Below are 144,179 nucleotides of genomic sequence, written 5' to 3'. Positions count from 1 at the left end.
ACCTTTTGGTGATTCTATGATTAAATAAATACTTGTGTACCTAGAAATGATTTTTGGAAAAAATAAGGAGCAAATTATAAGGCAACCGCAGTTCAAATTGGACACGCTTCCAGCTGACTCGACATAGATTTGTCTTTTTCATGAGAGATGGATAAAAGCTGTTGACACCCAACCATTTTGTCAATTGTACATTAAATATGGCCTAGTATGTTAGAAAAATGATTTGGACCAATTTTGAAACAAATGTATGGTAGGTACTTCACAGAAAATCTTATTTCGGGCACTTGAAAAATGAAAAATGAAATTTTGATACAAGGAAGATGAAATCTTCCTTAATCAACATTGTTTCTCACCCCAACATGCACCATTATGCAAAATATGAGACCATTTCAACAAACTATGCCATGAATATGGCCATGAGATAGATCATATGGCTTGAAAGCCATGAATCTTCACACATGATAGCTCATTTGTGTGAACACTTTCTAAAATAATTGTCGTATTACAAGTTTATTATTTTACATGATAACTTTATCACATATGATGACATAATGCAAAGGTTTCCCATTTTTTGATTTTTGTTTTGAATTTTTCATGGCCGTTTCAAAATGCGGTGGAAACGGCGGGCATGATCGTTTCTACCTAGTGGTTGAATCTTGGAAACCTTTTGGTGTTTCTATGATTAAATAGATACTTGTGTACCTATAAATTATTTTTGGAAAAAATAAAGAGAAACTATAAGGCAACCGCACTTCAAATTTGACCCGCTTCGAGCTGACTCGACATAGATTTGTCTTTTTCACGAGAAATGGAGAAAAGCTTTTGACACCCAACCATTTTGTAAATTGTACATTAAATATGGCCTAGTATATTAGAAAAATGATTTGGACCAATTTTGAAACAAATATATGGTAGGTCCTTCACAAAAAAACTCATTTCGGGCACTTGAAAAATGAAAAATGAAATTTTCATGCAAGGAAGATGAAAACTTCCTTAATCAACATTGTTTGTCACTCCAACATGCACCATTATTCAAAATATGAGACCATTTCAACAAACTTTGCCATGAATATGGCTATGAGATTCATCATGTGGCTTGAAAGCCATGAATCTTCACACATGCTAGCTCATTTGTGTGAACACTTTCTACAAATAATCGTCGTATTACAAGTTTATTATTTTACATGGTAACTTTATCACATATGATGACATAATGCAAAGGTTTCCCATTTTTTGATTTTTTGTTTTTTTCATGGCCTTTTCAAAATGCGGTCGAAACGGCGGGCATGACCGTTCCTATCTAGTGGTTGAATCTTGGAAACCTTTTGGTATTTCTATAATTAAATAAATACTTGTGTAGCTAGAAATGATTTTTGGAAAAATAAAGAACAAACTATAAGGTAGCCGGAGTTCAAATTTGACTCGCTTCCACCTGATTCGACATAGATTTGTCTTTTTCACGAGAGATGGATAAAAGCTTTTGACACCCAACAATTTTGTAAATTTTACATTAAATATGGCCTAGTATGTTAGAAAAATGATTTGTACCAATTTTGAAACAAATATATGGTAGGTCCTTCACAAAAAAACTCATTTCGGGCACTTGAAAAATGAAAAATGAAATTTTCATACAAGGAAGATGAAACTTCCTTAATAAACATTGTTTGTCACTCCAACATGCACCATTATGCAAAATATGAGACCATTTCAACAAACTATGTCATGAATATGACCATGAGATTGATCATGTGGCTTGAAAGCCATGAATCTTCACACATGATAGCTCATTTGTGTGAACACTTTTTAAAAATAATTGTCGTATTACAAGTTTATTATTTTACATGTTATATTTATCACATATCATGACATAATGCAAAGGTTTCCCATTTTTTTGATTTTGTTTGAATTTTTCATGGCCGTTTCAAAATGCGGTCGAAACGGCGGGCATGACTGTTCCTACCTAGTGGTTGAATCTTGGAAACGTTCTGGTGTTTCTATGATTAAATAGATACTTGTGTACCTAGAAATGATTTTTGAAAAAAATAAAAAGCAAACTATAAGGCAGCCGCAGTTCAAATTTGACCCGCTTCCAACTGATTCGACATAGATTTGTCTTTTTCACGAGAGATGGATAAAAGCTTTTGACACCCAACAATTTTGTCAATTGTACATTAAATATGTCCTAGTATGTTAGAAAAATGATTTGGACCAGTTTTGAAACAAATATATGGTAGTTCCTTCACAAAAAAACTCATTTCGGGCACTTGAAAAATGAAAAATGATTTTTTCATACAAGGAAGATGAAAACTTCCTTAATCAACATTGTTTTTCATTCCAACATGCACCATTGTGCAAAATATTAGACCATTTCAACAAACTATGCCATGAATATGGCCATGAGATTGATCATGCGGCTTGAAAGCCATGAATCTTCACACATGATAGCTCATTTGTGTGAACACTTTTTAAAAATAATTGTCATATTACAAGTTTATTATTTTACATGGTAACTTTATCACATATGATGACATAATGCAAAGGTTTCCCTTTTTTTGATTTTTTTTTGAATTTTACATTGCCTTTTCAAAATGCGGTCGAAACGGCGGGCATGACCGTTCCTACCTAGTGGTTGAATCTTGGAAACCTTTTGGTGTTTCTATGATTAAATAGATACTTGTGTACCTAGAAATTATTTTTGGAAAAAATAAAGCGCAAACTATAAGGCAGCCGCATTTCAAATTTGACCCGCTTCCAAATAATTCGACATAGATTTGTCTTTTTCACGAGAGATAGATAAAAGTTTTTGACACCCAACCATTTTGTCAATTGTACATTAAATATGGCCTAGTATGTTAGAAAAATGATTTGGACCAGTTTTCAAACAAATATATGGTAGGTCCTTCACAAAAAAACTTATTTTGGGCACTTGAAAAATGAAAAATGAATTTTTCGTACAAGGAATATGAAAACTTCCTTAATCAACATTGTTTTTTATTCCAACATGCACCATGAATGCAAAATATGAGACCATTTCAACAAACTATGCCATGAATATGGCCATGAGATTGATCATGTGGCTTGAAAGCCATGAATCTTCACACATGATAACTCATTTGTGTGAAAACTTTTAAAAAATAATTGTCATATTACAAGTTTATTATTTTACATGGTAACTTTATCACATATGATGACATAATGCAAAGGTTTCCCATTTTTTCATTTTGTTTGAATTTTACATGGTCGTTTCAAAATGCGGTCGAAACGGCAGGCATGACCATTCCTACCTAGTGGTTGAATCTTGGAAACATTTTGGTGTTTCTATGATTAAATAGATACTTGTGTACCTAGAAATGATTTTTGGAAAAAATAAAGAGCAAACTATAAGGCAGACGCAGTTCAAATTTGACCCGCTTCCACCTGATTCGACATAGATTTGTCGTTTTCACGAGAGATGGATAAAAGCTTTTGACACCCAACCATCTTGTCAATTGTACATTAAATATGGCATAGTATGTTAGAAAAATGATTTGGACCAATTTTGAAACAAATATATGGTAGGTCCTTCACAAAAAAACTCATTTCGGGCACTTGAAAAATGAAAAATGAAATTTTCATACAAGGAAGACAGAAACTTCCTTAATCAACATTGTTTGTCACTCCAACATGCACCATTATGCAAAATATGGGACCATTTCAACAAACTATGCCATGAATATGGCCATGAGATTGATCATGTGGCTTGAAAGCCATGAATCTTCACACATGATAGCTCATTTGTGTGAACACTTTTTAAAAAGAATTGTCGTATTACAAGTTTATAATTTTACATGGTAACTTTATCACATATGATGACATAATGCAAAGGTTTCCCATTTGTTTGAATTTTTTTAATTTTTCATGGTCGTATCAAAATGCGGTCGAAACGGCGGGCATGACCGTTCCTACCTAGTGGTTGAATCTTGGAAACCTTTTGGTGTTTATATAATTAAATAGATACTTGTGTACCTAGAAATGATTTTTGGAAAAAAATAAAGAGCAAACTATAAGGCAGCCGCAGTTCAAATTTGACACGCTTCCAGCTGACTCGACATAGATTTGTCTTTTTCACGAGAGATGGATCAAAGCTTTTGACACCCAACCATTTTGTCAATTGTACATTAAATATGGCCTAGTATGTTAGAAAAATGATTTGGACCAATTTTGAAACAAATGTATGGTAGGTACTTCACAAAAAATCTTATTTCGGACACTTGAAAAATGAAAAATGAGATTTTGATACAAGGAAGATGAAATCTTCCTTAATCAACATTGTTTCTCACCCCAACATGCACCATTATGCAAAATATGAGACCATTTCAACAAACTATGCCATGAATATGGCCATGAGATAGATCATATGGCTTGAAAGCCATGAATCTTCACACATTATAGCTCATTTGTGTGAACACTTTCTAAAATAATTGTCGTATTACAAGTTTATTGTTTTACATGGTAACTTTATCACATATGATGACATAATGCAAAGGTTTCCCATTTTTTGATTTTTGTTTTGAATTTTTCATGGCCGTTTCAAAATGCGGTGGAAACGGCGGGCATGACCGTTTCTACCTAGTGGTTGAATCTTGGAAACCTTTTGGTGTTTCTATAATTAAATAGATACTTGTGTACCTATAAATTATTTTTGGAAAAAATAAAGAGAAACTATAAGGCAACCGCACTTCAAATTTGACCCGCTTCGAGCTGACTCGACATAGATTTGTCTTTTTCACGAGAAATGGAGAAAAGCTTTTGACACCCAACCATTTTGTAAATTGTACATTAAATATGGCCTAGTATATTAGAAAAATGATTTGGACCAATTTTGAAACAAATATATGGTAGGTCCTTCACAAAAAAACTCATTTCGGGCACTTGAAAAATGAAAAATGAAATTTTCATGCAAGGAAGATGAAAACTTCCTTAATCAACATTGTTTGTCACTCCAACATGCACCATTATTCAAAATATGAGACCATTTCAACAAACTTTGCCATGAATATGGCTATGAGATTCATCATGTGGCTTGAAAGCCATGAATCTTCACACATGCTAGCTCATTTGTGTGAACACTTTCTACAAATAATCGTCGTATTATAAGTTTATTATTTTACATGGTAACTTTATCACATATGATGACATAATGCAAAGGTTTCCCATTTTTTGATTTTTTGGAATTTTTCATGGCCTTTTCAAAATGCGGTCGAAACGGCGGGCATGACCGTTCCTATCTAGTGGTTGAATCTTGGAAACCTTTTGGTATTTCTATAATTAAATAGATACTTCTGTAGCTAGAAATGATTTTTGGAAAAATAAAGAGCAAACGATAAGGCAGCCGGAGTTCAAATTTGAATCGCTTCCACCTGATTCGACATAGATTTGTCTTTTTCACGAGAGATGGATAAAAGCTTTTGACACCCAACAATTTTGTAAATTTTACATTAAATATGGCCTAATATGTTAGAAAAATGATTTGGACCAATTTTGAAACAAATATATGGTAGGTCCTTCACAAAAAAACTCATTTCGGGAACTTGAAAAATGAAAAATGAAATTTTCATACAAGGAAGATGAAACTTCCTTAATCAACATTGTTTGTCACTCCAACATGCACCATTATGCAAAATATGAGACCATTTCAACAAACTATGTCATGAATATGACCATGAGATTGATCATGTGGCTTGAAAGCCATGAATCTTCACACATGATAGCTCATTTGTGTGAACACTTTTTAAAAATAATTGTCGTATTACAAGTTTATTATTTTACATGTTATATTTATCACATATCATGACATAATGCAAAGGTTTCCCATTTTTTTTTATTTTGTTTGAATTTTTCATGGCCGTTTCAAAATGCGGTCGAAACGGCGGGCATGACTGTTCCTACCTAGTGGTTGAATCTTGAAAACGATTTGGTGTTTCTATGATTAAATAGATACTTGTGTACCTAGAAATGATTTTTGAAAAAAATAAAAAGCAAACTATAAGGCAGCCGCAGTTCAAATTTGACCCGCTTCCAACTGATTCGACATAGATTTGTCTTTTTCACGAGAGATGGATAAAAGCTTTTGACACCCAACCATTTTGTCAATTGTACATTAAATATGTCCTAGTATGTTAGAAAAATGATTTGGACCAGTTTTGAAACAAATATATGGTAGTTCCTTCACAAAAAAACTCATTTCGGGCACTTGAAAAATGAAAAATGATTTTTTCATACAAGGAAGATGAAAACTTCCTTAATCAACATTGTTTTTCATTCCAACATGCACCATTGTGCAAAATATTAGACCATTTCAACAAACTATGCCATGAATATGGCCATGAGATTGATCATGCGGCTTGAAAGCCATGAATCTTCACACATGATAGCTCATTTGTGTGAACACTTTTTAAAAATAATTGTCATATTAAAATTTTATTATTTTACATGGTAACTTTATCACATATGATGACATAATGCAAAGGTTTCCCTTTTTTTTATTTTATTTTGAATTTTACATTGCCTTTTCAAAATGCGGTCGAAACGGCGGGCATGACCGTTCCTACCTAGTGGTTGAATCTTGGAAACCTTTTGGTGTTTCTATGATTAAATAGATACTTGTTTACCTAAAATGATTTTTGGAAAAAATAAAGCGCAAACTATAAGGCAGCCGCAGTTCAAATTTGACCCGCTTCCAACTAATTCGACATAGATTTGTCTTTTTCACGAGAGATGGAGAAAAGCTTTTGACACCCAACCATTTTGTAAATTGTACATTAAATATGGCCTAGTATATTAGAAAAATGATTTGGACCAATTTTGAAACAAATATATGGTAGGTCCTTCACAAAAAAAACTCATTTCGGGCACTTGAAAAATGAAAAATGAAATTTTCATGCAAGGAAGATGAAAACTTCATTAATCAACATTGTTTCTCACTCCAACATGCACCATTATTCAAAATATGAGACCATTTCAACAAACTTTGCCATGAATATGGCTATGAGATTCATCATGTGTCTTGAAAGCCATGAATCTTCACACATGCTAGCTCATTTGTGTGAACACTTTCTACAAATAATTGTCGTATTACAAGTTTATTATTTTACATGGTAACTTTATCACATATGATGACATAATGCAAAGGTTTCCCATTTTTTGATTTTTTGGAATTTTTCATGGCCTTTTCAAAATGCGGTCGAAACGGCGGGCATGACCGTTCCTACCTAGTGGTTGAATCTTGGAAACCTTTTGGTGTTTCTATAATTAAATAGATACTTGTGTAGCTAGAAATGATTTTTGGAAAAATAAAGAGCAAACTATAAGGCAGCCGGAGTTCAAATTTTACTCGCTTCCACCTGATTCGACATAGATTTGTCTTTTTCACGAGAGATGGATAAAAGCTTTTGACACCCAACAATTTTGTAAATTTTACATTAAATATGGCCTAGTATGTTAGAAAAATGATTTGGACCAATTTTGAAACAAATATATGGTAGGTCCTTCACAAAAAAACTCATTTCGGGAACTTGAAAAATGAAAAATGAAATTTTCATACTAGGAAGATGAAAACTTCCTTAATCAACATTGTTTGTCACTCCAACATGCACCATTATGCAAAATATGAGACCATTTCAACAAACTATGCCATGAATATGACCATGAGATTGATTATGTGGCTTGAAAGCCATGAATCTTCACACATGATAGCTCATTTGTGTGAACACTTTTTAAAAATAATTGTCGTATTACAAGTTTATTATTTTACATGTTATATTTATCACATATCATGACATAATGCAAAGGTTTCCCATTTTTTTATTTTGTTTGAATTTTTCATGGCCGTTTCAAAATGCGGTCGAAACGGCGGGCATGACTGTTCCTACCTAGTGGTTGAATCTTGAAAACGATTTGGTGTTTCTATGATTAAATAGATACTTGTGTACCTAGAAATGATTTTTGAAAAAAAATAAAGAGCAAACTATAAGGCAGCCGCAGTTCAAATTTGACCCGCTTCCAACTGATTCGACATAGATTTGTCTTTTTCATGAGAGATGGATAAAAGCTTTTGACACCCAACCATTTTGTCAATTGTACATTAAATATGTCCTAGTATGTTAGAAAAATGATTTGGACCAGTTTTGAAACAAATATATGGTAGTTCCTTCACAAAAAAACTCATTTCGGGCACTTGAAAAATGAAAAATGATTTTTTCATACAAGGAAGATGAAAACTTCCTTAATCAACATTGTTTTTCATTCCAACATGCACCATTGTGCAAAATATTAGACCATTCAACAAACTATGCCATGAATATGGCCATGAGATTGATCATGCGGCTTGTAAGCCATGAATCTTCACACATGATAGCTCATTTGTGTGAACACTTTTTAAAAATAATTGTCATATTACAAGTTTATTATTTTACATGGTAACTTTATCACATATGATGACATAATGCAAAGGTTTCCCTTTTTTTGATTTTTTTTTGAATTTTACATTGCCTTTTCAAAATGCGGTCGAAACGGCGGGCATGACCGTTCCTACCTAGTGGTTGAATCTTGAAACATTTTGGTGTTTCTATGATTAAATAGATACTTGTGTACCTAGAAATGATTTTTAGAAAAAATAAAGAGCAAACTATAAGGCAGACGCAGTTCAAATTTGACCCGCTTCCACCTGATTCAACATAGATTTGTCGTTTTCACGAGAGATGGATAAAAGCTTTTGACACCCAACCATCTTGTCAATTGTACATTAAATATGGCATAGTATGTTAGAAAAATGATTTGGACCAATTTTGAAACAAATATATGGTAGGTCCTTCACAAAAAAACTCATTTCGGGCACTTGAAAAATGAAAAATGAAATTTTCATACAAGGAAGACAGAAACTTCCTTAATCAACATTGTTTGTCACTCCAACATGCACCATTATGCAAAATATGGGACCATTTCAACAAACTATGCCATGAATATGGCCATGAGATTGATCATGTGGCTTGAAAGCCATGAATCTTCACACATGATAGCTCATTTGTGTGAACACTTTTTAAATAGAATTGTCGTATTACAAGTTTATTATTTTACATGTTATATTTATCACATATCATGACATAATGCAAAGGTTTCCCATTTTTTTTATTTTGTTTGAATTTTTCATGGCCGTTTCAAAATGCGGTCGAAACGGCGGGCATGACTGTTCCTACCTAGTGGTTGAATCTTGAAAACGATTTGGTGTTTCTATGATTAAATAGATACTTGTCTACCTAGAAATGATTTTTGAAAAAAAATAAAGAGCAAACTATAAGGCAGCCGCAGTTCAAATTTGACCCGCTTCCAACTGATTCGACATAGATTTGTCTTTTTCATGAGAGATGGATAAAAGCTTTTGACACCCAACCATTTTGTCAATTGTACATTAAATATGTCCTAGTATGTTAGAAAAATGACTTGGACCAGTTTTGAAACAAATATATGGTAGTTCCTTCACAAAAAAACTCATTTCGGGCACTTGAAAAATGAAAAATGATTTTTTCATACAAGGAAGATGAAAACTTCCTTAATCAACATTGTTTTTCATTCCAACATGCACCATTGTGCAAAATATTAGACCATTCAACAAACTATGCCATGAATATGGCCATGAGATTGATCATGCGGCTTGTAAGCCATGAATCTTCACACATGATAGCTCATTTGTGTGAACACTTTTTAAAAATAATTGTCATATTACAAGTTTATTATTTTACATGGTAACTTTATCACATATGATGACATAATGCAAAGGTTTCCCTTTTTTTGATTTTTTTTTGAATTTTACATTGCCTTTTCAAAATGCGGTCGAAACGGCGGGCATGACCGTTCCTACCTAGTGGTTGAATCTTGAAACATTTTGGTGTTTCTATGATTAAATAGATACTTGCGTACCTAGAAATGATTTTTAGAAAAAATAAAGAGCAAACTATAAGGCAGACGCAGTTCAAATTTGACCCGCTTCCACCTGATTCAACATAGATTTGTCGTTTTCACGAGAGATGGATAAAAGCTTTTGACACCCAACCATCTTGTCAATTGTACATTAAATATGGCATAGTATGTTAGAAAAATGATTTGGACCAATTTTGAAACAAATATATGGTAGGTCCTTCACAAAAAAACTCATTTCGGGCACTTGAAAAATGAAAAATGAAATTTTCATACAAGGAAGACAGAAACTTCCTTAATCAACATTGTTTGTCACTCCAACATGCACCATTATGCAAAATATGGGACCATTTCAACAAACTATGCCATGAATATGGCCATGAGATTGATCATGTGGCTTGAAAGCCATGAATCTTCACACATGATAGCTCATTTGTGTGAACACTTTTTAAAAATAATTGTCGTATTACAAGTTTATTATTTTACATGTTATATTTATCACATATCATGACATAATGCAAAGGTTTCCCATTTTTTTTATTTTGTTTGAATTTTTCATGGCCGTTTCAAAATGCGGTCGAAACGGCGGGCATGACTGTTCCTACCTAGTGGTTGAATCTTGAAAACGATTTGGTGTTTCTATGATTAAATAGATACTTGTGTACCTAGAAATGATTTTTGAAAAAAAATAAAGAGCAAACTATAAGGCAGCCGCAGTTCAAATTTGACCCGCTTCCAACTGATTCGACATAGATTTGTCTTTTTCATGAGAGATGGATAAAAGCTTTTGACACCCAACCATTTTGTCAATTGTACATTAAATATGTCCTAGTATGTTAGAAAAATGATTTGGACCAGTTTTGAAACAAATATATGGTAGTTCCTTCACAAAAAAACTCATTTCGGGCACTTGAAAAATGAAAAATGATTTTTTCATACAAGGAAGATGAAAACTTCCTTAATCAACATTGTTTTTCATTCCAACATGCACCATTGTGTAAAATATTAGACCATTCAACAAACTATGCCATGAATATGGCCATGAGATTGATCATGCGGCTTGTAAGCCATGAATCTTCACACATGATAGCTCATTTGTGTGAACACTTTTTAAAAATAATTGTCATATTACAAGTTTATTATTTTACATGGTAACTTTATCACATATGATGACATAATGCAAAGGTTTCCCTTTTTTTGATTTTTTTTTTGAATTTTACATTGCCTTTTCAAAATGCGGTCGAAACGGCGGGCATGACCGTTCCTACCTAGTGGTTGAATCTTGAAACATTTTGGTGTTTCTATGATTAAATAGATACTTGCGTACCTAGAAATGATTTTTAGAAAAAATAAAGAGCAAACTATAAGGCAGACGCAGTTCAAATTTGACCCGCTTCCACCTGATTCAACATAGATTTGTCGTTTTCACGAGAGATGGATAAAAGCTTTTGACACCCAACCATCTTGTCAATTGTACATTAAATATGGCATAGTATGTTAGAAAAATGATTTGGACCAATTTTGAAACAAATATATGGTAGGTCCTTCACAAAAAAACTCATTTCGGGCACTTGAAAAATGAAAAATGAAATTTTCATACAAGGAAGACAGAAACTTCCTTAATCAACATTGTTTGTCACTCCAACATGCACCATTATGCAAAATATGGGACCATTTCAACAAACTATGCCATGAATATGGCCAAGAGATTGATCATGTGGCTTGAAAGCCATGAATCTTCACACATGATAGCTCATTTGTGTGAACACTTTTTAAAAATAATTGTCGTATTACAAGTTTATTATTTTACATGTTATATTTATCACATATCATGACATAATGCAAAGGTTTCCCATTTTTTTTATTTTGTTTGAATTTTTCATGGCCGTTTCAAAATGCGGTCGAAACGGCGGGCATGACTGTTCCTACCTAGTGGTTGAATCTTGAAAACGATTTGGTGTTTCTATGATTAAATAGATACTTGTGTACCTAGAAATGATTTTTGAAAAAAAATAAAGAGCAAACTATAAGGCAGCCGCAGTTCAAATTTGACCCGCTTCCAACTGATTCGACATAGATTTGTCTTTTTCATGAGAGATGGATAAAAGCTTTTGACACCCAACTATTTTGTCAATTGTACATTAAATATGTCCTAGTATGTTAGAAAAATGATTTGGACCAGTTTTGAAACAAATATATGGTAGTTCCTTCACAAAAAAACTCATTTCGGGCACTTGAAAAATGAAAAATGATTTTTTCATACAAGGAAGATGAAAACTTCCTTAATCAACATTGTTTTTCATTCCAACATGCACCATTGTGCAAAATATTAGACCATTCAACAAACTATGCCATGAATATGGCCATGAGATTGATCATGCGGCTTGTAAGCCATGAATCTTCACACATGATAGCTCATTTGTGTGAACACTTTTTAAAAATAATTGTCATATTACAAGTTTATTATTTTACATGGTAACTTTATCACATATGATGACATAATGCAAAGGTTTCCCTTTTTTTGATTTTTTTTTTGAATTTTACATTGCCTTTTCAAAATGCGGTCGAAACGGCGGGCATGACCGTTCCTACCTAGTGGTTGAATCTTGAAACATTTTGGTGTTTCTATGATTAAATAGATACTTGCGTACCTAGAAATGATTTTTAGAAAAAATAAAGAGCAAACTATAAGGCAGACGCAGTTCAAATTTGACCCGCTTCCACCTGATTCAACATAGATTTGTCGTTTTCACGAGAGATGGATAAAAGCTTTTGACACCCAACCATCTTGTCAATTGTACATTAAATATGGCATAGTATGTTAGAAAAATGATTTGGACCAATTTTGAAACAAATATATGGTAGGTCCTTCACAAAAAAACTCATTTCGGGCACTTGAAAAATGAAAAATGAAATTTTCATACAAAGAAGACAGAAACTTCCTTAATCAACATTGTTTGTCACTCCAACATGCACCATTATGCAAAATATGGGACCATTTCAACAAACTATGCCATGAATATGGCCAAGAGATTGATCATGTGGCTTGAAAGCCATGAATCTTCACACATGATAGCTCATTTGTGTGAACACTTTTTAAAAATAATTGTCGTATTACAAGTTTATTATTTTACATGTTATATTTATCACATATCATGACATAATGCAAAGGTTTCCCATTTTTTTTATTTTGTTTGAATTTTTCATGGCCGTTTCAAAATGCGGTCGAAACGGCGGGCATGACTGTTCCTACCTAGTGGTTGAATCTTGAAAACGATTTGGTGTTTCTATGATTAAATAGATACTTGTGTACCTAGAAATGATTTTTGAAAAAAAATAAAGAGCAAACTATAAGGCAGCCGCAGTTCAAATTTGACCCGCTTCCAACTGATTCGACATAGATTTGTCTTTTTCATGAGAGATGGATAAAAGCTTTTGACACCCAACCATTTTGTCAATTGTACATTAAATATGTCCTAGTATGTTAGAAAAATGATTTGGACCAGTTTTGAAACAAATATATGGTAGTTCCTTCACAAAAAAACTCATTTCGGGCACTTGAAAAATGAAAAATGATTTTTTCATACAAGGAAGATGAAAACTTCCTTAATCAACATTGTTTTTCATTCCAACATGCACCATTGTGCAAAATATTAGACCATTCAACAAACTATGCCATGAATATGGCCATGAGATTGATCATGCGGCTTGTAAGCCATGAATCTTCACACATGATAGCTCATTTGTGTGAACACTTTTTAAAAATAATTGTCATATTACAAGTTTATTATTTTACATGGTAACTTTATCACATATGATGACATAATGCAAAGGTTTCCCTTTTTTTGATTTTTTTTTGAATTTTACATTGCCTTTTCAAAATGCGGTCGAAACGGCGGGCATGACCGTTCCTACCTAGTGGTTGAATCTTGAAACATTTTGGTGTTTCTATGATTAAATAGATACTTGTGTACCTAGAAATGATTTTTAGAAAAAATAAAGAGCAAACTATAAGGCAGACGCAGTTCAAATTTGACCCGCTTCCACCTGATTCAACATAGATTTGTCGTTTTCACGAGAGATGGATAAAAGCTTTTGACACCCAACCATCTTGTCAATTGTACATTAAATATGGCATAGTATGTTAGAAAAATGATTTGGACCAATTTTGAAACAAATATATGGTAGGTCCTTCACAAAAAAACTCATTTCGGGCATTTGAAAAATGAAAAATGAAATTTTCATACAAGGAAGACAGAAACTTCCTTAATCAACATTGTTTGTCACTCCAACATGCACCATTATGCAAAATATGGGACCATTTCAACAAACTATGCCATGAATATGGCCATGAGATTGATCATGTGGCTTGAAAGCCATGAATCTTCACACATGATAGCTCATTTGTGTGAACACTTTTTAAATAGAATTGTCGTATTACAAGTTTATTATTTTACATGGTAACTTTATCACATATGATGACATAATGCAAAGGTTTCCCATTTGTTTGAATTTTTTTAATTTTTCATGGTCGTATCAAAATGCGGTCGAAACGGCGGGCATGACCGTTCCTACCTAGTGGTTGAATCTTGGAAACCTTTTGGTGATTCTATGATTAAATAAATACTTGTGTACCTAGAAATGATTTTTGGAAAAAATAAGGAGCAAATTATAAGGCAACCGCAGTTCAAATTGGACACGCTTCCAGCTGACTCGACATAGATTTGTCTTTTTCACGAGAGATGGATAAAAGCTTTTGACACCCAACCATTTTGTCAATTGTACATTAAATATGGCCTAGTATGTTAGAAAAATGATTTGGACCAATTTTGAAACAAATGTATGGTAGGTACTTCACAGAAAATCTTATTTCGGGCACTTGAAAAATGAAAAATGAAATTTTGATACAAGGAAGATGAAATCTTCCTTAATCAACATTGTTTCTCACCCCAACATGCACCATTATGCAAAATATGAGACCATTTCAACAAACTATGCCATGAATATGGCCATGAGATAGATCATATGGCTTGAAAGCCATGAATCTTCACACATGATAGCTCATTTGTGTGAACACTTTCTAAAATAATTGTCGTATTACAAGTTTATTATTTTACATGATAACTTTATCACATATGATGACATAATGCAAAGGTTTCCCATTTTTTGATTTTTGTTTTGAATTTTTCATGGCCGTTTCAAAATGCGGTGGAAACGGCGGGCATGATCGTTTCTACCTAGTGGTTGAATCTTGGAAACCTTTTGGTGTTTCTATGATTAAATAGATACTTGTGTACCTATAAATTATTTTTGGAAAAAATAAAGAGAAACTATAAGGCAACCGCACTTCAAATTTGACCCGCTTCGAGCTGACTCGACATAGATTTGTCTTTTTCACGAGAAATGGAGAAAAGCTTTTGACACCCAACCATTTTGTAAATTGTACATTAAATATGGCCTAGTATATTAGAAAAATGATTTGGACCAATTTTGAAACAAATATATGGTAGGTCCTTCACAAAAAAACTCATTTCGGGCACTTGAAAAATGAAAAATGAAATTTTCATGCAAGGAAGATGAAAACTTCCTTAATCAACATTGTTTGTCACTCCAACATGCACCATTATTCAAAATATGAGACCATTTCAACAAACTTTGCCATGAATATGGCTATGAGATTCATCATGTGGCTTGAAAGCCATGAATCTTCACACATGCTAGCTCATTTGTGTGAACACTTTCTACAAATAATCGTCGTATTACAAGTTTATTATTTTACATGGTAACTTTATCACATATGATGACATAATGCAAAGGTTTCCCATTTTTTGATTTTTTGTTTTTTTCATGGCCTTTTCAAAATGCGGTCGAAACGGCGGGCATGACCGTTCCTATCTAGTGGTTGAATCTTGGAAACCTTTTGGTATTTCTATAATTAAATAAATACTTGTGTAGCTAGAAATGATTTTTGGAAAAATAAAGAGCAAACTATAAGGCAGCCGGAGTTCAAATTTGACTCGCTTCCACCTGATTCGACATAGATTTGTCTTTTTCACGAGAGATGGATAAAAGCTTTTGACACCCAACAATTTTGTAAATTTTACATTAAATATGGCCTAGTATGTTAGAAAAATGATTTGGACCAATTTTGAAACAAATATATGGTAGGTCCTTCACAAAAAAACTCATTTCGGGCACTTGAAAAATGAAAAATGAAATTTTCATACAAGGAAGATGAAACTTCCTTAATCAACATTGTTTGTCACTCCAACATGCACCATTATGCAAAATATGAGACCATTTCAACAAACTATGTCATGAATATGACCATGAGATTGATCATGTGGCTTGAAAGCCATGAATCTTCACACATGATAGCTCATTTGTGTGAACACTTTTTAAAAATAATTGTCGTATTACAAGTTTATTATTTTACATGTTATATTTATCACATATCATGACATAATGCAAAGGTTTCCCATTTTTTTGATTTTGTTTGAATTTTTCATGGCCGTTTCAAAATGCGGTCGAAACGGCGGGCATGACTGTTCCTACCTAGTGGTTGAATCTTGGAAACGTTCTGGTGTTTCTATGATTAAATAGATACTTGCGTACCTAGAAATGATTTTTGAAAAAAATAAAAAGCAAACTATAAGGCAGCCGCAGTTCAAATTTGACCCGCTTCCAAATAATTCGACATAGATTTGTCTTTTTCACGAGAGATAGATAAAAGTTTTTGACACCCAACCATTTTGTCAATTGTACATTAAATATGGCCTAGTATGTTAGAAAAATGATTTGGACCAGTTTTCAAACAAATATATGGTAGGTCCTTCACAAAAAAACTTATTTTGGGCACTTGAAAAATGAAAAATGAATTTTTCGTACAAGGAATATGAAAACTTCCTTAATCAACATTGTTTTTTATTCCAACATGCACCATGAATGCAAAATATGAGACCATTTCAACAAACTATGCCATGAATATGGCCATGAGATTGATCATGTGGCTTGAAAGCCATGAATCTTCACACATGATAACTCATTTGTGTGAAAACTTTTAAAAAATAATTGTCATATTACAAGTTTATTATTTTACATGGTAACTTTATCACATATGATGACATAATGCAAAGGTTTCCCATTTTTTCATTTTGTTTGAATTTTACATGGTCGTTTCAAAATGCGGTCGAAACGGCAGGCATGACCATTCCTACCTAGTGGTTGAATCTTGGAAACATTTTGGTGTTTCTATGATTAAATAGATACTTGTGTACCTAGAAATGATTTTTGGAAAAAATAAAGAGCAAACTATAAGGCAGACGCAGTTCAAATTTGACCCGCTTCCACCTGATTCGACATAGATTTGTCGTTTTCACGAGAGATGGATAAAAGCTTTTGACACCCAACCATCTTGTCAATTGTACATTAAATATGGCATAGTATGTTAGAAAAATGATTTGGACCAATTTTGAAACAAATATATGGTAGGTCCTTCACAAAAAAACTCATTTCGGGCACTTGAAAAATGAAAAATGAAATTTTCATACAAGGAAGACAGAAACTTCCTTAATCAACATTGTTTGTCACTCCAACATGCACCATTATGCAAAATATGGGACCATTTCAACAAACTATGCCATGAATATGGCCATGAGATTGATCATGTGGCTTGAAAGCCATGAATCTTCACACATGATAGCTCATTTGTGTGAACACTTTTTAAAAAGAATTGTCGTATTACAAGTTTATAATTTTACATGGTAACTTTATCACATATGATGACATAATGCAAAGGTTTCCCATTTGTTTGAATTTTTTTAATTTTTCATGGTCGTATCAAAATGCGGTCGAAACGGCGGGCATGACCGTTCCTACCTAGTGGTTGAATCTTGGAAACCTTTTGGTGTTTATATGATTAAATAGATACTTGTGTACCTAGAAATGATTTTTGGAAAAAAATAAAGAGCAAACTATAAGGCAGCCGCAGTTCAAATTTGACACGCTTCCAGCTAACTCGACATAGATTTGTCTTTTTCACGAGAGATGGATCAAAGCTTTTGACACCCAACCATTTTGTCAATTGTACATTAAATATGGCCTAGTATGTTAGAAAAATGATTTGGACCAATTTTGAAACAAATGTATGGTAGGTACTTCACAAAAAATCTTATTTCGGACACTTGAAAAATGAAAAATGAGATTTTGATACAAGGAAGATGAAATCTTCCTTAATCAACATTGTTTCTCACCCCAACATGCACCATTATGCAAAATATGAGACCATTTCAACAAACTATGCCATGAATATGGCCATGAGATAGATCATATGGCTTGAAAGCCATGAATCTTCACACATTATAGCTCATTTGTGTGAACACTTTCTAAAATAATTGTCGTATTACAAGTTTATTGTTTTACATGGTAACTTTATCACATATGATGACATAATGCAAAGGTTTCCCATTTTTTGATTTTTGTTTTGAATTTTTCATGGCCGTTTCAAAATGCGGTGGAAACGGCGGGCATGACCGTTTCTACCTAGTGGTTGAATCTTGGAAACCTTTTGGTGTTTCTATAATTAAATAGATACTTGTGTACCTATAAATTATTTTTGGAAAAAATAAAGAGAAACTATAAGGCAACCGCACTTCAAATTTGACCCGCTTCGAGCTGACTCGACATAGATTTGTCTTTTTCACGAGAAATGGAGAAAAGCTTTTGACACCCAACCATTTTGTAAATTGTACATTAAATATGGCCTAGTATATTAGAAAAATGATTTGGACCAATTTTGAAACAAATATATGGTAGGTCCTTCACAAAAAAACTCATTTCGGGCACTTGAAAAATGAAAAATGAAATTTTCATGCAAGGAAGATGAAAACTTCCTTAATCAACATTGTTTGTCACTCCAACATGCACCATTATTCAAAATATGAGACCATTTCAACAAACTTTGCCATGAATATGGCTATGAGATTCATCATGTGGCTTGAAAGCCATGAATCTTCACACATGCTAGCTCATTTGTGTGAACACTTTCTACAAATAATCGTCGTATTATAAGTTTATTATTTTACATGGTAACTTTATCACATATGATGACATAATGCAAAGGTTTCCCATTTTTTGATTTTTTGGAATTTTTCATGGCCTTTTCAAAATGCGGTCGAAACGGCGGGCATGACCGTTCCTATCTAGTGGTTGAATCTTGGAAACATTTTGGTATTTCTATAATTAAATAAATACTTGTGTAGCTAGAAATGATTTTTGGAAAAATAAAGAGCAAACTATAAGGCAGCCGGAGTTCAAATTTGACTCGCTTCCACCTGATTCGACATAGATTTGTCTTTTTCACGAGAGATGGATAAAAGCTTTTGACACCCAACAATTTTGTAAATTTTACATTAAATATGGCCTAGTATGTTAGAAAAATGATTTGGACCAATTTTGAAACAAATATATGGTAGGTCCTTCACAAAAAAACTCATTTCGGGCACTTGAAAAATGAAAAATGAAATTTTCATACAAGGAAGATGAAACTTCCTTAATCAACATTGTTTGTCACTCCAACATGCACCATTATGCAAAATATGAGACCATTTCAACAAACTATGTCATGAATATGACCATGAGATTGATCATGTGGCTTGAAAGCCATGAATCTTCACACATGATAGCTCATTTGTGTGAACACTTTTTAAAAATAATTGTCGTATTACAAGTTTATTATTTTACATGTTATATTTATCACATATCATGACATAATGCAAAGGTTTCCCATTTTTTTGATTTTGTTTGAATTTTTCATGGCCGTTTCAAAATGCGGTCGAAACGGCGGGCATGACTGTTCCTACCTAGTGGTTGAATCTTGGAAACGTTCTGGTGTTTCTATGATTAAATAGATACTTGTGTACCTAGAAATGATTTTTGAAAAAAATAAAAAGCAAACTATAAGGCAGCCGCAGTTCAAATTTGACCCGCTTCCAACTGATTCGACATAGATTTGTCTTTTTCACGAGAGATGGATAAAAGCTTTTGATACCCAACAATTTTGTCAATTGTACATTAAATATGTCCTAGTATGTTAGAAAAATGATTTGGACCAGTTTTGAAACAAATATATGGTAGTTCCTTCACAAAAAAACTCATTTCGGGCACTTGAAAAATGAAAAATGATTTTTTCATACAAGGAAGATGAAAACTTCCTTAATCAACATTGTTTTTCATTCCAACATGCACCATTGTGCAAAATATTAGACCATTTCAACAAACTATGCCATGAATATGGCCATGAGATTGATCATGCGGCTTGAAAGCCATGAATCTTCACACATGATAGCTCATTTGTGTGAACATTTTTTAAAAATAATTGTCATATTACAAGTTTATTATTTTACATGGTAACTTTATCACATATGATGACATAATGCAAAGGTTTCCCTTTTTTTGATTTTTTTTTGAATTTTACATTGCCTTTTCAAAATGCGGTCGAAACGGCGGGCATGACCGTTCCTACCTAGTGGTTGAATCTTGGAAACCTTTTGGTGTTTCTATGATTAAATAGATACTTGTGTACCTAGAAATTATTTTTGGAAAAAATAAAGCGCAAACTATAAGGCAGCCGCATTTCAAATTTGACCCGCTTCCAACTAATTCGACATAGATTTGTCTTTTTCACGAGAGATAGATAAAAGTTTTTGACACCCAACCATTTTGTCAATTGTACATTAAATATGGCCTAGTATGTTAGAAAAATGATTTGGACCAGTTTTCAAACAAATATATGGTAGGTCCTTCACAAAAAAACTTATTTTGGGCACTTGAAAAATGAAAAATGAATTTTTCGTACAAGGAATATGAAAACTTCCTTAATCAACATTGTTTTTTATTCCAACATGCACCATGATGCAAAATATGAGACCATTTCAACAAACTATGCCATGAATATGGCCATGAGATTGATCATGTGGCTTGAAAGCCATGAATCTTCACACATGATAACTCATTTGTGTGAAAACTTTTAAAAAATAATTGTCATATTACAAGTTTATTATTTTACATGGTAACTTTATCACATATGATGACATAATGCAAAGGTTTCCCATTTTTTCATTTTGTTTGAATTTTACATGGTCGTTTCAAAATGCGGTCGAAACGGCAGGCATGACCATTCCTACCTAGTGGTTGAATCTTGGAAACATTTTGGTGTTTCTATGATTAAATAGATACTTGTGTACCTAGAAATGATTTTTGGAAAAAATAAAGAGCAAACTATAAGGCAGACGCAGTTCAAATTTGACCCGCTTCCACCTGATTCGACATAGATTTGTCGTTTTCACGAGAGATGGATAAAAGCTTTTGACACCCAACCATCTTGTCAATTGTACATTAAATATGGCATAGTATGTTAGAAAAATGATTTGGACCAATTTTGAAACAAATATATGGTAGGTCCTTCACAAAAAAACTCATTTCGGGCACTTGAAAAATGAAAAATGAAATTTTCATACAAGGAAGACAGAAACTTCCTTAATCAACATTGTTTGTCACTCCAACATGCACCATTATGCAAAATATGGGACCATTTCAACAAACTATGCCATGAATATGGCCATGAGATTGATCATGTGGCTTGAAAGCCATGAATCTTCACACATGATAGCTCATTTGTGTGAACACTTTTTAAAAAGAATTGTCGTATTACAAGTTTATAATTTTACATGGTAACTTTATCACATATGATGACATAATGCAAAGGTTTCCCATTTGTTTGAATTTTTTTAATTTTTCATGGTCGTATCAAAATGCGGTCGAAACGGCGGGCATGACCGTTCCTACCTAGTGGTTGAATCTTGGAAACCTTTTGGTGTTTATATAATTAAATAGATACTTGTGTACCTAGAAATGATTTTTGGAAAAAAATAAAGAGCAAACTATAAGGCAGCCGCAGTTCAAATTTGACACGCTTCCAGCTGACTCGACATAGATTTGTCTTTTTCACGAGAGATGGATCAAAGCTTTTGACACCCAACCATTTGTCAATTGTACATTAAATATGGCCTACTATGTTAGAAAAATGATTTGGACCAATTTTGAAACAAATATATGGTAGGTCCTTCACAAAAAAACTCATTTCGGGCACTTGAAAAATGAAAAATGAAATTTTGATACAAGGAAGATGAAATCTTCCTTAATCAACATTGTTTCTCACTCCAACATGCACCATTATGCAAAATATGAGACCATTTCAACAAACTATGCCATGAATATGGCCATGAGATTGATCATATGGCTTGAAAGCCATGAATCTTCACACATTATAGCTCATTTGTGTGAACACTTTCTAAAATAATTGTCGTATTACAAGTTTATTGTTTTACATGGTAACTTTATCACATATGATGACATAACGCAAAGGTTTCCCATTTTTTGATTTTTGTTTTGAATTTTTCATGGCCGTTTCAAAATGCGGTGGAAACGGCGGGCATTACCGTTCCTACCTAGTGGTTGAATCTTGGAAACCTTTTGGTGTTTCTATGATTAAATAGATACTTGTGTACCTATAAATTATTTTTGGAAAAAATAAAGAGCAAACTATAAGGCAACCGCACTTCAAATTTGACCCGCTTCGAGCTGACTCGACATAGATTTGTCTTTTTCACGAGAAATGGAGAAAAGCTTTTGACACCCAACCATTTTGTAAATTGTACATTAAATATGGCCTAGTATGTTAGAAAAATGATTTGGACCAATTTTGAAACAAATATATGGTAGGTCCTTCACAAAAAAACTCATTTCGGGCACTTGAAAAATGAAAAATGAAATTTTCATGCAAGGAAGATGAAAACTTCCTTAATCAACATTGTTTGTCACTCCAACATGCACCATTATTCAAAATATGAGACCATTTCAACAAACTTTGCCATGAATATGGCTATCAGATTGATCATGTGGCTTGAAATCCATGAATCTTCACACATGCTAGCTCATTTGTGTGAACACTTTCTACAAATAATCGTCGTATTACAAGTTTATTATTTTACATGGTAACTTTATCACATATGATGACATAATGCAAAGGTTTCCCATTTTTTGATTTTTTGGAATTTTTCATGGCCTTTTCAAAATGCGGTCGAAACGGCGGGCATGACCGTTCCTATCTAGTGGTTGAATCTTGGAAACCTTTTGGTATTTCTATAATTAAATAGATACTTCTGTAGCTAGAAATGATTTTTGGAAAAATAAAGAGCAAACGATAAGGCAGCCGGAGTTCAAATTTGAATCGCTTCCACCTGATTCGACATAGATTTGTCTTTTTCACGAGAGATGGATAAAAGCTTTTGACACCCAACAATTTTGTAAATTTTACATTAAATATGGCCTAATATGTTAGAAAAATGATTTGGACCAATTTTGAAACAAATATATGGTAGGTCCTTCACAAAAAAACTCATTTCGGGAACTTGAAAAATGAAAAATGAAATTTTCATACAAGGAAGATGAAACTTCCTTAATCAACATTGTTTGTCACTCCAACATGCACCATTATGCAAAATATGAGACCATTTCAACAAACTATGTCATGAATATGACCATGAGATTGATCATGTGGCTTGAAAGCCATGAATCTTCACACATGATAGCTCATTTGTGTGAACACTTTTTAAAAATAATTGTCGTATTACAAGTTTATTATTTTACATGTTATATTTATCACATATCATGACATAATGCAAAGGTTTCCCATTTTTTTTTATTTTGTTTGAATTTTTCATGGCCGTTTCAAAATGCGGTCGAAACGGCGGGCATGACTGTTCCTACCTAGTGGTTGAATCTTGAAAACGATTTGGTGTTTCTATGATTAAATAGATACTTGTGTACCTAGAAATGATTTTTGAAAAAAATAAAAAGCAAACTATAAGGCAGCCGCAGTTCAAATTTGACCCGCTTCCAACTGATTCGACATAGATTTGTCTTTTTCACGAGAGATGGATAAAAGTTTTTGACACCCAACCATTTTGTCAATTGTACATTAAATATGTCCTAGTATGTTAGAAAAATGATTTGGACCAGTTTTGAAACAAATATATGGTAGTTCCTTCACAAAAAAACTCATTTCGGGCACTTGAAAAATGAAAAATGATTTTTTCATACAAGGAAGATGAAAACTTCCTTAATCAACATTGTTTTTCATTCCAACATGCACCATTGTGCAAAATATTAGACCATTTCAACAAACTATGCCATGAATATGGCCATGAGATTGATCATGCGGCTTGAAAGCCATGAATCTTCACACATGATAGCTCATTTGTGTGAACACTTTTTAAAAATAATTGTCATATTAAAATTTTATTATTTTACATGGTAACTTTATCACATATGATGACATAATGCAAAGGTTTCCCTTTTTTTTATTTTATTTTGAATTTTACATTGCCTTTTCAAAATGCGGTCGAAACGGCGGGCATGACCGTTCCTACCTAGTGGTTGAATCTTGGAAACCTTTTGGTGTTTCTATGATTAAATAGATACTTGTTTACCTAAAATGATTTTTGGAAAAAATAAAGCGCAAACTATAAGGCAGCCGCAGTTCAAATTTGACCCGCTTCCAACTAATTCGACATAGATTTGTCTTTTTCACGAGAGATGGAGAAAAGCTTTTGACACCCAACCATTTTGTAAATTGTACATTAAATATGGCCTAGTATATTAGAAAAATGATTTGGACCAATTTTGAAACAAATATATGGTAGGTCCTTCACAAAAAAAACTCATTTCGGGCACTTGAAAAATGAAAAATGAAATTTTCATGCAAGGAAGATGAAAACTTCATTAATCAACATTGTTTCTCACTCCAACATGCACCATTATTCAAAATATGAGACCATTTCAACAAACTTTGCCATGAATATGGCTATGAGATTCATCATGTGTCTTGAAAGCCATGAATCTTCACACATGCTAGCTCATTTGTGTGAACACTTTCTACAAATAATTGTCGTATTACAAGTTTATTATTTTACATGGTAACTTTATCACATATGATGACATAATGCAAAGGTTTCCCATTTTTTGATTTTTTGGAATTTTTCATGGCCTTTTCAAAATGCGGTCGAAACGGCGGGCATGACCGTTCCTACCTAGTGGTTGAATCTTGGAAACCTTTTGGTGTTTCTATAATTAAATAGATACTTGTGTAGCTAGAAATGATTTTTGGAAAAATAAAGAGCAAACTATAAGGCAGCCGGAGTTCAAATTTTACTCGCTTCCACCTGATTCGACATAGATTTGTCTTTTTCACGAGAGATGGATAAAAGCTTTTGACACCCAACAATTTTGTAAATTTTACATTAAATATGGCCTAGTATGTTAGAAAAATGATTTGGACCAATTTTGAAACAAATATATGGTAGGTCCTTCACAAAAAAACTCATTTCGGGAACTTGAAAAATGAAAAATGAAATTTTCATACTAGGAAGATGAAAACTTCCTTAATCAACATTGTTTGTCACTCCAACATGCACCATTATGCAAAATATGAGACCATTTCAACAAACTATGCCATGAATATGACCATGAGATTGATTATGTGGCTTGAAAGCCATGAATCTTCACACATGATAGCTCATTTGTGTGAACACTTTTTAAAAATAATTGTCGTATTACAAGTTTATTATTTTACATGTTATATTTATCACATATCATGACATAATGCAAAGGTTTCCCATTTTTTTATTTTGTTTGAATTTTTCATGGCCGTTTCAAAATGCGGTCGAAACGGCGGGCATGACTGTTCCTACCTAGTGGTTGAATCTTGAAAACGATTTGGTGTTTCTATGATTAAATAGATACTTGTGTACCTAGAAATGATTTTTGAAAAAAAATAAAGAGCAAACTATAAGGCAGCCGCAGTTCAAATTTGACCCGCTTCCAACTGATTCGACATAGATTTGTCTTTTTCATGAGAGATGGATAAAAGCTTTTGACACCCAACCATTTTGTCAATTGTACATTAAATATGTCCTAGTATGTTAGAAAAATGATTTGGACCAGTTTTGAAACAAATATATGGTAGTTCCTTCACAAAAAAACTCATTTCGGGCACTTGAAAAATGAAAAATGATTTTTTCATACAAGGAAGATGAAAACTTCCTTAATCAACATTGTTTTTCATTCCAACATGCACCATTGTGCAAAATATTAGACCATTCAACAAACTATGCCATGAATATGGCCATGAGATTGATCATGCGGCTTGTAAGCCATGAATCTTCACACATGATAGCTCATTTGTGTGAACACTTTTTAAAAATAATTGTCATATTACAAGTTTATTATTTTACATGGTAACTTTATCACATATGATGACATAATGCAAAGGTTTCCCTTTTTTTGATTTTTTTTTGAATTTTACATTGCCTTTTCAAAATGCGGTCGAAACGGCGGGCATGACCGTTCCTACCTAGTGGTTGAATCTTGAAACATTTTGGTGTTTCTATGATTAAATAGATACTTGTGTACCTAGAAATGATTTTTAGAAAAAATAAAGAGCAAACTATAAGGCAGACGCAGTTCAAATTTGACCCGCTTCCACCTGATTCAACATAGATTTGTCGTTTTCACGAGAGATGGATAAAAGCTTTTGACACCCAACCATCTTGTCAATTGTACATTAAATATGGCATAGTATGTTAGAAAAATGATTTGGACCAATTTTGAAACAAATATATGGTAGGTCCTTCACAAAAAAACTCATTTCGGGCACTTGAAAAATGAAAAATGAAATTTTCATACAAGGAAGACAGAAACTTCCTTAATCAACATTGTTTGTCACTCCAACATGCACCATTATGCAAAATATGGGACCATTTCAACAAACTATGCCATGAATATGGCCATGAGATTGATCATGTGGCTTGAAAGCCATGAATCTTCACACATGATAGCTCATTTGTGTGAACACTTTTTAAATAGAATTGTCGTATTACAAGTTTATTATTTTACATGTTATATTTATCACATATCATGACATAATGCAAAGGTTTCCCATTTTTTTTATTTTGTTTGAATTTTTCATGGCCGTTTCAAAATGCGGTCGAAACGGCGGGCATGACTGTTCCTACCTAGTGGTTGAATCTTGAAAACGATTTGGTGTTTCTATGATTAAATAGATACTTGTCTACCTAGAAATGATTTTTGAAAAAAAATAAAGAGCAAACTATAAGGCAGCCGCAGTTCAAATTTGACCCGCTTCCAACTGATTCGACATAGATTTGTCTTTTTCATGAGAGATGGATAAAAGCTTTTGACACCCAACCATTTTGTCAATTGTACATTAAATATGTCCTAGTATGTTAGAAAAATGACTTGGACCAGTTTTGAAACAAATATATGGTAGTTCCTTCACAAAAAAACTCATTTCGGGCACTTGAAAAATGAAAAATGATTTTTTCATACAAGGAAGATGAAAACTTCCTTAATCAACATTGTTTTTCATTCCAACATGCACCATTGTGCAAAATATTAGACCATTCAACAAACTATGCCATGAATATGGCCATGAGATTGATCATGCGGCTTGTAAGCCATGAATCTTCACACATGATAGCTCATTTGTGTGAACACTTTTTAAAAATAATTGTCATATTACAAGTTTATTATTTTACATGGTAACTTTATCACATATGATGACATAATGCAAAGGTTTCCCTTTTTTTGATTTTTTTTTGAATTTTACATTGCCTTTTCAAAATGCGGTCGAAACGGCGGGCATGACCGTTCCTACCTAGTGGTTGAATCTTGAAACATTTTGGTGTTTCTATGATTAAATAGATACTTGCGTACCTAGAAATGATTTTTAGAAAAAATAAAGAGCAAACTATAAGGCAGACGCAGTTCAAATTTGACCCGCTTCCACCTGATTCAACATAGATTTGTCGTTTTCACGAGAGATGGATAAAAGCTTTTGACACCCAACCATCTTGTCAATTGTACATTAAATATGGCATAGTATGTTAGAAAAATGATTTGGACCAATTTTGAAACAAATATATGGTAGGTCCTTCACAAAAAAACTCATTTCGGGCACTTGAAAAATGAAAAATGAAATTTTCATACAAGGAAGACAGAAACTTCCTTAATCAACATTGTTTGTCACTCCAACATGCACCATTATGCAAAATATGGGACCATTTCAACAAACTATGCCATGAATATGGCCATGAGATTGATCATGTGGCTTGAAAGCCATGAATCTTCACACATGATAGCTCATTTGTGTGAACACTTTTTAAAAATAATTGTCGTATTACAAGTTTATTATTTTACATGTTATATTTATCACATATCATGACATAATGCAAAGGTTTCCCATTTTTTTTATTTTGTTTGAATTTTTCATGGCCGTTTCAAAATGCGGTCGAAACGGCGGGCATGACTGTTCCTACCTAGTGGTTGAATCTTGAAAACGATTTGGTGTTTCTATGATTAAATAGATACTTGTGTACCTAGAAATGATTTTTGAAAAAAAATAAAGAGCAAACTATAAGGCAGCCGCAGTTCAAATTTGACCCGCTTCCAACTGATTCGACATAGATTTGTCTTTTTCATGAGAGATGGATAAAAGCTTTTGACACCCAACCATTTTGTCAATTGTACATTAAATATGTCCTAGTATGTTAGAAAAATGATTTGGACCAGTTTTGAAACAAATATATGGTAGTTCCTTCACAAAAAAACTCATTTCGGGCACTTGAAAAATGAAAAATGATTTTTTCATACAAGGAAGATGAAAACTTCCTTAATCAACATTGTTTTTCATTCCAACATGCACCATTGTGTAAAATATTAGACCATTCAACAAACTATGCCATGAATATGGCCATGAGATTGATCATGCGGCTTGTAAGCCATGAATCTTCACACATGATAGCTCATTTGTGTGAACACTTTTTAAAAATAATTGTCATATTACAAGTTTATTATTTTACATGGTAACTTTATCACATATGATGACATAATGCAAAGGTTTCCCTTTTTTTGATTTTTTTTTTGAATTTTACATTGCCTTTTCAAAATGCGGTCGAAACGGCGGGCATGACCGTTCCTACCTAGTGGTTGAATCTTGAAACATTTTGGTGTTTCTATGATTAAATAGATACTTGCGTACCTAGAAATGATTTTTAGAAAAAATAAAGAGCAAACTATAAGGCAGACGCAGTTCAAATTTGACCCGCTTCCACCTGATTCAACATAGATTTGTCGTTTTCACGAGAGATGGATAAAAGCTTTTGACACCCAACCATCTTGTCAATTGTACATTAAATATGGCATAGTATGTTAGAAAAATGATTTGGACCAATTTTGAAACAAATATATGGTAGGTCCTTCACAAAAAAACTCATTTCGGGCACTTGAAAAATGAAAAATGAAATTTTCATACAAGGAAGACAGAAACTTCCTTAATCAACATTGTTTGTCACTCCAACATGCACCATTATGCAAAATATGGGACCATTTCAACAAACTATGCCATGAATATGGCCAAGAGATTGATCATGTGGCTTGAAAGCCATGAATCTTCACACATGATAGCTCATTTGTGTGAACACTTTTTAAAAATAATTGTCGTATTACAAGTTTATTATTTTACATGTTATATTTATCACATATCATGACATAATGCAAAGGTTTCCCATTTTTTTTATTTTGTTTGAATTTTTCATGGCCGTTTCAAAATGCGGTCGAAACGGCGGGCATGACTGTTCCTACCTAGTGGTTGAATCTTGAAAACGATTTGGTGTTTCTATGATTAAATAGATACTTGTGTACCTAGAAATGATTTTTGAAAAAAAATAAAGAGCAAACTATAAGGCAGCCGCAGTTCAAATTTGACCCGCTTCCAACTGATTCGACATAGATTTGTCTTTTTCATGAGAGATGGATAAAAGCTTTTGACACCCAACTATTTTGTCAATTGTACATTAAATATGTCCTAGTATGTTAGAAAAATGATTTGGACCAGTTTTGAAACAAATATATGGTAGTTCCTTCACAAAAAAACTCATTTCGGGCACTTGAAAAATGAAAAATGATTTTTTCATACAAGGAAGATGAAAACTTCCTTAATCAACATTGTTTTTCATTCCAACATGCACCATTGTGCAAAATATTAGACCATTCAACAAACTATGCCATGAATATGGCCATGAGATTGATCATGCGGCTTGTAAGCCATGAATCTTCACACATGATAGCTCATTTGTGTGAACACTTTTTAAAAATAATTGTCATATTACAAGTTTATTATTTTACATGGTAACTTTATCACATATGATGACATAATGCAAAGGTTTCCCTTTTTTTGATTTTTTTTTTGAATTTTACATTGCCTTTTCAAAATGCGGTCGAAACGGCGGGCATGACCGTTCCTACCTAGTGGTTGAATCTTGAAACATTTTGGTGTTTCTATGATTAAATAGATACTTGCGTACCTAGAAATGATTTTTAGAAAAAATAAAGAGCAAACTATAAGGCAGACGCAGTTCAAATTTGACCCGCTTCCACCTGATTCAACATAGATTTGTCGTTTTCACGAGAGATGGATAAAAGCTTTTGACACCCAACCATCTTGTCAATTGTACATTAAATATGGCATAGTATGTTAGAAAAATGATTTGGACCAATTTTGAAACAAATATATGGTAGGTCCTTCACAAAAAAACTCATTTCGGGCACTTGAAAAATGAAAAATGAAATTTTCATACAAGGAAGACAGAAACTTCCTTAATCAACATTGTTTGTCACTCCAACATGCACCATTATGCAAAATATGGGACCATTTCAACAAACTATGCCATGAATATGGCCAAGAGATTGATCATGTGGCTTGAAAGCCATGAATCTTCACACATGATAGCTCATTTGTGTGAACACTTTTTAAAAATAATTGTCGTATTACAAGTTTATTATTTTACATGTTATATTTATCACATATCATGACATAATGCAAAGGTTTCCCATTTTTTTTATTTTGTTTGAATTTTTCATGGCCGTTTCAAAATGCGGTCGAAACGGCGGGCATGACTGTTCCTACCTAGTGGTTGAATCTTGAAAACGATTTGGTGTTTCTATGATTAAATAGATACTTGTGTACCTAGAAATGATTTTTGAAAAAAAATAAAGAGCAAACTATAAGGCAGCCGCAGTTCAAATTTGACCCGCTTCCAACTGATTCGACATAGATTTGTCTTTTTCATGAGAGATGGATAAAAGCTTTTGACACCCAACTATTTTGTCAATTGTACATTAAATATGTCCTAGTATGTTAGAAAAATGATTTGGACCAGTTTTGAAACAAATATATGGTAGTTCCTTCACAAAAAAACTCATTTCGGGCACTTGAAAAATGAAAAATGATTTTTTCATACAAGGAAGATGAAAACTTCCTTAATCAACATTGTTTTTCATTCCAACATGCACCATTGTGCAAAATATTAGACCATTCAACAAACTATGCCATGAATATGGCCATGAGATTGATCATGCGGCTTGTAAGCCATGAATCTTCACACATGATAGCTCATTTGTGTGAACACTTTTTAAAAATAATTGTCATATTACAAGTTTATTATTTTACATGGTAACTTTATCACATATGATGACATAATGCAAAGGTTTCCCTTTTTTTGATTTTTTTTTGAATTTTACATTGCCTTTTCAAAATGCGGTCGAAACGGCGGGCATGACCGTTCCTACCTAGTGGTTGAATCTTGAAACATTTTGGTGTTTCTATGATTAAATAGATACTTGTGTACCTAGAAATGATTTTTAGAAAAAATAAAGAGCAAACTATAAGGCAGACGCAGTTCAAATTTGACCCGCTTCCACCTGATTCAACATAGATTTGTCGTTTTCACGAGAGATGGATAAAAGCTTTTGACACCCAACCATCTTGTCAATTGTACATTAAATATGGCATAGTATGTTAGAAAAATGATTTGGACCAATTTTGAAACAAATATATGGTAGGTCCTTCACAAAAAAACTCATTTCGGGCATTTGAAAAATGAAAAATGAAATTTTCATACAAGGAAGACAGAAACTTCCTTAATCAACATTGTTTGTCACTCCAACATGCACCATTATGCAAAATATGGGACCATTTCAACAAACTATGCCATGAATATGGCCATGAGATTGATCATGTGGCTTGAAAGCCATGAATCTTCACACATGATAGCTCATTTGTGTGAACACTTTTTAAATAGAATTGTCGTATTACAAGTTTATTATTTTACATGGTAACTTTATCACATATGATGACATAATGCAAAGGTTTCCCATTTGTTTGAATTTTTTTAATTTTTCATGGTCGTATCAAAATGCGGTCGAAACGGCGGGCATGACCGTTCCTACCTAGTGGTTGAATCTTGGAAACCTTTTGGTGATTCTATGATTAAATAAATACTTGTGTACCTAGAAATGATTTTTGGAAAAAATAAGGAGCAAATTATAAGGCAACCGCAGTTCAAATTGGACACGCTTCCAGCTGACTCGACATAGATTTGTCTTTTTCACGAGAGATGGATAAAAGCTTTTGACACCCAACCATTTTGTCAATTGTACATTAAATATGGCCTAGTATGTTAGAAAAATGATTTGGACCAATTTTGAAACAAATGTATGGTAGGTACTTCACAGAAAATCTTATTTCGGGCACTTGAAAAATGAAAAATGAAATTTTGATACAAGGAAGATGAAATCTTCCTTAATCAACATTGTTTCTCACCCCAACATGCACCATTATGCAAAATATGAGACCATTTCAACAAACTATGCCATGAATATGGCCATGAGATAGATCATATGGCTTGAAAGCCATGAATCTTCACACATGATAGCTCATTTGTGTGAACACTTTCTAAAATAATTGTCGTATTACAAGTTTATTATTTTACATGATAACTTTATCACATATGATGACATAATGCAAAGGTTTCCCATTTTTTGATTTTTGTTTTGAATTTTTCATGGCCGTTTCAAAATGCGGTGGAAACGGCGGGCATGATCGTTTCTACCTAGTGGTTGAATCTTGGAAACCTTTTGGTGTTTCTATGATTAAATAGATACTTGTGTACCTATAAATTATTTTTGGAAAAAATAAAGAGAAACTATAAGGCAACCGCACTTCAAATTTGACCCGCTTCGAGCTGACTCGACATAGATTTGTCTTTTTCACGAGAAATGGAGAAAAGCTTTTGACACCCAACCATTTTGTAAATTGTACATTAAATATGGCCTAGTATATTAGAAAAATGATTTGGACCAATTTTGAAACAAATATATGGTAGGTCCTTCACAAAAAAACTCATTTCGGGCACTTGAAAAATGAAAAATGAAATTTTCATGCAAGGAAGATGAAAACTTCCTTAATCAACATTGTTTGTCACTCCAACATGCACCATTATTCAAAATATGAGACCATTTCAACAAACTTTGCCATGAATATGGCTATGAGATTCATCATGTGGCTTGAAAGCCATGAATCTTCACACATGCTAGCTCATTTGTGTGAACACTTTCTACAAATAATCGTCGTATTACAAGTTTATTATTTTACATGGTAACTTTATCACATATGATGACATAATGCAAAGGTTTCCCATTTTTTGATTTTTTGTTTTTTTCATGGCCTTTTCAAAATGCGGTCGAAACGGCGGGCATGACCGTTCCTATCTAGTGGTTGAATCTTGGAAACCTTTTGGTATTTCTATAATTAAATAAATACTTGTGTAGCTAGAAATGATTTTTGGAAAAATAAAGAGCAAACTATAAGGCAGCCGGAGTTCAAATTTGACTCGCTTCCACCTGATTCGACATAGATTTGTCTTTTTCACGAGAGATGGATAAAAGCTTTTGACACCCAACAATTTTGTAAATTTTACATTAAATATGGCCTAGTATGTTAGAAAAATGATTTGGACCAATTTTGAAACAAATATATGGTAGGTCCTTCACAAAAAAACTCATTTCGGGCACTTGAAAAATGAAAAATGAAATTTTCATACAAGGAAGATGAAACTTCCTTAATCAACATTGTTTGTCACTCCAACATGCACCATTATGCAAAATATGAGACCATTTCAACAAACTATGTCATGAATATGACCATGAGATTGATCATGTGGCTTGAAAGCCATGAATCTTCACACATGATAGCTCATTTGTGTGAACACTTTTTAAAAATAATTGTCGTATTACAAGTTTATTATTTTACATGTTATATTTATCACATATCATGACATAATGCAAAGGTTTCCCATTTTTTTGATTTTGTTTGAATTTTTCATGGCCGTTTCAAAATGCGGTCGAAACGGCGGGCATGACTGTTCCTACCTAGTGGTTGAATCTTGGAAACGTTCTGGTGTTTCTATGATTAAATAGATACTTGTGTACCTAGAAATGATTTTTGAAAAAAATAAAAAGCAAACTATAAGGCAGCCGCAGTTCAAATTTGACCCGCTTCCAACTGATTCGACATAGATTTGTCTTTTTCACGAGAGATGGATAAAAGCTTTTGATACCCAACAATTTTGTCAATTGTACATTAAATATGTCCTAGTATGTTAGAAAAATGATTTGGACCAGTTTTGAAACAAATATATGGTAGTTCCTTCACAAAAAAACTCATTTCGGGCACTTGAAAAATGAAAAATGATTTTTTCATACAAGGAAGATGAAAACTTCCTTAATCAACATTGTTTTTCATTCCAACATGCACCATTGTGCAAAATATTAGACCATTTCAACAAACTATGCCATGAATATGGCCATGAGATTGATCATGCGGCTTGAAAGCCATGAATCTTCACACATGATAGCTCATTTGTGTGAACATTTTTTAAAAATAATTGTCATATTACAAGTTTATTATTTTACATGGTAACTTTATCACATATGATGACATAATGCAAAGGTTTCCCTTTTTTTGATTTTTTTTTGAATTTTACATTGCCTTTTCAAAATGCGGTCGAAACGGCGGGCATGACCGTTCCTACCTAGTGGTTGAATCTTGGAAACCTTTTGGTGTTTCTATGATTAAATAGATACTTGTGTACCTAGAAATTATTTTTGGAAAAAATAAAGCGCAAACTATAAGGCAGCCGCATTTCAAATTTGACCCGCTTCCAACTAATTCGACATAGATTTGTCTTTTTCACGAGAGATAGATAAAAGTTTTTGACACCCAACCATTTTGTCAATTGTACATTAAATATGGCCTAGTATGTTAGAAAAATGATTTGGACCAGTTTTCAAACAAATATATGGTAGGTCCTTCACAAAAAAACTTATTTTGGGCACTTGAAAAATGAAAAATGAATTTTTCGTACAAGGAATATGAAAACTTCCTTAATCAACATTGTTTTTTATTCCAACATGCACCATGATGCAAAATATGAGACCATTTCAACAAACTATGCCATGAATATGGCCATGAGATTGATCATGTGGCTTGAAAGCCATGAATCTTCACACATGATAACTCATTTGTGTGAAAACTTTTAAAAAATAATTGTCATATTACAAGTTTATTATTTTACATGGTAACTTTATCACATATGATGACATAATGCAAAGGTTTCCCATTTTTTCATTTTGTTTGAATTTTACATGGTCGTTTCAAAATGCGGTCGAAACGGCAGGCATGACCATTCCTACCTAGTGGTTGAATCTTGGAAACATTTTGGTGTTTCTATGATTAAATAGATACTTGTGTACCTAGAAATGATTTTTGGAAAAAATAAAGAGCAAACTATAAGGCAGACGCAGTTCAAATTTGACCCGCTTCCACCTGATTCGACATAGATTTGTCGTTTTCACGAGAGATGGATAAAAGCTTTTGACACCCAACCATCTTGTCAATTGTACATTAAATATGGCATAGTATGTTAGAAAAATGATTTGGACCAATTTTGAAACAAATATATGGTAGGTCCTTCACAAAAAAACTCATTTCGGGCACTTGAAAAATGAAAAATGAAATTTTCATACAAGGAAGACAGAAACTTCCTTAATCAACATTGTTTGTCACTCCAACATGCACCATTATGCAAAATATGGGACCATTTCAACAAACTATGCCATGAATATGGCCATGAGATTGATCATGTGGCTTGAAAGCCATGAATCTTCACACATGATAGCTCATTTGTGTGAACACTTTTTAAAAAGAATTGTCGTATTACAAGTTTATAATTTTACATGGTAACTTTATCACATATGATGACATAATGCAAAGGTTTCCCATTTGTTTGAATTTTTTTAATTTTTCATGGTCGTATCAAAATGCGGTCGAAACGGCGGGCATGACCGTTCCTACCTAGTGGTTGAATCTTGGAAACCTTTTGGTGTTTATATAATTAAATAGATACTTGTGTACCTAGAAATGATTTTTGGAAAAAAATAAAGAGCAAACTATAAGGCAGCCGCAGTTCAAATTTGACACGCTTCCAGCTGACTCGACATAGATTTGTCTTTTTCACGAGAGATGGATCAAAGCTTTTGACACCCAACCATTTGTCAATTGTACATTAAATATGGCCTACTATGTTAGAAAAATGATTTGGACCAATTTTGAAACAAATATATGGTAGGTCCTTCACAAAAAAACTCATTTCGGGCACTTGAAAAATGAAAAATGAAATTTTGATACAAGGAAGATGAAATCTTCCTTAATCAACATTGTTTCTCACTCCAACATGCACCATTATGCAAAATATGAGACCATTTCAACAAACTATGCCATGAATATGGCCATGAGATTGATCATATGGCTTGAAAGCCATGAATCTTCACACATTATAGCTCATTTGTGTGAACACTTTCTAAAATAATTGTCGTATTACAAGTTTATTGTTTTACATGGTAACTTTATCACATATGATGACATAACGCAAAGGTTTCCCATTTTTTGATTTTTGTTTTGAATTTTTCATGGCCGTTTCAAAATGCGGTGGAAACGGCGGGCATTACCGTTCCTACCTAGTGGTTGAATCTTGGAAACCTTTTGGTGTTTCTATGATTAAATAGATACTTGTGTACCTATAAATTATTTTTGGAAAAAATAAAGAGCAAACTATAAGGCAACCGCACTTCAAATTTGACCCGCTTCGAGCTGACTCGACATAGATTTGTCTTTTTCACGAGAAATGGAGAAAAGCTTTTGACACCCAACCATTTTGTAAATTGTACATTAAATATGGCCTAGTATGTTAGAAAAATGATTTGGACCAATTTTGAAACAAATATATGGTAGGTCCTTCACAAAAAAACTCATTTCGGGCACTTGAAAAATGAAAAATGAAATTTTCATGCAAGGAAGATGAAAACTTCCTTAATCAACATTGTTTGTCACTCCAACATGCACCATTATTCAAAATATGAGACCATTTCAACAAACTTTGCCATGAATATGGCTATCAGATTGATCATGTGGCTTGAAATCCATGAATCTTCACACATGCTAGCTCATTTGTGTGAACACTTTCTACAAATAATCGTCGTATTACAAGTTTATTATTTTACATGGTAACTTTATCACATATGATGACATAATGCAAAGGTTTCCCATTTTTTGATTTTTTGGAATTTTTCATGGCCTTTTCAAAATGCGGTCGAAACGGCGGGCATGACCGTTCCTATCTAGTCGTTGAATCTTGGAAACATTTTGGTGTTTATATAATTAAATAGATACTTGTGTAGCTAGAAATGATTTTTGGAAAAATAAAGAGCAAACGATAAGGCAGCCGGAGTTCAAATTTGACTCGCTTCCACCTGATTCGACATAGATTTGTCTTTTTCATGAGAGATGGATAAAAGCTTTTGACACCCAACAATTTTGTAAATTTTACATTAAATATGGCCTAATATGTTAGAAAAATGATTTGGACCAATTTTGAAACAAATATATGGTAGGTCCTTCACAAAAAAACTCATTTCGGGAACTTGAAAAATGAAAAATGAAATTTTCATACAAGGAAGATGAAACTTCCTTAATCAACATTGTTTGTCACTCCAACATGCACCATTATGCAAAATATGAGACCATTTCAACAAACTATGTCATGAATATGACCATGAGATTGATCATGTGGCTTGAAAGCCATGAATCTTCACACATGATAGCTCATTTGTGTGAACACTTTTTAAAAATAATTGTCGTATTACAAGTTTATTATTTTACATGTTATATTTATCACATATCATGACATAATGCAAAGGTTTCCCATTTTTTTTTATTTTGTTTGAATTTTTCATGGCCGTTTCAAAATGCGGTCGAAACGGCGGGCATGACTGTTCCTACCTAGTGGTTGAATCTTGAAAACGATTTGGTGTTTCTATGATTAAATAGATACTTGTGTACCTATAAATGATTTTTGAAAAAAATAAAGAGCAAACTATAAGGCAGCCGCAGTTCAAATTTGACCCGCTTCCAACTGATTCGACATAGATTTGTCTTTTTCACGAGAGATGGATAAAAGCTTTTGACACCCAACCATTTTGTCAATTGTACATTAAATATGTCCTAGTACGTTAGAAAAATGATTTGGACCAGTTTTGAAACAAATATATGGTAGTTCCTTCACAAAAAAACTCATTTCGGGCACTTGAAAAATGAAAAATGATTTTTTCATACAAGGAAGATGAAAACTTCCTTAATCAACATTGTTTTTCATTCCAACATGCACCATTGTGCAAAATATGAGACCATTTCAACAAACTATGCCATGAATATGGCCATGAGATTGATCATGTGGCTTGAAAGGCATGAATCTTCACACATGATAGCTCATTTGTGTGAACGGTTTTTAAAAATAATTGTCGTATTACAAGTTTATTATTTTACATGTTATATTTATCACATATGATGACATAATGCAAAGGTTTCCCATTTTTTTGATTTTGTTTGAATTTTTCATGGCCGTTTCAAAATGCGGTCGAAACGGCGGGTATGACTGTTCCTACCAAGTGGTTAAATCTTGGAAACGTTTTGATGTTTCTATGATTAAATAGATACTTGTGTACCTAGAAATGATTTTTGAAAAAAATAAAGAGCAAACTATAAGGCAGTCGCAGTTCAAATTTGACCCGCTTCGAGCTGATTCGACATAGATTTGTCTTTTTCACGAGAGATGGATAAAAGCTTTTGACGCCCAACCATTTTGTCAATTGTACTTTAAATATGGCCTGGTATGTTAGAAAAATGATTTGGACCACTTTTGAAACAAATATATGGTAGGTCCTTCACAAAAAAACTCATTTCGGGCACTTGAAAAATGAAAAATGAAATTTTCATACAAGGAAGATGAAAACTTCCTTAATCAACATTGTTTGTCACTCCAACATGCACCGTTATGCAAAATATGAGACCATTTCAACAAACTATGCCATGAATATGGCCATGAGATTGATCATGTGGCTTGAAAGCCATGAATCTTCACACATGATAGCTTATTTGTGTGGCTTGAAAGACATTTGCAACAAATAAGAAGTCACTTAAACCAATCTATGAACAAATAAGAAACAACAAGTAAGATCAACCAATCTATCAACATATTTGGGTTGAACAAAGATAAAGTCACTTAATCATACATAATTAAGAGATTCTTCTCATCTTGCATTACAACATTGCTACAAAAGAGCAACACACCAACAATAGCATAGTACAGTTACAAACATAGCATAGTGGAGTCACTTAATCATACATAATATAGAGATTCTGATCATCTTGCATTACAACATTGGTACAAAAGAGCAACACAGCAACACAACAACACATCAACCATAGCATAGTGGACTTCATCTTCATCTGATCAGCTCATCCATCCAAAATGTCCCTGATCATCTTCAACTTCTCTTGGTTCTTCTCCAATGCCTTCAACTGATCAGCAATCTAGATCTTCAGCTCATCCCTGCGTTCAATCAGATTCTCAATTCCTTTCTTCAGACCATCAATGTGAAGGTTGAGCACAAAAATTTCATCATTAAGTTTGTCCTTCTCCTTCAAATGATTAGCCTTCTGGGTCCTAATGACCCCGCCTTGAGCTTCTGCAAGGTTGAGCAGTTGATTCACATCTTCTACTAGTTTGTCATAGTTTGCATCAAGATTTCTTTTCTCCTCTGTGAGGTGGTGAATTTTCAGTGAATTCTCCAAATTATCATCCCTCCTAGCACTCTTGTTGTCTTCCAACATTTTCCATAGTTTTAACAATGCATTTTGCATTGTGGGAGGCCACTCTTGGTCTACCCAACCAACAAAACCACACTTTTGAGGTGGCTGCAATACAAAATAACCAGTACTTCAGCAATACAAAATAACCAGAAAATAACAAGCCAGATTTCTGTAATAAACATGCAATGACAGTGTTGTAATAAACAAGCAATGACAGTGTTGTAACAAGCCAGAATCTTTTAGCTAAACTAGCAATGACAGTGCTGTAATAAACAATGACAGTCTGAATATTTGAGCTAAACAAACAATGACAGTGATGTAGTAAACACTGACAGTCTAAATCTTTTGAGCCAGATAGAAAAAACAGAAGCAACTTCATGCATGTCTAACACTAAAGAGGATAAAACTAACCGGCTGAGCACATACTAAAAATCTTCTCCCTGTCTCAAGTCCTTCGAATGCTACGCGACGCTCAGGCGGCAGCCCATGCTCCAAGCAAACATCCAGGGCAGAATTCTCGATGCCCATGTAGTCTTGGTCGTCGATGCTAGCAGGGATCTAAAGAAGAACCAAGAAACAGAGATAAATCCCCAATGTGAAGAAACCGAAACCCTAAACCTAACCCTAGCTCTACAAATTACCCGGTACATCATGCCATCCAAGGAAGAGCTGATGTCCAGGCTCGATAGGTCGTTGCTACTCTCATCCTCGTAAACCATGGCGCGGCGGAGGTGGTGGTGGCCGACGAGCTTCGGCGACGAGGGGGGCAGAGGGCGAGCAGAGTAGACTGGCTCAGTCGACCAGGTTCGAGCGAGACACAAAGACCGACCGAACCGGTTGGTGCCGACCAGGTTCGAGCGGGCTATTTGTTTTTTTTGAAGGTGTCTATGCCATTGTTTTTTGTAAGATGTCCCGGACGGCACGTGGCGGACGGGACGTTGTAGGAACTGTCACATCGTATAAAGAGGGAACTTCCACTTCGTCTCCCTCGTCGCCTCGTCTCCCACTTCGTCTCCCTCGTCACACCGTCTCCCTCGTCGCCTCGTCTCCCAATGGAGGGCGCTCGTCACACCGTCGCTGTTGCGGATCTGCTTGAGGTGCCGAAGCAGCAGGAGGACACGACCGCAACCACTGTCGCCGCCACTGTGGAACTTGAGGAGGTGCCTGTGCCAAAGCAGGAGGACACGACCGCAACCGCTGTCGCCGCTGCGGATCTTAAGGAGGTGCCGAAGCAGGAGGACACGACCTCGAGCGGTGCTGCCGACGATGAGGTGGGTTTTTTAGATAGGGTTTTCTAGTTTTTTTATAGTTGATTCGTGCTTGAATGCTACATAGATTTATATATTGAGACTTGGGTTTCTTTAATTCCAATCTTGATTTGTGCATGTGGATGTGGTAATGCTTCCCGTTCCCCTGCTTTCATAGTTATCGTTGATAAGCAGGAGATTTAGCATATATTCAGAGAGCAGAACACACTCTGCTTTTGCATGTGTTGGCAAACTTCTGCATTTTGTTGGCTTGAATCAACGGAATCTTTCTCTTATTAGTAAAGATTTCACCTAAGTCATGTGCTTGATATATACGAACACTCATTCCTCAATTTCGCCTAGGTCTGCCCCCTCTCTTGCATTTTATTAGGATTATTAGTAAGGATTTAATAAGAGTTAGGTTTTGAATTGGGATCTTGATTGCTGCATGTGCTTAGATTTTATTATGTGTCAGATATGTTGATAGATTTGTTGTGGTTATCCCCTCACCGGGGCACGGCAGGGGCTGAGCAGCCCAATAGTGCAATGTTCTGCTATATAAAATGCAGAACAAAGAGAATCGTCTTATGCAAACAGATAAGAAAAGATAATGAAGTGATACTTACAAATTGCTTGCATACATCACATTTTGGATGAAAGCGCTCCTTGTAACAAGTTTTATGGTATGGATGGTTTCCTGACATGGAGAACTGCATGTTTTTGTTGGTAAAGTCAATACCAATGCAACTGCTTAATTAGTACACAAAACAACAAAGAGCTACCTCATAGTCATATATTGGCTGATTACAAGCATGGCAGTAAAAGCACTCTGGATGCCAAACAACTCCCGTGCAACTAAGAAAACGTCCATGGCCAATTTCATTGTGACATCCAGCACATGTCCTGACAAAAGAAGTGTATACATAACATATAGTTACAGAGTACAGTTTGATTTTTTGAAAGGACATTTAAATCTTTGTATGAAGGATTGAAAGATTGTATAAGTGAAATGCACAAATGACAAACCCAGTGCAGAGAGAATAGGGTGGCTTATGCAGCAGCACTATCAATGTAATTAGAAGCACATTGTTGAATGCTTGACCTTTTGAATACTGTGTTACATAGTTTGTACTAATCGAATTACTTATATTGTAGGAAAAGGAAGATGCAGGCATGAAGAGGAAGCTCGCCAAGACTGGGTTCAAGAGCCCGTATGACTCTGACTACGATGACGACGAACCGTATAAGGTAATCCCAACTATTTTAGTTCAGCGTAAGCACTATATGAATGCATGTTGGTGGGCTTTTTAATGAAATTCATGTAGAGAGTGTTTTAATGTTGTTTGTTTAATTAGATTATTGTACATGACTTTTTCTTTGTTTGTTCATTAAAATTTGGTAAATGGGAATTATCTGATGTTTGTTCATTGCATCATTCTGAATCAGAAGTGTGTGTTCTGGCTCCATAATGCCTATATGAATGCATAATGTGTGCGCAATTAATTTGTGTGTGCAGTATAACTCTGGAGATGACGTGGAGGATGGCAACAAAGAGTCTTTCATTGAGAAGGAAGCCCAGAAGATCAGGGAGAAGGGGAAGGCGGCCTACTTCAGGAGGGGAATGTTCAGATACCCATACTGCACCACAAAGCCAAAGCCGAGGGATAGGATTTATGAACACCTTATGTCGCATGCACGCGGTTTATCACGGAGTGCTGATCAAGACATCAAGACCAGGGCAGAGCATGCAACCCTCCTGAAGGCTCTAGGTCCCATTTAGTCACCCTCCATGATCCTTGGTTTATCGATGTCGTTGTGAACTGTTGTACTTTTGCGCACTGATGTTATCGGCAGGTTGTTGTGAACTGTGTTGGAATGTGTTATACTTTTGATGTTATGGCAGGATGTTATGGCTGCTTCTATTTTGCTTCACTGATGTTATGGCAGGATGTTATGGTCGACTAGTTATCAACAGGCAACATCTCAATTTAGCTCTCTGATGTAGATAGCAACAGCAACAGCAACAACTGCCGATGGGTGAGGTGGCCGTGGCGTCAGCACCACCACCACTGGTCACCAGCCTAGTAACGACCATTCATATTGGTCATTATCACCTAGAAATAAGGCAGTGCCAGGTGTTGTCCGCTTTATGACCTTTTCCAGTAAGCAAGTGATGACCTTTCTGATGAAAATGGTCGTTGGTTTTTGGGGCTAGGAACCCTCCAGACAGCTTACGACCAAATGATGTCAAATGGTCATAGAATTATGACCATTCCTTCTAGAGTCAGTGACAAAAGGTCGCTAGTTGACATATTTCTTGTAGTGTATATAGTTGGGAGGCGAAACTATAAGCCCCTATCTTTCTATGTGTCCGACTGAAACTTTGATCTCATGAGTACCACATGAGTTGTAGCAATTGTTGAAGACGAAAGGATGATTGAGTATGTGGATTTTCTTTACGAGCTCTTATTTGGCTCTTTCCGATGTTATGATAAATTGCAATTGCTTCAATGACTAAAGGGTACTCGTTGTTAATTCTCAATAAGGTTCTTGATCCATACTTTACTTTGTGAAGGAATTATCACTTTAGCATAAGAGATTATATGATGATATTGATGTTCTGATTATGATCATGATGCCTGCATGTCCGTATCTTGTTTAGTCGACATCTCTCTCTCTCTCTAAACATGTGGGCATATTTATTGATCTTGGTTTCCGCTTGAGGACAAGCGAAGTCTAAGCTTGGGAGAGTTGATACGTATACTTGGATCAGTTACAGGTCAGAGCTTTACTTACAAAATAGGCTGGCTTTTAATTTCTGGTCCTCTTCTCCAGTTTCCACCAACCGATTTTTCAAACTCTCAACTTCCTCAGCTTGTTTTTTATTCTCTTCCTTGAGATTGTTGTTTTCTTCGTGGCATCGCTTCAATACATGATGACCAGCTTCAAGCTGAGATTTGGCATACCGCTGAGACTCCCGAGAGACATCGAGATCCTTTTGCATTTGGCCTATTGATTCACCTCCTATAGCGATTTTTTGGCTATTAAAAAAATTATTTTACGAAAATTTAGCATATCACAAATAAACTCACTTAACATGGGCTTCTCTGGTGAATTTCTTCACATCTTCCAACTCGGCCCTACAACTTTTAAATCGGCCTGGCTATGTTGGAAATCTTTGGATAATTTTTTGTTTTCCTTCTTTAAAGCCTGTAGATTGGAAGGTAATTAAGTTGACCTCTAATTCAGCCGTCCCGTCCAAATTAAGGCTCGGGGGCTACTCGGTCCGAACTTGTGTGTAGATATAATAATGTCGATAACTGATGACCCACAAGTGTAGGGGATCTATCGTAGTCCTTTCGATAAGTAAGAGTGTCGAACCCAACGAGGAGCAGAAGGATCTGACAAGTGGTTTTCAGCAAGGTATTCTCTGCAAGCACTGAAATTTTCGGTAACAGATAGTTGTGTGATAAGATGATTCGTAGCGAGTAGCAAGTAACAAGTAGCAAGGTGCAATAGTAACAAAGGTGCAGCAAAGTGGCCCAATCCCTTTTGTAGCAAGGGACAAGCCTGGACAAACTCTTATAGGACGTAAAGCTCTCCCGAGGACACATGGGAATTTATGTCAAGCTAGTTTTCATCATGTTCATATGATTCGCGTTTGCTACTTTGATAGTTCGATATGTAGGTGGACCGGTAGTTGGGTGCTGCCCTTACTTGGACAAACCTCCCACTTAGGATTAACCCCTCTCGCAAGCATCCACAACTACGAAAGAAGAATTAAGACAAAGTCTAACCATAACATTAAACCAGTGGATCCAAATCAGCCCCTTACGAAGCAACGCATAAACTAGGGTTTAAGCTTCTGTCACTCTAGGAACCCATCATCTACTCACTACTTCCCAATGCCTTCCTCTAGGACCAAATAATGGTGAAGTGTTATGTAGTCGACGTTCACATAACACCACTAGAGCAAAAACAACATACAACGCATCAAAATATCGAAGAATACCAAATTCACATGACTACTTATAGCATGACTTATCCCATGTCCTCAGGAACAAAAGTAACTACTCACAAAGCATAATTATGTTCATGACCAGAGAGTTATTGAATAGCATCAAGGATCTGAACATATAATCTTCCACTGAGTAATCCAACTAGCATCAACTACAAAGAGTAATTAACACTACTAGTAACCTTACAAGTACCAATCGGAGTCGCGAGACGGAGATTGGTTACAAGAGATGAACTAGAGTTTGGAGATGAGATGGTGCTGATGAAGATGTTGATGGTGATGAGTCCCCTCCGATGAGAGGAGTGTTGGTGATTGATACGTTTCCATCGTATCTACTTTTCCAAACTCTTTTGCCCTTGTTTTGGACTCTAATTTGCATGATTTGAATGGAACTAACCCGGACTGACGGTGTTTTCAGCAGAATTGCCATGGTGTTGTTTTTGTGCAGAAATGAAAGTTCTCGGAACGTCCTGAAAATTTACGGAGAATATTTCTGGAAAATATGAAAAATACCTGCGCAAAGATCCACCGGAGGGGACGGGCCAGCGGGCCACAAGCCCTGTAGCCGCCGCCCCCTGGTGGCGGCTACCAAGCTTTAGGGGCCCACGTGGCTTTGTCGCCCCCAATTCTAGCGCTATTTATTCCCTTTCGTCCTGAAAAAATCAAGAGAGAATATTTCATCGCGTTTGCGATACGGAGGCGCCGCCACATCCTGTTCTTCATGTGGAGGGCAAATCTGGAGTCCGTTTTGGGCTCCGAATCAAGGAAATCGTCGCCATCGTCATCATAAACCTTCTTCCCTCTCCAATTCCATGAAGCTCTTCATCGTTCGTGAGTAATCTATTCGTAGGCTCGCTGGGCGGTGATGAGTAGGATGAGATCTATCATGTAATCGAGTTAGTTTTGACTGTGATTGATCCCTAGTATCCACTATGTTCTGAGATTGATGTTGCTATTACTTTGCCATGCTTAATGCTTATCACTAGGGCCTGAGTGCCATGATTTCAGATCTGAAATTATTATGTTGTCACCAATATATGTGTGTTTTAGATCCGGTCTTGCAAGTTGTAGTTACCTACTATGTGTTATGATTCGGCAACCCCGGAGTGACAATAACCGGAACCACTCCCGGTGATGACCATAGTTTGAGGAGTTCATGTGTTCACCAAGTGCTAATGCGTTGTTCCGGTTCTTTATAAAAAGGAGAACCTTAATATCCCGTAGTATCCTTTTGGACCCTGCTGCCACGGGAGGGATGGACAATAGATGGCATGCAAGTTCTTTTCCCTAAGCACGTATGACGACACACGGAATGCATGCCTACATCACATTGACGAACGGGAGCTAGCCACATATCTCTCCGTGTTATAACTCTTGCATGATGAATGTCATCCAACAAATCACCGACCCATTGCCTACGAGTTTGTCCCACTGCTGATGTTACTTGCTTTACTCTGCTGATGTTACTTGCTTTACTCTGCTGCTGTTACTACTGTTGTTGCTACTGTTACTTGCTTTGTCCTGCTGCTGCTGCCACTACTGTTACTTGCTGTTGCTACTTGCTACTGCTGTCACTACTGTTGTTCCTTGCCACTGTTGTTACTCGTTACACTGCTGCTACCTGCTACAATACTTTTCTGGCTCCATTGATACAACAGTTAGGAATAGTCTGCCGTCAACAGATCGTTTCTGGCACCGTTGTTATCATACTACTTTGTTGTTGACACTTTGCTTGCAGATACTAATCTTTCAGGTGTGGTTGAATCTGACACATTCAGCTACTAATACTTGAGAATATTCTTTCACTTCCCGTCGTGCGAACCAACAAATTTGGGTTGAATACTCTGCCCTCGAAAACTGCCTCGATCCCACGCGCTGGTGGGCTATTGCAAGACAATTTCTAATTGTTGAGAAATTGGGAACATCATTTTGATGGCGCCGTTGCCGGGGATCTGCTAACAGCATTTTTCTGGCGCCGTTACCGGGGATCTGCTAACAGTGATGACGATGGCGACGATTTCCTTCTCCGGGAGGGAAGTTTCCCCGGCGAGACGGCCCTGCCGGAGCTCTACATTGGTTCCGCTCATGTTTCGCCTCGTGGCGGCGGAGATTCCTCCCGAAAGACTCCCCTTGATTTTTTCTGGAACGAAACCCTCCTTATAGCAAAAGAGGGGAGCGAGAGGGCCAACAGGGAGCACACAAGCCCCCTAGGCCCGACCAGGGGGTAGGCCGCGCCTAGCAGGCTTGTGGCCTCCTGGTGGCTCCCCTCTGGTACTTCTTCGGCCCATTATTTTTTATAAATTACAAAATAATTTCTCGTTGATTTTCACGGCTTTTGGAGTTGCGCAGAATAGGTATCTCAAACTTGCTCCTTTTTCAGGCCAGAATTCCAGCTATCGGCATTCTCCCTCTTCATGTAAACCTTGCTAAATAAGAGAGGAAAGGCATAAGTTTTGTATCGTGAAGTGTAGTAACAGCCCCTAAAGCGATAACTATCAACATAAAAGCATGATGCAAAATGGACTTATCAACTCCCCCAGGCTTAGACTTCGCTTGTCCTCAAGCGGAAACCAAGATCAATAAATATGCCCACATGTTTAGAGAGAGAGGTGTCGACTAAACAAGATATGGAGATGCAGGCATCATGATCATAATCAGAACAACAATATCATCATATAACCTCTTATGCTAAAGTGATAATTCCTTCACAAAGTAAAGTATGGATCAAGAACCTTATTGAGAATTAACAACCAATAGCCTTTAGTCATTGAAGCAATTGAAATTTATCATAACATCGGAAAGAGTCAAATAAGAGCTTGTAAAGCAAATCCACATACTCAATCATCCTTTCGTCTCCTACAATTGCTACAACTCACGTGGTACTCATGAGATCAAAGTTTCAGTCGGACACACAGAAAGATAGGGGCTTATTGTTTTGCCTCCCAACTATTTACCTCAAGGGTAATGTCAACAATAATAATTCATGAATACTTACTTCCAAGTTGACATATGAATATAGATCTTTCCCTAGCATATGACGTTAGCCAAGATAAAGGCGAAATAAGGAATTGGTGTGGATCACCATGACTCATTCAAGGGCAAAAGTAAAGGTACAAGATAGGCCCTTCGCAGAGGGAAGCAGAGGTTGTCATGCACTTTTGAGGTTGGATGTGTGACCTCTTAGTGTGAAGGAACGTCACTTTATATTTCCTCCTGTCATAAAGAACTTTATTATGCAGTCTGTCGCTTTTATGTCTTCCTCATCACAGGTTCGTGCAAAGCTTATTTTCCACACACTAATAGATCATACATATTTAGGGAGCAATTTTTATTGCTTGCACCGATGACAACTTACTTGAGGGATCTTATTCAATCCATAGGTAGGTATGGTGGACTCTCATGGCAAAACTAGGTTGAAGGTTTATGGATGCACAAGTAGTATCTCTACTTGGTGCGGGAGTTTTGGCTGATATGGGGTGGAAGCAATGGTCACATGCTAAGGGATCTCTAGTCATATAATCATTGTTCGGAACCAAGCAAACATAATTCATTATGTTGTCTTCCTTGTCCAACATCTACTTCTAAGAATGCAAAAGATTAGTGAGTGTTCACAGTTATATATGGTGCCCAAGATGATATATTTATATGTGAACCTCTCTTTCTTTATTACTTCCTATTAATTGCAACAATGACTAAGGTATACGTTTGTCCACCCACAACAAGTTTCAATCAACATTCTTTTTATATGTGAAGTCATCACTTCCCATAAGATCATTACATGATATTTCATGTTTTTGTTCTTTTATCATTCTTTTCTTTAGATGATGGCACGAAGCAAGGCCCTTAACTAAAACACTCTTTATTATATGACTCACGAACTCGAATACATCGGGGGTGACACAAAGCAAAACTTAAGCCTAGAACACTAAGAACTTTATTCTACTAGAGAAAGATAAAACCAAAAGGATCGAACTAAGAAAAGGTAAAGGTAAAATATGTGATGATGATACGATACCGAGGCAACTCCCCCAAGCTTGGCACAAGCCAAGGGGATTGCCCATACCCGTGCTTAGTTGTCTTCCTTCGGAGGTGATGGTGGTGGAGTTATTGCAACCTGGGTTTGATCCTCCGTCTTCCAAGGCATAGGTGCTCCATCATGGAAAGATGATCGAGTCTCCGGAATCCTGAAATCTGCAGCCAACCGTATTGATTTAAATCTATACTCATACTCACAGTTTTGGTTCTGCAGGTCATAGATATGTGCTTGTTGGTGAACTCCGTGATCATCATGTGGTTGGCGATGAGTCCGCGTTCCACCATCCCTTGGCACTTGAAGACTTGTTGCTCCATTGCTTCGAGCCTCGCCTCCATGCCTCTGGTCTTCTTGGGCCCCTCAACATCACAGATGTGCAGCACCCCCTCACGCATCTCGATAGATTGAGGGTGTTCCAGCACTCCTGCGAGGTAGGGATTGATGACCTTCTCGAAGAACTTGTCCTTCGGAGCTTTTGGGGACGCCATAGCGATCTAGATCTGTCTCCACAACAGCTCAAAACAAAAATAGAGGACATTTGCACGATACGAGGGTCAGACCTTGATTGCAATCTCTGGCGATAGCTAGACGAATGCTGATGACAACAACCCTTCTCCTGCAACGGCACCAGAAGAATGCTGATAGCACTCCCCAGTAATGAAACTAGAAGAATGTTGTTGACGGCACACCAGCGCGTGGGTTCGCAGCAGTTTTTGAGGGTAGAGTATTCGACCCAATTTGTTGATAAGCCCGTCAGGAGGTGAGAGAATACTCTCAAGTATTAGCAGCTGAATTTGTCAGATTCAACCACACCTGAAAGATTAGTATCTGCAAGCACAGTAGTAATAGCAAACTAGTATGGTAACAACGGTGTCAGAAACGATCTATTGACGAGAGACTATTCCTAACGATTGTATCAATGGCGCCTCCATTGCCGCGTTGACGAAAGTTGTCAATTCCCGTCAACGTCCAGCGAACCAACAGTGTAGCAGGTAGCAGCAGTGTAACGAGCAATAGAAGTGGCAAGGAACAACAGTAGTGACAGCAGTAGCAAGTCGCAACAGTAGCAAGCGACAGTAACAGCAGTAGGACAAACTCGTAGGCAATGGGTCGGTGATTTGTTTGGATGATATTCATCATGCAACACCTATAACACGGAGAGATATGTGGCTAGCTCCCGTTCGTAAATGTGATGTAGGCATGCATTTCGTGTGTCGTCATACGTGCTTAGGGAAAAGAACTTGCATGACATCTATTGTCCAATCCTCCGTTGGCAGCGGGGTCCAAAAGGAAACTACGAGATATTAAGGTTCTCCTTTTAATAAAGAACCGGACCAACGCATTAGCACTTGGTGAACACATGAACTCCTCAAACTATGGTCATTACCGGGTGTTGGGGATATTACCGGTGGATGACCCGCCCTAGTTGGGCCGGGTCATCCATTGGGCGATTCACCCAAACATTTAGGTGGGCCTCGTTGTGGCCGAATCAAGGTCGTATGACGGTTGTGGCTCTTGGAAGGTCTCCAAGCTTCGGAAGATGGCGACTTAGAAACCACAAGGGTCACGAGTTGTAAAGAGAAAAGAATCCTTGTAAACCCTAGGGGATCGACCTGTATATAAAGGTGAGTCCCGGGGGACAGAGGGTAGGTTAGAAATCATCGAGTGCTAGGTTTCGGCGAGTTACGCCTTCCTTGTAATCGAGTCCACATTAATACACACAAAAGCAGGACGTAGGCTGTTACCTCTTCTCGAGGGGCCGAACCTGGGTAAATCGCCGCGTCCCTCCCGCTTAAACCCTTTGAGTCGCCACCAAGGTGCGATGGCTCCAGTAACAAGTCCTTTCACGAGGACATCTGCCGTGAAAAAACCACGACAGTTGGCGCCCACCGTGGGGCCTGCGCACGCTGGAGTTGAGTTTTCAAAGGGAGCCCTACCAGGGTTTGGGAGCTATGCGACGGCGCTCATGACTCAGAGCCGCCGTGGGATCAACTACATCGACAACCAGCGATGGGGCCCTGAAGCGAATTCAATTGAATCTGGCTACAGGGTTCCCTTCGGCAAGATCAACATCTTCATCGGCATGACCGGATCACCCGTCCTTGAGCCGGACATCTCCACCGACATCATCGAGCCGGCCAGGTACGTTCGCCCAGTCATAACACCAGAGCTAACTCGCCCGGTCTTTGTGGGATTCACGCAGGGATCGGAGGAGCCAGAACACTTGGCGACTCAGGAAGTTACCCCGGTCAACTCTGATGACGAGTCATCCATGGGCGACTCAGATTCCATCCGGTCTCTTCATGGGGATGGACTCGGAGGCTTGTCACTAGCCATGGATCCGGAGGTCCTTGACCGAACCCGCCGCCAGATCACCATCTACATGGCGGGGGCGACTCAGCCCACACAAAACCCTACTGGAGGCGGTGGGACCGGCGAGACGTCGAGGAGTCCAGCCGCGGTCCTGGTGGATTTAGCGGCGGAAATCACAAGACTAATGGCGACCCCCCTCACGCCAGAGAACCAAGAGGAGGTAAACACAGAATTAGCAAAGCTCAGAGAAGCGGTGGCGAAGGCTCACCAGGATGCTGAGATGGAATCCGCCAGGATCGAGACTCGACAAGCCCAAATTGCGACCGAAAGGATGCGCTTAAACACTGACAACTGGCGGCTTGAGAGACAGCAACGCGCGTCCGACGCCGTCCATCAGCGAAGGAACCAGGGTCGCCTACCCCATGACCTCAATCCGACTCGTTTTTTCGACACTCCCCGAACCGCCGGGATGGGAGCCGCCCCGGCAGGAGGACCGGGCAGCCCACCAAACCCGCCGGTTCAACCGATTGAGGGTCAAATTCCTCGTTTCCGGACACCTCAAGGCCACTTCTCCAACCCGGTGGATAACGTGCTTGCCGCAACTCGCCACCTGGAGTCCCTTCCGATTCACGGCAACACCCCGGCTGAGATTGAAGCAAGGAACGCCATCGAGATGTTGAAAACAGCGGTGGTTCAATACGCCCAGTTCTTGCATAGCCTCGAGAGGTTGCACTCCACCCCTCAGGCAAGCTATACCAGGAGCAGGCCGGAGGACCAGCCTGCCATAAACAGCGGGCCGCGGCACTTCCCGCAGTTCAACCCGCCCGAGCGGAACCCGCCGGGCCGAGATCTCCCGAATATCCAAGACGCCCCGGCCCCCCTCGTAGGGAGCGGAGGGCGAGTTGGGGTACCATGCTTATCCCCGGCCCTTCGGAACGAAAGGATGCCCAAAGACTTTAAAGGACCAAGGAAAGTGCCTAATTATACACCAGACCTCGAACCAACATCATGGATCGAGGGTTACGAGATTGCCATGGACATGCTCGACGTAAACGAGGCGGTTTGCGCCCGATACTTCACGATGATGCTCGAGGGGTCGGCACGCACCTGGTTGAAAAATTTTCCTCCCAATTCCATCCAGTCCTGGGCCGAGTTAAAAGAGCGTTTCATCAAAAACTTCCGGGGAACCTGCAAACGGCCAATGACGATTGTCGATCTACAACACTGTGTTCAGCGCCCGGACGAATCGGCCCACCATTGGTCGTGGCGGGTGGCAGAAATTATTCATTCGTCAGATGGTATTACGGCGGCTCAAGCTGTGCTCATCCTTGAGCACAATTGTCATTACGAGCCCTTAGTACAGAAGTTGGGGCGACTCAAACGGAAGGTCCAAGACATGGGCGAGCTAATGGACACCCTCACTAGGTATGCCGAGGCCGATGATACTAAGGATCCCGGCGAGGATGGCAAGGGTAACTCGCCCAAAAAGGCCGAGTCGTCCAAAAATCATGCCCGTTTCCAGGGGCGCAACCGTCACAATCAGGGGACCAATGGCAAGCGTAGACCGCAGGACGAGCCCTCGGATTTGGTCGCCAACACCAATGCTAATGATGGCAAAAAGAAGAACCGAGGCTTCAGTGGGAAAAGGTCGCGTAACTATGAAGAGTTACTCAAGGGCCCTTGCCCGCACCACGCCACGGCTGACGGCCCGGCGAGTCATTCTTGGGAAAACTGTTTCGTGATGCGAGAATTTCGGGCGGAGGCAATCAAGAAGAGCCAAAACGAAGATCCAAACCGGCGCCAGGACCAACTCGCCGCGTCTAACCAAAGGCAGAACCCCTTCGGCGGCTTTCCTGAACAGGGGGCTCAGGGAGGCCCACAACCAGGCGGCGGCCAATACCCGGTGCACCACCAGCGGCGGTACAACCCGCCAGGAGTTTTCCAGCAGCTGCCCCCACAGGGGGCTCCACAGGACCAGGATGACAATGGGGGCTTCCGCAGCAATCCTAAACAGCTAAGTAATGGGCAGTACCACGTTTTCACCACTAATGCTTGCAGGCATGATAAAAAGGTAAGTCATCGGGCATGCAGTGTAATTGAGCCAGCGATTCCCAAATATCTCCACTGGTCCGAGCAGACCATAACATGGAGCAGGGAGGATCACCCGCCAAGAATAGATAACCCGGGCGACCTGGCATTAGTCTTGGCTCCCCAAGTGGGGGGTTACACCCTATCAAAGGTATTAGTGGATGGTGGCAGCAGCATCAATATCCTATACTTCGACACCTTCCAGAGGATGAATCTATTGGAGAAAGACTTGATGCCTTCGACCACGGTTTTCCACGGAATTGTCCCGGGCAAGTCGGCTTATCCCATAGGCCGGGTCAGGCTCTCAGTAGTGTTTGGAACTGCACAGAATTACAGGTCGGAGTCTCTAATCTTCGAGGTGGTCAAGCTGAAAAGCCCATACCATGCGTTGTTCGGGCGACCGGCTTACGCCCGCTTCATGGCCCGCCCGTGGTATGTCTACCTCAAGCGCAAAATGCCTGGTCCTAAAGGACCCATCACGGTTGATGGAGATAGAAGGATCGCAAAGGAATGTGAAGAAGGGGACGCGGTTTATGTGGAAGTCGCCTGCACGGCGGAAGAGCTCAAGCACCATCGGGCTAATGTCGACCCGGCTGACATGTCACCACTCAAGAAGCCGACTACAGATTTTGAGTCGCCCCTCAAGTTCAAACCGACGGATGACACCAAGACAATCGATTTCGTTCCTGGCGATTCATCCAAACAGTTCAGCATTGGGACGGGTCTGGATCCCAAATAGGAAAGCGCGCTCATCGAATTCATCTGTGAGAATCGGGACATCTTCGCATGGAAACCTTCTGACATGCCTGGTGTACCGAGAGAATTCGCTGAGCACCATCTTAACGTTGACCCAAAATGCAAACCTATCCAGCAGTACCTTCGCAGATTCAACGAGGAGCGATGCAAGGCGATTGGAGAAGAAGTCGCCCGCCTTTTAGCCGCCGGGTTCATCGTGGAAGTTTTTCACCCCAAATGGCTGGCTAACCCGGTGTTGGTACTCAAGAAGAATGGCACTTTCCGTATGTGCATTGACTATACAGACCTCAACAGGGCTTGTCCCAAAGATCCTTTCGCTCTTCCCCGCATCGATCAAATCATTGACTCGGTGGCGGGATGCGAACGATTGTGTTTTCTGGACGCCTATTCAGGATATCACCAGATCAAGATGGCCGTGGAAGATCAGGAGAAGACGGCCTTCATAACCACCTTCGGGGCCTTTTGCTATGTGTCCATGCCTTTCGGACTCAAAAGCGCGGGGGCGACTTATCAACGCTACATCCATAATTGTCTTCGTAATCAAATTGGTCACAACGTCCATGCCTATGTCGATGATATTGTGATCAAGACCCGCCAGGGGGAGACACTATTGGAAGACCTTAAGGAGACTTTTGATAACTTACGGGTATATCAGATGAAGTTAAATCCTACCAAGTGCGTTTTTGGTGTACCTGCAGGAAAATTGCTGGGTTTCTTGGTATCGGAGCGCGGTATCAAGGCTAACCCGGACAAGATTGAAGCAGTTACCTCTCTCGGAAAGCCGGCGAATGTTAATCAAGTTCAATGACTGGCAGGTCGCATTGCGGCTTTACGTCGTTTTGTGAGTCGCCTAGGGGAAAAGGCGATTCCTCTTTATCAATTATTAAGAAAGTCTGATCGATTCGTGTGGACAAATGAGGCAGACCAGGCGCTTGAGGCCCTAAAACGCCAATTGGTTAACCCGCCGGTCCTGGCAGCCCCGACTGAAAAGGAGCCTATGCTTCTGTATATCGCGGCGAATTCCAAGGCTGTAAGTGTGGTTGTGGTCGTTGAAAGAAAGGAAGAAGGGAAGGAATACCCAGTACAACGCCCAGTATATTTTATCAGCGAGGTGTTAACCCTTTCCAAATAGCGATACCCGCATTGGCAAAAACTAGTCTATGGGGTGTTTATGGCGAGTCGAAAACTTAAGCATTACTTCCAGGAGCACCCGATCACAGTGGTAAGTTCTGCTCCCCTTGGTGACATTATCCAGAATCGGGAGGCAACAGGGCGAATCGCCAAATGGGCGATAGAGCTTGGGTCTCATCACATACAGTATACTCCCCGCACAGCTATCAAATCCCAGGCACTTGTTGATTTCGTTAACGACTGGACCGAGCTACAGGTTCTGGAAGACCGGCCTAATCTTACCTACTGGACTATTTACTTTGATGGATCTAGGCAGCTGGAAGGCTCAGGGGCTGGTGTGGTGTTAGTATCCCCTCAAGGAGATAAGTTCTGTTACGTTCTCCGACTCATGTTTCCCTGCACTAATAATGCGGCGGAATATGAAGCTTTGCTTCATGGCTTCCGACTCGCGAAAGAGATGAACCTAACACGAGTCAGGTGTTTTGGCGATTCTGATTTGGTGGCGCAACAAGTTTCGGGCACCTGGGACTCTCGGGATCCCATGATGGCGGCTTACAGACGAGCTGTGTCTGACGTAGTAGGTTATTTTCATGGCTATCAGGTGCACCATATTGACCGGCGACTCAATGAGGCAGCTGACGCCCTCTCGCGACTCGGCTCACAGAGAAAACCGGTTCCCCCTAATGTTTTTTTGGATATCTTGCATAAACCATCCGTGGTCTTACCCTTAGAGGAGGAATTGGCGATACCCGATCCCGAGTCTCAGCTCGTGGCAGCTCTCCATGTCATTCCGGATTGGGTTCTCCCTTATGTGGCTTATCTCACTCGCAGGAGTTACCCACCGACGAAGTTTTGGCTCGCCAGATCGTTCGGCGCAGCAAATCCATGGTCATCATTAATGGCGAGTTGTATAAACGGAGCGCTTCTGGGGGTTTTCAGCGATGCGTCTCCCCCGAAGAAGGATGCGCGATCCTAAATGACATTCATTCCGGGGACTCTGGACATCACGCCTGGTCACGTTCTTTGGTATCAAAGGCTTTTCGTCATGGTTTCTTTTGGTTGACGGCTCACGCAGATGCAGAAGACATAGTTCATCGGTGCGAAGGGTGCCAACGTTATGGGAGGCAGGCTCATGTGCCGGCTCAAGAATTGAGAATGATTCCCATTACTTGGCCTTTCGCAGTCTGGAGGCTGGACATGGTAGGTCCCTTTAAAATGTCCTCCAACAAGAAGACCCACCTATTGGTGGCGGTTGATAAATTCACCAAGTGGGTTGAGGCGGAACCTGTTGGAACTTGCGATGCGGAGACGGCGGTCAAATTTTTGAAGAAGCTGATTTTCCGGTTTGGATATCTGCACAGTATTATTACTGATAACGGTACTAACTTGTCCCAAGGGGCGATGCAGGATTTTTGTCATCGAGAACATATCCGACTTGATATTTCTGCGGTCGCTCACCCGCAATCTAACGGGCAAGCAGAACGGGTGAATCAGGAGGTCTTGCGAGGGATCAAGCCCCGACTCATGGTTCCCCTGGAAAGGACTCCAGGGTGTTGGGTTGAAGAGTTACCTTCGGTACTGTGGAGTATTCGGACCACCCCGAACCGGTCCACGGGATTCACCCCTTTCTTTTTGGTCTATGGAGCAGAGGTTGTTCTTCCTACGGACATAAGGCACGACTCTCTTAGAGTCGCCGCATATGTGGAGCAAGATAATGAGCTGGCGCGTCAAGATTCTTTGGATGCCTTGGAGGAGGCGCGTGACCTGGCTGCGGCCTGTACGGCTATCTACCAGCAAGATCTGCGGCGTTATCATAGTCGCCGGGTTAAGAGTCGGACCTTTCAGGAAGGCGACTTAGTGCTTCGTCTAATACAAGATCGAGCGGGCATGCACAAGTTATCACCCCCTTGGGAAGGGCCGTTCGTCGTCAGCAAGAACCTCCGCAATGGTTCTTATTATTTGGTGGATCTTCGGCCTAATCGACCGACCACGGAGGCTGAGTCAACTCGCCCCTGGAATATTGCCCATTTGCAGCCTTACTACACTTAAGCTCTTAAGCTTGACACTTTGTAAGTTTTCCAGTTTCATTATAAAGTAATAAAATACTCCCCGACTTGGGGGCTTCTTCATTAAAGAACAAATTGTGTCATCCTGTTGCGACCATATGAGCCGACAGAATCTGCATTTAGGGTGGGTGCACGAGCTTTTTGACTCGCATCTCCCTGTCGCGACCTTATGAGCCGACGAAACCTGCATTTAGGGTGGGTGCACGAGCTTTCTGACTCACCTCCCCCTGTCGCGACCTTATGAGCCGACGAAACCTGCATTTAGGGTGGGTGCACGAGCTTTTTGACTCGCCTCCCCCTGTCGCGACCTTATGAGCCAACGAAACCTGCATTTAGGGTGGGTGCACGAGCTTTCTGACTCGCCTCCCCCTGTCGCGACCTTATGAGCCGACGAAACCTGCATTTAGGGTGGGTGCACGAGCCTTCTGACTTGCCTCCCCCTGTCACGACCTTATGAGCCGACGAAACCTGCATTTAGGGTGGGTGCACGAGCTTTTTGACTCGCCTCCCCCTGTCGCGACCTTATGAGCCGACGAAACCTGCATTTAGGGTGGGTGCACGAGCTTTCTGACTCGCCTCCCCTGTCGCGACCTTATGAGCCGGCGAAACCTGCATTTAGGGTGGGTGCGCGTGCTTTCTGACTCGCCTCCCCCTGTCGCGACCTTATGAGCCGACGAAATTACTATTAATACTTTTCGTTGTGGCATAGCCTGGAAGATTTTAAGCTTTTTCTTTCTGGTGCTTGTTGAAAATATCTATAGTTTGTTTGTTTTCACATTGCTATTCTCAAAGCTTAAGACAGAGGGTGATAAGAATTGTTTCATCCATGGCGAATTAAGCGCTATAAAAGACTCTTATAAAGAGGCGGGTCAAATATTTCAAGTCGCCTTAAGGGCGATATAAAGGTTCTTGCAAGAGGTATCATCAAAAACAGTACTGACTTATGGAAAAGGGACCTATTACATGGCTCTCAGGCCAAACTCAATAAAATTTACTTTGCTGGCGCCTCGGGATCATCCTGATGAGAGCTCTGGCCGACTTCGATTTGCAAGTCGCCCAGTACCCAATTGCACTTGGCCAAAGCAGCAAAATCGTCTTCATCAGTCAGAATGGATGCCAGGTCTGCCTCCAAGTCGAAAGGATTCTTGGGTCGCCGAGGAGTTAGGCTGGTCGTCACGAAGGTTGCCGGGCTGACCTTCTTGTTTCTGCTATCATAAGCCGCCTGGTATTTTGTTAAGTCAAGGCTTGCGGCAAGTTGAGTCATGGCCAGCCGAGAGTTCTTGACGACTCGCTGATAATCCTCTTCAACAAATTCGGACCCATCGTCCTTGAGCTGAGGAAAGCCTGCGGCTACTTCTTCTACGTTGATTTCTGGAGCATATGCCAAACAGCGACTCAGGGCAGTCAGAATACCTCTCCGGGCGGCTAACCGAGTTAATTCGCCAATCTGAGGGGGAAGTGTGGACAAGCAGCCAAGCACCTTCTTGATGGAAGTGATGGGTTCTTTGGCACCCATCACAGCTTTAACTGTCAAGACACTGCCTGTGTATAATTGCTCTGTCAGCGTGTAAATCGCCTTCAGCATCAACACACAGTCTTCTTGAAGGTTGGCGGCTCTTGGACCTGAATCATGATAATTAGCGACTTATCATAAGTAAAACAAAAAAGAAAGGAGGAGGTCAAAGGTTCAAGTAAAGCTTACCAAAGACGGCTTGCGTCATGTTGGAGATATGACGCTTTAAGCCGGACAATTCTTGTTGTGCGGTGGCCAGCCTAGCTTCAGCCTTCTCTGCCCTCTTCAAGGCGGCATTTTGTTCAGCCTGAGCTTCTTTCAACTCGGCCTTGAGTTTTACCAGTTCGGTCAAGGCCAATTGGCATTTTTCCTCCAACTTAGCTCGGGTGTCTTGTTGCCCAGCTAAGTTTTTCCTTAAGTCGCCCAGCGCCAATTCGGTCTGAGCAAGGTGTTCCTATTGAAAGTTTGAAATAAGGACAAGTCTCAGAATTACTGCAAAGCAATATCCCTGACACTTGGGGGCTAATGTATAATTTTTCAGGTGAAATTATACAAAAATCAAGACCCGGCTCATCTTTTTACTGATGACCCGGCCCTTGGGGGTTACTGGTCGCGAAGGTTTTTCTAAATTTTCGAAGACCCGGCTCATCTTTTCACTGATGACCCGGCCCTTGGGGGTTAATGGGAATAATATAAGTATAACAAAATTTACCTCATGTTTGTTGTTTAACATCTCCAGCAGGTTTTTCTCCATCTCATAGCTCGCCTCCAGGCGACTTGCAAAGCCAGAACAGAGTTCCTTAAACTCCAAATTTGCATAGTCGGAAAGTTTCGCCTTGAAGAGCCCAGACTCGGGAATGGCCTGAGAGGAGGATGCTACATGTTTGGATAAAACTGTCGCCGCCGGCTTAGAAAAGCCAGAGCCAGTAATAATTACAGCATCTGGGTCTTCTGTTGTCATCACTAGGTTCGGCGATTTAAAGGCATCCATTGTTTCCTTCGGCGACTCAGGAAGATCCACTTGAATCGCAGGCTCAGCCTGATCCGGATTGTCTTGAGTCAGAGTTGATTTCTTCGGGGGTTCTGAAGTTGCATCAGGAGTTGATCCACTGGTTTTTATTTTCTTGGCTTGTGCCCTGACAAAAGGGAATAAGCACGTTATGGAATTGAAAAGATCGTTATTCTTAAAAGTCGAGACAAGGTTATCAAAAGACTTACCCCGGAACTCGAATCATTGGTGGAAGTGTTGACATCACTAAGTCGCCAGAAGTGGGAGGAGAATTCTGCAAGAGTTATACATCAAATACAGGCAGGTTACAAATGTGATCCAAAGAAGCATGAATAATGGTTACTCATAAAAGTACCTCGCTTGGCTTTCTTTTGTTTGTTGCTGGTAAGCCAGATACCAGATCGCCAGAGTGACTTCGTGTTTTCCGGTTTGAGGCGTGCTGTGCTTTCTTCAGTAGGAAATTTGGGTCCAAATAAGGATTTGGATGTGAGAAGGGAACTTTCCCACATATTCGCCGGGCCGGCTTAGGTGGAGAAGGAGATGAATCGGAGGAAACAGAAATTACCTCAACAGAGTCTTCTTGGCTTTCATTATCTTCATTCTATTACAAGGAGAGGGAGAGATATAAATACGAAGGTTAATAGCAACGAATGGCGAGTTAAAGGAGGACGAATTTTTACCTCTGAAAGTGCATCGCCGACTTGAGATTCGTCAACTTCGGATGGCTCAGCTGCGGCAGATTTGCCCTTACCCTTGGTTTTCTTTGAGGGCGGCTTAGCACTTTCCATGGCTTGTTTTTTGGGCTTCCTGGACCAGAACTTATCGCCTTTCTGAAATGGCATATGTTACAAAACTACAAACACAAATGAAGCATAAAACATAAAAACCAAGGGCGGTTTAGGTTTGTTTACCTTGGGTGCCGGGTTAATTTTGCAGAAAGGCTTGAGGCCGATTTGGCCACATTTTCTCGCAGGCTCGCGAGTCAGCTTTTTGATAATGGTAACAATGTCCTTCTCCGTTAAAGACGTATGGAAGTAGCATTGAGGATGATCCAGGGTACCATCAAATTCACACATCAGCCCATCCCGGCGGCTCAGAGGAAGGATGCGCCATTCGACCCAACAGCGGATTAGGTCAACCCCGGTAAGCCCGTTGTTCGTCAAGGATCTTAACTCGGACAATATTGGGATAAACTCCGATTCTTATTCCTCCGTGAGTTTGTCTGGGAGCTTGAAATTGGTTGGAAGGCGAGTTGGCGTGTAGCCCAAAAGCTTGTTCTCGCCAGCAGGAGATGTCTCTTGACAGTAAAACCAAGACTCGCCCCAGCCTTTGGGATGGCTAGGCATGATAAGTGAGGGGAATGGGCTATCCCTGCGGCGCTGGACGTTGACACCACCAAGTTCCAAGATGGGGCCGTTCTGGAATTCCGTTTGGCGATTCAGATGGAAAAAATGCCCGAATAAGGGGACAGAAGGCTCGATCCGCAGATAAGCCTCACAGAGAACTTGGAACTGGCACAAATTACTTATAGAATTGGGTCCCAGATCCTGGAGGCGGACGTTCATAAAAGATAAGGCGTCTCTAAGAAACTTTGACCTGGGCGGCTTAAAACCTCGCTCCAGGTGTTCAACAAAAACGACTATCTCCCCCTCTTTGGGGTTAGGGAGGTCTTCTCCGAACCCGGTGCGCCATCCAATAACGTCCTGGGGATCCAAGCTACCCGTTTTCACATAATCGGCTAAAATGGAGTCATCAACCTTGGTAGGAAGCCGGTCACTCTTGAAGACGGCGCCCATGCTACAAATAAGTAAAGGATGATACTACATGTCTTGGACGCCTATTGTGTGGGATAAAATCAGTTCATTTAACCCGCCGGGTGCTTCGGTTAAAAAAAAGAAAGGGGTTTTTTGACTCGCCAGATCCAAGGGCCGGGTTGGTTCACTATGGCGACTTATGGAGGGGTGGCTATCCCCAAGGTTTGCATTCTGGGGACGGTGAAGGTATTTTGTTTGAAGTACCAGAAGATGAAGACTATAAACAACTTTTTGCAAACAGTAAAAAAGGAATGGATCTACCGGACAACCGCGGAAACCTAGTGAAAATGACTGGTCGCGATAGTTTATTATCAGATGATGCCCATTGCTTGGTGAAGATGTTGCTTTCAAAGATTCACAAGTACAGCGGATGAGTGAAAGTATTCGGGGCATTAAATTATTCTACCGACGCTCGTGTTAGTCGATTCGAAGCAGATAGCATCTATATGCAGCGAGCTTCAAGGACATGGCAATGGCGGAAGCTCAAACAAAAGGTAAATATACTCCTAAAGATGGGAGGAAGCCTAACCTGATGTTGTCGGGAAAGAAGAGTCGACGGAGATGGTGTTCGCTGGAGAAGTGCGGGCATCCCGTCGAGCAGAGAAGTTTCCGGCGGCAGCAAGGTTCGAGGTGAATGGCGAGGTGGCCCACGCGATGCAGTCGACGATGCAGATGGCGGATGTGTTGATTGCAGCGCGAGGATGGACGACGGCGAAAGCTCACAGACGGCACCGGAGCTCCTCGTGTGAAGGCCGAAGGCACGGTCGGCGGCGGATTCCTCGGGGCGATGCGGTTTCCTCGCTGTGCCGGTGGGGAGGAAGGTGACGGGACTGGTAAGTGAGAAGCGACAGTTCTGTCCCCCCCTCGGCCTATTTATCGAGGCAGGTGTAAGAATCGAGGCGCCATGAGCGGGAACCGTCGGGAGACAAAAGATTCGCTATAAATGTGCGCCGAAAATTTCGGGATAAATGATGCGCTAAAAGATCCGTTGGAGTTGGGGCTATCTTCCCGAAAGTCGAGGAGTAAGAAGAGGCCAATTAGTAATGGTTTGGCGACTTAAGAGATTTTCAGTGCCCAATGGCGGGTGTACGATTTTTTGACATATGAAGAAAAATGAGGGATGAATCGCCTTCAATGGAGCAGAGGTGTTGGCATGAAAAGGAAGAAGTTCAAGTCAATATTGGGGCCTAATGTTGGGGATATTACCTGTGGATGACCCACCCTAGTTGGGCCGGGTCATCCATTGGGCGATTCACCCAAACATTTAGGTGGGCCTCGTTGTGGCCGAATCAAGGTCGTATGACGGTTGTGGCTCTTGGAAGGTCTCCAAGCTTCGGAAGATGGCGACTTAGAAACCACAAGGGTCACGAGTTGTAAAGAGAAAAGAATCCTTGTAAACCCTAGGGGATCGACCTGTATATAAAGGCGAGTCCCGGGGGACAGAGGGTAGGTTAGAAATCATCGAGTGCTAGGTTTCGGCGAGTTACGCCATCCTTGTAATCGAGTCCACATTAATACACACAAAAGCAGGACGTAGGCTGTTACCTCTTCTCGAGGGGCCGAACCTGGGTAAATCGCCGCGTCCCTCCCGCTTAACCCATTTGAGTCGCCACCAAGGTGCGATGGCTCCAGGACACCGTGAAAAAACCACGGTTATTGTCACGAGGGAGTGGTTCCGGTTATTGTCACTCCGGGGTTGCCGGATCATAACACATAGTAGGTAACTACAACTTGTAAGATCGGATCTAAGACACACATATATTGGTGACAACATAATAATTTCAGATCTGAAATCATGGCACTCGGGCCCTAGTGACAAGCATTAAGCATGGCAAAGTAGTAGCAACATCAATCTAAGAACATAGTGGATACTAGGGATCAATCCCCATCAAAACTAACTCGATTACATGATAGATCTCATCCTACTCATCACCACCCAGCGAGCCTACGAATAGATTACTCACGAACGACGAAGAGCTTCATGGAATTGGAGAGGGAAGAAGGTTGATGATGATGATGGCGACGATTTCCCCTCTCCGGAGCCCAAGATGGACTGCAGATCTGCCCTCCAGATGAAGAACGGGTGGTGGCGGCGCCTCCGTATCGAAAACACGACGAAAACTTCTCTTTTTATTTTTTCTGGGACGAAAGGGATCTTATAGAGCTGGAGTTGGGGGCGGCAGAGCTGTGTGGGCCCCACAAGCCTGGCCACCGCCACCAGGGGGTGGTGGCGGAACCAGGGCTTGTGGCCCACTGTCCCACCCCCTGAGGTGGAACTTGGCGCAGATATTTTTGATATTTTCCAAAACTTCTCCCCATAAATTTTCAGGACGTCTGGAGAACTTTGATTTCTGCACAAAAATAACACCAAGGCAATTCTCGTGAAAACAGCGTCAGTCGAGGTTAGTTCCATTCAAATCATGCAAATTAGAGTCCAAAACAAGGGCAAAAGAGTTTGGAAAAGTAGATACGATGGAGATGTATCAACTCCCCCAAGCTTAAAACCTTGCTTGTCCTCAAGCAACTCAGTTGACAAACTGAGAGAGAAAGAAAAACTTTGACAAACTCTATTTGATCTTGTTGTTGCAATTAAGTCTAACTCATAACCAGAATTTCAGCAAGATCACAAGTTAACCATATAAGCAAATGACACAAAGGTCTCACGGTAAACTAATATCAATGGCATAATCAGCTAACGAGCAGATAATAATGAGTTTCAAATACCAACACTTCAATCAAAACAAGCATGAAGTAATATGAATAGGTGGTATCTCGCTAGCTCTTTCTGAGACCGCAAAACATAAATGCAAAGCACTTTCAAAGATCAAGGGCTGACTAAACATTGTACTTCATAGCAACGAAGATCCAGTCATAGTCATACTCAATATCAATCAAAATCAAAGCATAAAAATGACAGAGGTGCTCTCTAATTGGTGCTTATATAAGAGGAGGATGACTCGATAGGAAAATAAATAGACAGGCCCTTCGCAGAGGGAAGCATTGATTTGCAGAGGTGCCAGAGCTCAAGCTTTGAAAACAGAGATAATAATTTTGGGTGGCGTGCTTTCATTGTCAACGCAATGACCAAGAGTTCTCAATATCTTCCATGCTACTCATGCTATTGGCGGTTCCCAAACAGAAAAGTAAAGTTTTAACTCCCCCACCACCAATCAATCACACTCCACGGCTAGCCGAATCCTCAGGTACCGTCCATACTAACATCAATCCGGGGGGAGTCTTGTTTTATAGTTATGTTTTTTATTTAAGCGTGGAACTGGGCATTCCAATCACCGGCCCCTTTCTCGTGAATGACTATGAATAAACACATATCGAGGATAACACTCCTAGCATGGAAGATACCAATAGCCCCCTGTCACCACATGAGCGGTTCGGGCATGCAAACAGATTATTTCTTGAAGGTTTAGAGAGTGGCACATGCACATTTACTTGGAACGGCAGGTAGATACCGCATATAGGTAGGTATGGTGGACTCTCATGGAAAAACTTTTGGGTTTATGGAAGTAGATGCACAAGCAGTATTCCGCTTAGTACAAGTGAAGACTAGCAAAAGACTGGGAAGCGACCAACTAGAGAGCGACAACAGTCATCAAGATGCAATGAGTTTGACTAACATTGAATGCAAGCATGAACAGGATATAAATCACCATGAACACGAACATCATAGAGGCTATGTTGATTTTGTTTCAACTACATGCATGAACATGCGCCAAGTCAAGCCACTTGAAACATTCAAAGGAGAATACCATCCTATCATACTACATCATAGTCATCTCAAAATCTATGTTGGCATTCAAGACAAACCATTATAAGCTCTCAGCTAAATAAGCATGGCATCAGAAACTATGATCTCTAAGTTGTCATTGCAAACATGATTCTCTCACAACAAAGCTAAATCTGGGTCGACAAGCTAGTCATATTTACAAAAACAAAATAGATAGAGTTCATACCAGCTTTTCAGTCTTAGTCACTTCATCATATATCATCATTGTAGCCTTTCATTTGCACGATCGAACAATGAAAACGATAATAAACGCATTGGACTAAGCTGAATCTGCAGGCAAACACAAAGGAGAAGACAAAGCAATATGGCTCTTTGAAAGCTAAACAGGTAAGCATGCAAGAAACAATAAACATTGTAACCAATATCTTCTACCTTGACACAAAGAAAAAGAAAGCTATTTACACGAGAAAGCTCCCAACAAGAAAAAGAAGAAAGAAAAATCTTTTTGGGTTTTCTCAAAAGGACACAAAACAAGAAAACAAGAAAACAAAAATAAACTAGCATGGATAATACAGTGGCAAAGTGTAAACATCGGCTAACAGAGTGAAAGCATAAGCATGAATGTAAAGTCGGTGAGAACACGTACTCCCCCAAGCTTAGGCTTTTGGCCTAGCTTGGTCTACTCCCATGGATGATCCTGGCGAAACCCAAACTTATAATGGGTGTTATACGGGAGTGCTGCAGCCACTGCCTGAATAGCTGCCTCACGAAGTCGAGCAGCCGTCACCTCCCTCTCATACTCCTCTGCCTCTCCTATGGTTATGTAGTATCTTCGTTTTACCTGCAAGTCAAAGAAAGTAGGAGCAGGAAGGGTAATATGGAAAACACGCTGCCAGTTAAGTATCAAGTGGTATAGGAGGGATCCATGATCTCTCTCAAGGAACTGGTAGCGTGTTAGAGCGACACGATCAAGGTAGGTTGTACGGAGAGGAGGGTCTTCTGGACGGATGGATACTCCAAGAAAATTTGCTAAGCGTGTGTAGCATAAACTCCACCAAAGAAATCCCCCTCACTGCATTTTTATTCAGCCTCCTTGCTATTATAGCTCCCATATTGAAGCTCATGACACCTGTTACTGCACTCTTAAGGATACTAAGGTCGGAAGCGCATAGGTGACAATGTCCACCCTTGCCGTTAATGCACCTACCTATGAAGAGGGAAAGGTAGTGCAAGGCAGGGAAATGGATGCTTCCTATGGTGGCTTGCGTGATATCTCTGGTTTCTCCAACAGTTATACTAGAGACAAAGTCTCTGACCGAAGACTTAGAAGGATCATTAATACTACCCACATCGGGTATCTTGCAAATCCTATTGAAATCCTCCAAATCCACGGTATAGGATTTATCGTACAGATCAAACAGTATGGATGAGTCACGGCCAACTGAAAATTTAAATCTACGCACGAAATAGGCAGTGAGCATAGCATACTGTTCATATTTATCTGAGAGGAATTCTTCTAACCCGGCATTGCGGACAAGTATATCAAACTCATCCTTGAAACCTGCTTCGATCATGAACTCATCGGAAGGCCATTCACATGGTTGTACCGGTGCGTCCCTTAGTTGAAAAGGTTCGGGCTCCCGAAAAGAGGGACGAGGACCCTTCTTACTTGAGGAACCACCATGAAACTTCCTCCTGAACATAATTTCCTTGTGCTGAAATTTTTGAAGTTCAAGAGAAAAGTGAATAAAGACCCACCACACCTTGTAGCAACTACTCCTACTAGTGCCTAGAGACCGTATCACGCGCTAAAACTACTTGGGACCAGCTAAAATCAACATTACTAGCTCAAGAACAGGGTCACCAAGGTAGCAAGAATTCGCGAAGGATAAAGCACTAGAGCAAAAAATAATTGGACCAATGGAGGAGTCACTTACCAAGGAGTAATTTCCCCAAAATGGTTCGAAGAATGGTGCTTTGAGCAAGGAGATCGAAAATCACAGCCAAATGAGCAAGAACACGGGTTTGAGCTGCGAAACAATTTTTTCTGGAGGTGGAAGAAGAGGCTGGGAGCTGGAATGAGTGGAGGGGGTTCCTGTGGGCCCCACAAGCTTGCACCCCGCCACCAGGGGGTAAGGTGGCGGTGGCAAGGCTTGTGGCCCACTGGTCTGGCCCCCAGGCTAGCTCTCAGGCCCAGAAATTTTCAAAAATTCCAGAAAAAATCATACTAAATTTTCAGGACAATCGGAGAAGTTTTATTTTCGAGGTCTTTTCCTCTCGGACGCTAAAACAGAAAACAGGAAAAGCTAAACTAATTCTATCATTTTTCTTCTAAGCAACAGAAAATGAAAGCTCAAAACAGAGGTATGTGACTCTTTGGTTCATCCGTTTCATGGCCATCGAAAGAAATCCGTCAATGGGATTGATCAAATCCTTATGACAAAACCTTCTCGAATCGCAAGAGAGAACGGAGAATTTTTCTAATAGCCACTAAGTCACCTCAATGGGGATATGTATCTCCCCAACAAGAAAATCATACTTCATCTTGACACGAGGAATAGGGCATTCAAAGCTCCCAATGCAAATCGATGAAGTCCTTTCGATAGCATTGATGCAATGTACTTGATATCGTTTCTTCGGAAAGTGCACTATGTGCTCATTACCGTTGACATGGAAAGTGACATTGCCTTTGTTGCAATCTATAACAGCCCCTGCAGTGTTTAAAAAGGGTCTTCCGAGGATGATAGCCATGGCATCGTCCTCGGGAATATCCAAGATAACAAAGTATGTTGTCTTCCGAGGATGATAGCCATGGCATCGTCCTCGGGAATATCCAAGATAACAAAGTATGTTAAGATAGTGGTATTACCAGCCACAACAGGCACATCCTCGCAAATGCCGATAGGGAAAGCAGTTTATTTGTAGGCCATTTGCAGAGAAATTTCCGTGGGTGTCAACTTTTCCAATTCAAGTCTACGATAAAGAGAGAGCGGCATAACACTAACACCGGCTCCAAGGTCACATAAGGCAGTTCTTACGTAGTTTCCTTTAATAGAGCAAGGTATAGTGGGCACTCCGGGATCACCAAGTTTCTTAGGAGTTCCACCTTTAAAAGTGTAATTGGCAAGCATGGTGGAGATCTCAAGATCTGGTATCTTCCGTTTATTAGTCAAGATATCTTTCATGTACTTGGCATACGGAGACATCTTGAGCATATCAGTTAACCGCATCTGCAGAAAGATGGGTCTTATCATCTAGACGAAGCGCTCAAAATCCTCATCATCCTTTTTCTTGGATGGCTTAGGAGGAAAGGGCATAGGTCTCTGAACCCATGGCTCCCTTTCTTTACCATGCTTCCTAGCAGTGAAGTCATTCTTGTCGTATCTCTTAGGTTGTGGATTATCAGGATTAACCGTAGATTCAATCTCCACATCCTCATCATTGCTACGTTGAGCATTATTATGAACATCACTGTCCATATTATCACCAGGTTCATGTTCATCACCAGATTGTGTTTCTGCATCAGACGTAGAAATATCATTAGGTTCTTCATGTGTGACAGTATTTGGTGAACTGGCATGCAGGTTTCTATCATCCTTCTTCTTGTCCTTAGGATGACTCGGTGTATCAGCATTGATTCCTTGAGAATCTTGATCAATTCTCTTAGGATGACCTTCAGGATACAAAGGTTCCTGAGTCATTTTGCCTCCTCTAGTAATGACTCTGACAGAGTTGTCATTTAGTTCATTGAGCAAGTAATTCTGAGCTTTAAGTACTTGTTCTACCTGAGCAGTAATCATAGAGGCATGTTTACTCAAAAGCTTCAGAGCATTGACATTTCTGTCTACACAAGCACTTAGATGGCTAAGCATACTAGCACTTTGTTCCAAATGTCTGCTAACATAATCATTGAAACTCTGTTGTTTGGCAACAAAGTTGTCAAATTCATCAAAGCATAGGCTAGCAGGTTTATCAAATGGAATATCGCTCTCATCAAACCTACGCAGAGAATTCACTTCTACTACCTGTATCGGGTTATCGAGACCATGGATCTCTTCGATAGGTTGTAGATTTTTGACATCTTCAGATCTAATGCCTTTCTCTTGCATAGATTTCTTGGTTTCTTGCATATCTTCGGGACTGAGGAATAGAATACCTCTTTTCTTAGGAGTTGGCTTAGGAGGTGGTTCGGGAATAGTCCAAGCATTATCGTTGATCAAGAGGTTATTCAGTAGGGTCTCAGCTTGTTCTATAGTTCGTTCCCTAAAAACACAACTGGCACAACTATCTATATGGTCTCTAGAGGCATCGGTAAGTCCGTTAAAGAGGATATCAAGTATCTCATTCTTCTTAAGAGGGTGATCAGGCAAAGTATTCTGTAGCTGGACGAGCCTCCCCCAAGCTTGTGGAAGACTCTCTTCTTGGAGTTGAGCAAAGTTGTATATTTCCTGCAAGGCAGCTTGCTTCTTATGGGCAGGGAAATATTTCTCACAAAAGTAATAGACCATCGCCTGGGGACTATGCACACATCCAGGAGCAAGAGAGGTGAACCAGACTTTAGCGTCATCCTTTAGAGAGAAAGGAAACAACTTAAGTATATAGTAGTGGCGGATCTTCTCCTCATTAGTGAAAAGGTTGGCAATTTCAGATAGTTTGGCAAGATGGGCTATGACCGTCTCAGACTCATAACCGTGAAAAGGATTAGATTCGACTAGAGAGATTATCTCAGGGTCGACAGAGAATTCATAATCCTTATCGGTGACAAAGATAGGCGAAGTGGCAAACTTCGGGTCATTTTTCATCCTAGCTTCCCGAGATTTTTCCGTCCACTTGAGAAGTAATTTCTCAGCGTCATAGGCATCCTTACACGCAAGAAAATCCTCAGCTATCTCTCCCTCCATAACGTAACCCTCAGGTATATCAGGCAATTCATATCTAGGAGAGCTAGATCTAGCAGGAGCAAAAGCAGGTTCTATCTCAATAGTATCGGTAGTTTCAAAAGCATCACGAGCATTGGCAGTAACTCTAGCAATATGAGCATCAAGGAACACTCCTAGTGGAACATCAAACAAAGGAGTACCTCTAGAAGTATCAAGCATAGCATCATCAGGCAAAATAGCATCTCTAGCATCATCAGGCAAAGCAGTATCAAGCATAGCATCTCTAGCAGTATCAAGCATAGCATCATCAGGCATAGTATCAAGCATAGCATTTCTAGCAGTATCAAGCATAGCATCATCAAGCATAGTATCAAGCATAGCATCTCTAGCAGTAGTATCACAAGCATCATCAAGCACGGGCGACATATCAAGATTTCTAGCAGGAGGTGATGTCGCAAACTTACTCATAACTGAAGGTGAATCAAGTGCAGAGCTAGATGGCAATTCCTTACCTCCCCTCGTAGTTGAGGGCAAGACTTTGGTTTTCGGATCCTTCAAATTCTTCATAGTGATCAGCAGATATAAATCCCAAGTGACTCGGAGAATATAGCAATACCTCCCCGGCAACGGCGCCAGAAAAATGTTGATTGCAATCTCTGGCGATAGCTAGACGAATGCTGATGACAACAAACCTTCTCCTGCAACGGCACCAGAAGAATGTTGATAGCACTCCCAGTAATGAAACTAGAAGAATGTTGTTGACGGCCCACCAGCGCGTGGGTTCGCAACAGTTTTCGAGGGTAGAGTATTCAACCCAATTTATTGATAAGCCCGTCAGGAGGTGAGAGAATACTCTCAAGTATTAGCAGTTGAATTTGTCAGATTCAACCACACCTGAAAGATTAGTATCTACAAGCACAGTAGTAACAGCAAAGTAGTATGATAACAACGGTGTCAGAAACGATCTATTGATGGCAGACTATTCCTAACGATTGTATCAATGGTGCCTCCGTTGCCGCGTTGACGGAAGTTGTCAGTTCCCGTCAACGTCCAGCGAACCAACAGTGTAGCAGGTAGCAGCAGTGTAACGAGCAATAGAAGTGGCAAGGAACATCAGTAGTGACAGCAGTAGCAAGTAGCAACAGTAGCAAGCGACAGTAACAGCAGTAGGACAAACTCGTAGGCAATGGGTCGGTGATTTGTTTGGATGATATTCATCATGCAACAGCTATAACACGGAGAGATATGTGACTAGCTCCCTTTCTTCAATGTGATGTAGGCATGCATTCCGTGTGTCGTCATACGTGCTTAGGGAAAAGAACTTGCATGACATCTATTGTCCATCCCTCCCGTGGCAGCGGGGTCCAAAACGAAACTACGGGATATTAACGTTCTCCTTTTAATAAAGAACCGGACCAACGCATAGCACTTGGTGAACACATGAACTCCTCAAACTATGGTCATCACCGGGAGTGGTTCCGGTTATTGTCACTCCGGGGTTACCGGGTCATAACACATAGTAGGTAACTACAACTTGCAAGATCGGATCTAAAACACACATATATTGGTGACAACATAATAATTTCAGATATGAAATCATGGCACTCGGGCCCTAGTGACAAGCATTAAGCATGGCAAAGTAGTAGCAACATCAATCTAAGAACATAGTGGATACTAGGGATCAATCCCCATCAAAACTAACTCGATTACATGATAGATCTCATCCTACTCATCACCGCCCAGAGAGCCTACGAATAGATTAGTCACAACGACGAAGAGCTTCATGGAATTGGAGAGGGAAGAAGGTTAATGATGACGATGGCGACGATTTCCCCTCTTCGGAGCCCAAGACGGACTCCAGATCTGCCCTCCAGATGAAGAACAAGTGGTGGCGGCGCCTCCGTATCGAAAACGCGACGAAAACTTCTCTTGTTATTTTTTCTGGGCGCAAGGGATCTTATAGAGCTAGAGTTGGGGGCGGCAGAGCCGTGTGGGCCCCACAAGCCAGCCCACCGCCACCAAGGAGGTGGTGGCGGAGCCAGGGCTTGTGGCCCACTGGCCCACCCCCTGAGGTGGAACTTGGCATAGATATTTTTGATATTTTCCAAAACTGCTCCCCGTTAATTTTTAGGACGTTTGGAGAACTTTGATTTCTGCACAAAAATAACACTAAGGCAATTCTGCTGAAAACAACGTCAGTCCAGGTTAGTTCCATTCAAATCATGCAAATTAGAGTCCAAAATAAGGGCAAAAGAGGTTGGAAAAGTAGATACGATGGAGACGTATCAGACCTTTCGGGAGAATATATAATGATTTTTTCCCGACCAGAAGGAGTACTCCGCAAGAAAACGGAGTCCGGGAGGCACACGAGGTGGTCACAAGCCCCCCAGGCGTGGCCAGGGGGTGGCCCGCGCCTGGCACGCTTGTCGCCTCCTCGTGCGCTTTCCGGACTACTTTAATTTTTTCTATTTTTCTAAAAATTCCAAAACGGAGAAAAATTCCTACTGGAAAAGTTTTGGAATCGGTTTACTTACCAAATCACATACCTCTTCATTTTCGGAGTCTGAAACAGGCTGATAAATATCCCTTATGTACTCCTCCGGAGTTATGGTATTGATAATATTGCTTTCAACATTTATGGGAGTACCTGAGATATAATGCTTGATTCTTTGCCCATTTACCACTCTCGGAAAATAACCTTCCGTGTTGTTGATCTTGATGGCACCGGAACGATATACTTCCTCAACAATGTAAGGAACTTCCCATTTAGAGAGAAGCTTGCCTGCAAAAAATCTTAAACGAGAATTATATAGCAAGACATAATCACCTACATTGAACTCACATTTTTGTATCCTTTTATCATGCCACCTCTTAACCTTTTCTTTGAACAACTTGGCATTTTCATATGCCTGAGCTCTTTGATTACCCAATAAGCCTTATGCTCTAGATCAAGAGGTAAATGACATGCTTTACTGTAAACCATTTTGTACGGAGACATGCCCATGGGATTCTTATAAGCAGTTCTATAAGCCTACAGTGCATCATCAAGCTTCTTAGACCAATTCTTTCCAGACCTATTAACAGTCTTTTGAAGAATTAGTTTAATCTCTCTATCACATAGCTCTACTTGACCACTGGACTGAGGATGATAGGGAGATGCAACTCTATGATTGACATCATACTTAGCAAGCGTCTTACGAAAAGCACCATGAATAAAATGTGAACCACCATCAGTCATTAGATATCTAGGGACTCCAAATATAGGGAAAATAACTTCTTTAAGCATCCTAATAGAGGTGTTGTGATCAGCAGTACTAGTCGGGATAGCTTCTACCCACTTAGTAACATAATCAACAACAACTAGGATATGAGTATACCCGTTGGATTTTGGAAAAGGTCCCATATAATCAAAACCCCAAACATCAAATGGTTCAATGACAAGTGAATAATTCATAGGCATTTCCTGATGTTTACTGATAATACCTATTCTTTGACATTTGTCACAAGATAGGACAAACTTATGGGCATCCTTGAAGACAGTGGGCCAATAGAAACCTGATTGCAATACCTTGTGTGCAGTTCTATCTCCTGCATGGTGTCCTCCGTAAGCCTCGGAGTGACACTTCTGTAGGATCTGTCCCTGTTCATGTACAGGTACACAACGTCTAATAACACCATCTACTCCTTCCTTATAAAGGTGAGGATCATCCCAAAAGTAATGTCTCAAATCAAAGAACACTTTCTTCTTTTGCTGGTATGTGAAACTAGGTGGTATATATTTGGCAATGATATAATTTGCATAATCAGCATACCACGGTGTACTACGTGAACCATTGAAGACATTCAATTTCTCATCAGGAAAGCTATCATCAATAGGTTGTGGGTCATCAAGAACATTCTCCAACCTAGACAAGTTATCCGCCACAAGGTTCTCAGCACCCTTTCTATCGACAACATGCAAATCAAATTCTTGTAGCAAGAGAACCCATCTGATAAGTCTAGGTTTAGCATCTTTATTTTCCATAAGATACTTAATAGTAGCATGATCAGTGTGAATAGTGACTTTGGAATCAACTATGTAAGATCTGAACTTTTCACATGCAAACACGACTGCTAAAAATTATTTTCAGTAGTAGCATAGTTTCTTTGGGCAGTGTCTAGAGTTTTACTAGCATAGTGAATAACATTCAACTTCTTATCAACTCTTTGTCCTAGGGCAGCGCCAACAGCATAATCACTAGCATCACACATAATTTCAAAAGGTAAGTTCCAATCAGGTGGTTGAACAATAGGCGCAGTTATCAAGGCCTTCTTAAGTATTTCGAAGGCTTCCTCACAATCATCGTCAAAAACAAAAGGAATATCCTTTTGCAAGAGATTGGTAAGAGGCCTAGAAATCTTAGAGAAGTCTTTAATGAACCTTCTATAGAAACCAGCATGACCGAGGAAACTTCTTATACCTTTGATATCTGTAGGGCATGGCATTTTTCGATCGCATCAACCTTAGCTTTATCGACTTCAATACCTCTTTTAGAAATTTTATGTCCTAAGACGATGCCTTCATTAACCATAAAGTGACACTTCTCCCAATTCAAGACAAGATTGGTATCTTTACATCTCTGCAAAACTCAATCAAGGTTGCTGAGGCAATCATCAAAATAAGACCCGTAAACGGAGAAGTCATCCACGAAAACCTCAACAATCTTTTCATAAAAGTCAGAGAATATAGCCATCATACATGTTTGAAAGGTGGCAGGTGCATTACATAAGCCAAAAGGCATACGTTTGTAAGCGAAGGTACCGAAAGGGCAGCTGAAATTGGTTTTCTCCAGATCAGATTGTGCAACAGGTATTTGGGAGAAACCAGAATAACCATCTAGAAAGCAGAAGTGTGTGTGTTTAGACAGTCTTTCTAGCATTTGGTCGATAAAAGGCAAAGGGTAATGATCTTTCCTAGTGGCTTTATTCAATTTCCTGAAATCGATCACCATCCTATAGCCAGTAATAATCCTCTGTGGGATCAATTCATCCTTATCCTTAGGGACAACGGTAATACCTCCCTTCTTAGGGACGCAATGCACCGGACTCACCCAATCACTATGAGCAACAGGATAGATGATACCTGCTTCCAGGAGCTTTAGTATTTATTTTCTTACTACCTCTTTCATCTTAGGATTTAATCTTCGTTGATGATCGGCAACTGGTTTGGAATCAGGATTGGTTTTAATCTTGTGCTGGCATAGAGTGGGATTAATGCCCTTAAGATCATCAAGAGTATATCCAATAGCAGCACGGTGCTTCCTCAGAGTTTTGAATAACTTCTTTTCTTCATGCTCTGAAAGGCTAGCACTAACTATAACAGGATATATCTCTTTTTCATCGAGATAAGCATACTTAAGTGTATCAGGTAACTGCTTCAACTCAAACATGGGATCACCCTTTGGTGGGGGTGGATCTCCAAGCAGTTCAACAGGCAAATTATTCTTAAGGATAGGATGCTGTTCAAAGATAACTACTATCTCATTCCTTTCATCCATATGCATATCATTTTCATGCTCAAGCAAGTATTGCTCTAAAGGATCAGTAGGAGGCACAGCAATAGAAGCTAGGGCAATAATTTCATCCTTACTAGGCAACTCTTTTTCATGGGGTTGTCTACCAAACTTGGAGAAATTGAACTCATGTGACACACCTTCAAAGCCAACAGTGATAGTTTGCTTCTCACAGTCAATATGAGCATTGACAGTATTGAGGAAAGATCTGCCAAATATGATGGGACAAAAGCTATCTTGTGTGGTAGCAAGAATGAGAAAATCAGCAGGATACTTCGTTTTACCACACAAGACTTCAACATCCCTAACAATTCCCAAAGGGCAGATAGTATCTCTATTGGCAAGATGAATAGTGACATCAATAGGTTCCATCTCAACAGGTGCAATATCGTCTTTAATTTCATCATATAAGGATTGAGGTATTGCACTAACACTAGCACACACGTCACATAAACCATGATAACAATGATCTCATATCTTAACAGAAACAACATGCGTGCCAACAACATGCCTATGTTTGTCTCTAGCATGAGGTTTAGCAATTCTAGCAGCATCTTCACATAAGTGAATATCATGTCCCTCAACATCGTTAGACAGGAGATCTTTGATAATAGCAATGCTAGGTTCAACTCTAATTTTCTCAGGGGGTGTAGGTGTCCTAATGTAGCCCCTACGTATCACAGTTGAAGCTTTAGAATGATCCTTTATCCTAACAGGGAAAGGTGGTTTCTCAATGTAAGCACTGGGAACAATAGGATCATTAGAAGCGATGACTTTCTCTTCAACTGGATTGGGTTTAACTACATTGACTTCTAAGGGAGGATGATATTTAAACCACTTCTCTTTAGGGAGATCAATATGAGCAGCAAATGATTCACACAATGAAGCTACTATCTAGAGTCAAGTCCATATTTAGCGCTAAAATCACAAGAAGTATTTGTTTCAGCAAAGTATTTAACGCAATCAAACTTGAGATTCATACGTGACTCCTTACCTGCATCAAACTCCCAATCTTCAGAGTTGCATTTAATTATTTCCAATAAATTCCATCTGAAGTCAATATCTCTCTTCATAAAAGAACCAGTACAAGAAGTGTCAAGCATGGTGCGATCATCATGAGAAAGCCAATCATAGAAGTTCTGAATGATAATTTCTCTCGAGAGCTCATGGTTGGGGCATGAATATAACATTGATTAAAGCCTCCCCCAAGCTTCAGCGATGCTTTATCTGTCACGAGGCCAAAAATTATAAATATAATTCCGATCACGATGTACTAGATGCATAGGATAAAACTTTTGATGAAATTCCAATTTCAACTGGTTGTAGTTCCATGATCCAGTATCATCACATAGCCTATACCATGTCAATGCTTTATCCCTCAAAGATAAGGGAAATACCTTCTTCTTGACCTCATCCTCGGGCAAATCTGCAAGCTTAAATAAACCACAAACTTCATCTATATAGATTAGATGCAAGTCGGGATGTGATGTTCCATCTCCTGTAAAAGGATTAGCGAGCAGTTTCTCAAGCATACCCGAAGGAAATTCATAGCAAATATTTTCAGTAGGTGCAGCAGGTTGAGGAGCAACTCCTTGTGCTTCCGTTTGAGGTGAAGATACCCCGAACAAGCTCCTCAAAGGATTAGTTTCCATAGTGACAAGTGAGAACAAATTTCAGCACACTATATAAATGTTTGCTTACCAAATTCCACTTACCAAAGGCGCTTCACTCCCCGGAAACGGAGCCAGAAAAGAGTCTTGATGACCCACAAGTGTAGGGGGTCTATCGTAGTCCTTTTGATAAGTAAGTGTGTCGAACCCAACGAGGAGTCGAAGGATATGACAAGTGGTTTTCAGCAAGGTATTCTGTGCAAGCACTAAAACTATCGGTAATAGATAGTTGTGTGATAAGATGATTCGTAGCGAGTAGCAAGTAACAAGTAGCAAGTTGCAATACTAACAAAGGTGCAGAAAAGTGGCCCAATCCCTTTTGTAGCAAGGGACAAGCCTGGACAAACTCTTATAGGAGGTAAAGCGCTCCCGAGGACACATGGGAATTTATGTCAAGCTATTTTTCATCATGTTCATATGATTCACGTTCGCTACTTTGATAGTTTGATATGTGGGTGGACCGGTGCTTGGGTGATTCCCTTACTTGGACAAACCTCCCACTTATGATTAACCCCTCTCGCAAGCATCCGCAACTATGAAAGAAGAATTAAGACAAAGTCTAACCATAGCATTAAACTAGTGGATCCAAATCAGCCCCTTACGAAGCAACGCATAAACTAGGGTTTAAGCGTCTGTCACTCTAGCAACCCATCATCTACTTACTACTTCCCAATGCCTTCCTCTAGGACCAAATAATGGTGAAGTGTTATGTAGTCGACGTTCACATAACACCACTAGAGGAAAAACAACATACAACGCATCAAAATATCGAACGAATACTAAATTCACATGACTACTTATAGCATGACTTATCCCATGTCCTCAGGAACAAAAGTAACTACTCACAAAGCATAATTATGTTCATGACCAGAGAGGTATTGAATAGCATCAAGGATCTGAACATATAATCTTCCACCGAGTAATCCAACTAGCATCAACTACAAAGAGTAATTAACACTACTAGCAACCTTAAAAGTACAAATCGGAGTCGCGAGACGGAGATTGGTTACAAGAGATGAACTAGGGTTTGGAGATGAGATGGTGCTGATGAAGATGTTGATGGTTATGAGTCCCCTTCGATGAGAGGAGTGTTGGTGATGACGATGGCGATGATTTCCCCCTTTGGGAGGGAAGTTTTCCCGGCAGGTCGACGGCCCTGCCGGAGCTCTAGATTGGTTCTGCTCAAGTTCCACCTTGTGGCGGCGACGATTCCTCCCGAAAGCCTCCCCTTGATTTTTTCTGGAACAAAACCCTCCTTATAGCAAAAGAGGGGAGCCAGAGGGCCAACAGGGAGCCCACAAGCCCCCTAGGCGCGGCCAGGGGGGTAGGCCACGCCTAGCAGGCTTGTGGCTTCCTTGTGGCTCCCCTCTGGTACTTCTTCGGCCCAGTATTTTTTATAAATTCCAAAATAATTCCTCGTTGATTTTCACGGCTTTTGGAGTTGCGCAGAATAGGTATCTCAAACTTGCTCCTTTTCAGGCCAGAATTCCAGCTCCCGGCATTCTCCCACTTCATGTAAACCTTGCAAAATAAGAGACAAAAGGCATAAGTATTGTACCGTGAAGTGTAATAACAGCCCATAAAGCTATAAATATCAACATAAAAGCATGATGCAAAATCGACGTATCAATAACCCACCTGCAAATGAGAAGACACTTTCCCGACCAATTCTTTAAGGTTGGCTCGCGCGGCTCCGAGGTTTGCATCGGCCGAGTTGAGAGCATTAAACTCTTGTTCGGAAAATACATGATGATGCAATGACTCCTTCCGCTGTTGATGATTCATTGCACTCTCGTACTCGGAGTTAGTTACCGATAGTCCGTCCAAACCCTATGGGATCCGACCCATGTTCGGGACTCCGGCATCAACCGACGCTCTTGGGTTTGGTTGATTACCAAATACCTCAACACTGCCCTCGAGCGAGGAAGGTTGCGCACGTCGCCTACATTGCTCAGTCAAGGGTCAAAAAAGTATACAACGACAGTTGTTATCATAAGGATATAAATTGATCTGTGTACCTTTTTGCCAAAGGAGCAACTGATGTGGTTTCTCCCGCCACCTCTGGCTCGGGAATTCTATCCTTGCTTGATAGAACCCTCGCCGGTTTATTCCGAGTGGTCCGGCGTGCGATCCGACGACTCCTAGGCACGGCCCCTTGTCGGGCAGATGTTTTTCTCCTACTCCCTGAAGAGGGAAGGGACTTGGGGTTATCGGATATAAGGGCCACCTTCTGCTCGTCAACGCCCTCTTGATAAAACACCCCATCCTCAAAGATGATCGAAAGCACTAGGTCTTCATGAAACTGGGGATCATCCTTACGGAAAAAATCTTCGGGCTAAGGCGCGGACAGTTTACCATCTCGATCCAGCGCTTCCACGGCTGCGAGGAAGGGGTAGGAGTTATAAATCGGACAATAATGGGCGTGAACGCTCGAAACTTTAAACATGAACACGCTTACCCATTCGACGGGGTTGTATGTCAAATAGCCGTCCTTGGGGTGAGGCGAGTAAAATCTTCTTTTTCCCCCCTTGAAGAAATCGGCCAGAATGGCCGCTAAGGCCTTCTAGTCGTCCGGTCCTTGACTTCTAGATCGGGTGAAATCACTCATCTCTATAACGCCATAAAGGATGCATGCGTTGTTGGAGCGGTTGGACGCACCGGGTAATCATCGCGGCCATCACATCGATGATGGTTAGCCTGCGATCAGTAAGAGCCCAGACATTGGCGGATAGGCGCTTCACTTCGGAGATCTCCTCTTGGGAAGATCTCTTCGGCCTCCAGCTGAATCGCTTCTTTAAAGGATGCCCAGAGTAATTGGGAAGGCCTCTTTGAACTGTCTGTTGGGGAACGTCGCATGGGAAACAAAAAAATTCTACGAGCACGAAGACCTATCATGGTGATGTCCATCTACGAGAGGGGATTTCCGATCTACGTGCCCTTGTAGATCGCACAGCAGAAGCGTTAGTGAACACGGTTGATGTAGTGAAACGTCCTCACGTCCCTCGATCCGCCCCGCAAACCATCCCGCGATCCGTCCCATGATCTAGTGTCGAACGGACGGCACCTCCGCGTTCAGCACACGTACAGCTCGACGATGATCTTGGCCTTCTTGATCCAGCAAGAGAGACGGAGAGGTAGATGAGATCTCCGGCAGCATGACGGCGCTCCGGAGGTTGGTGGTGATCTAATCTCAGCAGGGCTCCGCCCGAGCTCCGCAGAAACGCGATCTAGAGGTAAAACCGTGGAGGTATGTGGTCGGGCTGCCTTGAAAAAGTTGTCTCAAATCAGCCCTAATAGCTCCATATATATAGGAGGAGGGAGGGGAGGCTTTCCTTGAGGCTCAAGGAGCCCCAAGGGCTGCGCACCAAGGGGAGGAGGAGTCCTCCTCCAATCCTAGTCCAACTAGGATTGGAAGGTGGAGTCCTTCTCTCCCTTCCCACCTCTTTTTTCTCCTTTTCTCTTTGATTTTCTATCTATGGCGCATAGGGCCTTGTTGGGCTGTCCCACCAGCCCACCAAAGGCTGGTGCGCCACCCCCAAGGCCTATGGGCTTCCCCGGGGTGGGCTGCCCCCCCCCCCCCGGTGAACAATCGGAACCCATTCGTCATTCCCGGTACATTCCCGGTAACTCTGAAAACCTTCCGGTAATCAAATGAGGTCATCCTATATATCAATCTTCGTTTCCGGACCATTCCGGAAACCCTCGTGATGTCCGTGATCTCATCCGGGACTCCGAACAACATTCGGTAACCAACCATATAACTCAAATACGCATAAAACAATGTCGAACCTTAAGTGTGCAGACCCTACGGGTTCGAGAACTATGTAGACATGACCCGAGTGACTCCTCGGTCAATATCCAATAGCGGGACCTGGATTCTCATATTGGATCCCACATATTCTACGAAGATCTTATCGTTCGAACCTCAGTGCCAGGGATTCATATAATCCCGTATGTCATTCCCTTTGTCCTTCGGTATGTTACTTGCCCGAGATTCGATCGTCAGTATCCGCATACCTATTTCAATCTCGTTTACCGGCAAGTCTCTTTACTCGTTCCGTAATACAAGATCCCGCAACTTACACTAAGTTACATTGCTTGCAAGGCTTGTGTGTGATGTTGTATTACCGAGTGGGCCCTAAGATACCTCTCCGTCACACGGAGTGACAAATCCCAGTCTCGATCCATACTAACTCAACGAACACCTTCGGAGATACCTGTAGAGCATCTTTATAGTCACCCAGTTACGTTGCGACGTTTGACACACACAAAGCATTCCTCCGGTGTCAGTGAGTTATATGATCTCATGGTCATAGGAACAAATACTTGACACGCAGAAAACAGTAGCAACAAAATGACACGATCAACATGCTACGTCTATTAGTTTGGGTCTAGTCCATCACGTGATTCTCCTAATGACGTGATCCAGTTATCAAGCACCAACACCTTGTACATAGTCAGAAGACCCTGACTATGTTTGATCAACTGGCTAGCCAACTAGAGGCTTGCTAGGGACAGTGTTTTGTCTATGTATCCACACATGTATATAAGTCTTCATTCAATACAATTATAGCATGGATAATAAACGATTATCTTGATACAGGAATTATAATAATAACTATATTTATTATTGCCTCTAGGGCATAATTCCAACAGTCTCCCACTTGCACTAGAGTCAATAATCTAGCCCTCACATCACCATGCGAATTACATTGTAATAAATCTAACACCCATACAGTTCTGGTGTTGATCATGCTTTGCCCGTGGAAGAGGTTTAGTCAGCGGGTCTGCTACATTCAGATCCGTGTGCACTTTGCATATATTTACGTCCTCCCCTTCGACGTAGTCGCGGATGAGGTTGAAACGTCGTTTGATGTGTCTGGTCTTCTTGTGAAACCATGGTTCCTTTGCTAAGGCAATGGCACTCGTGTTGTCACAGAACAAGGTTATTGGATTCAGTGCGGTTGGCACCACACCAAGATCCGTCATGAACTGCTTCATCCAGACACCCTCCTTAGCCGCCTCCGAGGCAGCCATGTACTCCGCTTCACATGTAGAATCAGCTACGACGCTTTGCTTGGAACTGCACCAGCTTACTGCACCCCCATTAAGAATAAATACGTATCCGGTCTGCGACTTAGGGTCATCCGGATCTGTGTCAAAGCTCGCATCGACGTAACCCTTTACGGCGAGCTCTTCGTCACCTCCATACACGAGAAACATCTCCTTAGTCCTTTTCAGGTACTTCAGGATATTCTTCACCGCCGTCCAGTGATCCACTCCTGGATTACTCTGGAACGTGCCTGCCATACTTATGGCCAGTCTAACATCCGGTCTAGTGTCGGGACCCCGATCCTAAGCCATAGGAATCCAGCCTGTAACACATGGCATCCCTTTGTGGTCTCACGCACGGTTAACTCCACGGCTGCAGCCTTACCTTAGCCGGGACCGTTTGCGTATTTTGACTCACGTATGCGCTAGTGTCGCTAGCAATCCAATGTCAAAGAACCCGGATCGACATGTCTAGTCATAAACCAAAGTGGCAGTACTGCACAAGGACAGGCATACATGACCCAAGAAAGCAGGTGTTGGTCATCAGCGAATGTAGACGAGTCGTAGCATGCTACAAGGACTCCATTACATCGCGTGACATTTCCCCAAAGGGGACAGACACAGCAGCTAAGAAGGACACATGCTGGTCAACCAATGTGTCCGGAGCAGTAGCGAACTACCAAGGCTTGTTGGATCACAAAGGGGCATTTCCTTGTAAGGAGTGCTACTAAAGTTCACGACTAAGTAATCGAACCCCATACATATCAGGTATGACACACGTACGCATGGCATACCGATATGTATAGATACATCGATGGCATCACAACATAACCATAAACATACAAGCTTTATTTAAAAGGCTCGGAAGAGCCACACATATAATATTACACATTAAGGGTCTCACGACCCATAATAGCAGTCATTCACTTACAAGCCAGCGGAAGAGTTTAAACTGTCTGAGTACAGACAGGGCAACTAGATGGCACATGGCCTGACTATACTACAGATCCAACGTAGGGCCAGATCGTAGCTGGGACACCAGCTACTCGTCGTCGTCGATGTCTACGAAGAACCCTCCATTAGGGTCATTAGCAACCTCTGCAACATGTATTAAGCAAACATGAGTACGAAGGTACTCAGCAAGACTTTAGGACAACTAACTACTCATGCAAGGTATCAAAAGGTATTGTGGGGTTTCATGCGGAAAGCCAGCATTTGACTCGTGGCTAGACAACTTGCATTTTTAAATAATTTTGACAACTTGACTTCTCGCACACGAGTCCACTAACACCACAACAATACACTATCGTGGAATCATTCCTTCTCCGTACGGAAATGCCGTCCACGACACTCACGCTTATCTTGGCAATTTTATGAGTAGCCTTTGAAATTATCTATGAACAACATATGTCTCCAAGTAGTCCATATCCGCGGACGCGGCTATTCGAATAGATCATAACCCTGCAGGGGAGTACTTTGTCACACACGCTCTCGCCACTTATCGCCATGTGCACGTCATGCACCTCGGCAACCTTCAAGCGGAAGCCCAGCGAGGGAGTCGGCCTCTCAGGTCAGCACCATGCACGGCCTCCAGCATTACTATAAACACCAGAAACTACTTGCAACTCCTGGACCGAGTACTACGCGATTGATAGGCCGAGCGGGGTCATATTTCAAGGCCCAGCATGTGGTAGTATCTAGTCTTGGATTACATACACGGAACTCAGTTCCTAAGGACGGTTCCAATGAAACAACCCGCCATGTACTCCTACACAGCCTTTCACCGGTACCTTTACCAAATCAGATTCAACACACAACCTTTACTTACCGAACACATTCTCACAATTCTGTTCATCTCCCAGATGACAGACCATACACAACTCTAAGCATAGCATGCATAGCAGGATAAGGCACATCATAGCTCAGGCAACTATCAGGTATGCTAGGTTGCAAGGTTCGGCTATTTACTGTGACAAGGTTAGGTCATGCAAAGGAAGTGGGTTCAACTAACGTGGCAAAAGCAGTTGTAGCATTTGATCCTAATGCAATAAATAAGTGCAGGAGCAAGAACATGGGAATTATCGGGATGATCAAAAAGGGTTGCTTGCCTTGTTGCTTAGAGGAGGAACGATATCCGTCAGATGGATATTCGGTGGGATCCGGGGGTGCGAAGCCTACCGAAATGAATGGCAACAATCAATAACAATCATATGCAAACAAGATGATGCATGAGCATGGCATGAGAATGCAAGGTGATAAGTTATTATAATCAACATGTATTAGGTTTAGAGTTGATTTGAATCACATTCGAATATCAATTCAAACGGGGTATTCTCGGATACCGGTTTAATTGATCCGACCTGATGCTCAGATCAACTTGATGTTAGCATGCATGAGATGTCATGTTAATGTACTGAATTATAATTAGTACAGTGTGTGATCTTGGCATTCATAATGAAATTTGAATATTTTCCAAATTCCGTTTTAAAAGTAATTATAAGAATTTAATTATTCCTTATTCTACATTTTAGGGTTCTGTAACTTTTTCAAACATGATTGAAAATAGCATATTCAGATTCCTTGAATTTTTCTGATACTTTTTCATATATAAATTATTTTCATTGGAGTTACAGATTAATTTCTATGATTTTTACAAGTTTTAGCAATTTCCTGGATTTATTTCTATACTGGAAATTCTCTTTATTGCATCAGCCTGACGTCAGCAGGTCAGCCCACCTGTTCAGGTCAAACCTGACAGGGGGGACCCACTGGTCAGCCTCTCTGGGACTAATCACGCGCTGACTAGTCCCTTAACTACGTTGACTTGGCCTTGGGCCCACTGTCAGCGAGTGATTAAGCCCCTAAGCTGCTGGGTTAACTTGGCCACGTCGGCCCCCACCGGAGCATGGCCGGCGGCGACCACGGGCGCGGCGGAGGGCTCGCCGGAGACAGCTAGACAGCACATCGGCCGTCGGTTTTGGGCGCAGAAAGGAGCTACGGGTAGCTGGTGCAACGCCGCATCTAGCAGGGCCATCAGGGGAGGCTAGGGTCGCCGGGAGAGGCGCCGGCGACGAGCCGAAGCGGCGGCCGAAGCTCGGACTTCTATGGTTGATGGCTCTAGGGCACGGGGAGGACAGCTGATGGGCTCATCACACTCCTGGAGGCTCCAGCAGTTCGATTCCTAGCTCGAGCGCGTGGAACAGGCACCACAGCAACGGCGACGACATGACCGGCGGCGAGGAGCTCTCGGCCTTGGTGGGGAACGGGGCTACGATGCACGGAAGAGCGTGGGGCGAGAGGGGAAACGATGACGAGCTCACAGCGGTTCCGATGGTGTTGTTGAAGGGCTCGGGGGTGCGCCGAAGGGAGCGAATCGACGGGAGAGGTGCGGCGGCCGGAGGTGGAAGACGATGGCGTTGGGGCCATGCAGAGCTCGGGGAGACTTCGGCTTCTGCGGGGAGGACCAGAACGACGAGGCGGAGCTAACGGACTACTCGGAGGGAGGTTCTCGTGGCTAGAAGCGCTGCGGCTCGAGCTCGAGCTCGTGGTAATGGCGACAGCAGGAGGGAGGAAAAGATCCGAGAGGAGGGGGGAACCGGTGCTGGGGAATGGATAGGGTCGGCCTCAGGAAGGATAACCCCGTCGTCGCGCTGTCCCGGGGGGCTTGTAGCTCGCCACGGCGAAGCAGGAGGTGGAGGGGGCCGCCGTGGTCGATCTCCCCTCTGCCAGAAGGCAGAGGAAGAAGACGACCCTGCCCCTGGTGGGCTGGGCCTCCTCAGGCGACAGGTAACCTCTTTTCCATTTCCTTCTGTTTTATTTCTGTTTTAATTTCTGACATTGATTTGCTATTTATTTCAGCTCCAAAAAGGGTTGTAAAAACTATTTTAAACACACCTGAATTTTTGTTATAATATTCCCAACCATTTCCAAAGTTTTCAACATTTTTGAAAATTTATAGTTTCTGATTTCAAATTTAAAGTTTGAAACCAGTGGCTTTTGCACTAATTTAAAATTCTTAAAGTGTCAAGAAAATAGTTTTCTCCAATGCTCATTTACTTTCATGATTTATCAGAAAATTTGAACTTTTCTTGAGGCCATTTTGGGTTCATTGATTTCAACTAGTTTGAGATTTCCTTTATTTAAAGTAGTGGCTAGGGTTTTGAGTTTTTCCTTTGCCACTTTCTTGTTCTTGTTGAAACTTCTTAGATGCAAAATGCAAAGAAGACATGAGCACAAGACTAACTTGCTTAAGGTGCCAGGGATGTGACAACTCACCCCCACTCAAAAGAATCTCGTCCCGAGATTTAGAAGTCGTCGGGAATAACGCAGGATACTCAAGTCGGAGACGATCCTCTCTTTCCCAAGTTGCCTCCTTTTCAGAATGATTTGACCATTGAACTTTAAGAAACTTGAGGTTTCGACGTCGAGTGGTACGCTCAGCTTGATCAAGAATACGCACGGGGTATTCTCGGTATGAAAGGTTATCTTGGAGATCAAGCGTTTCGTGGTCCACTTCACGGATAGGATCCGAAAAGCAACGCCTGAGTTGCGAGACGTGGAAAACATCATGAGCCTTGGAAAGATGCGGAGGAAGTTCCAACTGGTAGGCAACTTCTCCTCGTTTGGCAAGAATGCGAAAAGGACCAATGTAACGAGGAGCCAATTTTCCCTTGATACCGAATCGATGGGTACCCTTCAAAGGTGTAACCCGAAGGTAAGCCTTCTCGTCAACTTCAAAGGTCACAACCTTATGATGACGATCATATTGGCTCTTTTGACGAGACTGGGCTGTTTTCAACTTTCACGAATAATGCGAACCTGCTCTTCTGCATCCTGGATCATATCCGGGCCAAAGAGTTGCCTCTCTCCGGTTTCTGACCAATTTAGAGGTGTTCGACATCTTCGTCCATAGAGAACTTCAAAAGGGGCTTTGCCCAAGCTTGATTGGTAACTATTGTTATAAGCGAATTCGGCGAATGGAAGGCACTTTTCCCAATTCATACCGAACGATATAACACAAGCTCAGAGCATATCTTCTAGGATTTGATTCACTCTTTCTACTTGACCACTTGATTGGGGATGGAAAGCAGTGCTAAAAGATAGGTGAGTCCCCATGGCATTCTGAAAACTTTCCCAGAAGCGAGAAGTAAAGATACTTCCACGGTCCGAGTTAATCTCCACGGGAACACCATGAAGAGACACTATTCGAGAGATATATAACTGTGCTAGCTGGCTAGCTGTTATACTCTCACGAACAGGAAGAAAATGAGCCACTTTGGAAAGACGGTCAATGACCACAAAGATAGCATTATTCCCTTTCTTGGTCTTGGGAAATCCGGTAATGAAATCCATGCTAACTTTATCCCATTTCCATTCAGGAATAGCTAGAGGTTGAAGGGTGCCAGTAGGCCTTTGATGTTCTGCCTTAACTCGACGACAAACATCGCAGTTAGCAACGAACTCAGCAATTTCTCTCTTCATCCTAGTCCACCAGAACCTCTGGCGTAGGTCCTGATACATCTTAGTACTACCGGGATGAATGGTGAGAGGAGAATCATGAGCCTCCTTAAGGATTAACTGCCTTAGATGTGGGTTCTTAGGAACCACTAAACGATTCTGGAAGAACACAACACCTTGATCGTTCATGGAAAATTCTTTAGCGTTTCCGCTAAAAATATTCTCCTTGATCCGTGATATACCCTTGTCACGCTTTTGGCCAGCTATAATTTGATCCTTAAGAGTAGGCTTCGCCATCAGGGTAGAAAGGAATCCTTGAGGAACAATATGAAGATTCAACTTCCGAAAGTCCTCATGGAGATGTGGTTGACCTTGTTGTAGCATCAAATTGTTACAATAAGATTTACGACTTAGTGCATCGGTCATAACATTGGCCTTCCCCGGGGTGTAAGTTATCCCTAAGTCGTAATCCGAGATCAACTCAACCCACCGTCTTTGCCTGAGATTCAAATCCGGCTGGGTGAAAATATATTTCAGACTTTGGTGATCAGTGAATATTTCGCAACGATTACCCAGAAGGTAATGTCGCCAGGTTTTTAGTGCATGGACCACAGCTGCAAGCTCAAGGTCATGTGTGGGATAATTATCCTCATGTGGACGCAACTGTCGAGATGCGTATGCGATCACACGACGATCTTGCATGAGAATGCAACCTAATCCTTGTCGCGAGGCGTCGCAATAGATAACAAAGTCCTTAGAAAAATCTGGTGGTAGCAACACAGGTGCGGAAGTCAGGCGTCTTTTCAGTTCCTGAAAACTATGCTCACACTGTGGTGTCCACTCGAACTTTTTATCCTTCTTGAGGAGTTCAGTTAGAGGCTTTGCAACCTTGGAGAAATTCTCGACAAAGCGGCGACAATAGCTCGCTAGACCAAGAAAACTCCTAACTTGCTTAACCGATTCAGGTTGAGTCCAATCAAGGACAGCTTGAACTCTCTCGGGATTGACAGCAATACCCTTACCAGAGATTACGTGTCCTAGATAGGTCACTTCTGGTAACCAGAATTCACATTTTGAAAATTTGGCATAAAGGCGATGCTCTCGAAGTTTCATCAATACCAGCCTTAGATGCTCGGCATGTTCTTGTTCATTCTTTGAGTAGATGAGAATATCATCGAGGTATACCACGACGAATTTATCCAAATACTCCATGAAGATTGAGTTCATCAGTCGAGAGAAGGTGGCTGGGGCATTGGTTAAACCGAAGGACATAACGGTGTACTCATATTGGCCATAACGAGTAACAAAAGCCATTTTTGGAATGTCCCCGTTCTTAATCTTAATTTGATGGTATCCCAACCTCAAATCCATTTTGGAGAAGACTGAGGATCCAGCGAGCTGATCGTACAGATCGTTGATCCTGGGGAGCGGATACTTGTTCTTTATGGTGACCAGATTAACTGGTCGGTAATCTACAACCATCCGATCCGTTCCGTCTTTCTTCTTGACGAAGAGGACGGGACAAGCCCAAGGAGAAGAGCTAGGACGAATGAAACCTTTGTTCAAGGCCTCATCTAGTTGCTTCTTAAGTTCGGCTAGCTCTAAGGGTGCCATCTTATAAGGTCTTCTGGCTATTGGGACAGTTCCCGGAACAAGATCTATCACGAACTCTACATCTCTGTCAGGTGGAATTCCTGGCAGTTCCTCTGGAAAGACATCCGGGAAGTCACGGACTACCGGAATGTCTTCAAGTTCCGGAAGAGGGTTGGCATTTAGGGAATAGAGTTGGCATTTGGCAACTCGAGTGGAGACATTTACTATCTCACCCGAGGGATGGGTAAATTGGACATTTCTAGAATGAGTATCAATCTTGGCATAGTGAGCTGACATCCAATCCATGCCCAAGATGATATTAATATCCGAAGATTTCAAGGCTATCAATGAGGCTAGAAAAACTAGCCTATCTACTAGAATTTCATTGTCATAGGTTATCCTAGAGGTTTGCCATTTACTACCAGGAGTTTGGACAACCAAGGGGATTGGCATATCACAAAAAGACATGTTATGCAGCTGTGCATAACTTTCTGAAATGAAGGAATGAGAAGACCCAGTGTCAAAGAGAACGGACGCTGGGTGATGATTAACAAGAAGCATACCCAGCATGACGTCGGGATCCTCTGCAGCTTCTTCTGCTGACACTTGGTTCACACGGCCACGTGCAGGAGTTGGCTTCACATAAAAAGCTTTGCCCGACTTGGCTTGCCCGACGGACTTTACGGGTTGCTTGGCACCCACATTCTGAGGACACTCACGGGAATAGTGCCCTGGTTCTCCACACTTGTAGCATATCACTTGGTTGGCACGTGGTGCAGCATTGCTAGCTGGACCACCATAAGCTTTTGCTGGAGGGTTGGCCTGATTCGTCTGAGGCGCCACGTAGGATGTCCTCGGAGTGTATCTTGGTGGCAGAGAACTGTTTGGAACCCACAGCCTGCATTTTGGAAACGCGGAACCAGAAGATGAGCCAAAGTCACGGGAATGCTTCCTTGTGGCTTCGAAGTCAGTATGACCAGTCTCGGCACTGATCGCTTTGTTGACTAGGGCTTGAAAACTTGCACACTCATGGAGGCGCAGATCACGACGGAGCTCAGGGCTCAGACCCTTACGAAACCTTGCTTGCTTCTTGGCGTCAGTAGACACCTCCTCTGTTGCATAGCGGGCGAGGTTACCGAACTCGCGGCTATAGGCATCCACAGACAACTTGCCCTGAGTGAAGGCACAGAACTCCTCTCTCTTTCTGTCCATCAGGCCCTCTGGAATATGGTGCAGACGAAAAGCTGCACTGAAGTCTGCCCATGTGGCCACTGGTTCAGCGGGACGCATAGCTTCAAAATTCTCCCACCATAGATTGGCGGGTCCTTCCAGGAAATATGCCGCAAAGGTCACCTTGTCGGCCTCAGACACATTTGCAGAGCGAATCTTGCGTGAGATGCTGCACAGCCAGTCATTAGCGTTGAGGGGATCGACGGAATGATGAAACTTTGGAGGATTCAACTTCACAAAGTCATTAAGGGACACTGCAGCATTCCTAGGCTGACGAGCCGTATTCTGCTCAATACGCTCTAACAGTCGGTTGGTCTCTGTTTTGTTTCTTTCTGCCTCAAGCATCACTTCCACCAGAGAAGGCGGGTGAGGCAGGTCTTCCTGCGACGCTTGACTACCCTCGCCTTGCTCATGAGCAGGGGCATGGTTCAACCTGGTGAACACCATCCTGACAAACAAACTCATAGCTTAGACCAATATCATATCAATACTAGATATGGATTAAGAATGTACTGAACACACGGAATGCGGAAATGAATATCCGAACAGCATGGTAACAAGCAACTGCTATATATACACCATGGTTCATACACACCCTTACATAGTTCAGTACAAACTTACTCGAAGAGCAAACTACTGAAATTATGAAACTACTCATCAGAGGCTTACAAGCTTCCTATACATTATTTATCTTGGCCTCCGGAATTCATTTCACATTACATGCATACTTCACAAGTCATGCAGGACTGTGAACGTACGGCTACTACCATACTATCCTTCCGCTCACAGCTCAGGCATCCGCATAGAACATCTCATAGAGATTACCTCCATGACCTGGAAGCTCAACCTGCGGATCAGGAAAAACTCTAGCCTGAGATCCCTGGGATCCATAAGGACACGGATGTGGCCTTGGTCCCCTGACTGGTGGTAAGAGGGGTCCCCGAAGAGGTGTGACTCCTCCTATAGCTGGCCAGTCAACGTGGGCCGGAAGATGGGTCCTAACAGGGTTCAGCATCTCCATCTCTCCATACCCTGTCTGGACTACCGGTGCCAGCTGCGTCAAAGTTGTCCACAGACGGGCACGGGTAGCATAAAGCTCCATGCGGAGAGCACGAGCATCCCTGTCTCTGTTCTCTAGCATCTCAACAGTGGACTGCAGTAGTGGATCCTCCATAGAAGAATCAAAATAGACTCCACTGAGGTATCCCTCTTCTCCAGGCTGAGAGGTCGGAACATAGCAGAACTCTGAATTCTGCAGCAGTGCATGTCTCGCTCTCATAATAGTCAGCATTGAATAGGCAGCATCTTGTACTGCCATGTCAACAGTGACTCCCAACCCATAGGACCAATGGATTGGCTTCTCAGCTCCAGGGTAGTCTGGAAATATCCTAACAGTGCAGATGTACTAGCTCTGGTTGAAGTCTCGGTACTGTTCCTCCACTGTGTACTCGGGGTACCAGCGGTAACCACACACCGACATCACCCTGACCAGCATGGCCGTATGACCCGGCACATCAATGCACCTGGTCAGACGTACCACCTGACGAGAAGGACGGCCAGGCATCTGTAAATAGAGAGTAATGCAAAAGCATTAGAGCTCCGAATGAAAAATTGGGCAGCATAACGGCTGTAAATGCTCAAAAACAAATTTTGAGACAACCCAAAAATGGAATAGCGTAACCACTCAACTATCAAGTTCAACTCTCTGATCATCAAACCTACTTCCTTTTCCTAGGAATGACAGAAACCACATATCTCTTGACCCGTAGTCCTATAATCTACCGATCAGAACACGAGCCTAGAAGAAGATGAGTAACCTAGTCCTTAATTCCCGCAGAAAAGACGAGAATGACCAGAATAGAATAACTTGAGAAGAGAACAAGAGTCTTACGTTCCCTTCCACAAACAATTCCCTTATATATAACTAAAGCAATTCTACACTCAACTTCGACCAGTTTGGCTTAGTAATCCTACAGTCAGTCAGGCTGTGATACCAACGATGTCGGGACCCCGATCCTAAGCCATAAAAATCCAGCCTGTAACACATCGCATCCCTTTGTGGTCTCACGCACGGTTAACTCCACGGCTGCAGCCTTACCTTAGCCGGGACCGTTTGCGTCTTTTGACTCACGTATGCGCTAGTGTCGCTAGCAATCCAATGTCAAAGAACCCGGCTTGACATGTCTAGTCATAAACCAAAGTGGCAGTACCGCACAAGGACAGGCATACATGACCCAACAAAGCAGGTGTCGGTCATCAGCGAATGTAGACGAGTCGTAGCATGCTACAAGGACTCCATTACATCGCGTGACATTTCCCCAAAGGGGACAGACACAGCAGCTAAGAAGGACACATGCCGGTCAACCAATGTGTCCGGAGCAGTAGCGAACTACCAAGGCTCGTTGGATCACAAAGGGGCATTTCCTTGTAAGGAGTGCTACTAAAGTTCACGACTAAGTAATCGAACCCCATACATATCAGGTATGACACACGTACGCATGGCATACTGATATGTATAGATACATCGATGGCATCACAACATAACCATAAACATACAAACTTTATTTAAAAGGCTCGGAAGAGCCACACATATAATATTACACATTAAGGGTCTCACGACCCATAATAGAAGTCATTCAGTTACAAGCCAGCGGAAGAGTTTAAACTGTCTGAGTACAGACAGGGCAACTAGATGGCACATGGCCTGACTATACTACAGATCCAACGTAGGGCCAGATCGTAGCTGGGACACCAGCTACTCGTCGTCGTCGATGTCTACGAAGAACCCTCCATTAGGGTCATTAGCAACCTCTGCAACATGTATTAAGAAAACATGAGTACGAAGGTACTCAGCAAGACTTTAGGACAACTAACTACTCATGCAAGGTATCAAAAGGTATTGTGGGGTTTCATGCGGAAAGCCAGCATTTGACTCGTGGCTAGACAACTTGCATTTTTAAATAATTTTGACAACTTGACTTCTCGCACACGAGTCCACTAACACCACAACAATACACTATCGTGGAATCATTCCGTCTCCGTACGGAAATGCCGTCCACGACACTCACGCTTACCTTCGCAATTTTATGAGTGGCCATTGAAATTATCTATGAACAACATATGTCTCCAAGTAGTCCATATCCGCGGACGCGGCTATTCGAATAGATCATAACCCTGCAGGGGTGTACTTCGTCACACACGCTCTCGCCACTTATCGCCATGTGCACGTCATGCACCTCGGCAACCTTCAAGCGGAAGCCCAGCGAGGGAGTCGGCCACGACCGTTAACCACACTAGTACCTAGTCCAGGTTTCTCGCCTATCTGAGAGTAACCCGTACGGAAGTCCGGCCGGGGTTTCCGCCACGGCCTCAAACGATGTGCGCAGGTTTCCCAAGCCCACCATCCGGGTGCCACTTGGTACACCGTGCCACTGCCTACCGCATCATGGCCCACCTCTCAGGTCAGCACCATGCACGGCCTCCAGCATTACTATAAACACCAGAAACTACTTGCAACTCCTGGACCGAGTACTACGCGATTAATAGGCCGAGCGGGGTCATATTTCAGGGCCCAGCATGTGGTAGTATCTAGTCTTGGATTACATACACGGAACTCAGTTCCTAAGGACGGTTCCAATGAAACAACCCGCCATGTACTCCTACACAGCCTTTCACCGGTACCTTTACCAAATCAGATTCAACACACAACCTTTGCTTACCGAACACATTCTCACAATTCTGTTCATCTCCTAGATGACAGACCATACACAACTCTAAGCATAGCATGCATAGGAGGATAAGGCACATCATAGCTCAGGCAACTACTAGGTATGCTAGGTTGCAAGGTTCGGCTATTTACTGTGACAAGGTTAGGTCATGCAAAGGAAGTGGGTTCAACTAACGTGGCAAAAGCAGTTGTAGCATTTGATCCTAATGCAATAAATAAGTGCAGGAGCAAGAACATGGGAATTATCGGGATGATCAAAAAGGATTGCTTGCCTTGTTGCTCTGAGGAGGAACGATATCCGTCAGACGGATATTCGGTGGGATCCGGGGGTGCGGAGCCTACCGAAATGAATGGCAACAATCAATAACAATCATATGCAAACAAGATGATGCATGAGCATGGCATGAGAATGCAAGGTGATAATTTATTATAATCAACATGTATTAGGTTTAGAGTTGATTTGAATCACATTCGAATATCAATTCAAACGGGGTATTCTCGGATACCGGTTTAATTGATCCGACCTGATGCTCAGATCAACTTGATGTTAGCATGCATGAGATGTCATGTTAATGTACTGCTTTGTAATTAGTACAGTGTGTGATCATGGCATTCATAATGAAATTTGAATATTTTCCAAATTCCATTTTAAAAGTAATTATAAGAATTTAATTATTCCTTATTCTACATTTTAGGGTTCTGTAACTTTTTCAAACATGATTGAAAATAGCATATTCAGATTCCTTGAATTTTTCTGATACTTTTTCATATATAAATTATTTTCATTGGAGTTACAAATTAATTTCTATGATTTTTACAAGTTTTAGCAATTTCCTGGATTTATTTCTATATTGGAAATTCTCTTTATTGCATCAGCCTGACGTCAGCAGGTGAGCCGACCTGTTCAGGTCAAACCTGACAGGGGGGTCCCACTGGTCAGCCTCTCTCGGACTAATCCCGCGCTGACCAGTCCCTTAAGTACGTTGACTTGGCCTTGGGCCCACTGTCAGCGAGTGATTAAGCTCCTAAGCTGCTGGGTTAACTTGGCCACGTCGGCCCCCACCGGAGCATGGCCGGCGGCGACCACGGGCGCGGTGGAGGGCTCGCCGGAGAGAGCTAGACAGCACATCGGCCGTCGGTTTTGGGCGCAGAAAGGAACTACGGGTAGCTGGTGCAACGCCGCATCTAGCAGGGCCATCAGGGGAGGCTAGGGTCGCCGGGAGAGGCGCCGGTGACGAGCCGAAGCAGCGGCCGAAGCTCGGACTTCTACGGTTGATGGCTCTAGGGCACGGGGAGTACAGCTGATGGGCTCATCACACTCCTGGAGGCTCCAGGAGTTCGATCCCTAGCTCGAGCGCGTGGAACAGGCACCACAGCGACGGCGACGACATGACCGGCGGCGAGGAGCTCTCGGCCTTGGTGGGGAATGGGGCTACGATGCACGGAAGAGCGTGGGGCGAGAGGGGAAACGATGACGAGCTCACGGCGGTTCCGATGGTGTTGTTGAAGGGCTCGGGGGTGCGCCGGAGGGAGCGAATCGACGGGAGAGGTCCGACGGCCGGAGGTGGAAGACGATGGCGTTGGGGTGATGCAGAGCTCGGGGAGACTTCGGCTTCTGCGGGGAGGACCAGAACGACGAGGCGGAGCTAACATACTACTCGGAGGGAGGTTCCCGTGGCTAGAAGCGCTGCGGCTCGAGCTCGAGCTCGTGGTAATGGCGACAGCAGGAGGGAGGAAAAGATCCGAGAGGAGGGGGGAACCGGTGCTGGGGAATGGATAGGGTCAGCCTCGGGAAGGATAACCCCGTCGTCGCGCTGTCCCGGGGGGCTCTGGAGCTCGCCACGGCGAAGTAGGAGGTGGAGGGGGCCGCCGTGGTCGATCTCCCCTGTGCCAGAGGCAGAGGAAGAAGACGACCCTCCCCCTGGTGGGCTGGGCCTCCACAGGCGACAGGTAACCTCTTTTCTATTTCCTTTTGTTTTATTTCTGTTTTAATTTCTGACATTGATTTGCTATTTATTTCGGCTCCAAAAAGGGTTGTAAAAACTATTTTAAACACACTTGAATTTTTGTTATAATATTCCCAACCATTTCCAAAGTTTTCAACATTTTTGAAAATTTATAGTTTCTGATTTCAAATTTAAAGTTTGAAACCAGTGGCTTTTGCATTAATTTAAAATGCTTAAAGTGTCAAGAAAATAGTTTTCTCCAATGCTCATTTACTTTCATGATTTATTAGAAAATTTGAACTTTTCTTGAGGCCATTTTGGGTTCATTGATTTCAACTAGTTTGAGATTTCCTTTATTTAAAGTAGTGGCTAGGGTTTTGAGTTTTTCCTTTGCCACGTTCTTGTTCTTGTTGAAACTTCTTAGATGCAAAATGCAAAGAAGACATGAGCATAAGACTAACTTACTTAAGGTGTCAGGGATGTGACATCTAGTGCACAGCATCGCATACATGATAGAACCTATGGCTGAAGCATAGGGGACGGAGCGCATATGCTCTCTATCTTCATCAGTTGCTGGGCACTGAGTCTTACTCAATCTCGTACCTTGTAAAACTGGCAAGAACCCTTTCTTGGACTGTTCCATTTTGAACCTCTTCAAACCTTTATGAAGGTATGTGCTTTGTGAAAGTCCTATCAGGCGTTTTGATCTATCCCTATAGATCTTAATGCCTAGAATGTAAGCAGCTTCTCCTAGGTCCTTCATAGAGAAACTTTTATTCAAGTAACCTTTTATGCTCTCCAAAAGCTCTACGTTGTTTCCAATCAGTAATATGTCATCCACATATAATATTAGAAACGCCACAGAGCTCCCACTCACTTTCTTGTAAATACAAGATTCTCCAACCACTTGTATAAACCCAAATGCTTTGATCACCTCATCAAAGCGTTTGTTCCAACTCCAAGATGCTTGCACCAGTCCATAAATGGATCGCTGGAGCTTGCACACCTTGTCAGCATTTTTAGGATCGACAAAACCTTCGGGTTGCATCATATACAACTCTTCCTTAAGGAAACCGTTAAGGAACGCCGTTTTGACATCCATCTGCCAGATTTCATAATCGAAAAATGCAGCTATTGCTAACATGATTCTGACGGACTTAAGCATCGCTACGGGTGAGAAAGTCTCATCGTAGTCAACTCCTGGAACTTGTGAAAAACCCTTTGCCACAAGTCGAGCTTTATAAACGGTCACATTACCGTCAGCGTCCGTCTTCTTCTTAAAGATCCATTTGTTCTGAATAGCCTTGCGGCCCTCAGGTAGTATCTCCAAAGTCCACACTTTGTTCTCATACATGGATCCTATCTCGTATTTCATGTCTTCTAGCCATTTGTTGGAATCTGGGCCCACCATTGCTTCTTCATAATTTGCAGGTTCATTGTTGTCTAACAACATGATTGATAAGACGGGATTACCGTACCACTCTGGAGCAGCGCGTGATCTCGTCGACCTGCGTGGTTCAACAGAAACTTGAACTGGAGTTTCATGATCATCATTAACTTCCTCCTCAACCGGCGTCGCAACAACAGAGGTTTCCCCTTGCCCTGCGCCACCATCCAGAGGGATGAGAGGTTCGACAACCTCGTCAAGTTCTATCTTCCTCCCACTCAATTCTCTCGAGAGAAACTCCTTCTCGAGAAAAGCTCCGTTTTTAGCAACAAACACTTTGCCCTCGGATTTGAGATAGAAGGTGTACCCAACTGTCTCTTTTGGGTAACCTATGAATATGCACTTTTCCGCTTTGGGTTCCAGCTTTTCAGGCTGAAGCTTTTTGACATAAGCATCACATCCCCAAACTTTAAGAAACGACAACTTTGGCCTTTTGCCATACCACAGTTCGTATGGTGTTGTCTCAACGGATTTTGATGGTGTCCTATTTAAAGTGAATGCAGCTGTTTCTAATGCATAACCCCAAAATGATAACGGCAAATCAGTAAGAGACATCATAGATCGCACCATCTCTAACAAAGTACGATTACGACGTTCGGACACACCATTACGCTGTGGTGTTCCAGGCGGTGTTAACTGCGAAACAATTCCACATTGTCTTAAGTGAGCACCAAACTCGAAACTCAGATATTCACCCCCACGATCAGACCGTAGGAACTTGATCTTCTTGTTACGATGATTTTCCACTTCACTCTGAAATTGCTTGAACTTTTCAAATGTTTCAGACTTGTGCTTCATCAAGTAGACATAACCATATCTACTTAAATCATCAGTGAAGGTGAGAAAATAACGATATCCGCCGCGTGCCTCTATGCTCATCGGACCACACACATCGGTATGTACGATTTCCAACAAGTCACTTGCACGCTCCATTGTTCCGGAGAACGGAGTTTTAGTCATCTTGCCCATGAGGCATGGTTCGCATGTGTCAAGTGAATCAAAGTCAAGTGACTCCAAAAGTCCATCAGCATGGAGTTTCTTCATGCGCTTTACACCAATATGACCCAAGCGGCAGTGCCACAAAAATATGGCGCTATCATTGTTTACTCTAACTCTTTTGGTCTTAATGTTATGTATATGCGTATCGCTATCAAGATTCAATATGAACAATCCTCTCACATTCGGTGCATGACCATAAAAGATGTTACTCATAGAAATAGAACAACCATTATTCTCAGACTTAAAAGAGTAATCGTCTCACAATAAACAAGATCGAGATATAATGTTCATGCTCAACGCAGGCACTAAATAACAATGATTTAAGTTCATCACTAATCCTGATGGTAGCTGAAGTGACACTGTGCCGACGGCGATTGCATCAACCTTGGAACCATTTCCTACGCGCATCGTCACTTCGTCTTTCGCCAGCCTTCGTCTATTCCGCAGTTCCTGCTTCGAGTTGCAAATGTGAGCAATAGAACCGGTATCGAATACCCAGGCACTACTACGAGAACCGGTTAAGTACACATCAATAACATGTATATCAAATATACCTGATTTTTCTTTGGCCGCCTTCTTATCAGCCAGATACTTGGGGCAGTTGCGCTTCCAGTGACCCATACCCTTGCAATAGTAGCACTCTGTTTCAGGCTTAGGTCCAGCCTTGGGTTTCTTCGTCGGATTGGCAACAGGCTTGCCGCACTTCTTTGAATTACCCTTCTTGCCTTTGCCGTTTCTCTTGAAACTAGTGGTCTTATTCACCATCAACACTTGATGCTCTTTACGGAGTTCAGACTCTGCGACTTTCAGCATCGCAAACAACTCGCCGGGTGACTTCTTCCTCCCTTGCATGTTGTAGTTCAACACAAAGCCCTTATAGCTTGGCGGCAGTGATTGAAGAATTCTGTCAGTGATAGCCTCTTGCGCGAGTTCAATCCCCAGCTCAGCTAGAAGGTTTGAGTACCCAGACATTTTGAGCACATGTTCACTGACAGACGAATTCTCCTCCATCTTGCAAGCATAGAATTTATCGGAGGTCTCATACCTCTCGATCCGGGCATTCTTCTGAAAGATAAAATTCAACTCCTGGAAGATCTCATATGCTCCATGATGCTCAAAGCGACATTGAAGTCCCGGCTCTATGCCATACAAGACTGCACATTGAACTACTGAGTAGCCCTCCTTACGTGTTAACCAAGCGTTCTTAACATCTTGGTCAGCCGTAGCGGGTGGTTCATCTCCTAGCGCAGCATTAAGGACATAATCCTTCTTCCCAGCTTGTAGGATCAACATAAGATTACGAGCCCAGTCTACAAAGTTGATTCCATCATCTTTCAACTTAGCTTTCTCTAGGAACGTATTAAAATTGAGGGTGACTGTTGCGTGAGCCATGATCTACAACACAAATATATTCAAAATGGACTTAGACTATGTTCAAGATAATTAGAGTTTAACTTAATCAAAATACTTGCTAAACTCCCACTCAAAAAGTACATCTCTCTAGTCATTTGAGTGGTTCATGACCCACTTACACTAACTCAAGGCCGATCATCACGTGAGTTGAGTATAGTTTCAGTGGTAAGCATCCCTATGCTAATCATATCAACTATATGATTCATGATTGACCTTTCGGTCTCATGTGTTTCGAGCCCATGTCTGCACATGCTAGGCTCATCAAGCTTAATTAACCCGAGTGTTCCGCGTGTGCAACTGTTTTGCACCTGTTGTATGTGAACGTTGAGTCTATCACACCCGATCATCACGTGGTGTCTCGAAACGACGAACTGTAGCAACGGTGCACAGTCGGGGAGAACACAATTTCGTCTTGAAATTTTAGTGAGAGATCACCTCATAATGCTACCATCGTTCTAAGCAAAATAAGGTGCATAAAAGGATTAACATCACATGCAATTCATAAGTGACATGATATGGCCATCATCACGTGCTCCTTGATCTCCATCACCAAAGCACTGACATGATCTTCTTGTCACCGGCGCCACACCATGATCTCCATCAACATGTCGCCATCGGGGTTGTCGTGCTACTCATGCTATTACTACTAAAGCTACATCCTAGCAAAATAGTAAACGCATCTGGAAGCACAAACATTAGTTTAAAGAAAACCCTATGGCTCCTGCCGGTTGTCGTACCATCGACGTGCAAGTCGATATTATCTATTACAATATGATCATCTCATACATCCAATATATCACATCACATCGGTGGCCATATCACATCACAAGCATACCCTGCAAAAACAAGTTAGACGTCCTCTAATTTGTTGTTGCATGTTTTACGTGGTGACCATGGGTATCTAGTAGGATCGCATCTTACTTACGCAAACACCACAGCGGAGATATATGAATTGCTATTTAACCTTATCCAAGGACCTCCTCGGTCAAATCCGATTCAACTAAAGTTGGAGAAACCGACACTTGCCTGTCATCTTTGAGCAACGGAGTTACTCGTAGCGATGAAACCAGTCTCTCGTAAGCGTCCGAGTAATGTCGGTCCAAGCCGCTTCAATCCAACAATACCGCGGAATCAAGAAAAGACTAAGGAGGGCAGCAAGACGCACATCACCGCCCACAAAAACTTTTGTGTTCTACTCGAGATTACATCTACGCATGAACCTAGCTCTGATACCACTGTTGGGGAACGTCGCATGGGAAACAAAAATTTTCCTACGCGCACGAAGACCTATCATGGTGATGTCCATCTATGAGAGGGGATTTCCGATCTACGTACCCTTGTAGATCGCACAGCAGAAGCGTTAGTGAACGCGGTTGATGTAGTGGAACGTCCTCACGTCCCTTGATCCGCCCCACGAACCGTCCCACGAACCGTCCCGCGATCCGTCCCACGATCTAGTGCCGAACGGACGGCACCTCCGCGTTCAGCACACGTACAGCTCGACGATGATCTCGGCCATCTTGATCCAGCAAGAGAGATGGAGAGGTAGATGAGTTCTGCGGCAGCGTGACGGCGCTCCGGAGGTTGGTGGTGATCTAATCTCAGCAAGGCTCCGCCCGAGCTCCGCAGAAACGCGATCTAGAGGTAAAACCGTGGAGGTATGTGGTCGGGCTGCCTTGAAACAGTTGTCTCAAATCAGCCCTAATAGCTCCATATATATAGGAGGAGGGAGGGGAGGCTTGCCTTGAGGATCAAGGAGCCCCAAGGGCTGCGTACCAAGGGGAGGAGGAGTCCTCCTCCAATCCTAGTCCAACTAGGATTGGAAGGTGGAGTCCTTCTGTCACTTCCCACCTCTTTTTTTTCCTTTTCTCTTTGATTTTCTCTCTATGGCTCATAGGGCCTTCTTGGGCTGTTCCACCAGCCCACCAGAGGCTGGTGCGCCACCCCCAAGGCCTATGGGCTTCCCCGGGGTGGGCTGCCCCCCACCCCCCCCCCCCCCCCCGGTGAACACTCGGAACCCATTCGTCATTCCCGATACATTCCCGGTAACTCCGAAAACCTTCCGGTAATCAAATGAGGTCATCCTATATATCAATCTTCGTTTCCGGACCATTCCGGAAACCCTCGTGATGTCTTTGATCTCATCTGGGACTCCGAACAACATTCAGTAACCAACCATATAACTCAAATACGCATAAAACAACGTCGAACCTTAAGTGTGCAGACCCTGCGGGTTCGAGAACTATGTAGACATGACCCGAGTGACTCCTCGATCAATATCTAATAGTGGGACCTGGATTCTCATATTGGATCCCACATATTCTACGAAGATCTTATCGTTCGAACCTCAGTGCCAGGGATTCATATAATCCCGTATGTCATTCCCTTTGTCCTTCGGTATGTTACTTGCCCGAGATTCGATCGTCAGTATCCGCATACCTATTTCAATCTCGTTTACCGGCAAGTCTCTTTACTCGTTCCGTAATACAAGATCCCGCAACTTACACTAAGTTACATTGCTTGCAAGGCTTGTGTGTGATGTTGTATTACCGAGTGGGCCCTAAGATACCTCTCCGTCACACGGAGTGACAAATCCCAGTCTCGATCCATACTAACTCAACGAACACCTTTGGAGATACCTGTAGAGAATCTTTATAGTCACCCAGTTACGTTGCGACGTTTGACACACACAAAGCATTCCTCCGGTGTCAGTGAGTTATATGATCTCATGGTCATAGGAACAAATACTTGACACGCAGAAAACAGTTTGGGTCTAGTCCATCACGTGATTCTCCTAATGACGTGATCCAGTTATCAAGCAACAACACCTTGTACATAGTCAGAAGACCCTGACTATGTTTGATCAACTGGCTAGCCAACTAGAAGCTTGCTAGGGACAGTGTTTTGTCTATGTATCCACACATGCATATAAGTCTTCATTCAATACAATTATAGCATGGATAATAAACGATTATCTTGATATAGGAATTATAATAATAACTATATTTATTATTGCCTCTAGGGCATAATTCCAACAGTCTCCCACTTGCACTAGAGTCAATAATCTAGCCCTCACATCACCATGCGAATTACATTGTAATAAATCTAACACCCATACAGTTCTGGTGTTGATCATGCTTTGCCCGTGGAAGAGGTTTAGTCAGCGGGTCTGCTACATTCAGATCAGTGTGCACTTTGCATATATTTACGTCCTCCCCTTCGACGTAGTCGCGGATGAGGTTGAAGCGTCGTTTGATGTGTCTGGTCTTCTTGTGAAACCGTGGTTCCTTTGCTAAGGCAATGGCACCCGTGTTGTCACAGAACAAGGTTATTGGATTCAGTGCGCTTGGCACCACTCCAAGATCCGTCATGAACTGCTTCATCTAGACACCCTCCTTAGTCGCCTCCGAGGCAGCCATATACTCCGCTTCACATGTAGAATCAGCTACGATGCTTTGCTTGGAGCTGCACCAGCTTACCGCACCCCCATTAAGAATAAATACGTATCCGGTCTGCGACTTAGGGTCGTCCGGATCTGTGTCAAAGCTTGCATCGACGTAACCCTTTACGGCGAGCTCTTCGTCACCTCCATACACGAGAAACATCTCCTTAGTCCTTTTCAGGTACTTCAGGATATTCTTGACCGCCGTCCAGTGATCCACTCCTGGATTACTCTAGAACCTGCCTTCCATACTTTTGGCCAGGCTAACGTCCGGTCTAGTGCACAACATTGCATACATGATAGATCCTATGGCTGAAGCATAGGGGACGGTGCTCATATGCTCTCTATCTTTATCAGTTGCTGGGCACTGAGTCTTACTCAATCTCGTACCTTGTAAAACTGGCAACAACCCTTTCTTGGACTATTCCATTTTGAACCTCTTCAAAACTTTATGAAGGTATGTGCTTTGTGAAAGTCCTATCAGGCGTTTCGATCTATCCCTGTAGATCTTAATGCCTAGAATGTAAGCAGCCAAAGAACATCTCACATAAGGCCACAAAGCCTGAGATACGAAGGATGGAACCTAGGGTGAGATTGTGGAGCTGCAGCCTGTAAAACTCCAATAACCCCCTTAGGAAAGGGGGAATGGCGAATCCCACCCCTCGCGACAGGAAGGAAACGAAGCAAACCTGTTCTCCCCTTTGTAGGGAGGGGAAGTTTTCTGTGAAGGCTTTCCCATCAATGGAAGTCAGACCAGCGCGAGTAGGTGCGACATCTGATTAGGGAAGATACCCATGCATTTCAAGCTCACACGGGCGAAGGAGGGAAACAGAGCAATTGGCCCAGTACCCCGGAAGAGGGCCAAGAGGGCGTGAAGAGGAACCTGCCATGACCCCTGAGGTGTTGAGAGCTCTAGGTTTCTTGGCGGGGCGAGGAGGCGATGGAGCCTCATAACAGATTTTGATCTGTTTATAAAGGGTGTTACCCCCTCTTGCTATAGGGAACGGTTCTGTCAGGGATTGCCAAAGGTTCTTGTCTCTACAAAGGCACGTGAGAATCGAGAATTATTGTTAATATTTGTGCAGACTTAAAAGCTATGGGCCCGGCGACGCTTCGGTAATCGCGAGTCAGTCGAGGACAAAATCATCATTTCTTGCTTGGAGGAGACAAAGGAACTCGCCTTGCAAACCAAACACTTTGGGCATGGTTAGCCGAAGACCCTACACATCGGCATTGAAGGCTGGTTCGGGGGCTACGGAGGGAGTCCGGGATTAAGGGGTCCTCGGGTAGTCGGCTTACTATCAAGAGGTCTACCTGATGGGCCATACCTGTGGAGGCCAGACTGTGCGGTCACCTCGTACTCAAGAAGGAAAACACCGATGACCAGCATGACGCCCAAGTAAAGTAGACTAGGTCGATTGTGTGTAACCCTATGTCCCCCGGTGAGGGGGTCCTCTTCCGTGTAGACAGTTTGATTCACCTAGAGTTTAGTACACACGATCTCGAGGTAGACTCTCTAATCATCATCCACATCAATATAATCAAGTAGGATGTAGAGTTTTACCTCCTCAAGAGGGCCCGAACCTAGGTAAACACTGTCTTCCTCTCTTTCCTGCAACCCATCGATCTAAGGGCCATAGTTCGGGACCCCCTACCCTAGATCTGACGGTTTTGACGCCGACACCTCGCCAAAGTCGTGGCAAGGTACACACCAGGTGTGGTACACAACATGGCATACTATAGAGCCCATGGCTAAGGCATAGGGGACGACCTTCGCCCTTTCTATTTCTTCTTCCGTGGTCGAGCTTTGAGTCTTACTCAAACTCGCACCTTATAATACAGCCAAGAACTCCTTCTTTGACTGGTCTATTTTGAACTCCTTCAAAATCTTCTCAAGGTATGTATTCATTAAAAAATTTATCAAGCGTCTTGATCTATCTCTATAGATCTTGATGCCCAATATGTAAGTAGCTTTATCCAGGTTTTTCCTTTGAAAAACTCCTTTCAAGCAACCATTTATGCTTTCTAGAAATTCTACATCATTTCCGATCAACAATATTTCATCCACACATACTTATGAGAAATTCTATAGTGCTCCCACACATTTTCTTGTAAATATAAATTTCTTCATAAACATTGTATAAACCCAAAATCTTTGATCACCTTATCAAAGTACACATTCCAACTCCGAGATGATTGCACGAGTCCATAAAAGGATCGCTGGAGCTTGCATGCCTTTTAGCATCCTTAGGATCGTCAAAACCTTCTCGTTGTATCACATACAACCTTTCCTCAAGGGAACCGTTAAGGAAATGATGTTTTGACATCCATCTGCGAGATTTCATAATTGAAAAATGCAACAGCTGCTAACAAAATTCCAAAAGACTTTAGCAATGTTACAGGTGAGACAGTCTCATCATAGTCAACTCCTTGAACTTGTCGGCAACCTCTTTGCGACAAGTCGAGCTTTATAAATGGTCACATTTACCATCATCTTTTGTCTTCCTCTTAAAGATTCATTTGTACTTAATAGCCTTACGACCATGAGGTAATTCTTCCAAAGTCCCCACTTTGTTTTTATACATGGATCCTATCTCGGATTTCATAGCCTCTAGCCATTTTTTGGAATCTGGGCCCACCATCACTTCTCCATAGCTCGTAGGTTCACTGTTGTCTAACAACATGACCTCCAAGACATGATTACTAAGAGGCATGCTAGGAGACGTAGAGGGGGTCCAACACACAATAGGGCACACCCTGATGTGTGTTGCCTCCCTCGTGCAGCGTATGGTCTCCCCCGATGCTTCGAGGTATTCTTTTGGTCCAGAAAAATCATAAAAAGTTTCGGGGCAATTGGACTTCGTTTCGTAGTGTAAACCTGAAAAGCCAAAAACATGCAAGAAACAACAAGTGACACTTCGCACTGGGCCAACAGGTTAGTGCTCAAAAATAATATTAATTGGTATATAAACACCCAAAATGCATCCTAGAATAATAATATTATAGCATGTAATAATAAAAAATTATAAATACATTGGAGACATATCACAAAGTAACAAGTAGTACAACTAAGCATAAATGGTATTACAATGGTTGAAAATAAGGCGTAGAGTTCATACTTTCACTAGTGCAATCTCTCAACAATGAGAAATAATATAATCATATGATCATCCCTCAACGTGCAACAAAGAATCACTCCGAATTTCATGTCTAGCGGAGAACATAAGAAGAAATTGATGTAGGTAGTAGAACCACCTCCAAGCTATTCTTTTCGATCAACCTATTGAGATATTCCTAGAAGTGTCACAAACAGCCCTAGAGTTCGTACTAGAATAACACCTACGATACATATCAATCAACACTAATGTCACCTAGATACTCCAATGCCACCTCAAGTATATGTTGGTTAATTGTTTGACATGCATGAAATAATATCAAATTCATCATATTCAATCCAGCACAAAGAACTTCAAAGAGTACCCCAAGATTTCTATCAGATAAAGTAGGACAAGAATGTCTATCAACCCATATGCATAGATTACCCCATTGTCACCACGGGAATATGCAAGTTGAGTACCAAACATATATCAAGTGAATCAATAGAACACGCCATTGTCACTACGGGTATCCACATGCAAGTCATGTTGGGGAACGTCGCATGGGAAACAAAAAATTTCCTACGCGCACGAAGACCTATCATGGTGATGTCCATCTACGAGAGGGGATATTCGATCTACGTACCCTTGTAGACCGCACAGCAGAAGCGTTAGTGAACACGGTTGATGTAGTGGAACGTCCTCACGTCCCTCGATCCGCCCCGCGACCGTCCCACGATCTAGTGCCGAACGGACGGCACCTCCGCGTTCAGCACACGTACAGCTCGATGATGATCTCGGCCTTCTTGATCCAGCAAGAGAGACGGAGATGTAGATGAGTTCTCCGGCAGCGTGATGGCGCTCCGGAGGTTGGTGATGATCTTATCTCAGCAGAGCTCCGCCCGAGCTCCGCAGAAACGCGATCTAGAGGTAAAACCGTGGGGATATGTGGTCGGGCTGCCGTGGCAAAGTTGTCTCAAATCAGCCCTAAAACCTCCGTATATATAGGGGGAGGAGGGGGAGCCTTGCCTTGGTGTCCAAGGACTCCCAAGGGGGTCGGCCGAGCCAAGGGGGGCAACCCTCCCCCTCCAAACCGAGTCCAACTAGGTTTGGAAGGAGGAGTCCTTCCCCCTTTTCCCACCTCCTCTTTTTTTTCTCTTTGATTTTCTTCCTATGGCGCATAGGGCCTTCTTGGGCTGTCCCACCAGCCCACTAAGGGCTGGTGCGCCACCCCCAAGGCCTATGGGCTTTCCCGGGGTGGGTTGCCCCCCCCCCCCCCGGTGAACACCCGGAACCCATTCGTCATTCCCGGTACATTCCCGGTAACTCTGAAAACCTTCCGGTAATCAAATGAGGTCATCCTATATATCAATCTTCGTTTCCGGACCATTCCGGAAACCCTCGTGACGTCCGTGATCTCATCCGGGACTCCGAACAACATTCGGTAACCAACCATATAACTCAAATACGCATAAAACAACGTCGAACCGTAAGTGTGCAGACCCTGCGGGTTCGAGAACTATGTAGACATGACCCGAGAGACTCCTCGGTCAATATCCCATAGCGGGACCTGGATGCCCATATTGGATCCTACATATTCTACGAAGATCTTATCGTTTGAACCTCAGTGCCAAGGATTCATATAATCCTGTATGTCATTCCCTTTGTCCTTCGGTATGTTACTTGCCCGAGATTCGATCGTCAGTATCCGCACACCTATTTCAATCTCGTTTACCGGCAAGTCTCTTTACTCGTTCCGTAATACAAGATCCCGTAACTTACACTAAGTCACATTGCTTGCAAGGCTTGTGTGTGATGTTGTATTACCGAGTGGGCCCCGAGATACCTCTCCATCACACGGAGTGACAAATCCCAGTCTAGATCCATACTAACTCAACGAACACCTTCGGAGATACATGTAGAGCATCTTTATAGTCACCCAGTTACGTTGCGATGTTTCATACACACAAAGTATTCCTCCGGTGTCAGTGAGTTATATGATCTCATGGTCATAGGAACAAATACTTGACACGCAGAAAACAGTAGCAACAAAATGACACGATCAACATGCTACGTCTATTAGTTTGGGTCTAGTCCATCACGTGATTCTCCTAGTGACGTGATCCAGTTATCAAGCAACAACACCTTGTTCATAATCAGAAGACACTGACTATCTTTGATGAACTGGCTAGCCAACTAGAGGCTTTCCAGGGACAGTGTTTTGTCTATATATCCACACATGTATATAAGTCTTCATTCAATACAATTATAGCATGGATAATAAACGATTATCTTGATACAGGAATTATAATAATAACTATATTTATTATTGCCTCTAGGGCATAATTCCAACAGTCTCCCACTTGCACTAGAGTCAAAAATCTAGCCCTCACATCATCATGCGAATTACATTGTAATAAATCTAACACCCATACAGTTCTGGTGTTGATCATGCTTTGCCCGTGGAAGAGGTTTAGTCAGCGGGTCTGCTACATTCAGATCCGTGTGCACTTGGCATATATTTACGTCCTCCCCTTCGACGTAGTCGCGGATGAGGTTGAAACGTCGTTTGATGTGTCTGGACTTCTTGTGAAATCGTGGTTACTTTGCTAGGGCAATGGCACCCGTGTTGTCACAGAACAAGGTTATTGGATTCAGTGCGCTTGGCACCACTCCAAGATCCGTCATGAACTGTTTCATCCAGACACCCTCCTTAGCCGCCTCCGAGGCAGCCGTGTACTCCACTTCACATGTAGAATCTGCTACGACGCTCTGCTTGGAACTGCACCAGCTTACCGCACCCCCATTAAGAATAAATACGTATCCGGTTTGCAACATAGAGTCGTCCAGATCTGTGTCAAAGCTTGCATCGACGTAACCTTTTACGGCGAGCTCTTCGTCACCTCCATACACGAGAAACATCTCCTTAGTCCTTTTCACGTACTTCAGGATATTTTTGACCGCCGTCCAATGATCCACTCCTGGATTACTCTGGAACCTACCTGCCATACTTATGGCCAGGCTAACGTCCGGTCTAGTGCACAGCATTGCATACATGATAGAACCTATGGCTGAAGCATAGGGGACGGTGCTCATATGCTCTCTATCCTCATCAGTTGCTCGGCACTGAGTCTTACTCAATCTCGTACCTTGTAAAACTGGCAAGAACCCTTTCTTGGATTGTTCCATTTTGAACCTCTTCAAAACTTTATTAAGGTATGTGCTTTGTGAAAGTCCTATCAGGCGTTTTGATCTATCCCTGTAGATCTTAATGCCTAGAATGTAAGCTGCTTCTCCTAGGTCCTTCATAGAGAAACTTTTATTCAAGTAATCCTTTATGCTCTCCAAAAACTCTACGTTGTTTCCAATCAGCAATATGTCATCCACATATAATATTAGAAACGCCACAGAGCTCCCACTCACTTTATTGTAAATACAAGATTCTCCAACCACTTGTATAAACCCAAATGCTTTGATCACCTCATCAAAGCGTTTGTTCCAACTCCGAGATGCTTGCACCAGTCCATAAATGGATAACTGGTGAGAATGTATAAGCAGCTATTGCTAACATGATTCTGACGGACTTAAGCATCGCTACGGGTGAGAATGTCTCATCGTAGTCAGCTCCTTGAACTTGTGAAAAACCCTTTGCCACAAGTCGAGCTTTATAAACGGTCACATTGCCGTCAGCGTCCGTCTTCCTCTTAAAAATCCATTTGTTCTGAATAGCCTTGCGGCCCTCAGGTAGTACTTCCAAAGTCCACACTTTGTTCTCATACATGGATCCTGTCTCGGACTTCATGGCTTCTAGCCATTTGTTGGAATCTGGGCCCACCATTGCTTCTTCATAATTTGCAGGTTCATTGTTGTCTAACAACATGATTGACATGACGGGATTACCGTACCACTCTGGAGCAGCACGTGGTCTCGTCGACCTGCGTGGTTCGACAGAAACTTGAACCGGAGTTTCAAGATCATCATCATTAAGTTCCTCCTCAACCGGCGTCGCAATGACAGAGGTTTCCCTTGCCCTGCGCCGCCATCTAGAGGTATCAGAGGTTCGACAACCTCATCAAGTTCTATCTTCCTCCCACTCAATTCTCTCGAGAGAAACTCCTTCTCGAGAAAAGCTTCGTTTTTAGCAACAAACACTTTGCCCTCGGATTTGAGATAGAAGGTGTACCCAACTGTCTCTTTTGGGTAACCTATGAAGATGCACTATTCCGCTTTGGGTTCCAGCTTTTCAGGCTGAAGCTTTTTGACATAAGCATCACATCCCCAAACTTTAAGAAACGACAACTTTGGCCTTTTGCCACACCACAGTTCGTATGGTGTCGTCTCAACGGATTTTGATGGTGCCCTATTTAAAGTGAATGCAGTTGTTTCTAATGCATAACCCCAAAATGATAACGGCAAATCGGTAAGAGACATCATAGATTGCACCATCTCTAATAAAGTACGATTACGACGTTCGGACACACCATTACGCTGTGGTGTTCCAGGCGGTGTCAACTGTGAAACAATTCCACATTGTCTTAAGTGAGCACCAAACTCGAAACTCAGATATTCACCCCCACGATCAGACCGTAGGAACTTGATCTTCTTGTTACGATGATTTTCAACTTCACTCTGAAATTGCTTGAACTTTTCAAATGTTTCAGACTTGTGCTTCATTAATTAGACATAACCATATCTACTCAAATCGTCAGTGAAGGTGGGAAAATAACGATATCCGCCGCGTGCCTCCACACTCATTGGACCGCACACATCGGTATGTATGATTTCCAACAAGTCACTTGCACGCTCCATTGTTCCGTAGAACGGAGTTTTAGTCATCTTGCCCATGAGGCATGGTTCGCACGTGTCAAGTGAATCAAAGTCAAGTGACTCCAAAAGTCCATCAGCATGGAGTTTCTTCATGCGCTTTACACCAATATGACCTAAGCGGCAGTGCCACAAAAATATGGCGCTATCATTGTTAACTCTAACTCTTTTAGTCTCAATGTTATGTATGTGTGTATCACTATCAAGATTCAATATGAACAATCCTCTCACATTGGGTGCATGACCATAAAAGATGTTACTCATAGAAATAGAACAACCATTATTCTCTGACTTAAAAGAGTAACCGTCTCGCAATAAACAAGATCCAGATATAATGTTCATGCTTAATGCAGGCACTAAATAACAATGATTCAAGTTCATAACTAATCCTGATGGTAACTGAAGTGAAACTGTGCCGATGGCGATTGCATCAACCTTGGAACCATTTCCTACGCGCATCGTCACTTCATCTTTCGCCAGCCTTCGTCTATTCCGCAGTTCCTGTTTCGAGTTGCAAATATGAGCAACAGAACCTGTATCGAATACCCAGGCACTACTACGAGAGCCGGTTAAGTACACATCAATAACATGTATATCAAATATACCTGATTTTTCTTTGGCCGCCTTCTTATCAGCCAGATACTTGGGGCAATTGCGCTTCCAGTGACCCATAACCTTGCAATAGTAACACTCTGTTTCAGGCTTAGGTCCAGCTTTGGGTTTCTTCTCGGATTGGCAACAGGCTAGCGGCTCTTCTCTGAATTACCCTTCTTGCCTTTGTCGTTTCTCTTGAAACTAGTGGTCTTATTCACCATCAACACTTGATGCTCTTTACGGAGTTCAGACTCTGCGACTTTCAGCATCGCAAACAACTCGCCGGGAGACTTGTTCATCTCTTGCATGTTGTAGTTCAACACAAAGCCTTTATAGCTTGGCGGCAGTGATTGAAGGATTTTGTCAGTGATAGCCTCTTGCGGGAGTTCAATCCCCAGCTCAGCTAGACGGTTTGAGTACCCAGACATTTTGAGCACATGTTCACTGACAGACGAGTTCTCCTCCAGCTTGCAAGCATAGAATTTATCGGAGGTCTCATACCTCTCGATCCAGGCGTTCCTCTGAAAGATAAACTTCAACTCCTGGAACTTCTCAAATGCTCCATGACGCTCAAAGCGACGTTGAAGTCCCGGTTGTAAGCCATACAAGACTGCACATTGAACTACTGAGTAGTCCTCCTTACGTGCTAACCAAGCGTTCTTAACATCCTGGTCAGCCGTAGCGGGTGGTTCATCTCCTAGCGCAGCATTAAGGACATAATCCTTCTTCCGAGCTTGTAAGATTAGCTTAAGATTACGAGCCCAGTCTACAAAGTTGCTTCCATCGTCTTTCAACTTGGCTTTCTCTAGGAACGTATTAAAATTCAGGGTGACTGTCGCGTGAGCCATGATCTACAACACAAATATATTCAAAGTGGACTTAGACTATGTTCAAGATAATTAGAGTTTAACTTAATCAAATTACTCACTAAACTCCCACTCAAAAAGTACATCTCTCTAGTCATTTGAGTGGTTCATGATCCACTTACACTAGCTCAAGTTCGATCATCACGTGAGTTGAGTATAGTTTCAGTGGTAAGCATCCCTATGCTAATCATATCATCTATATGATTCATGATCGACCTTTCGGTCTCATGTGTTCCGAGGCCATGTGTGCACATGCTAGGCTCGTCAAGCTTAACCCGAGTGTTCCGCGTGCGCAACTGTTTTGCACCCGTTGTATGTGAACGTTGAGTCTATCACACCCGATCATCACGTGGTGTCTCGAAACGACGAACTGTAGCAACGGTGCACAGTCGGGAGAACACAATTTCGTCTTGAAATTTTAGTGAGAGATCACCTCATAATGCTACCGTCGTTCTAAGCAAAATAAGGTGCATAAAAGGATTAACATCACATGCAATTCATAAGTGACATGATATGGCCATCATCACGTGCTCCTTGATCTCCATCACCAAAGCACCGGCACGATCTTCTTGTCACCGGCGCCACACCATGATCTCCATCAACGTGTCGCCATCGGGGTTGTCGTGCTACTCATGCTATTACTACTAAAGCTACATCCTAGCAAAATAGTAAACGCATCTGCAAGCACAAACGTTAGTATAGAGACAACCCTATGGCTCCTGCCGGTTGCCGTACCATCGACGTGCAAGTCGATATTATCTATTACAACATGATCATCTCATACATTCAATATATCACATCACATCGTTGGCCATATCACGTCACAAGCATACCCTGCAAAAACAAGTTAGACGTCCTCTAATTTTGTTGTTGCATGTTTTACGTTGTGACCATGGGTATCTAGTAGGATCGCATCTTACTTACGCAAACACCACAACGGAGATATATGAGTTTCTATTTAACCTCATCCAAGGACCTCCTCGGTCAAATCCGATTCAACTAAAGTTGGAGAAACGGACACTTGCCAGTCATCTTTGAGCAACGGGGTTACTCATAGCGATGAAACCAGTCTCTCGTAAGCGTACGAGTAATGTCGGTCCAAGCCGCTTCAATCCAACAATACCGCGGAATCAAGAAAAGACTAAGGAGGGCAGAAAAACGCACATCACCGCCCACAAAAACTTTTGTGTTCTACTCGAGAAGACATCTACGCATGAACCTAGATCATGATGCCACTGTTGGGGAACGTCGCATGGGAAACAAAAAAATTCCTACGCGCACGAAGACCTATCATGGTGATGTCCATCTACGAGAGGGGATATTCGATCTGCGTACCCTTGTAGACCGCACAGCAGAAGCGTTAGTGAACGCGGTTGATGTAGTGGAACATCCTCACGTCCCTCGATCCGCCCCGCGAACCGTCCCACAATCAGTCCCACGATCTAGTGCCAAACGGACGGCACCTCCGCGTTCAGCACACGTACAGCTCGACGATGATCTCAGCCTTCTTGATCCAGCAAGAGAGACGGAGAGGTAGATGAGTTCTCCGGCAGTGTGACGGCGCTCCGGAGGTTGGTGGTGATCTTATCTCAGCAGGGCTCCGCCCGAGCTCCGCAGAAACGCGATCTAGAGGTAAAACCGTGGAGATATGTGGTCGGGTTGCCGTGGCAAAGTTGTCTCAAATCATCCCTAAAACCTCCGTATATATAGGGGGAGGAGGGGGAGCCTTGCCTTGGGGTCCAAGGACTCCCAAGGGGGTCGGCCAAGCCAAGGGGGGCAACCCTCCCCTTCCAAACCGAGTCCAACTAGGTTTGGAAGGAGGAGTCCTTCCCCCTTTTCCCACCTCCTCTTTTTTTTCTCTTTGATTTTCTTCCTATGGCGCATAGGGACATCTTGGGCTGTCCCACCAGCCCACTAAGGGCTGGTGCGCCACCCCCAAGGCCTATGGCCTTCCCCGGGGTGGGTTGCCCCCCCCCCCCCCGGTGAACACCCGGAACCCATTCGTCATTCCCGGTACATTCCCGGTAACTCCGAAAACCTTCCGGTAATCAAATGAGATCATCCTATATATCAATCTTCGTTTCCGGACCATTCCGGAAACCCTCGTGACGTCCGTGATCTCATCCGGGACTCCAAACAACATTCAGTAACCAACCATATAAATCAAATACGCATAAAACAACGTCGAACCTTAAGTGTGCAGACCCTGCGGGTTCGAGAACTATGTAGACATGACCCGAGAGACTCCTCGGTCAATATCCAATAGCGGGACCTGGATGCCCATATTGGATCCTACATATTCTACGAAGATCTTATCGTTTGAACCTCAGTGCCAAGGATTCATATAATCCCGTATGTCATTCCCTTTGTCCTTCGGTATGTTACTTGCCCGAGATTCGATCGTCAGTATCCGCATACCTATTTCAATCTCGTTTACCGGCAAGTCTCTTTACTCGTTCCGTAATACAAGATCCCGTAACTTACACTAAGTCACATTGCTTGCAAGGCTTGTGTGTGATGTTGTATTACCGAGTGGGCCCCGAGATACCTCTCCGTCACACGGAGTGACAAATCCCAGTCTAGATCCATACTAACTCAACGAACACCTTCGGAGATACATGTAGAGCATCTTTATAGTCACCCAGTTACGTTGCGACATTTGATACACACAAAGTGTTCCTCCGGTGTCAGTGAGTTATATGATCTCATGGTCATAGGAACAAATACTTGACACGCAGAAAACAGTAGCAACAAAATGACACGATCAACATGCTACGTCTATTAGTTTGGGTCTAGTCCATCACGTGATTCTCCTAATGACGTGATCCAGTTATCAAGCAACAACACCTTGTTCATAATCAGAAGACACTGACTATCTTTGATCAACTGGCTAGCCAACTAGAGGCTTGCCAGGGATAGTGTTTTGTCTATATATCCACACATGTATATAAGTCTTCATTCAATACAATTATAGCATGGATAATAAACGATTATCTTGATACAGGAATTATAATAATAACTATATTTATTATTGCCTCTAGGGCATAATTCCAACAAGTCATACATCAAGTGATCGCAAATCCAAAATTCAATCTGACATAACAAAATCTCAAAGGGAAAGATTCAATTCATCACATCTAGATAACAAGGGATGAACACCATATGATCCAACTATATTAACAAAGCCCATGACAATCAAGATCATAACATCTCAAGAAGACGAGAGAGAGAGAGAGAGAGAGAGAGAGAGAGAGAGATCAAACACATAGCTATGGGTACATAACATCATCCCCGAGGGTGAACTACTCCCTCCTTGTCATGGAGATCGTCACGATGATGAAGATGGCCTCCGGTGATGATTGACCCCTCCGACAGGGTGCTAGAACAGGGCTCCTGATGAGATTTCTTTGGTACAGAGGCTTGCGGCGGCTGACGGGAAGATCTCGGTTTATTTATGAGGGTTTCTATATTTATAGGATTTTTCAGCGTTGGAATCATGCTAAATGGAGCCACGGGGTGATCCCAAGCCATCAGGTCACGCCCTACGGGGGTGGTTGCGCCCTAATGGCTTGGGGACACCTGGTGCCCCCCCCCTCCGGTGGTTCTTCGCTCCAATATTTCTTATTTGTTCCAAAATATCATTAAAAAGTTTTGGGCGATTTTGAGAACTTTTATTTTCTGCACAAAAACAACACCATGGTAATTCTACTAAAAACAGTGTTAGTCCGAGTTAGTTCTAGTTAAATATATGAAGTGCATCAAAACCATAAAAATATTGTGAACATAGGTAAGTATGGCATGAATACTTCATAAATTATTGATACGTTGAAGACATGTCAATAATGTATATAGGCATCACGTCCATAAGCAAGTAGACCGACTCCTGCGTGCATCTACTACTATTACTCCACTCATCGACCGCTATACAACATGCAGCTCGAGTATTAAGTATGAAATAGAGTAATTCTTGGAGCAAGATGACATGATGTCGACCATGTAAACTCAGGCAATATGAATAAACCCCATCTTTTTATCCTTAATGGAAGAAATACAAATACATGCCATGTCCTCTTCTATCACTCGGATTGAGCACCACAAGATTTAACCCATCACAACATACCCCTCACACTGAATATAAATCAATTAATTGGCCAAACCAAACTAATAGATCAGAGAGAAATACAAAGCTATAATAATCATGCTTAAAAGAATTCAGAGAAGACTCAATTAATAATCATGAATAATATGATCATAAACCCATAATTCATCGGGTCCGAACAAACACACCGCAAAGAAGATTACATCGAATAGATCACCATAGGAATCGCGGTGAACTTTGTATTGAAGATCATAGGAAGAGAAAGAGATAGCCATCTAGGTACTAGCTATGGACCCGTAGGTCTGTGATAGACAACTCACATAACATCATGGGAGTAGCAAGTGTGGGATCGAGAAGAGGCATCTAGAGGGGGGAGACTACTTGACCAAATAAAAATCTAACATTTTCCCAATTTTAATGGTTGGCAAGTTTTAGCAAATCTATCAAGTCTAGCAGAACCTACACATGCAAGTCTACGAGTATAGAAGTGGAAAGTAAAGACATGCAAGTGTAAGTAAGGAGTAGAGGTAGGAAGATCAAAGCAATGAAGACTCGAAGATTTTTGGCGTGGTTCCAATTGGTGGTGCAATCGTACGTCCACGTTGATGGAGACTTCAGCCCACAGAGGGTAACACCTGCATGAGTCCATGGAGGGATCCACCCACAAGGGGTACATGAAGAAGCAACCTTGTCTATTCCACCATGGCTTACATCCACTAAGGACTAGCCTCACTCGGGGTAGATCTTCATGAAATATGCGATATCCTTGCCCTTACAAACGTCTTGGTTCAACTCCACACGATTTGGAGGCTCCCAAGCGACACCTAACCAATCTAGGATACACCACTCTCCAAAAGGTAATAGATGTGGTATGGATGATGAACTCCTTCCTCTAGTGCTTCACAAGGCTGTCTCATGAACACTCAATCACTCTCTCAAAGGATTTGTCTTGGTAGAAGTTATTGATTGGGTGGAAAGCAACTTGGGGAGGCTAGAAATCAAGATTCGTATGGTTGGAATGGACGATCTTGATCTCAACAAATGAGTAGGTGGTTCTCTCTCAAAAAATGAATGGTGGAAGTGTTTGCTTGTTCTGAGCGCTTTCTCTTTGTAAGAGAGGGAGATGGAGGGGTATATAGAGCCATCTCCAAAAATACAACCGTTAAAACATTATCTCCCAACTCGGTTGAACCGAAGTAAAAAAAACTCGGTTGCACTGACTACTGCAAAATGCTCTTAGTTTTGGGTTCTCGATGAGACCGATAGGAAGCATCTCGGTGAGAATGATTCGATTGGCCTCGGCAGTTCCAGAGACTTGATGAGACTCGTCAACAAAACTCGGAAATTTCGATTTTATGTAAATGGGCAATACCAAGTTGGTCACTGATTTTCGGTTGTACTGAAGCAAATCTCGGTTGTACCGATTTGTTAGGGTTTGGCTTGGGTTTTGTCTAAAGAAAATTTGGTGTGGCGGATATGGGAAATGTTGGTGGCACAAATGTGATCTTTAGGGTTTTGGACAGAATGTTTTGTGGGAGAAATGTTGGGGTTTTTGGTGGCTAATCTTTAAGCACTTTGAGCAACGAGATCATCATAGATACCTCATCCTATTTTAATAGTATTGGCTTTCCTATGGACTCAAATGTGATTTCACACTTAAATAGAAATTGTAGAGTCTTGAAGCTTGAAGCTTTTGCCAATCATGTTCCTTTACTTCTTGGGGATCCTCCTCACAATTCCCAACCACTCCAATCTTTGGCTCAAGCTGAAACAAACTAGGTAGAACTATTAGTCCATAGATAATGCATGTTGTCATGAATTATCAAAACCTTCAAGGAAGCATATGTGTTTTCACTTTTCAGCAATTTGACGTAGTGACCCTCCGCGATTGATCCCACCTCCGACAGGGCATCGAAACAGGGCGCCAGATGGTACCACATCGAAAAAAAGACTTGTGGCGGTAAAAAAAGCATTTTGGGTGGCTCCCTCATGTTTTCCCGATTTTAGAGAATATATAGAGGCGGAGTTAGGCTAAACAGAGCAAGGGATAGCCCCAAGGCATCAGGGCACGCCTGCCCTTTGGGGCACACCTAGTTGCCTTGGCACCACCTCGTGCGGCGTCTCGCCTTCCTCCGAAGCTTCTAGGTTTTCTTCCACAAAAATCATTAAAAAGTTTCGTGGCCTTTGGACTTTGTTTGCTACTGGTTTCCTGAATAGCCAAAAAACATGCAGAAAATGGCAACTCGCAATACACACTGGGTTAATATGTTAGTTCCCAAAAATTATATAAAATAACATATAAATGCATATAAAGCATCCAAGAATGACAATACAATAGCATGGAACAATCAAAAAATTTAGATACGTTGGAGACGCATCACCAGTCTCTGCCACTAAGAAAGCGATGCGCTGCCACTAGCCCGAGCGCTCCACCACGACATGTCGGCGCCAACCAGCAAGTTCTGTCACCACACATCGCCACTTGCCTACCCCCACCCCTCCCCGACGCTCCGGCCTCGAGACTCCATCATCGTGGTAAAAGAAGAATCCCACACACGACCCCTGCTCTAGGAAAGGGCAAGGGAGATTACGCCACCACCGACACTGTGCGTGCTTTTCCCGACAACATGGGGGGGAGGAGGTAGATGGGGGCTGGGGGTCGGCTGGTAGAGTTCAAACTCCCGGGTCGCCCGCATGGAAGGGATGGGGGGCACAGGGCCAAGGGTTGCATTTGGATTTCACTTTTCGGTGATGTATCGACTATGTTGTTGCACATGTCACGTGTAGTTTTCCTTTTGAAGGCATCTCGTTCTAACCGAAATTCGAACAAGTAATGTCCAAATTTGAAGTATCGAGAATGGTGTTTTCGCACCCGGGAGCCATGGAGGCTGAAATTTTTGAAAAAAATCAAAATTCCAAAAAAATTGATTTCAAAAAATCATACTTTTTTTACAACTAAACAAGTGTGTGATCCATGTGTGTGTACAATTTGAGGGGAAAATACTTTAAGACAAGACCTGTACAAAAAAGACAAATTCTGTTGGAAATATGCCCTAGAGGCAATAATAAATTGGTTATTATTATATTTCCTTATTCATGATAATCGTTTATTATCCATGTTATAATTGTATTGATTAGAAACCCAAATACATGTGTGGATACATAGACAACACATTGTCCCTAGTGAGCCTCTAGTTGACTAGCTTGTTGATCAAAGATGGTCAAGGTTTCCTGGCCATAGAAAAGTGTTGTCACTTGACAACGGTATCACATAATTAGGAGAATTATGTGATGGACAAGACCCAAACTATAAACGTAGCATATGACCGTGTCAGTTATTGCTACTCTTTTCTGCATGTCAATGTATCCGTTCCTATGACCATGAGATCATGCAGCTCCCGGACACCGGAGGAATACCTTGTGTGTATCAAACGTCGCAACGTTACTCGGTGACTATAATGGTGCTCTACAGGTATCTCCGAAGGTGTTTGTTGGATTGGCATGGATCAAGACTGGGATTTGTCACTCCGTGTGACAAAGAGGCATCTCGGGGCCCACTCGGTAATACAACATCACAAGAAGCCTTGCAAGAAATGTGACTAAGGAGTTAGTCACGGGATCTTGTATTACGGAACGAGTAAAGAGACTTGCCGGTAACAAGATTGAACTAGGTATGGAGATACCGACAATCGAATCTCTGGCAAGTAACATATCGAAGGACAAAGGGAACAACATACGGGATTAATTGAATCATTGACATAGAGGTTCAACCGATAGAGATATTCGTAGAATATGTAGGAGCCAATATGTACATCCAGGTGCCTCTATTTGTTATTTACCGGAGAAAGTCTCAGGTCATGTCTACACAGTTCTCGAACCCGCAAGGTCTGCACACTTAAGGTTCGGTGACGTTTCGGTATTATTGAGTTATGTGTGTTGGTAACCGAAAGTTTTTCGGAGTCCTGGATGAGATCCCGCACGTGACGAGGAGCTCCAGAATGGTCCGGTGGTAAATATTGATATATATATAGGAAGTCCTCTTTTGGTCACCGGAAAAGTTTCGGGCTCATCGGTAGTGTACCAGGAGTGCCGAGAGGATACCGGGGGCCATCGGGAGGGGTGTCTCCACCCAAAAGACCTCATGGGTTGTGAGAGGATTCAAACCAGCCCCTAGTGGGCTAGCTGAACCAACCACTAAGGCCCATGCGGCTAGGGGTGGGAAAAACCCAAAGGAAAGGAAGGGAAGGATTCTAAGTAGGAAAGGAATCCTACTTGGAGTAGGATTGGAGGTGGACTCTTCCACCTCCTCCTAGTTCGGCCGAACCCCTAGAGGGTTTTTTGTCTGCCTCCTCCCCTCCCTCCCTCCTATATATACTAGAGGATTTAGAGGGAAGAGCGAACCCTAATTGCCACGTGCTCCCTCTACTTCCTCTAGATCGGTTTCTCCTCTAGTCTAGTTCGACGGTGCTTAGGCGAAGCCCTGCTGGATTAGTTCACCACCACCACCTTGCCGCCGCGCTGGAGAACTCATCTACCTATCCGCCCCTCTTGCTGGATCAAGAAGGAGGAGATCGTCATCGAGTTGTACGTGTGCTAAACGCGGAGATGTCGTCCGTTTGGCACTAGATCGGGATGGATCATGATGGGATCACGAGACGGATCGTGATGAGATCGCGGGACGGGCTGCTATTCGAATCGCGAAGATGTTCCACTACATCAACCACGTTATATACGATTCCGCTTAGCGATCTACAAGGGTATGTAGATTCACTCTCCCCTCTCGTAGATGATCATCACCATGGATAGGTATTGTGTGTGTGTAGGAAATTTTTTGCTTCCCATGCAACGTTCCCCAACAGTGGCATCATGAGCTAGGTTCATGCATAGATGATATCTCGAGTAGAACACAAAAGATTTTGTGGGCGTTGATGTTCAATTTTCTGCCCTCCTTAGTCTTTTCTTCATTCGGCGGTATTGTTGGATTGAAGCGGCCCGGACCAACTTTACTCATATGCTTACGAGAGACCGGTTTCATCGAGTGACATGCAACTTGTTGCATAAATATGACTGGCGGGTGTATGTTTCTTCAACTTTAGTTCGGATTTGACCGAGGCGATCCTTGGAGAAGGTTAAATAGCAATTTTCATATCACCGTTGTGGCTTTGCGTAAGTAAGATGCGATCATACTAGATACCCATAGCAGCCACGTAAAATGTGCAACAACAAATTAGAGGACGTTTAACTTGTTTTTTGCAGGGTATGCTTGTGATGTGATACGGCCAATGACATGATATGATATATTGGATGTATGAGATGATCATGTTGTAATAGTTAAATATCGACTTGCACATCGATGCTGCGACAACCGGCAGGAGCCATAGGGTTGTCTTTAAATTTATTTTGCACTTGCAGATGCTCTTGCTATATTGCTAGGCAGTAGCTTTAGTAGTAACATCATAGATAGCGTGACAACCTAATTGGAAGCACGATTATGGAGATCATGGTGCGGCGCGAGTCACGATGGAGATCATGCCGGTGCTTTGGTGATGGAGATCAAGAAGCACAAGTTCATGGCCATATCATGTCACTTTTGATTTGCATGTGATGTTAATCCTTTTATCTACCTTATTTTGATTAGGACGACTATAGCATTATAAGGTGATCCCTCACTAAAATTTCAAGATAAAATTGTATTCTCCCAGACTGTGCACCGTTGCGACTATTCGTTGTTTCGAGACACCACGTGATGATCGGGTGTGATAAACTCAACGTTCACATACAACGGGTGCAAAACAGTTGCACACGCGGAACAGTCGGGTTAAACTTGACGAGCCTATCATGTACAAACATGGCCTCGAAACAAAAGAGACCGAAAGGTCGAGCATGAATCATATAGTTGATATGATCAACATGGAGATGTTCACCATTGAAACTAATCTCAACTCACATGATGATCGGACTTGAGTTACTGGATTAGGATCATGCGCCACTTGAATGACTAGAGGGGTGTCTATTTGAGTGGGAGTTCCTAAGTAATATGATTAATTGAACTCATTATCATGAACATAGTCAAAAGGTCTTTGCAAATTATGTTGTAGCTTGTGTTGTAGCTCTACTGTTTTAGATGTGTTCCTAGATAAAATTTAGTTGGAAGTTGATGGTAGCAATTATGTCGACTGGGTCCATAAACTGAGGATTGTCCTCATTGCTGCGCGGAAGGCTTATGTCCTTAATGCACCGCTCAGTGTGCTAAACCTTGAGCGTCGTCTGTGGATGTTGCGAACATTTGACATAAACATTTTTTATGACTACATGATAGTTCAGTGCATAATGCTTAAATGGCTTAGAATTGAGGTGCTGAAGACGTTTCGAACATCGCGGGACATACGAGATGTTCCAAGATTTGAAATTGGGATTTCAGCCTCGAGCCCTTGTTGAGAGGTATGAGACGTCCGACGAGATTCTTTGTCTACGAAGTAAGGGAGAAAAGCTCAATCGTTGAGCATGTGCTCAGATTGTGTGAGTGCTACAATCGCTTGAATCGAGTGGGAGTTGATCTTCCAGATGAGATAGTAGTGATGGTTCTCCAAAGTCACTACCACCAAACTATTGGAGCTTCGTGATGAACTATAAGATATCAGGGATAGATATGATGATCCTTGAGCTATTCATGATGTTTCACACCGCCAAAGTAGAAATCAAGTAGGAGCATCAATTGTTGATGGTTAGTACAACTACTAGTCTCAAGAAGGGCAAGGGCAAGAAGGGATACTTCATGAAACGACAAACTAGTTGTTGCTCTAGTGAAGAAACCCAAGGTTGAACCCAAACCCAAGACTAAGTGCTTTTGTTATGAGGAGAACGGTCAGTGAAGCGGAACTACCCAAGATACTTGGTTGATGAGGAGGCTGGCAAAGTCGACAAAAGTATATTGGATATATGTGATATTGATGTGTACCTTACTAGTACTCCTAGTAGCACCAGGGTATTAGATACCGGTTCAGTTGCTAAAGTGTTAGTAACTCGAAATTATAGCTACGGATTAAACCGATACTAGCAAGGGTGAGGTGACGATATGTGTTGGAAGTACTTCCAAGGTTGATGTGATCAACATCACACGCTCCCTATACCTTCGGGATTAGTGTTAAACCTAAATAAATTTTATTCGGTGTTTGCGTTGAGCATGAACATGACTAGATCGTGTTTATTGCAATACGATTATTCATTTAAAGAGAATAATGGTTATTCTATTTGCTTGAATAAATACCTTCAATGATTTATTGAATCTCGATCATAGTGATACACATGTTCATGATATTGATGCCAAAAGATACAAAGTAGTAATGATAGTACCACTTACTTGTGGCACCGCCGCTTGCGTCATATTGGTGTAAAACGCATGAAGAAGCTCCATATTGATGGATCTTTGGACTCACTCATTTTTGAAATGTTTAAGACATGCGAACCATGCCTATTGGTGTACACGCATGAAGAAAATCCATGCAGATGGATCGTTTGGACTCACTTGTTTTTGAATCACTTGAGACATGCAAATCATGGGCAAGATGACTGAAGGCCTCGTTTTCCTGTGAGATTGAACAAGAAAGTAACTTATTGGAAGTAATACATTTTTTATGTATGCAGTCCAATGAGTACTGAAGCATGCAGTGGATATCGTTATGTTCTTACTTCATAGATGATTTGAGTAGATACTAGTGTATTTGCTTGATGGAACACATGTCTGAATTATTGAAAGGTTCAAGTAATTTCAGAGTGAAGTTGAAGATCGTCGTGACAAGAGGATAAAATGTCTACGATATGATCATAGAGATGAATATCTAAGTTGCGAGTTTGGTACACAATTAAGACAATGTGAAAAATTGTTTCACATCTCATGCCACGTGGAACACCATAGTGTGATGGTGTGTCCGAAAGTCATAGCCGCGCGCTATTTGATATGGTGCATACTATGATGTCCCTTATCGAATTACCACTATCGTTTATGGGTTAGGCATTAGAGACAACCGCATTCACTTTAAATAGGGCACCACGTAATTCCGTTGAGATGACACCCTATGAACTATGGTTTAGAGAAACCTAAGCTGTCGTTTGTTAAAAGTTTGGGTTGCGATGCTTATGTGAAAAAGTTTCAGTCTGATAAGCTCGAACCCAAAAGCGGATAAATGCATCTTCATAGGACACCCAAAATAGTTGGGTATACCTCCTATCTCAGATCTAGAAGAAAAGTTTTTGTTTCTAGAAACGGGTACTTTCTCCAGAAAAGGTGTCTCTCGAAAGAATTGAGTGGGAGGATGGTGGAAACTTGATGAGGTTACTGAACCGTCACTTCAACCAGTGTGTAGGAGGGTGCAAGAAGTTGATCCTGTGGCGCCTACACCAATTGAAGTGGAAGCTAATGATAGTGATCATGAAACTTCGGATCAAGTTACTACAAATCTCGTAGGTCGACAAGGTCACGTAGTGCTACAGAGTGGTACGGTAACCCTGTCTTGCAGGTCACGTTGTTGGACAACAATGAACCTACGAGCTATGGAGAAGCGGTGGTGGGTCCGGATTCCGACAAATGGTTGGATGCCATAAAATCCGAGAGAGGATCCATGTGTGAAAACAAAGTGTAAACTTTGGAAGAACTACTTGATGGTCGTAAGACTGTTGGGTACAGATGGATTTTTAAAAGAAAGACGGACGATGATGGTAAGTGTCACCATTAAGAAAGCTCGACTTGTCACAAAGATGTTTCCGACAAGTTCAAAGAGTTGACTATGATGAGTCTTTCTCACTCGTAGCGATGCTAAAAGTATGGAGGAATTATGTTAGCAGTTGATGCATTATTGATGAAATCTTGCAGATAGGATGTCAAAACATTGTTTCCTCGACGGTTTCCTTGAGGAAAGGTTGTATGTGATACAACCAAAAGGTTTTGTCGATCTTAAGGATGCTAACAAGTATGCAAGCTCGAGTGATCCTTCTATGGACTGGAGCAAGCATCTCGGAGTTGGAATATACGCTTTGATGAGATGATCAAAGTTTTTGGTTTTATACAAAGTTTATGAGAAATTTGTATTTCCAAAGAAGTGAGTGGGAGCCCTATAGAATTTCTGGTTAGTATATGTGATTGACATATTTTTTATCGGAAATTATGTAGAATTTATGGAAAGCATAAAGGGTTGTTTGAAAGGTGTTTTTCAAAGGAAAAACTGGATTAAGCTACTTGAACATTGAGCATCAAGATATAAAGAGATATATTAAGATGCTTAATAAAACTTTCAATGAAACGCATGCCTTGACAAGGTTTTCAAGGAGTTCAAAATAGATCGGATAAGAAGGAGTTCTTGGTTGTGTTGTAAGGTGTGAATTTGAGTAAGACTCAAAAGCTCGACCACGACAGAAGAAAGAGAAAGGACGAAGATCGTCCCCTATGCATTAGCCGTAGGCTCTATAGTATCCTATGCTGTGTACCGCACCTGATGTGTGCCTTGCCATGAATCTGCCAAGGGGTACAAAAGTGATCCAGGAATGGATTACTGGACAGCGGTCAAAAGTTATCCTTAGTAACTAGTGGATTAAGGAAAAAAAATTATCTCAATTATAGAGGTGATTAAAGAGTTCGTCGTAAAGGCTTACGTCGATGCAAGCTTTGACACTAATCCGGATGACTCTGAGTAGTAAACCGGATTCGTATAGTAGATCGGTCATTTGGAATAGTTCCAAATGGCACGTTGGTAGCAACACCTATAGGATGACATAGATATTTGTAAAGCACACTCAGATCTGAAAGGTTCACACCCGTTGACTAAAAACCTCTCTCACAAGCAAGACATGATCAAGCCCCAGAACTGTATGGGTGTTAGATTCATTACAATCACATAGTGATGTGAACTAGATTATTGACTCTAGTGCAAGTGGGAGACTGTTGAAAATATGCCCTAGAGGCAATAATAAATTGGTTATTATTATATTTCCTTATTCATGATAATCGTTTATTATCCATGCTATAATTGTACTGATTGGAAACTCAAATACATGTGTGGATACATAGACAACACATTGTCCCTAGTGAGCCTCTAGTTGACTAGCTCGTTGATCAAAGATGGTCAAGGTTTCCTAGCCATAGACAAGTGTTGTTACTTGATAACGGGATCACATCATTAGGAGAATGATGTGATGGACAATACCCAAACTATAAACATAGCATATGATCGTGTCAGTTTATTGCTATTGTTTTCTGCATGTCAATGTATTTGTTCCTATGACCATGTATCTGTTCCCGGACACCGGAGGAATACCTTGTGTGTATCAAACGTCGCAACGTTGCTGGATGACTATAAAGGTGCTCTACAGTTATCTCCGAAGGTGTCTATTAGGTTGGCATGGATCCAGACTGGGATTTGTCGCTCCGTGTGACGGAGAGGTATCTCGGGGCCACTCGGTAATACAACATCACAACAAGCTTTGCAAGCAATGTGACTAAGGAGTTAGTCACGAGATCTTGTATTACGGCACGAGTAAAGACACTTGCCGATAACGAGATTGAACTAGGTATGGAGATACTGACGATTGAATCTCAGGCAAGTAACATACCGAAGGACAAAGGAAACATCATACGGGATTAATTGAATACTTGATATAGAAGTTCAACTGATAGAGATCTTTATAGAATATGTAGGAGCCAATATGGACATCCAGGTCCCGCTATTGGTTATTGACCGGAGAAAGACTCATGTCATGTCTACATAGTTCTCGAACCCGCAAGATATGCACACTTGAAGAAGGATTGGAGGTGGACTCTTCCACCTCCTCCTAGTCCGGCCGAACCTCTAGAGGGTTTTTTGGCTGCCTCCTCCCCTCCCCCCTCCTATATATACTAGTAGATTTAGAGGGAAGAGCTAACCCTAATTGCCACGTGCTCCATTTACCTCATCTAGACCGGTTTCTCCTCTAGTCTAGTTCGGCGGTGCTTAGGCAAAGCCCTGCTGGATTAGTTCACCGCCACCACCACCACGCCACCGTGTTGGAGAACTCATCTACCTCTCCACCCCTCTTGCTGGATCAAGAAGGCGGGGATCGTCATCGAGCTGTACATGTGCTGAATGCGGAGGTGCCGTCCGTTCGGCACTAGATCGCGATGGATTGTGATGGGATCGCGAGACGGATCACGGGACGGGCTGCGATTTGAATCGCGAAGATGTTTCACTACATCAACCGTGTTATATACGGTTCCGCTTAGCGATCTACAAGGGTATATAGATTCACTCTCCCCTCTCGTAGATGATCATCACCACGGATAGGTATTGCGTGTGCGTAGGAAAAATTTTGTTTCCCGTGCAACGTTACCCAACAAATTCATAGTCTGAAAAGATGAATAGTGACATATGTTGAAAAGCTTCAAATTTGTCTTTTTTGCATAGCCCTCATTTCAATGTATTTAATTCTGAAAATTTAAACACTTATGTATTATACCTTCATCTATCTATGTATTTTTTTCAGAATTGTTTGAAATGTTGAAATACGAATTTTCATAAAATTTAAAGGCATCCATGAAGCTCGGCCTTCAAAAACAATGTCTGCTCATGTATGACATAACTTGGAGTGACTTTGTGGAAGTCCATGGAACGAGGACCCGACTTTTTTTTTGAACACAGTACAGACGCAAGTGATTATATACACGTACATACACTCATTCATGTGAACGTACACAGGCACACCCTACCCATATGAGCACCTTCGAGACACTGAGCTGACATGTCATCTTGAGATTTACGAAGTCACCGTAGACGCCTCGTCGTCGACGGGAAAGTCTCCTCCCACTAAAAGTGTATCGCCGGAAATCCTGAAGTAAATGATGACCAAACTTGAAGATTCTGCTACCCGTCTACATTACTATCATAACGTCATTATGCATACACCATTTAGCGCATTTGGTACTGAATTCTTTCTGAAAGCATTGTTAGCAAAAATAAGAGAAAAAGATTCGTCCAAACAAATAAGAGGAAACGAATGGTCCATCGTGGAACAGTAACCTAGATGCAGAGAACAACACTTGTGTGGAGAGAAATGTTTTGGGAGAATCTTGTTCACATGGGCGATCTCATTCAGACTGGGCCAAGAATAAAAGATGGGCGCGTGATGCTTACACCTGCTTGCTTTCTGCCATCCGTGGACTCATCTGCCGCTCACATGGATGGTGAAAATGAAAGCTTAATCAACTAAACCGAATTGGTTTGGAGCTTGGACACATGCGGCACAAGAAAAAAAATCAAGAGAAGCAACCCCCTTTTTTTGCAACAAAAAGATGCTTTTTGCGTGTGTTTATATGTCACGATGGCTCGTACTGTAACAGAAACAATTGGTGCCAAAAATACGATTTTGGTCTGAAGAAAGATAATGGTTTGGAGATTGGACAGATGCAGCACAAGAGAAGCAACTCTATTTGCAACAAATTAAAAGATTTTCTGCGTGTGTTTTTGTGTCACGGCGACTCGTGGTGTAACAGAAACAATTATGCCAAAATACTATTTTGGACTAAAGAAAGATAGTAGTTTGGAGACTGGCCACATGCGTCACAAGAAAATCAAAAGAAGCAACTCCTTTTGCAACAAAAAGATGTATTTTGCGTGTGTGTTTATAATGTGAGATCATAAAACGGTTTGCACTGAAGAAAAAAAATTGTTTGTTTATATTTATCCAAGGATATTTTGAGGACAAGTCTATTTTTTCAATTATATTACAACCGTTTCATAATATAGTGGTGTATTATTAGACAAGGGGAGCATTATCTAATGCAGAGAATCGTTGCCATTGCTCCAGACATGCTATCAACTTTCCATGTTATTTTAAACCAAGTATCACCTTTTTCATTTCTAGACCACTCGCCAGAATAAAGATGGTCGACGAGTGCTTTCTTTTCTTTCAGTTTTGCTTCTTCTGGGAATAAAGAAAAATTCTTCATGCTCCCTAAAGAAGGGCAAATTCGCCAAGATTTTCCTCCCCTTTTTCTTTGACAGATCTTTTCCCTTTTTTCAGTGCCACAAATATTCACGTGTAAAGTCTTTTTGAAAGCCCACAAGAGGAAAAGGCAGGGCTCAAACACTACGGTCCAGAATAATTTCCCAACAGAAAAGATCGAGGTACTACCTCCTGTTCGTTCCCATGCTATTTTTTTTTTCGCTGGTTTTTTCTGCTGCAAGTTCGGGGACCTCCTATTCGTCGCTCTGTGCGGCAACCCATCCGGGCTTCGCACAGGGCGACCCCCGAATAGGCCGGCCCAGTAGGTGAACAACGACTATAGTTTTTTCCCTTTTCTGTTTCTTTTCTGAAACTCAAGAATTGTTTTCTGAAAATGCAGAACAATTTTCTAAAAGCAAAAAACATTTTTCGAAATTGAATAACAATTTATTAAACTCCAGAATATTTTTTTGAATTTGGAACAAATTTTAAATTCCGGAAATTTTCTTAAATTCCGAAATATTTTTTCAAAATGCGCAAAATTTTAACAAATTCTGGAACATTTTTTCTAAATCTTGACCAGTTTTAATTTCCGGAACATTTTCTAAATTCCGTAACATTTTTTTCAAATTCCGGAAAAAACATTCAAAATCCAGAACATTTTTTCAAAATCTTGAACAATTTTTTCAATTCGGAAACATTGTTTCAAATTTTGGATCATTTTTTCAAATCCCAAAACATTTTTTAACAATCCAGAACATTTTTACAAATTCCGGCACATTTTTTGAAAATCCTGAACACTTTTTCAAATTCCGGAATATTTTTCCAAATTCCGAAACATTTTTTTCAAATTCCAGAACATTTTTTAAAAATTCAGAATTTTTTGGAAGCAGAAATAGAAAAAAAAAAAGAAACAAAAACAGAAACAGAAAAATGAAAAAAAAATGGTTCAGGGAACCTTCTAGAAGTTTTCCAAAACCGGAAAAAACGGTTGAAACTCTATAAGGTTCCCAAAACCGGGCAAGGCTCCCTCGCTACCTGGGACAGCCAATCCCCCAATCACTCGTCCACCTGCAAAGCCTCGACACCACTTCGCATATAACGGCAAATAGGATTTTCCCCAAGTTCGCGGGTGGTGGAGTGACGTTTGCAAGTTTATCTACTCCCTGTGCCTTTACCTCACAAAAAATCTTGGTTTTTTATGATAACTTGAAAGAGTTCGAGACTTTCGAAAAAGAATATTACAAATTAAGAAAAAACAAGAATAGAGCATTTTAAAAAACATGAATTTTACAAAGTCACAAATTCATGAGTTCGGAAAAAGCTCACGAATTCAAAAAACGAACACAAATTTAAAAATTATCCACAGATTTGAAAGTTCGTGCGTTTCAAAATGCTCATGAGTTTGAAAATGTTCATGAATTTGAAAAACATTGTGCATCCTAAAAGGTTCAGAAATTTATGAATTTAGGAAAATTCGCAAATTTGAAACAAAAAACGTGAATTTGAAAAAACTAGCATTAAAAATTAAAGAATGTTAGTGCATTCGAAATTAGTTCATAAATTTTACCAAATATATGCGAGATAGAAAAGACATCACGCATTTTTGGAAACAAAGTCATGCATATTTGAAATGTTTATAAAGAAACGAAAACAAGCATTTAAGAAAGAATTGCGAATTCATGGATTTGGAACAAGTTTACCAATTTAAAAAAGGATCACAAAATTTGAAAAATGTTCACACATTTGAAAAATGATCCTAAATTCACAAATTTGACAAAAATTCATGCACTTGAAAAAAGTTCCCCAATTCATGAATTTGAAAAATGAGAGAACTTGAGGAGTAATTACGAAATTTGAAAAAGTTCAAGAATACGAAAACCAATTTATGAATTTGAAAAACTTCACTAATTTGCATAAGTCACAAGTTTTTGAAATATCTAAAAAAAGAGAAAACATGCATTTGAAAATTTATCATTAATTTGAAAAAAAACTTCATAAATATGAAATTGGTTCGCACATTTGAAAACATATCACAAATTCGAAAAAAATCAAGAATTTGAACAAGGTAAACGCATTTGAAAAAGATCATGAATTCTTGAATTTGCAAAAAAAATCATGCGCTTGAAAAAACATGACTTTAAGAATTTGTGTAATGTTCTCGAAATTGAAAAAGGATCACAAAATTTGAAAAAAAAAATCTGTCATTTGAAAAATATCATTGATATGGATTGTTACGCAAATTCAAAAAGTTAATAAATTTCAGAAAATGTTCAAGGATTTGGAAAAGTTCATACATTTTGGAAACAAATCACACCTTTTTGAGATGTTAAAAAAATATCAAACCAAAAAATATAAATAAACAATAATAATAATAAAGGAAAAACCTGGAAGAAAAAACCAAATGAAGAACCGAAATAAAACCGAACTGCGAAGCTTCTTAAAACTGGGCTGCACTAGCTCCTGCGAAGAACACGCGCAGGCTGCTAGGGGCTCCCCTATATGTCCCCTTTACCGAGTCTGGCTTCCGACTCGCGGAAGGAAACGACCTCCTTTTTCATATATGTTTATGCTTTATTTTTTATTTTTTGCTTTATTGTCCCTATTTTCTGTTTTCAAATAATTTAAAATATATACGACATAAACATTTGAATAATGTTGAAGAAGTATTTGAAAATGTTCAACGTGTACAAAAAAATTGTTGATCATGTATTATAGAAATAATTAAATTTTTTGTCATGTATAACACATTGTTAATCAAGGATTTGAAAAACGAAACCGAACATTTATTTGAAAAATGTTAATCAATCATTTGAAAAATGTTAATCAATCATTTGAAAAATTCTAAATGTTTTTAAAAAAAATGTTTACCATGCATGCAAAAATATTAATATTGCAGATAAAAATTGTTAATCACACATTTCGAAAATGTTATACGAGCATTCAGAAAATGTTTACCATGTATCTAAAAATTACCCCCTCTCTACCTAAATAATTGTAGTCGGAGAAAAATAGTCTAGTTCTTCCTAACCATAATTATTTAGTTATAGAGGAAGTATTAATCTAGTATATGAAAAATACTAATCTTCAAATGTCAAATGTATATAAAAACAATTTTGACGCTGTATTGAATTATTTTGAATATTGTATTGGAAAAATGTGTCTAATATCTTTTTTGATCATGTTTAAAAAAAATTCTAAACTTGTACTTGTAAAATGTTAAACTTGTATTACAAAATGATCTTGACGAATAAGAAAAATGTATAAGAAAACCCAAAACACAGAGCAAAACGAAAAAGAAAAATGGAATACATAAACTAGTAAAATAGAAAAAGAAATGGAGAAAAACAGGTAAAAACATAGGAAACAAATACGTGTGGAAGTTCGGTTGCACACGGGTAGAGGGAGATTAAGAGGGATTATAAGGGATTAAATCATGTAAGTCAAATTCCTCCCCAATCCCTCCAAACATCTTAAATCCCCTTGGGGAAGGGATTAAACAAACATGCCCTCAAGTTGGTCGTGACCTATGTATCTAACACGAACTTGGCCATGGCCTATGATGAGCCACAAGTATAGGGGATCAATCATAGTCTTTTTAATAAGTAAAAGTGTCGAACCTAACGAGGATCAGAAGGAAATGATACATAGTTATCAGCAAGGGATTCTCTACAAGTGTTGTAGTACAGTGATAAATAGTTTTGTGGCAAGATAATTCATAACAAGTGATAAGTAATTATAGTAACAAAGGTTAAGCAAGGTAGCCAAATCCTTTTTATAGCAAAGGACACGCCTGAAAGTTCTCGTATATAAAGCAAGCGTTCCCGAGGACACATGAATTTTTTTGTCTAGTCATGTTCATCATATTAGGTTGATTCACGTTCGCTACTTGGATGGTTTGATATGTGGGTGGACCGGTGCTAAGGTGTTATTCTTACTTGAACTAACAACCTACTTATGATTACCCCCTCTCCCAAGCATCCACAACTATGAAAAAGAAATAAGAATAATCTAACCATAGCATGAAACATGTGGATCCAAATCACCCCTTATGAAGCAACGCATAAATAGGGGTTTAAGCTTCTGTCACTCTCGCAACCCATCATCTATTTGTTACTCCACAATGACTTTCCTTAGGCCCATAACATGGTGAAGTACTGAAGTGTCATATAGTCGACGTTCACATGACACCACTAACAGAAGTAACAACATCCATATCATCAAAATATCGAATGAATACCAACTTCACATGATTACTTATAACAAGACTTCTCACATGTCCTTAGGAACAATAACTATTACTCACACATCATCAATACGTTCAAGATCATAGGTGTGATAATAATAATTAAGGATATGAACATAATATCTTCCACCAAGTATTCCAACAAGCATCACCTACAAGATGTAGTCAACACAACTAGTACCCACATGTACCAATCTGAGGTTTGGTGACAAAAATTGAATACACATGATGAACTAGGGTTGGAAATGAGATGGTGCTGGTGAAGATGTTGATGAAGATTGGTCCTCCAACAAAGGAGGAAGCGTTTATGATGACGATGGTTTCGATTTCCCCCTCCCGGAGGGGAATTCCCCCAGCAGAATCTCTATGCCGGAGAGCAAAAGGGCCTCTGCCCAGGTTTCCACCTCGAGACAGCGGCGCTTCGTCCCGAAAGATAACTTATGATTTTTTTCCAGGGTAAAACACACCATATGGGAGAATATGGTTGCCAAAGGGTATGTTGGGGCCCCACAAGCCATGAGGGCGCGGCCAAGGGGGTCATGCCCTGTTGGCTCGTGCCCACCTGGTGGCCCCTCTCTAGTATGTTTTTGCCTAGAAATTCTGAAATATTCCAGAAAAAATCTCCATAAAGTTTCAGGTCATTTGGAGCAAGTTGATTTTTTTTGCCCTTTTCTCGGTTTCCCGGTCAAGAATTCCAATTTCCAAATATTTTCCTCTCAGTGATGTACCTTGCATATTCAGAGAGAAAAGGCAGAAGAATTGTATGATTATAATGGATAACGGACAGGAACAACACAAATATCAATATTAATTCATGATGCAAAATGAGTGTATCAACTCCCAGAAGCTTAGACCTCGCTTGTCCTCAAGCGGAAGCCGAGCTCAAAAATAGTGACCACGTGATTTGAGAGATAGGCGTCGATAAAAACATACTACAAGCATGAGAGCATCATGAATATTAGCATAGGAGCAGTATTTTATCATATAACTTCTCATAAACAAGTGGCGATCCATTCACAATGATTGGAGTATGAAGCATAGACTTTATTGATAGTCAACAAACCATATTCTCGGTTATTGAGGCAATCATAATTCATAGGAGAGTCTCTATAAGAGCTTTTATGTTGGCAAGCTCACATACTCAACTATCATTCAATATTCGATGATTGCTCATGCTCAAGGCATATTTTTAGAGCTCATGTTTCCATAGGACGTATAGAAATATAAGGGTATGAATGGCTCACCACCCAACTTATTTACCTCTAGGATGATGTCAACAATAATGAATCATGATCATCTACATCCACTTGGATATATAAATCTGAATCTTTCATCAACACATGGTGCTTTCTACTATAGGATAAATAGGTTGGAAGAAGGATAAACTTTATTGACTCAAGCACGAACTTAAACTCCTGAAAGTAAAAGATAGGCCCTTCGCAGAAGGAAGCAGAGCTTGTCATGTGCTTTTAATTCATTGGATGTGTGAACTCTTAGTTCAAAGGAACGTCACTTTATATTGCCCCTTATGATAGCAAACTTTATTATGCACTCTGTCGCTTTTATTTCTTTGCCATCACAAGATCGTACAAAGCCTATTTTCCCTTGCAATAAAAGATCATACATATTTAGGAGCAATTTTTATTGCTTGATGCACTGATGGCAACTTACTTGAAGGATCTTACTCGATCCATAGGTAGGTATTGTGGACTCTCATGGCAAGAAATTGGATTTCACAGTTATGGATGCACAAGTAGTATCTCTACTTAGTGCGGATTTTTTGGGCTAACAAAGGATCTAAAGCAAGCATCACGTGTTGAAGGATCCAAGACCATATAACTTCTATGTGAATGTAAACTACCATGATCATTATGTTGTCTTTCTTATCCAACATCAACACTTGATCATTATATAATATTTGATAAAGTCTCACAATCATAAAAGATGTCCAGGATAGTGTATTTAGATGTGAGTCTCCTCTCCTCTATCATAATCTTGCTTAGATTGCAATAATGACTAATACTATGTTTGTTTACTATCAACAACTTTTATGAATTATACCCTTTTTTGTAAGGTCATTACCTCTCATGAGATGAGCATATGATCTATATCTTTCTTTTTATTGTCATGCTATGATGATGGGTTCCCATAGGTAAACCACAAAAACTCAACTAATCTTTATTATATAACTCGCATACTTGATTACAAGGATCGGTGGAACTCAAAGCAAAAAAATCTAAGCAAAGCAAATCTGAAATTACTTCTCTAAATCACGAACAACTAAGGATCGAACTAAGATAGATAGTAATGATGGAAGTTATGGTGATATGATACCGGGACACCTCCCCCGAGCATGGAACAAGCCAAGGGTGGTGCCCATACCTATGTAATCAAGCATCGTCTTTAGGTGATGGTGGTGGTGATGTAGCAGCATTCTTCTTCTCCAACTTAGGTCGGAAGATAAAATTCTCCTCCCTCAAGTCATCGTTCTCTTGATCAAGCTTCAATATCTTTTTGCAAAATGCCATCTTGCTTTCCTGTAGAAAACATGACGGGATAAATTGATACTTATATTTCTTTACCCTATTTGGGAGACTGGACTTCTTGAATTCCACATGCATATCTTCGGGCTGAGGTAGTGGGACTTCATCTTCATCTGAGCTGGCTTCCTTTGTTTCTTCCAAATCATTGTCCTCCTCCTCATCCGTTGACCAAAGGTAGGGATAGATATCCCCAAAGATCTTTGGCTCTCAAATATAGTGGGAGATATAACTCTCTCCATGTGAATCTTGAGATGATATATTCTTAGGCCCGCCAGAAAAACAACTCGAAACAAGCACACAGGAGAAACTCGCAATGCGGTGATCAAAACACACGGGAGTATTTATAATGAAATTTTCCACGTAAGAATACGTGCTCGGGAAGAATACAATATCCGGGAGGTGCACGAGGGCCCCACAGGCCAGCACGATGCAACTAGGGGGGCCCGCACCCTGTTGGCTTGTGCCTCCTCGTAGGTCCCGTGGACTCCATTTTATTTTTATATTTCTTCTAAAGTACCAAAACTAGTAAAAAATAGAATTTTTGGAGTCGGTTTACTTACCGTAACACGTACCTACCCCTTTTTCAGGTTTCTCGAGTGTTCCGGAAGACTTCCTTTATGGGCTCCTCTCGTGTTATGACTTGGATGACATTGGTTTCCTCATTAATGGGTGTACCTGAAATATAGTTCTTGATTCTTTGCCCATACACCACTCTCGGGATTTTACCTTCGAAGTTATTAATTTTTATAGCACGAGAGCAATAAACCTCCTCGGCCACATAAGGTCCTTCCCATTTGGAGAGAAGTTTCCCTGCAAAAAATCCAAAACGAGAATTGTACAAAAGCACTGATTCTCCTACATTGAATTCTCAGTTTTGAATTATGTTATCATGCCATATTTTAACCTTTCCTTTAAATAACTTAGCATTTTCATAAGCTTGTGTCCTCCATTCATCCAGTGAGCTAATATCAAATAATCTCTTCTCACCGGCAAGTTTAAAATCATAGTTAAGTTCTTTAATTGCCCAATAAGCCTTATATTCTAACTCAAGAGATAGATGACAAGATTTTCAATAGAACATTTCATATGGGGACATCCCCATGGGATTCTTATAAGCAGTCATGTAAGCCCAGAAAGCATCATCAAGTTTCTTAGACAAATTCTTTCTGGATCTATTAACAGTCTTCTACAAGATTAATTTTATTTCTCGATTGCTCAGTTCAACTTTACCACTAGACTGAGGATGATAAGGTGATGCAATTCAATGGTTAACATCATATTTCGCTAGCAGTTTATGGAAAGAACCATGAATAAAATGTAAACCATCATCAGTAATTAAATATCTAGGGACACCAAACCTCGAAAAGATAATGTCTGTAAGCATTTTAATAGAAGTGTTATGATCAGCACTACAAGTTGGAATAACTTCTAACCACTTAGTAACGTAATCAACACCAACTAGAATATGAGTATATCCATTCGAGGAAGGAAAAGGTCCCGTAAAGTCAAATCCCTAGACACCAAATGGTTCAATAACAAGTGAATAGCTCATACGCATTTCCTGACATTTATCAATATTGCCAACTCTTTGGCATTCATCACAAGAAAGGACATGCTTACGAGCATGTTTTAAAGAGTAGGCCAATAGAAATTAGATTGTAATACCTTGTGTGCAGTTCTGTCACCGGCATGGTGTCCTCCTTAGGCCTCGGAATGGCACTTCCTTAGAATTTGTTCCTTCTCATGCTCGGGTATACAACGTTTAATAACACCATCTACTCCTTTATAAAGATGTGGGTCATCCCAAAAGTATTGTCATAAATCAAAGAAGTTTTTGTTTTGTTTTGTAGATAGCAAGAATGTAATTAGCATAATCCGCATACCAAGTATTACCACGTGAAATGTTTATAACAGGAAGTTTCTCATCAGGAAAATTATCATCAATAGGTAGTGGGTCATCAAGAACATTTTCCATCGTAGACAAGTTATCTGCTATAGGGTTGTTAGCCCCCTTTCTATCAACGATATGAAAATCAAACTCTCGAAGTAGGAGTACCCACCTAATAAGTATAGGTTTAGCATGTTTCTTTTCGATAAGGTATTTAATAACAGCATGATCAGTGTGAATAGTTACTTTAGAGTCAACAATGTAAGGCCTAAACTTATCACATGCAAACACAACTGCTAAAAATTCCTTTTCAGTAGTAGCATAATTCCTTTGAGCGGTGTCTAGGGTCTTACTAGCATATTGCATAACATTTAATTTATTGTCTAGTCTTTGCCCTAGAATAGCACCAACAGCATAATCACTAGCATCACACATAATTTCACAGGGTAGGTTCCAATCAGGTGGTTGGACAATAGGTGTTGAAATCAAAGCTTTCTTAAGTATTTCAAAGGCTTCTACACAATCATCATCAAAAACAAAAGGAACATTTTTTGGAGAAGATTAGTTAGTGGCCTAGAAATCTTTGAGAAATCATTAATGAAACGCCTATAGAAATCAACATAACCAAGGAAACTTCTTATACCTTTGATATATCTTAGGCAAGGAATTTTCTCTATTGCATCAAATTTGGCCTTACCCACCTCAATATCGCATTCGGAAATTTTATGCCCAAGCACTATACCTTCATTCACCATAAAGTGGCACTTCTCCCAATTCAAGACAAGATTATTTTCTTCACATCTCTGCAAAACTCGATCAAGGTTGCTTAAGCAATCATCAAAGGAAGTCTAGTAAACGGAAAAATCATCAATAAAAACCTCAACAATCTTTTTACAGAAGTCAAAGAATATAGCAGTCATACATCTTTGAAAGGTAGCAGGTGCATTGCATAGACCAAAAGGCATACACCTATAAGCATAAGTTCGAAAGGGGCAAGTAAATGTAGTTTTCTCTTGGTCCTCTTTTGACACGGGTATTTGAGAGAATCAAGAGTATCCATCAAGATAGCAAAAGTGTGTGTGCTTAGATAATCTTTCTAACATTTGATCAATAAACGGTAGGGGGTAATGATCCTTTCTAGTAACCTTATTGAATTTCCTGAAATCAATTACCATCCTATAACCAGTTACTATCCTTTGTAGAATAAGTTCATTTTTATCATTAGGAACAACAGTTGTACCACCTTTCTTAGGAACGCAATGAACATGACTTACCCATCTACTATCAGCAATAGGATAGATTATACCCGCCTCCAGAAGTTTTAGTATTTCAGTTATTACCACATCTTTCATCTTAGGGTTGAGACATCATTGATGATCAACAACCGGTTTAGCATCAGGTTCCATATTAATCTTGGCTGACAAAGAGTGGGGTTTATGCCTTTAAGATAATCAAGAGTATATCCAATAACAACCTTGTGCTTCTTTAAAGTTTTGAGTAATCTCTTTTCTTCATGTTCTGAAAGGTTAGCACTAATAATAACAGGATATATCTTCTTGTCATCAAGATAAGCATATTCAAAGTATCAGGTAAAGCCTTAATCTCAAATACGGGATCTCCCTTGGGTGGAGGAGGATCACCTACAATTTCAACTGGTAAATTGTTCTTAAGGATAGGTTGTTGATCAAAGAGTATCTTATCTATTTCATTCCTTTCATTCAAATGCATGTCATTCTCATGGTGTAGAAAATATTGTTCTAATGGATCAGTAGGAGGTACAACAATAGAAGCAAGACCAATTATTTCATCCTTACTAGGCAATTCCTTTTCATATGGCTCCTTTCTAAACTTAGAGAAGTTAAACTCATGAGAAATATCACCAAAGCTCACTTTGACCTTCTCAGTAGCACAATTAATTTCAGCATTACCCGTATTCAAGAATGGTCTACCAAATGTGATGGGACAAAAGTTATCCTGTTCCGAACCAAGTACTAAGAAGTCAGTGGGGTACTTGAATTTTCCGCACAAGACTTCAACATCCCTAACAATCCCAAGTGCCGAAATAGTATCATGGTTTGCAAGCTTAATAGTGACATCAATATCTTCAATTTTCTGAGGGTGCTATATCATGCATAATTTCTTGATATAATGTAAAGGGTATATCACTAATACTAGCACCAATATCACAGAGGCCATGATAGCAATGATCTCCAATTTTAACTGAGATGACAGGTGTGCCTACCACCACTTTATTTTTATCTAGTTCATCTCGTTTGTTTCTAACACTTTTTGTAATTCTAGCAGCTTCATCGCAGAGGTCAATAACCTGCCCATCAATATTATCAACTAGGAGATCTTTAACTATAGCCACATTAGGCTCAACATTTATCTGTTCAAAAGGTGTAGGTGTTCTAACAAAACTCTTCTTAACCACTATTGTAGCCTTAGTATGTTCTATAATCCTAACAGGAAAAGGAGGTTTCTCAATGTAAGAAGTAGGAACAAATGGATCAACATGGTTAACAATTATTTTTCCTTCTTAATACTAAGAGGTTTCTCAGGTAATCTTTCAATGGGAGGATGATATTTTAACCACTTTTCCTTGGGCAGGTCAACATAGGTAGCAAAAGATTCGCATAATGAAGTTACTATCTCACAGTCAAGGTCATATTTGTTGCTAAACTCATCAAAAGGAGAAGTTTCCATAAAAGATTTGACACAATCAAAATTAAGATTTATACCTGACTCTTTACCTTCATCGATTTCCCAATCTTCAGCGTTGCGTTCAATGTTTTCTAGAAGATCCCATCTGGATTCAATAGTCTCCTTCATATAGGAACCGGCAGCACAAGTATCGAGTAAGGTTTGATCATCATGAGAAAGCCGAGCATAAAAATTCTATATAATCAGTTCCTTTGAGAGCTCATGGTTGGGGCAAGTATGCATCATAGATTTAAGTCTCCCCCAAGCTTGAGTGATGCTTTCTCCTTCATGAGGCCAACAATTATAAATAAAGTTCCGATCATGATGAATTAAATGCATAGGATAAAACTTGTGATGAAATTCCAGCTTTAAGTTATTCCGGTCCCATGATCCAATATCACCCAATATCCTATACCATACTAGTGCTTTTGCCTTCAAAGATAAAGGGAAAACTTTCTTCTTAACCTTGTCTCCGGGTAGCCCGAAAGCTTAAACAATCCACAAATCTCATCGACATATATCAAATGGTAATCAAGATGAGTTGAACCTTATAAGGATTAGCCAGAAGTTTCTCTACCATACCCGAATGAATCTCATAATAAATATTTTCAGTAGGTTCAACAGGTTGAGGAACAATTTCCTCAACTTCCGTTTGAGGCGAAGATGCCCCGAACAAGCCACTCAAGCGGTGACCGCTCATAATGATAAGCAACAGTAAATTTCAGCATGTATCGAAAATGTTTCCTTACCAATTTTCACTTACCAAAGGTGCTTCACTTCCTGGCAACGGCGCCAGAAAAGAGTCTCGATGACCCACAAATATCGGGGATCAATCTCAGTCCTTTCAATAAGTAAGAGTGTGAACCCAACGAGGAGCACAAGGAAATCATAAGTAGTTTCCAGGAAGGGATTCTTTGCAACTGTTGTAGTACAGTGATAGATAGTTTTGTAGCAAGGTAATTTATAACAAGTGATAAGTAACAATAGTAGCAAAGGTGTATCAAGGTAGCCCAATCCTTTTTATAGCAAATGACATGCCTGGAAGTTCTCTTATATAAAGCAAGCGCTCCCGAGGACACATGGAAATTTCTGTCTAGTCATGTTCATCATATTAGGTTGATTCACGTTCGCTACTTTGATGATTTGATATGTGTGTGGACCGGTCCTAAGGTGCTATTCTTACTTGAAATAACAACCTACTTATGATTACCTCCTCTCGCAAGCATCCGCAACTACGGAAGAAGAATTAAGAATAATTTAACCATATCATGAAACATGTGGATCCAAATCAGTCCCTTATGAAGCAAGTCATAAACTGGGGTCTAAGCTTTTATCACTCTCGCAACCCATCATCTATTTTTTACTCCACAATGACTTTCCTTAGGCCCATAACATGGTGAAGTGTCATGTAGTTGATGTTCACATGACACCACTAAGAGAAGTAACAACATCCATATCATCAAAATATCAAATGAATACCAACTTCGCATGATTACTTATAACAAGACTTCTCCCATGTCCTTGGGAACAATAACTACTACTCACACATCATCAACATGTTCAAGATCAGAGGTGTAATAATAATAATTAAGGAACTGAACATAATATTTTCCACCAAGTAATCCAACAAGCATCACCTACAAGATGTAATCAACGGAACTAGTAACCCACACGTACCAATCTGAGGTTTGGAGACAAAGATTGAATACACATGATGAACTAGGGTTTGATATGAGATGGTGGTGGTGAAGATGTTGATGAATATTGGTCCTCCCACAAAGTAGGAAGCGTTGATGATGATGATAGCTTCGATTTCCCCCTCCCGGAAGGGAATTCCCCTCGCAGAATCTCTCAGCCGGACAGCAAAAGGGCCTCTGCCCATGTTTCTGCCTCGAGAAGGCGACACTTCGTCCCGAAAGATAATTTATGATTTGTTTCTAGGGTAAAACACACCATATAGGAGAAGATGATCGCCAAAGGGTCAACTGGGGCCCCACAAGCAATCTAGGCATGACCAGGTGGGGG

Source organism: Hordeum vulgare, chromosome 6H (genome assembly GCF_904849725.1).
Source record: "Hordeum vulgare subsp. vulgare chromosome 6H, MorexV3_pseudomolecules_assembly, whole genome shotgun sequence".
Lineage (NCBI taxonomy): Eukaryota > Viridiplantae > Streptophyta > Magnoliopsida > Poales > Poaceae > Hordeum > Hordeum vulgare.
Note: the sequence above shows the minus strand (reverse complement) of the source record.